At 40.6% G+C, this 144,179-nt stretch overlaps 6 protein-coding genes and 1 long non-coding RNA gene across 12 annotated transcripts; 2 read left to right on the top strand and 5 right to left on the bottom strand.

Annotated features, from left to right (window-relative positions):
* Positions 1-686: 686 nt before the first annotated feature.
* Positions 687-10,052, bottom strand: slc5a3b (solute carrier family 5 member 3b). 2 transcript variants are annotated; one of them, XR_004632670.1, is made up of 2 exons: positions 9,712-10,052; positions 687-849 (listed from the first exon to the last, which is right to left on the bottom strand). XR_004632670.1 is itself a non-coding variant. In XM_034693619.1 (2 exons), exon 2 carries the CDS (start codon positions 7,360-7,362, stop codon positions 5,227-5,229), a length of 2,136 nt encoding a protein of 711 aa, XP_034549510.1. In that variant the 5' UTR covers positions 7,363-7,625; positions 9,712-10,052; the 3' UTR covers positions 2,823-5,226. The 2 variants fall into 2 exon arrangements, 1 of the variants encoding a protein (XP_034549510.1); XM_034693619.1 differs by lacking the exon at positions 687-849 and adding an exon at positions 2,823-7,625.
* A 7,541-nt stretch (positions 10,053-17,593) lies between these two features.
* dop1b (DOP1 leucine zipper like protein B) lies at positions 17,594-41,484 on the top strand. The gene is made up of 39 exons (XM_034693618.1): positions 17,594-17,846; positions 21,480-21,656; positions 22,215-22,396; positions 22,496-22,666; positions 23,049-23,238; positions 23,385-23,483; positions 23,792-23,915; positions 24,012-24,115; positions 24,742-24,844; positions 24,945-25,065; positions 25,190-25,309; positions 25,450-25,558; positions 26,017-26,253; positions 26,955-27,265; positions 27,344-27,440; positions 27,528-27,741; positions 27,975-28,246; positions 28,338-28,490; positions 28,580-28,680; positions 29,801-29,991; positions 30,072-31,668; positions 31,756-31,855; positions 31,945-32,136; positions 32,306-32,428; positions 32,505-32,639; positions 32,727-32,782; positions 32,863-32,967; positions 34,383-34,449; positions 34,541-34,688; positions 35,024-35,106; positions 35,181-35,290; positions 35,379-35,528; positions 37,719-37,780; positions 37,994-38,122; positions 38,479-38,615; positions 38,721-38,776; positions 38,888-39,031; positions 39,157-39,292; positions 39,457-41,484. The coding sequence occupies exons 2-39, from the start codon at positions 21,519-21,521 to the stop codon at positions 39,712-39,714; spliced, it is 6,825 nt and encodes a 2,274-aa protein (XP_034549509.1). The 5' UTR covers positions 17,594-17,846; positions 21,480-21,518; the 3' UTR covers positions 39,715-41,484.
* LOC117820012 lies at positions 24,938-33,354 on the bottom strand. 2 transcript variants are annotated; one of them, XR_004632671.1, is made up of 4 exons: positions 33,281-33,354; positions 32,512-32,591; positions 25,393-25,505; positions 24,938-25,042 (listed from the first exon to the last, which is right to left on the bottom strand). It is a non-coding gene; the product is annotated as an uncharacterized LOC117820012 (long non-coding RNA). The 2 variants fall into 2 exon arrangements; XR_004632672.1 differs by lacking the exons at positions 24,938-25,042; positions 25,393-25,505 and adding an exon at positions 29,415-32,377.
* Positions 41,485-46,661: 5,177 nt separating the features above from the next.
* LOC117820291 (carnitine O-acetyltransferase-like) lies at positions 46,662-61,864 on the bottom strand. The gene is made up of 14 exons (XM_034694015.1): positions 61,633-61,864; positions 60,567-60,839; positions 58,690-58,787; positions 58,384-58,437; positions 56,055-56,220; positions 55,686-55,860; positions 55,279-55,457; positions 54,526-54,626; positions 53,129-53,254; positions 52,850-52,972; positions 52,523-52,658; positions 52,151-52,213; positions 48,308-48,448; positions 46,662-47,128 (listed from the first exon to the last, which is right to left on the bottom strand). The coding sequence occupies exons 1-14, from the start codon at positions 61,657-61,659 to the stop codon at positions 46,898-46,900; spliced, it is 1,893 nt and encodes a 630-aa protein (XP_034549906.1). The 5' UTR covers positions 61,660-61,864; the 3' UTR covers positions 46,662-46,897.
* A 1,778-nt stretch (positions 61,865-63,642) lies between these two features.
* On the top strand, positions 63,643-75,850 carry arhgap15 (Rho GTPase activating protein 15). Its single transcript, XM_034693142.1, has 13 exons — positions 63,643-63,686; positions 65,397-65,553; positions 65,727-65,804; positions 67,080-67,223; positions 69,176-69,265; positions 70,493-70,591; positions 70,767-70,902; positions 71,443-71,577; positions 71,747-71,845; positions 73,623-73,700; positions 74,103-74,237; positions 74,378-74,483; positions 75,547-75,850. The coding sequence occupies exons 1-13, from the start codon at positions 63,673-63,675 to the stop codon at positions 75,719-75,721; spliced, it is 1,446 nt and encodes a 481-aa protein (XP_034549033.1). The 5' UTR covers positions 63,643-63,672; the 3' UTR covers positions 75,722-75,850.
* Positions 75,851-76,772: 922 nt separating this feature from the next.
* On the bottom strand, positions 76,773-109,299 carry LOC117819815 (kinesin heavy chain-like). Of its 3 annotated transcripts, none has more exons than XM_034693292.1 (26): positions 109,027-109,299; positions 106,031-106,118; positions 105,699-105,772; positions 105,484-105,588; positions 104,803-104,851; positions 104,590-104,645; positions 98,698-99,544; positions 98,369-98,493; positions 98,173-98,277; positions 97,734-97,882; positions 97,362-97,510; positions 96,631-96,800; positions 95,322-95,390; positions 95,024-95,230; positions 94,047-94,193; positions 92,586-92,774; positions 91,341-91,458; positions 91,072-91,148; positions 90,280-90,389; positions 88,942-89,043; positions 84,129-84,189; positions 83,981-84,052; positions 81,627-81,731; positions 79,944-80,160; positions 79,351-79,518; positions 76,773-78,957 (listed from the first exon to the last, which is right to left on the bottom strand). In XM_034693292.1, the coding sequence occupies exons 7-25, from the start codon at positions 98,846-98,848 to the stop codon at positions 79,358-79,360; spliced, it is 2,484 nt and encodes an 827-aa protein (XP_034549183.1). In that variant the 5' UTR covers positions 98,849-99,544; positions 104,590-104,645; positions 104,803-104,851; positions 105,484-105,588; positions 105,699-105,772; positions 106,031-106,118; positions 109,027-109,299; the 3' UTR covers positions 76,773-78,957; positions 79,351-79,357. The 3 variants fall into 3 exon arrangements, with proteins under 3 accessions (XP_034549183.1, XP_034549181.1, XP_034549182.1); XM_034693290.1 differs by having other exon boundaries at positions 99,457-99,544; positions 109,027-109,286; XM_034693291.1 differs by lacking the exon at positions 109,027-109,299 and adding an exon at positions 106,346-106,424 and having other exon boundaries at positions 99,457-99,544.
* Positions 109,300-113,637: 4,338 nt separating this feature from the next.
* acvr2aa (activin A receptor type 2Aa) lies at positions 113,638-134,129 on the bottom strand. 2 transcript variants are annotated; one of them, XM_034693293.1, is made up of 12 exons: positions 133,229-134,129; positions 127,653-127,962; positions 126,951-127,060; positions 125,601-125,755; positions 125,271-125,294; positions 124,708-124,851; positions 120,908-121,051; positions 120,197-120,342; positions 119,991-120,105; positions 118,301-118,439; positions 118,044-118,174; positions 113,638-117,740 (listed from the first exon to the last, which is right to left on the bottom strand). In XM_034693293.1, the coding sequence occupies exons 1-12, from the start codon at positions 133,281-133,283 to the stop codon at positions 117,546-117,548; spliced, it is 1,668 nt and encodes a 555-aa protein (XP_034549184.1). In that variant the 5' UTR covers positions 133,284-134,129; the 3' UTR covers positions 113,638-117,545. The 2 variants fall into 2 exon arrangements, with proteins under 2 accessions (XP_034549184.1, XP_034549185.1); XM_034693294.1 differs by lacking the exon at positions 125,271-125,294.
* Between the last annotated feature and the right edge of the window lie 10,050 nt (positions 134,130-144,179).

Below are 144,179 nucleotides of genomic sequence, written 5' to 3'. Positions count from 1 at the left end.
AGCCAGCTGGACAAGCTTACACTTCTATTCCTCCTAATTTGAAAACATAGGTGCTTTCATTTTTAGTTACTGCCCCTGCCAGAGGTCCTAGTAACCTGGAGAGGACATAATGGTGGGAGAATGTGTTAACAATGTTAACAGTGACACACAAAAAACATGTTGTAACTAAAGAACTAGTAATGTTATATTTGAGTTATGGTGTTCTCAGAGGCCTTTAGGCTGAAAAGGTCAATGTGACACTGATATACTTTATGATGGAGACAGTTTCTACACATTTTATTTTATTCTTCAAATGCATGTTACAAATATCAATCAATCAATCAATCTTTATTTTTGTAGTGCCAAATCACAACTAACGTTATCTCAAGAAGCTTTTACAAACATAGCAGGTCTAGACCATACTCTATGTTAAATTATTAACAAAGACCCAACATCAAGACAGGATACAATCCAGTCCCCTCTTACTGGCAGGACTCGATCCTATCTCATCCGCATCCACGATGAGCATTGCACCTCAGTATTTAGCTAGTTACAGCAGCAAGGAAAAACGTCCTTTTAACAGCCAGAAACCTCAAGCAGAACCAGACTCATGTTAGACAGCCATCTGCCTCGACCAACTAATGTTAAAAAGAGGGATAGAGGAGAATAACAGAGAGAAAGAGCGTTGATAGTGATGAGACGGATTGTTGTTGTAGTAGTAGTAGTAGTAGCTGTTGCTGCTGGAGTCCAGCACGTCTGTAGCAGCTGGAGTCTGGAACGTCCACAGCAGCAGGCCGTCTACAGCAGTGACTCTGAGGACCCTATGGGACAGTGGAGCTCAGGGACTCCCGAAATGTCTATGGTCAGTAACTGTCAATGGAAACAGAGAGAGTTTAAGTAAGTGATGGGGGGAGTTGAGATAGGATCCGAGTGTATCAGTGTGCCGGTTCCACCAGCAGTCTAAGCCTATAATAGCATAACTAAGAGCTGGTCAAAGCCTGAGCCAGTTCAATAAGCTTTATCAAATTGTTTTTGACAAAATGTAACACCAACAGCCCATTCAATCCCATCTTATAATATCATCATTCTAGAGCTGTGAAGCCATTTGAAGCATTTGTTTCAAACTATTGTTTGTGTTTCACTGTCCAAAAAGACAATGAACAAAGCTTGGCCTGGGTGCCAGTACTTTTCCACAAGGACAATATCATTAGTTTCCTCTCCGGAAAGAGGGAGGGTATGCATCATGTGATTGTTGGTGGAGGAGTTAGCAAGATCTTTTAGAGTCAGGACTGATAATTAGAGTCCAAAATTTTAAACTAGTTTGATTAAAAGTGCTGCCAAGTTTGTGTGTTGCATCTTGCAGCAGTGATGCCAAGGTTACAACATGAAGCATGAGGCTTTAATATACAGTAGTTAGAGAAGAAACACAGACACAAGCCATTGGTACCAAATAGATAAGTGCTTTTATGTGGGATATATCCTTCAAAACAACTAGTACCAGTACTTCACAATGAAAAAGTAACATGCATGACAAGTATGTATATTTTTTAATTTGGCTTAATTTTGCATTACTACACACCAATGGGAGGTTTCAAACATATGAAAATATAAAGTATTGTAAGCTTTAACAGGAAAGTCAATTCAGAATTTGTTATAATTCATGTATTTGACTTAAGGTTGAAATATGTTAATATCATTTATACAGTGAAATATTTACATACAGGTTTACTAAAGTTATTAACTGTGTATTTATAATATTAGAATAATTCCTAAAGCATCTTGTGGTTTTGACCAAAAAATGTTGAATGTACTTCAGTGGTTCTCAATATGTTTACCTATTCTAGATTGGTTGGTTCTGTGACATGTGATTGAGGGACCAGGAAGTGTTAAGGTGTTACTGTTTCCCACAATGCACCTCCCTGTCAATCAAGTCAGGCATGTCCTTAATGGGAAAAACTCAAAATCTCGATTTTTTTCTGAAATGCCGCGTGAGAAAAAAATGCAGCCCTGTACAGTATGTACCTATAGCGAAATTGCTTATTCAGGCCTAAAGTCATTTTCTGAACCAGGCTGTAAACATGTTTATTATTGCTGCAAAGATTGTGCAAAGGGCTGCACATGTGAAAAAATGCACACCTACCAAAAAGTTGTATATCCTTCTATAACATCTTTTTTGGATAAGTCTGTGTCACATTATAATAAAATAAATGTGGTCCTTATGTGAGATCAAGCAAGAGGCTTCAGGGTTTCCATAGTTGCTTGTTCACCTCATGGTTTTTAATTCTGTAAAACACTTTGAATTACTCTTTGTATGAATGGTGCTTTATAAATAAACCTTGCTGTGGGTCAGGACACTGTAAGGTTTATTTATAAAGCATTGTAACATGGTCTTCAAATGCAACACTAAAGTCCTACATTTCAAAGTTTATTTCAGGAGTTGACGATGAGTTTGTAAGTCACTGATCCAAGCTTTTTGATTGGTTGAATCTTGTGTAATGAAGCCTGTAATCACCCAATCCTCTTCTGTATGGCTCTGAGCAGATTCTAAAGGTCTTGCTGGTGTCTAGTAAGCCTGACCAACAATGATCAGAAGGGAAACATTTACATGATAACCTGAGTGGTAGGATATAAGTTTGTTACAGCCAAAATTAAGCTTTGACGGCACTTCCATTGCCATGCTAGAGTCTGTAAAATTTGAATTTTATTTTGCGATGTCATGAGACCAGAAACTCAGAAGAGAACAGAAACTGTTGGACCAGCTGATGATCACATGGTTGATGGAGAATGTTTCTAGTGTTGTAACATTATAAGTTTACCATTTATCAACAAATCACCCAACTTTATAAGAAATAGAAAGCCTGTTTGGAATGTTAACACTAATTGAAAATGTATGTTAATGCTCTACAACTGTTCTTTGTTTTCCTGTCACAGTAAAGGAAAAAGTACAAGATGTGCTATCTTTTTTTTCACAGAAACTTTATTTCAGTCTTTAAAAATAAAATCCATAAAAATAAGTATGTGTACTAAGTTTTTAAAGCTCTTTCACATGTAGGAACCATCACATACCAGTCATTGATTTAGTGTGCATCATTTGCAGATTGAACCATCACACTATGGCCCAGATGTTTGGACCATCATGTTGAGTAAACTCATCTGTGGATATCCTTTTCCTGCAAATCAAGTCTGAAATGTAATTTCTGCTTTGCATTGATATTCTCAAATGATCGTCACTAACAGAAAATATCCTACTAAACACAGCTGATTTATATACGGAAGTGGGTAAGGGCCACTGAAAAAAGTAAATAAATTCAAGTTCCAAATAATTATTCAGAATTCTTATTTTTTTCTCAGAATTCTGAATTTAATCTCATAATAATAAAAAAATGCTCTTTAATGTAATTAAATTGTTTTCAGTGGCACTAATCCTCTACTGTATTTATGATGCCTTTGAGCCAATGTTGTAATAACTGTTCAAAGTTAAAAGAGCATAAAACTCAACTCTCTATGTTTTGTTTTGACTTTTTTGTTTTTACTTATGCATAGCACACTAAGACACAGTTGGTAGGAGGTTTTAAAAAAAAATGATGCACTTGAAACAAGATTAAATGACATTTCAACACACTCAAGATATAAAGATAGACAGTAAATACACAACAAATGACCCACGGCAGACAGAAAGTATGTTGGAATGATCCAAATAGCCCTGACATTTATCTCACCCAATGTTAATATAATGCAAACGACTCAGCACACTTTTCAACAGTATGAAATATTAAGTTAAAAGTATAAAAACCCACACAGAAACATGAGCATTGGTATTTGTTTTTGTTGTTGTAATACATTAGTAGTGCATAAAAAGCTGCTTGTTGTTTTTGGTAATGTAACAGAGATAACACCCACAGTACTATTATTGTTAACAGAAACACAGTGGTCTAATATGCAAAATGTAAATCATCAGAAACATAACAATTCAATTGTAACTTGAATCTGCTTATCAGTAACAATAAATTGAACATTTTAGAGTGAATTTGCTTTTATATGAATCAAACATTACTATTCTTAGGAGGAAAAATCACAAGTGAATTATCTAGTACCATTTTTTTCCCTGTGCTGCAGAAAACTTTCATTTTTGAAACACCTGATATTCACTTTAAGCTTGATGAGATGAATTTCATGAATACCTTTAGAAGACTGAAATCGCTCGTTATGTTAACATCCATTACCATTATGTTCATATACAAGAGCAAGCACAGTGTTGCTTAGCACCTGGTAGTAGCTCATGTTGACAAATCAATCAATCAATCAATCAATCTTTATTTGTATAGCGCCAAATCACAACAAACGTTATCTCAAGATGCTTTTACAAACATAGGAGGTCTAGACCACACTATGTCAAATTATGAACAGAGACCCAACACCAAGACAGGGTAAGACTCAGTCTGACCCCACCTTAATCCATCATGAGCATTGCACATCGCAGTATTTAGCTAGTTACAGTGGTGAGGAAAAACTTCCTTTTAACAGGCAGAAACCTCAGGCAGAACCAGACTCATGTTAGACAGCCATCATGCCTCGACTGAGGCATGATGTCAGGATGGGCACTTACACGTAGATATATTTCTTATAAATAGACGTGATATTTATTATGTAACTTTCTAACTACCTTGAAAAGACTGCCTAGGGCACAATAGAACTAAACGGCAATCACATACTAGAAATGATTCTAATATAATGTAGTAGTAATAATGTGTTCAGCGGCAGAAGCTTGCACAAAGCTGTCATGTCCTATCAGCTAAAACTTATTTTAGAGTTACTTAAGACATATGTATGCTACATGGAATAAAATCCACAGTCACTGTAGGTACAATGGAGGAAAGGCTTAAATAACAGAAAACACCACACAAAGAAAAGTGCATATGTATAATAAGGCAAATATTGAAATTCACTTTGAGTACAAGTCTAAAAACTTCCAGTAGATATGATGAATTCAGGGCTAACAACTAGCTTCATAGTCATAAAGAATTTTTAAAAAACGCCATGTGGAGAGGCTTCATCATTAAAAAATGATTAGAACAAGCTCAGATTTCCAGTTAAAGATTGAAAAAAATACCACTGTAAATATTACAGACAGAGCTTCCCAAATCTCTGAAAATACAACTGTTCGCAACAGCTCATAACCCTAAATGTCACCTCTACCCTTAAAAAAGCCCTCACAGCAGTCCCCTGTTAGTCCAGTGTAGGGTTCCTCTAAAGTGAGAACAAAACAAACATGATGATGCCCAAGGTGCAGACGAGCACCAGACCCGAGTTGAGGATAAGTTTAACTCTGGGTGGTTCGTACAGCATCCCTGCAATGACTCGTGTCGTGTCCTCCTGCACTTTTTGCTGTGTGCTCTGTGCTTCTTCTTTATGTCCACAAAACCATTCAAGTAAACGCGAACACCAACTTCTCTTCTCATTGGCATTATATCCTTCCTCTGCTCTGATCATCTCCGTCCTCCCATTGCTGTAGCGTTCTGCAGGGGTTGAGGCAGGGGAGGTTTCTGTGCTTGGCGTTGCTGGGTCGTGATCGGTAGACGGAACCAGGAGCTTGATATCTGCTCCATCCAGACACCTCTCCTTTCTGACATCTGGTGGCAATTCCTTGTGAAGGCCTTGGTTGCCGCTGCTAAGATTCTGCTCAGTTAGCCTATCCATTTCATTGCGGTCAATACTGGGAACTTTTTCAATGCTGCGGAGTCCCCAGAATGTAGTAGTTCGAACTTGCTCCTCATCTGGTGGCGAGGAGCAGAGGCTGACCACCACAGCCACCAGCCCTGAAATCCAGAAAAGCGCAGCAGCAAAATACATGTAGTGGACCTTAACCATGAAGGCAGGTCGATCATCTGGCTGGTCACAGGGAGGTTGGCGGTAGGTAAAAGAGAGGATCAGTCGAATGGTGCCAAGTGTGAAACCCGTCATGCCTCCCCAGAATGCACCTTTCTCATTGCACCGTTTCCAGAACACACCTAGCAGGAAGAGGGCAGCAATTGGTGGAGTCAGGTAGCCAGCAACTTCCTGGATGTAGAGGTATGTTTGTCCACCTTGCATTTCAATGATAACAGGGACCCACGCAATGCTGATTACCACCATAACAACAACAAAGATGCGGCCCACAATGAGAAGCTCACGCTGAGCAGCCCCCTTTCGGAAAGTTTGGTAGATATCCAGAGTGAAGATGGTGCTTGCGCTGTTGAAAATCGAGTCAAGATCACTCATCAAGGCAGCAATCATGACTGCCATCATCAGACCCCTGAGTCCCACAGGCATCACTGCCATGACCAGGCGCGGGTAGGCGATATTTGAGCAGCCGGCCTGAGAACCGCACACAGCCATGCAGTGCTCCGGCCCGATGCAGGCAATCTCATCAACAAACAGGATGCGAGAAATCATCCCTGGAATGACTATCAGGAACATGGGCAGGACCTTTAGAAAACCAGCCATGAGGGTAGAGCCTTTGGCGTGGGCAATGTTCTTTGCTGCAAGGACTCTCTGAACGATGACCTGGTCTGCGCACCAGTACCAAATAGACGAAGGGGTCTGGCCGAGAATGAAGCCTGGCCAGGGGATATCCTCATCCAGAGGACCTCGAAGGATGCTTAGAGAGTTTGGTTTAGGGTCAACGCGGCAGGAGGGGGAGTAGGTGTAGTTTCCAGCGGCCACTATTGCAGAGACATTGGGAACTGCCTCCATGTACTTAGTTCTGACACCTTCAAGCCCACCAACTTTGATTAGGCTGATAATGGTTAAAGTTAAGGCTCCACCAATCATCAACACTGCCTGAAGTGCATCCGTGTAGAGCACTGCAACTAAGCCACCGGTGACAGTGAGCAAAGCTGTCATGCTGATGAGCAGTAAAATAGACACATACAGATTCCACCCCAAGGACTCCTGGATGAAGAGAGCTCCAGCATACAAGTCCACAGAGAGCTTGGTAAAAACGTACAGTAACACAGACAGGAAAGCAAAGTAAACTTTTAGCCTGTTGCCACCGTAGCGTTTCGACAGGTACTCTGGCATGGTGTACACTCCTGAGTGGATATAAACGGGGATAAACACCCAGCCGAGCAGCTGCAGAAGAAGAAGTGCGTTAAACTCCCATGCTCCGACAGCGAAGCCACCTGCTGCTCCCGACCCAGCCAGGCCTATGAAATGTTCACTGCCAATGTTGCTGACGAAGAGCGATGCACCTATTACTATCCACGTCATTGAGCGTCCAGCCAGGAAGTAGCCACTCACAGTGCTGCGATTGGCTTTCCACATGGCAAGAAACCCGATGACCATCACCAGGACAAAATAAAGCGCCACCACAGCTATGTCCGCTGCTTCCAATCCAGGACTCATTTTTACAGATTATCTCAAAGTTTTAGAACTTTATAAATCCTTCCAAAAAAAGAATGGCCAAATAGTTACGTTATTAAAAAAGAAAGAGCAAATGGTAATGTTCTGCTTTGGTTTGCTGTCTGGAGGGAAGCTGTAGTATCCACTGTCAGGTCAAATTCACTAGGTGTGCTTCGGAGGGGGTTATCCACCGGCACTGAGGCCGTTCTAGTTTTAGAGGAGGATGTGGTAGGCCTCTGGTCTAGAAAAGCCTAGAGTTAACATTCCTGCAAGACAGCAAAGACAAAGAAAAACACCTCATTAGAGCCTTGATTTGAGAGGGAAAGCAGCCAACGATTACAGTACAAAACAACCTCTCTTTAGACAGAAACATGAAATAAGATTCAAGACTATCTTTAGCACAACGAGCAATTAAAAAAGTGAAAACTGAGGCTTTAACTCCAAAAACATGATTGATTTCTACTTGGGTTTTTTACACTGCAGCATTTCTCAAGCCCCAGTCATTTAGCTTCCAGTGTTTGACCTTCCTCCTTAATCTTTTAACAAAAAAACTTAAGCCATTCAGAGAAAGCTTAGCTAAATTATGTAAGACACCAAGAGGGGTCAAGAGGGATCAAAAACATGTAAAGGATTATGCTGTGGAAACATTTCCTAATACTTGGTCTGATTTAGGCTATATCATCTTCATATCTTGCAAAGACAAATATGTTTTAATAGCAATTCTGAAAAACACTGACTATAATCATTCTGTGTAAGGACCTGCAGCCATATTGTAACAATCTACTTTATTGTTTAGACCATGAGAAAAATCGAGATAGAGGAGAGCTACAGGAAATTATGAAATTGCACAATTTTGGACTAATTCAAAGAATGTGTTTTTTATTTGACACAATGCAGTTATCAATGCAGACACTAGAATGTGTTACATTGCAAACTTAAGATTGTACAACAAAAACAAACACAGAATCTCAACCATTGATTAAAATCACAAACTGAAGCCCTTGCTACTCTCATGCCCATGTTTCATGCAAAATTAGAGCAGATTTTTTTTTAGGCACCTTACATTACTTCCATTGGAGTTGATATTACTATAACAAAATTGAATCTCAATGTAGCATCTGTTTTGTTTCCAACCCACACACTTTTTACTTGGAAGTCTGTCCTCTTTTGGGGCTTCAAAACGAGTTATAGAAAATCCCCCCATGCATTCAGCTTAACAAACAGGCTTTATGCATAACCATCCATCTTGATAAAATATATCTTTGTTTTCATTTTACCATCTCATCATCAAGGGCTAAAATACTGTAATGTCATTCAAGATAATTTATTCTCAGAGTTACATAAATTTGGGAGTCAAACATAATCACTTGCACCCCAGTATGCCAAGACCTACTTACAAAGCTCCTTTTCAAGCTGCTGTCAAAGAATAAAACATATAGTGCTTCCAGTTCCACAGAGGCACTAACTATTGCCAACTAAAGTGGGTTGAACAAAAACAACAAGTGTAAATCCTCTGTGCATGTCCTTTATGCAGCAGATGAGTGACTCAGGAGAATAAAGGATCCATGTTTGGCAAACTAGATCTCTGCGATGATGAAAAAAACACAAAAATATGTGACAAGTATTTACTCACTGCAAATGATAACAAGGCAAACCAGCCCAGACATGAATGAAGCCCTGTGAGGTTTATACACTTAAGCCTGAAGTAAAGCAAAGTCCATACAACTTAATGTCAAGTCCAACAAAAGGCCCATATTTGTTGAGCTTATTTTTCAAAGAAAACAAGGAAATCTAAGATGAATGGTTTTCTTGCCTGTGCTCAAAGGTTGAACTTGAACGCCTCACGTTTGTTTTCAATTATGCAACGGATGTGACATCTACTACTGCCAGTCCTGAGCATTACAGGAATAAGAGGGCAATTGTGCATCACTTAAAGGGCAGATATTACCAACAGTCTGAATATGAATACAAAAGAGAGTGAACACCAGCCCACACAGTGTATGCCCTTGTCATGCTGAAGGAAATTTCCAGAACACTCATTCATCAGACAGCAAACACTGGGTATCTTCAAGGAGCATGCATGGCTTTGTGTGTACCCTACAGTATTTATATAGATGTAACACATCAGGCACGTCCGGCATAAAATTTTACTCACTTGTTTTACATATTTCTGTCATGCTGACGTCACAAATTACTGTATATGCCTGCTTTCTCATGTAGTCAGTCATTTGAGACATTGACCAAGATAATCAATGATAGATTAACTGGCTTCTATGTACAAGACAAAACCACTCATTCACACACACACAAAAAAAATACTGGAGTACGCAGATAGTCACTTGGCAGACTCACCGGTCCACACATGGACACCGAAGAAGTATCTTGTCATCTAGAGTTAGCAGAAGAAATAAAGATGGTAAAATGACAGTGAACGCCCCAGAAGACAGATGTGCGTGGAGGAGTGTCCGCCTCGTGCACCGCGCAGATTCGCTGCTTCCTCGTTTGCTGGTCTACAGGATCAATTGACGTTCGCACCCCCGTTGGCGGTTGGCACCCGTAATCTCTCCTATCTATGTGTTTCAAGCGAGTCGAGACAACCGCCTCACACTGCTGCTTCTCCTTCTTATAAGGAAAGCTACAGATCGACGCCCAACCTACTCAGTGGTGCAGTGGCGGTTCTGGGGAGGGGCTAACAGGGGCCGGTGCCCCTGTAAAGCTGAACCTGGACCCCCCACCACCACCACACCAAAAAAATATTATATTATAAAAAGAAAGCTTTGGTATTGCGCCGATGTTACAGGCGGAACACATGCATGTGGCACTTGGTTCCAGTCCCTTAGAGCGCTAAGGGATTCATGTTGAGTGTAAACATCCCAACAGCTACTGTCAGTCTGTATTTTGATATAGTATAAAGTAGCATATATGTCTAATATATAGGGATGCACTGATGTTTTACCAGTTTGTTCTCAGCCGGTCCTCGCCCTTCTCAGTCTCATTTCAATGTTCTGCAGGATGTTTACATTTTTTCATTCAGAGTTCGTCGGGGTTAGTCAGCCTAAAATATTAAATCAATAAAACAAAATTAAAAGGGTAGCTCTTAACACAATTAAGTTCTATAGTCCTGTGATAAGATCAATGTATCCTTCCTATTTGGCCCTGTCTAGTTGGTTTATCATCCTGTATGTAAGCTCTTCGTAGGCTTCAACTACACTTAATTGAGTAAACCTTAGGCTAGATGGAGGGAGATCCACCGTTTTCCATTCCCTAACCAGGATCTTACGACCCAGCATGATGGCTGTGTGAATCCATCTTGTGTGGGTTTCAGGGATCCCCTTTAAGGGTGTGTGATCCCCACAGTGGTAAAAATGAATTATAAAAAAAATATGAAAACAAAACTTTTAATGTATCTCTATATTATGATTATATTACAAAATTTACATAACATACCATACAATAATTAACTTGCCCAGGTCATTATGTATTTGAGAATTGGTTCTCAATTGACTTACCTGGTAAAATAAAGGTTAAAAAAAAAGGAAAAAAAAGAAAAAGGGCATACAGTGGACACTTTTTTTTTACATTGAAATCCCTGCAGGGGCAGCCAGAGGGCACTTTTTTACATTGTATATATTTTAGGGGCAGCCAGGGGAGACTTATATTTATGTTTTATACATTTGAGGGGCATACAGAGGACATTATTTTTGTAACATTTTATACATTACAGGGACATCCAGAGGGCACTTTTCACGTTTTGTACATTAGAGGGGCATCTGGGGAGCACTTTTTCATGCATTTTCCAATGAAAGGGCACCAGAGATGGCCATTTTTAATGTTTTACCAAATCTAAGAGGGCACTTTAGCGCAGTTTCTTTTGGACACGAGGGCACAACCCCAGGTATCAGGGTCCTCCAGTGAAAAGTAAATACCCAGTTGTGGTGTCTATAACTGTTACAAAGCATAGAAATTACTGGAAGCTTCTTCTCTGAATGATCAGTGACGTCTAATCACACCTAAGGGTGAGGCATGTAATGTGGAACAATCTTGAAGCTGCCAAATGCTGTCTCTTAAGTAATATTAGTTTAAAAAACGTATTACAATCAACATGAGAACATAGGCCTATACTTTTTTCACAGAAAAGCCTCAAAATTTCAAGTGAAATCTTCAAAAATACATATTTATGAACTAAATATGCATAATGTGCTTCAGCAAATCATTCCCCAAGTAAATATGTGTAACAATGTGTGCATGCCAATTAATTTTGTAGGGTTTTACAGTGTAATAGGCTATGTTGCAACAATTAGTGACAGAATGGGTGTTTTTGCATTTCATACACGTGTGCATGTGTCTTAAGCACACTGCATAATATTTTTAACAACATAAGCTTGCAATACAGATGTTACTACCTCTATTGTTGTATGACTAACATATGAGGACTACACTGTCTTAATATTTACAATGGAATAACACGACATAACTCACTACAAAATCTCATTCGTACAGTAGCAAGAAACACGTTTGTATTCACAGTAATATTCCCCTTATTATGTCTACAACCTCAGCTGTCAGATGAGGAAGGTTAGTGTCACTAAAAAAAAACATCTCGCACGACAGACAAAGCGCTGCATACTTCAGAGGCAAAGAAACAGAGTACATTTCCATTCACTGGACAGATATCTTGGGAAATTTCCATTTCATGAAAACTACATTTCCCATTAAGCGCCGCGCGACTGTATACGTAGTTGTTTAGCGACAACCGACCAGCGTGAAAGCTGCAATTGGAAGTATGCATTGTATGTGTATTGCAGTTGATGTAACGAGTTGTTAAGCTTTTGTGCTAATGCAAACTAACTGGATCATATTTTGTCTGTAAACATTATCGTGTCTCCAAATTGTCAAGTTGAATTTGGATTGATACGGTATTGCTATATATGTGATTGGTATCATCAGATCTGAAATCCTTCAACACGTTCACAACGATGATTAATAGTTTTCAAACCTTTGCCAAAAAATTACATTACATTTTTTCTATCATCACATAATTATCACATTTCTCACTGTTGTCTTATTTCATTACCCTAGTAGACTTTGTTGTGGTCATTTTCTGTTTGTGTGTCAGCATTAAGGTTTACAGCCTTCTGTGTTTCCACCATAGACTGTATAAAATACACATTATAATCCACTATATTCATTATAATTCATAATATATAATTCATTATAAAAATTCATTATAATCCACTACATTCATTATAATTCCACATTATAATCCCATTTAGGTTTGCTGCACTTCTCCTACCTGCTGCCAGGAAACAGAGTCCAAGTGGAACAGGAGCTGATAGCAGTGTTGGTCAGTTATTTTTAACTGTGCATTTAAAAAAAATGCAATTTAACTCGGTTGTTCTTAAATTAATATTCAGGGTTATCATGACATGACATATATATTTCCAACATAAATGTGTCACAATATAGTCTGTAAAACCTTTTAAAGCGACACCAGATCCACTTATCAAATTAATATGTCACATAAAAACAAAAATGTAAGTAAAATAAGATATTATGTACCACAAAGTGCCTCTTAGAGGACATTGAAGTTTCCTAAACTAAAGATATTAAGATAATATAATACTTTATTGAACCCCGGGGGGAAATTCAGTTGTTGAGTGCAATCGAGAAAAAGTTTAAATAAGTAAAATAAGTAAAATAGACATAGATAAGTAAAGATAGAATAAAAAATGTAGATATATACAAATGTTACAAATGGTGTAAATAGTTGTAATTACAGGCAGTATTGAAAAAATTAAATAGCAGTGACAGGTTGACATGGTGTGATTATGATTTGGTTATGACAGCGTAAGCAATATAATAAATAAATATGGGTATATGATATGACTGTATGAGTATAAAGAGAATAGTAAAACTTACTATATATAATAGTACCATGATCATATGCAGTAAACAATAATAATGTAATATGACATCATATAATTTAATAATAATAATTAGATAATATTATGTTATATGCATTATAATATCAGCAGCCAGAGAGTCAGTGCAAGATGAGCTAATGGAGTGTGACAGACAATGCAGGGATGGTATGAATCTGTTCATGGGGGGGCGGTTGAATATTATTGCTCATGCCATATCATGGTCCCATTGTGAGTCCGCCTGCCTGAGACAAGAAAGCTTCACAATTGGCATTATTATTGAAATGCAGAAGCCATTGCAAATAGAGATGCGCATGCAATACAATATTAGTGGCAAAAGTAGTCATTAGAGTTATACTAATAATGACGTCATTCAGATTGTTGTTTGTCAGGTCAGGTTTAGTTGTGGAAGCAAACACTTGGGCCAGTTTTTTTTGTTGACAGAAAGTGTGTCTTTCATAACAAAGCAAATACTGATGCCTAGCCTGTCTTACTTCTCTTTGTCAAGATGTATCACCATATCAGAAAAATATTTAAGTGATCTTATAATGAATTAACCTGATTCTCTACCTAAAGAAATAAACGATTGCTGTGGCATTCCCCTTATGTCCCATGTTAAAATGTCAAACTGCTGAAAGAGTAGTTGAAAAGCAGAATACAAACATAGGATTCGTGGTGAGACAAATGCACTGTATTGTCAGTGAAATGGGAGCTTCTATCTCAGCTACAAGAACCATCTAGTATCGCCTCCTCTGGCAGAGCTATGTTTGGGTATACTACTTTGAATGAATCCCTGTAAAGACGAATTTCAACAGGACATGGGCTCATGTTGGGAAAGCACCTTGTTGTCTTGTGTGATATAGGTCAACCTACTTTGTTTTTAATGAAAACACTTCACACAAGAAATTTGAGACATAAGAAGGAAAACTCTTCCTTCTGGACAAAAGTATCTTTACATCAAATATTGAAAATCTGACAAGATGTGTTTGAGCCCTCTGTTTATCAGACTCTCAGAATAACAAGCACATAAATAACCTAATTTGGAGGAGAACAAGAAAGCTGATTATTGGCTGATTAGAATCACAAGTGTACATACAGTATTTTCCATGTATAGCAAATGTTTACATCTGACTAGAACCCCCTCTTTGGGTCACTTTAGTCATAACCTGGCCATCTTGAAACCAATGGACTTCACACTAGTTACTGAATGTATGTTTGTGAAACTATGGATTAACAAAAACAGCAGGAACGTGTAACAAATAGTCCAATCAGAATAGCTATAGTAAAAAAGTGGAAATGAGTCATCGATCTTATAAATTAAAAGTCTTTAAAGGAGCTTAAAGAAAGATTTAGTTGAATCAGCAACTACTGTTTTTTTTAAATTAACGCTTCTCATTGCCAAAATTCCATTGTATTTGCAGAATTACTCTAAGTTGATTTATTCAGATGTCTTCAAGGTTTATTTGTTTCACTCAATTGCACTGTGGGTAATTATGTTAAAACAATTTGTCAGTTTGTGCCAAATGGCAAAGCCTTGGAGAGACTGGCAATAACTTTTGGTCAAAAGGAGTATTGTGTGAAACTTTGAAGTAGAGTGGGAATTTGTATGGGGCGCTGTTAGTACCAAAATAAAAGCTTCATAAAGCGATACAGATATCCCAACCACAGTCTGTCAGTAATGACTCCTATGGATTATAGCCAGACTGCCCGTCGTAAAGATGTTGGAAAGGCTCTTTTGCCTTAAGAGATTTCACAACGCTCTGAGACAGTACTGACCCAGTCTATGGTACGGACAAGCTAAGTTGCTATTGCGAAGTCTGTATCGCTTTATGAAGCTTTTATTTTGGTATTTCTGCTAGGCGGCAGTGTGAATTAGCATATTAGCTAAATATTTGGGATCAGAGAGCAACATTCAACATTTATATTTAACATTTATATTTATATTTCACTTTTGGATTTAACATTTAGAGTTAGATTTAACATTTGGATTTAACTCTGATTGTTACTTAAATATCTTTTTCATAACAAAATTAAATGTGAAAGAGATCGCAAATATTGCTCTTAATGTGAGAAAAAAAAAGTGACTTTTAAAAATTCACACAAGGCACCTCATAGATAGTGGCACTGCCCACATCAGGACCTAAGGTTCTACCTTTTCACACAGCCTTGATATCATAAACGTACTTCAGTATTTACAGTAGTTTTCCATAATCTTATCCATAAAGCAAACATAGAACTTAAAGTCCAGGGTAAACATTATTTTAATTTTAATTTTAATTATTTTTATGAAATAAGAGGGGAAAAAGGGTTATCAAAAATGAATATGACAAACATGAATGCTTCTAAAAGTAAAATGTCATTTTTCCAGCTGTAAAGATGACAGAGTACAGACTTTACACAGCACTGTTGGAGAAATGACCACATGACCCTCATTTGGAGCTTTGTTTGCTTTACTGTGCTTTATACTCTGTCTATAAATAGCACTTCTATTAAGAAACATACTCTCTCTATGTAAATACTGTAGTATGTCAGTGAGTCTATGAAAAGATTGTCTTTCAAAAATGTGGGATGATATCTGCATGAATGAAATAACCACAGCTGGAGAAAAAAATGGCTTGGCAGCTGCCTTTTGTCATATTTCATATTCTTATGACATTGAGGTTGATTCTGCAAGAATAAAGATATCTGATTAAATAGTAAAGCATTTTTTTTAAGTCTTAATATTAAGGGAAATGCTATTTTCATATCCTCTACATCATTTTAGACATTCCTTTTTTAGGAAGTCTAGAAATGTAGATGTTTTATTCATACCTGTCCCTTCACTTCAAACCCCTTTCTCGTTTCTTTGAAACCAGTCCGTTTAGTCCTTATCAAATACTGTAGCATGCATATGTCCTCAGTTTTGTAGCTTTAGCATTGAAGAGTGTACGTAGAACAGGCAAGTTAAAAATATTTGCATAGTGCAGTAGCTCCATCTAGAGACTAAAATGTGTACTTACTGGTGGTTGAGTGCACATTAAACAGGGGTAAATGTTCTGTTTTTAAGAAGCAGGGAGGTCAAACAGAATCCATTTGTTTAAAAAAAAAATGAAAAATGTCAGTAGTATAATTTTTTTTACAGTTATTAGATGTGTTAAGTACATTTTCCCAATGCCAAGAATGAAAAACTAACAATAGGTACATGGACAAAAATCCAAATCATTATAGGGAACGTTTGCCTTTTAATTTTTGGAAATAAAGTTGTTAGAAGCTCTCAAAGTGTCAGACGGGCTTCTAATTTACATTACATGTGCTTTTTAAAAGTAATGTACTGTTAGGGTTGCCAACTTTCTTACTAAGAATAAGGGATAGGTGCAAGGTGCCATGATGGTGTGAGCAAAACAAAAATTAAACCCAAAAGAGGAGTATGACTCCCCTAATGTACTTTTTCCATAGATACTTTTTTCTGCTCTTGACTGACTCAAGCAGTCTTTTGTCCTTTTGCACAGACAGAGAGAAGTCCTTACATGACAAGTCACAGTTTACAGATATTTAAGGTTAATTTTTGATCAACTCTGGGATGCATATGTTTCTTGAGTCTGACCATGTAATGGCCATCAGAGAGAAAATCCTCTCCACACTTTTTTGGCGACTTGGCGCATTTGCGCTGTAAACAACGTATGCGCGTGAGGGGTCCTGTGATTGGATGACAGGCGGTGTGATTGGCACATTATCTGTCGTTTTATCTGATCTGGGATCTGTAGAGTTCAGTCTGCTGTATTTACAAGAGTTAATAGTCAATATACGGGACAATTGAGTGCCCGTATGAAACAAACCAATTTAGCCCAATATACGGGATGTCCCGGCTAATATGTGACAGTTGGCAACCCTGTACGGTCTAATGTTATGTGGTAGTGTTAGGGCTATTAAGCATTAAAACAAATCCTTTGTGACTAATTCTACAACAAATAGGACAAAATTCAACTTTTTTTTCATGCTGAAACAAACAAAAAATATATTTCTCCGGTTGTGTTTTAAGTTGCTGTCAAAGCGTGTGTGGTTGCAGTCCTGTCAAGTATCTGGCAGTGAGGTGAGAGGTTTGTAAACACTGCACATCCTGGACCATACCAACGCCGGAGGGCAGAGACTTCACACTCATGGCTATATTTCCATTTTGAAGCTCTACAAAGAGAAACTGGTTTCAGGTGCTCAAGGTGACAATTCAGATGGTATTCTTTTCATTTATTGACATTTCGAGGACGGTTTCAAAACAAACATGTCATTTACTGTACGAAATGTCCCCGCCCCACCCCTGCTGGGTGAGGAAGTGGACTATTCCTCTCTGTTCAGCTCTGAATCAGCTGAGTTTGAGGATCCAGCCCCGTCAGGACTGTCTCCACTGGCACTCAGGGGGTGTTTGGAAAGACCACACATCCTCAGGAGAAATAACGGGTCTTCTGCCTCCTTTTCTTTCAGAAACACTGCCAGAAAAGGTTTACCATAATGACCGGGCTGTCATTGTTTTGACTCGGACTGTTTTGAAGCAGCTAGTGGGCAGGCGCGCATCTTGAGCTTGTTCTGCAGCAGGTGAGTCATTGATGCACCTGATAACAAGCCAAATGTGTTAAAGACTGAAACCCTATCTATTATTTATCAGAATACCTACATAACTCTTTAATATACTCTGCATCTATGAAATCTGACTCCACCTTTTAGATTGTGTTAGCTTTTTGTTTGTAATAGCTAGCTAGGAAGCCATGTTTTGACGCGTTTGCTTGCTTCATTTCGGTATTAGCGAAAATACTCATTACAGAGCTCTCCACATATTAATCTGACGACTGTACAATGATCTCACTTGTCCCCTTGTATTATCAGCAGTATTGTAATCATCCAGTTTGTAGTCGTGCTCTTACATAATACAACCTCACCCAGCATTAGGCTCTTGTGATGATACAGTTTTACTCAGGCCAAAAGCTGCAGCAGCCAACAGTGTTTGGCCACAGTTGCTATTGTACACACTGTCTTCTCATCCTCCATCTCCCTGTTTGACACCGGCACATTAAAGCCTGTGCTGCTGCTGGTGGCATTGGTGGTATCAGTCAGGTGACAAGAGTCCATAGCGGGGCTTGTTTTCTGCCATTGTGTCCACCCTCAAAGCACACACTGGTCTGCCTGTAGAAATACATGGGTTTTTTTTATCGCACTTTCAATTCTGCTGATACATGCAATGAGGAAGTGAGACTGTGCATGTAGTTCTTATTGCTCATCCTGCACGATTTGACTATCAAGCTGCAGTCACCTGCTATTAAGCTGTGTTCCTGGGCTCCTCATTTGCCTGAAAGTTTGCACACAGTTCAGTTGTCTTTTTGCAGTCCATCCAAGGTGAAACATCTGAGCGGGATGAGTGTGGAAGAGCAAGTAATCTGGGGGTAGATTGCTGCGTTGTGTAACGTTGTTTTTGGGCATGTAGCAGACTTAAGACGTAAGACAGGGAGAGTCTGCAGGGTGACTTAGACTGACTTTATATCAGGGGGGAAATGGTGGAATGTTGAATATAGTTGTGTTGCCTGGATTTTACAATCATTGCTGTCAAAGGTCTGCTCGTGACTTTTGCCAAGGAGGCTGAGCTTAAAACTTGTCAGCAATTTTCATTGTACAAAGAAAGAGGTAAAACAGAGGATACAAAGGTTTACAATAGTATTTATCTGCTATCCTTGGAGATGGCTAACCAACAGTAAAATATTTATTTATTAATGAATTTTCTAACTCGTAGTAATCAGTGAATAGTAAGGGCACCTTTTTCTACATAAAAAAAAACATTTTAAAAAGGTGTGTAATATAAACTTGGTTTGCGCCTAATGGAAAATATGCACACTGTTGTTTTTGTTCCTTAGAATGGAGACTTGTCAACCGCACACATTTCTTCCTATGGTTATTATTATGGCTCAGTTCAATGCAAGGAATAAGAATTTTAAAGTTTTACGAGTTAATATTTTAAAATACATTAGGGTTCTTCTGTTTTCTTCATTCACTCAAGTCCTACATTTTCAATACATCTCGTTCACGTAGTGGTTGGTCTGTTGTACCACATTGTAAAGTTTCATGAAAGACTTAGCTGCTGTTTGATGCTTCAAAGGAAATAAAACTTGCTCCTTCTCCAGTTTTTTACCTTTGTCCTACATGACCCATCTAAATATCTGGTGTAGGCAGTTATTATTATCACTGTTGATTAATCTAATTCACTTTTTGTAAGTATTTGTTTCCTGTTCAGCCTGTAAAACGACCACCATAAGTTCAGAGAGACTCAAGTTATGTTATATAATTATATTGCTTTATTTTGAAGGGAACAACAGAAAACCACAGGGCTCGGTTTGAACTTTAACATTGATGGATAAAATCAAGGGATTATTCTATCTAATCACATTGTCATTAAATATTGGCAGACAGGGGCGTCTGTGGTGTCTGTGGTCCTTTGGTTTGGTCAATAATACAGAGTCGCTCTCGGCACGTGTTGTTGAGTATGTCGATGATGTTAAAGCCTCTCTCAGCCCAGGCACATGCAGCCCAGATGTCTCTGCTCCTCTAATCCTGCTTTACACTCCCCCACCCATCTCTCTGTTCAGCTTTATTCAAATACACTACATTAAAACACACACACACACACACACACACACACACACACACACACACACACACACACACACACACACACACACACATTCCATGTGCTTAAAAGCAGGCAAAAAGCTCTCTCCAAATCATACAGCTTCTTTATTGTAAGTAGAGATATCAGCCAGCCACTTACTGGCATTTTGAAATAGTTGGCATCGACCATTAACTGCACTCACAAGGTCGATAAAGAAACAAAAACAATGAAGTCTGCAGACACTGCAGGCAGCCTCCTCGTCAGTGTCGAGAAATGTTGGCACTTTTCCGCATTTCCATTTTGTAATTCTGCATTTCACATTTCACATTCTACTATAAAATTCCTGAGTCACTATCGTCTTCTCTAAATAATGACAGCATATCAAGTCTAAAAAAGTAACTGGCTAGTGTTTAACATGAATGCTGTCACGATGGGCAGAATATTCAATCAATCAATCAATCTTTATTTGTATTACGCCAAATCACAACAAAAGTTATCTCAAGACGCTTTCACAAACATAGCAGGTCTAGACCGTACTCTGTGTTAGATTATGAACAAAAGCCCAACATCAAGACAGGCGTTATGTGTTATTTATCTGCCATTGGCCAACCTGCTCTCTGATTATCTCTAGTATTAACCTATTTGTCTCTACCACTAATTGTAAAGTGTTTCTCTTTACTGTTCAGCTCAAGAAAGATTTGTTTCCTATGTCAGCTGGTATGAGCAAAGGCACAAATGACTACAATATTTATGAAAGTGGCAGCTTTCAGTCCTAAGAGAAGTACCACCTGGTTCTATATTTACCTCAGCCCTACCTCGTGTTTTAGCATCATACGGCTCATTTGTTTAAAAGTTAGTTTGTTCAGTCTAAATGCTCTCTCTCACTTTTGTTTCCAGCCATAGTTGGCAGCTTGTTCCTGATAAAAAAAAGTTGTACTCTACCTTCACCAAACAGTAGACAAACTAGGGTTGGGGGTATTTAGATGCTTTCAAGGTAGAAATTTCCTTCTATAGTTTTGGAGACCAAAATGAATTTGAAATGAGAGTGAAGGTGTCTTTATCAGCTCAGAAACACAAATGATGCTAATGTTGCTCTAAGTCTTTAAAACATGTAAAAATTATACTGTTTACTATATTCATTTAACAACATATAAGGTGACAATATGCAAACACATTTCCCCAAATGAGGCTGAAAACATACATATTCTGCTTTCAATGTGAAGGCAAAGCTGAGCAGACTCTCTCTCCTGTTTTTGAGCCCCGTCCAGAACTTATTTTTCCTCTCAAAGTGCATGCTAGGCCACTCAGTCTGTGGTGGAAGTACTCCTCCTTCTTCAGACTGAAATACAGATCAGTGAGACAAACACGGTCAAGTCATGAATGAGGACATTTGTCTCAACAGCCCTCAGAGCTTGTGTTTATCAGCGAACAGCTAATAGGCTGATTTAATTACGAGTCTCAGAGGCAGATGTATTTCCAGCAGGTTGCAGACAGACTGATTCTATCGTTTAGTGTTTATTGGTTTTGTGACTTTAATAAACTGACTTTCCTTATTTTTCTTGACTCTCTTCCAGAAATACTTTGCTCAAATGCTTTGATCGGACTGGTGTATCATGGATCCTGAGGAGGTAGAACTGCAGAATGACTATCGTTACCGCAACTATGCGGCGGTCATTGAAAAAGCGCTGCGAAACTTTGAGTCTTCGAGTGAGTGGGCAGATCTTATCTCCTCCCTGGGCAAACTCAACAAGGTACAGTCTGATGCAATGAGTGGACTGAATGCTGGATGAATACAGTCACTACTTATTTCTTAACCCAAATGTGCTTCTATTATTATTATCATATTACGTTATGCTCATAGTATCAAACTAAATATGCCTGTTAAATGACAATGAATGTCTGTGGTCTGTTATTTAATCTGATCTCCTTTCCATCAAAATTTTGCAGATGTCATGTTCATAGTTGCAGTGTGTGTGTGTGTGTGTGTGTGTGTGTGTGTGTGTGTGTGTGTGTGTGTGTGTGTGTGTGCGTGTGCGTGTGTTTCACTTCTCTTTATTTATTAGGAAGTTCAAGTTTCTCATTGGGACTCTCTTGCTTTGTTATACAACTTAATTGCTGAGGTGTTCCTGCTTAATTGGAGCAATAAGTGTGCAAACTTTATTTTAACTCGCAATGCAGCTGTTTCCTTTCGAGTGTCTGCACACAGTACACAGAGATTGTGGGTATAGAAACATTCACTCCCTTTAATGTGAAACTATTGGACATCAATCAACCCTTTTTTCTTTGTTTTTGTTCTCTATTTATTTCAGGCCCTGCAGAGCAACCTTCGCTACTCCCTCCTGCCCAAGAGGCTTATCATAGGGAAGCGTCTCGCCCAGTGTCTGCACCCAGCACTTCCAAGCGGCGTTCACCTTAAGGCTCTGGAAACCTACGAGGTTATCTTCAAAATCATCGGAACAAAATGGCTGGCCAAGGATTTGTTTATTTACAGGTGAAGAAACTGGTCTGATTTTTTATTTTATTTATTACAGGAAGCCGTTTCTGTGAGTGGCTTTGTATGATAATGTGTGTGTGCATTACTTGGTTTCAGCTCCGGTTTGTTCCCACTGTTCGGCCATGCAGCTATGGCAGTGAAGCCTGTTTTGCTGACACTGTATGAGCGGTACTATCTGCCGCTGCAGAGGGCTTTGCTGCCAAGTCTCCAGGCCTTCATAACAGGACTGCTGCCTGGCCTGGAGGAGGGACTGGAGGTGTATGACAGGTACCAAATAAGAAGAAATCATGTTAAAGTCTTCTCTTTTTTAATGTTTAAGGATACATTTGTTCTCTTTGCTGACTGGGGCCAAGTATTGAAACTATCAGGTGATGCTCAACTTTTTTTCTTTACAAAGGAATCAGTCATATAAAGAAGACAGCTGAACATGAGTATTGATGATTAGGTTTATAGATGGGAGCAGGAATTATACTGGGAAATACTTGGTTGATGTGCTTTTCATGGGAGAGTGAGTTGACCTTGTTGTGTAATGCCTTAAATGCAGCTCTATTACAACCAAAATAAGAGCTAATACAATTAGAATAAAAAGAAGGCCAGACTCCCACTCAGAAATGTAAATCTAAAGTTGATTTTCTGTTCCTCCATTCAGGACTGATGCGTTGATGGTCAAGTTGTCACTGCTGGTGGGTCAGCAGGTTTTCTATGGCGCCCTGTGGGGCAGCATGCTGGTCAGCCCCATGGTGCGACAGCCTGCAACAGCCTTTGTAGTGGCACATTTTGACCGCATGGCATCCCTGCACCAGCAGACACACATGCTGGGCTACGACCACAGGCTTGTGGTGAGTCTCTCACACTGCACACAACTTTGTTTACTCTTACAAGATGGTACTGTAACGTGTCCATGTTTAAGGTTTGATCTGTAGTCTGTTCCTTACTATCTTCTCTTATGAATCTCCTGTGTTTCTCATCCTTTGCCTTTCTCCAGGTGAAGGCAGTGTGTCTTTCTTTGCAAGATTCAAATCTCCTGGTGCAAAGGAACATGCTTGAAATTGTGCTCTACTTTTTCCCATTGGCTACATGTCTGGTATGTATGTAAAAATACTCCTGTTTGACAATCTCTGATCGTAATCGATCTGAAGTGTTAATCCATTTCTACTCCAGAAATCACTTTTCAAAAAGATGTCTATGCCAACAGAGCCCCGTCATTAACTTTGTGATATTTAGGATCAAAAATTATAAATAACCCTGTAACTATCTGACTGTATGGCACACACTGTTATGCCTCTCACAGCTGCTGTCATTGTTTTATACCAAGCATGCATATTGTCCTGTCGTTAAGCTTCTACTTTCCTGTCGTTCTTGGGTCAACTCTTGTTTTGTGTTTTTTTTCAGGAGCCTACAGAGGCCAGCATGGCTGTGAGTCCTGAAGATGTGATCACAATAGTGTCTGCTGCCTCTCTTACATTGTTGCGCAGAGACATGTCCCTCAACAGACGTCTCTACGCCTGGCTGCAAGGTATAGGTCATGGAAAATACAGTTTAGTGACAGGTTACCTACTCGACCACTTCTTTGATGTACTTTTGTTTGCCTCCGTGTTTTGTCTGTTTTCAGGGACAGACATTAAAGGAGGAACACCACACCCCAACTTCTCCATGACCGCAGAGGATCACACAACTTACTACTTCAGCACATACTCCAGAGATTTCCTTGTTAAGGTGACACTCTTCAAAATGATAAATATGATCATTTTCAGCATAACCATATTTTTCAACTTCTAAAAGTAAAAGTCTGATGAAGCAGACTGCTAGCCCTGTGATTGGTCCCCTATGTAGCACCGTAGTTCTGTAATCGGCATTGGCTGTACATTAAATCTCCCCTGATGTCTCCTCTCTTTTCTTGTTTGAAATACTTGCAGTATGATCAATCGCTGTTCAACATTTATCAGCTCCAACTTCAACATAATACTCTCGGGTTATGTGCCCAGAGTCGCCGTAGTTTCCTGTTCACGAACTATTTTGTTACTGAAAGCAAAAATGTGAAGACAAAATAAATATTTCTTGGAAAAAGAGCAACAATTGTAGTTGCAGTTGTGAGGTTTGGAGTGAACAGCAGATACTGTGAAAGAAACTAGTCCTTCACATAACTTCTGTTTAGAGTTTCCCATGGTGTCCTGAAACTGTTTCTGTAAATATTGAAGTACAGCTAAAGGTTGCATTTCAGGGTATTCCAGTAAAAAAAAGGACATTTATTTACATGACTCATCTAAGTCAGGTGTTGTTGTTTGAACATCATGTTTGTCACCTCCATCTCTAACTTTCACATGATTGTTTCTTAACCTCAGGCTCTGATTAGCATCCTCAAACAGAAGAGCGACCCAGAAAATGTGACTGGATGCCTCAGGCCCTTTCGCATCATCATGAGTCTGTTAGATAAACCGGATATAGGTAAAAAAAAAAAAAAGAAGACACATTTATTAATCAGAAACTCTTTATTAAAAACTCAGTTTTATTGTGAGAATGCTTCAATGACAATGTGTTGTTACAGGTCCAGTGGTCTTGAGCAGTGTGTTGTTGGAAGTTGTGCGAGCATTCCACAGTTACTGCCGAGAGATGCTGGGGGAGGAAACCATCACCAGCTCAGGGCTTGCAGGCAACCAGTTAGCCAGGTGAGAAAGAGGGATGAGATGAAAGAAAAGATGCAACTGTGTTCACTCATGCAAATGTAATGGAACAGAACAAAGTGCTTATTTAAACAGAAACATGTCGCTTTTCTTCTGTTTTCTTTTACAGTAAGATAAAAGAGAATAAGAATTCATCAGAGGTCATAAAGACGATGAATATGCTTGTGAGCACCATGAACAGCGAATACCTGTGGGAGTACATGACCCGACGCTTCTGCACTGCTCTCAGGTATGACTAACTTACTCCAAGAAGGGCCATAAAAGAAGCATAAAGCTGACATGAATACATTGTTACAGACTATCCTCATTTACCTTTGGACATCAGCTGACAGGGATCCTTTCATTTATTTTCTTGTCTTCACTCCGTAGTAACAAAGATGACCCTCCAACACCTCCGCAGCAGGACCGCAGTCATCCGGCTCCATCTGTCACAGAGATATCCAATCTCGTTATTTTCCTGCTTGATGTTCTTCCTCTAGTAAGCAACACCTTTTCAAATGTTTTGGCCTTGGTAAAAGTGTTTTGCTAATGCAATGTTGTTTTATAAAATGTAAAGATGTTTTCCAAAATGTAAATTTGTCTCCGACTTTGTAAAAGTGTTTAATTTTTTGTAAATTTGCATTGCAATTCCCAGCCACAGTACAGACCCAAACAGAATAACTTCAAAAGTGAAATTTGCCCCTGAAACAAATGTGTTGTGGTTTAAGATTTTGGCAAAATCCAACAAATACTGCAAATGTTTGATTTGTCAGAATAGATAAATCTGTCGTGTGTCTTTAATTGATCTTTTTTGCATCCCTCAAGTTCTCAGTTACTGTATGTTATAACTAATAACTATTTTATTTAGCACTAGTTGAACTAAGCTTGACTCATCTTTCTGAAGAAATTAATTTTCACAAACAGTTTTCTCTAAATGTTCTTAATTCTTTTCCTCAGGAGCTCCATGCAGACATCCAGTCCCAGCTCCTACCGGAGATGCTGGGTACCATGCTGCGGACCCTGTCCAGCCACATGGACTCTGTTACTCTGGAAGACGTTACACAGGGCCTGCGAGCATGTTTCAAGGTCCTGAGTAAGATCCAGATGCCTGTGGCTTATATGGACGTCGAGACGGGATCACACTTAGAGGACATGGAGTTACAGTTACCTGACGAGGAAAGCCAAAAGACAGAGGTACGACATATTGCAAATACAGCCTCTTTTCCCTGTATTGACCTGAATATATATAATAAGGCAGGGTTATTGTGGTTATAATACGTCTTATAAAAATGGTATCGTCATTTATTTAGAGTTAAGTAAGTAAATGCCAAGACAGTGGACAGGGTCACTTCTCTGTAAAGCTAGTGTACCCTTCATAACTGGGGCCAGTTGTCTCATGGGAATGAAAGATAAAGAGACATGGTGACAGAGTTATGATGGCTTTTTAAGACAGCAGTTACAAATGTGGCAGAAATATTGAACAACTGTCAAAAATGTGTTGTCACCGAGCTTCATTTTCCAGAGATGGCGTGCACAAAAAGGTTGTCTTTAAACGCATGTGTGATTAGCTACGTGATTGAAAAACTGATCAATGCTAGGCCCATCACAAGACATGTCATCCATCTTTTCATGGAATTTATATACTGATAACATAAGTGCTTAAAATGTGGTATTTTCCTTTTAAACGGTGTTGAAACATTATTTTATTTAATTAGAACTATTTAATTACATTTTCAAAATTGTATTTACCTATCATGTTTTATTTGATGAGTTTGTTTTATAACTGTTTTTAATTGTATTATTTTTTTCTTATAATGAATAATATAAATAATCAAGGTTGTCTTATATACGGGCCAGTATTTTATATGATGTTTGACACTCTTTGTACCTTTTAGGACACTGAAAACGAGGGCAAGACAGAAGCTGGTGCTGGTCAGGTTAACGGTCACCATAGAGAAGAAGAGCTGAACAGGAACGGGGGAGATGAGGCAGCTCCTGCAAATGGTGTTTACCCAACCCTGAGGTCTGAAGACAGCGGGTTGGGTATCAGTGCCTCACCCTCAGAGCAGCATCTCCCCCCAGGAGTCAGGGTCACTGCAGAGGATAGTGGAAGTTGCAAAGAAGGGGAAGGAGTGTGGAGGAGGGGAGGCAGCGTAGACACCATGACCCAGTGTCTCCAGGAAATCCTGGCCTCCGTAACCACAAGGTAAATCATTTAGTCATTAACAAGCTACTTTTTTATTTTTTGTGCTTTCCTGATAGTTTAAACCCTTCTGTGTTTTAGGTATTTGTTGGTGCAGGTGGAGGATGTCAGCGGACCAGAGGATGGACCCCATCCTGGCGCAACTGCTGCCTCCACAGATCAGAAGACTCTCTTACCGGTAAAAGGAGGACAAGAAATAAAAGACAAAGTAACCAAACTGTTCACTCTAACTGAACTTAAACCCTGCTCTATATCTAACACCCAGCTCTTAGCACCACCACCCACAGAGAGGAGGAAGAAGCACGGGTGTCTGGACTGGGCGGCTGGCTACATGCCACGAGGCAGGGCAGAGATCTCGGAGGCCTGCCGACAGGCTTTTACAGCCACCTGTCACCTGCTGCTGGAGTGCACCACTTTCCCTGTCTACATGAGTGAAGAGGAGACTCTGGCCCTCCACACAGACATGCTTGAGAACGCAGGTAAGCACACAGATGTCCCACAGACAAGTTTTTACAGAAACACTGTGACTAGTGATCCGCTTATGATTTGATTCATGGACTGTAATCAAGACAACTCTCTCCATGGAGTACTTTATATGACTGTTTTTATATTGTAAGAGAAGTGCTCCTTGTGACATGTGAACTAATCTGAAACTAATGTGATGCCCCTTTAACTTGTAAATATGAGATTCAATTGTTTTTATTTTTCACAGGCAGTGATGTGGAGGGCCTCCCTGTGTGGTTGAGGTCCTTGATGACCTTGTGCTGCCTGTCCAGGGACTACAACATCCAGCACACTGCAGTGGCCTCTCTGTTAGAACTCATCAACCACTCCCAGTCCTTAGCACTGGTCATCGAGGACAAACACAGACGCTACCAGACATCAGACTCCAACCCTTTGAGTGGGCGTCTGCAGATGGTCACTGTGCCACCAATCTACCCTGCTCTGCTGCATGCTATAGAGGAGGACACAGATTTCTTTCAGGTTCAGTTATAAAACAGAACATGTTGTTGTATTGTAGAGCAGTAGCATAAATCTGGGATGTTAAAAGTGTGCTTTCTTCCTCATGATCCAGAGGGTGTCTCAGGTACTGTGGAGCCAGCTGGACACTGAGCGGCGAGAGCAGCACATTTCCTGTGTGGAGCTCTTCTACAGGCTTCACTGTTTGGCTCCATCAGCATCCATCTGTGAAGACATAATCTGCCAGGCCCTACTGCACAAAGAAAAGGTGAATAGTCCTGGATTTGGAAATGTGTTTCTGCAGTTAAACTTCCTCAAGCATCCTTTAAATGCATCCCTTATAATTGTCTCCCTCAGTCTGTCAGGTTGGAAGCACTACACCGCTTCACAGTACTGTGGCACCTAACCCGAGAGATCCAGGCAAACAGGACCATGTCTTTGAACCGCTCCTTTGACAGGTTGGTCTTTCAGTAAAAGAAAATGATTAACAATAATAGTAGTTTATGTTATATATGTGTATTTCATGTGTTTCTTGTGTAGCTTATATTCCCAAACTTAAGGCGTTTTTTTTGTAACTTTACCCCGGAACTAGGGACTTTACCCCTGAACTACATGCGTTTTGACCAGTGGCCCCAGGGTCCAAATTTAGTTCAGGGGTAGATAATCTCCCCCCTAAAAAAACCCTGCTAGAGGGGTAGTATTTTTCAAAGGTCCCAGGCTTTTGGGGGGCAGGGCCTGCAATGCTAACATGTCTGATTGGTAGATTAACCGCAGTGTTTTTATTCCGTCGACAACAACATCACACACATTCACTTGATTTCTCTTTCTTTAATTTGTTCTATCTTTCTTGTATGTGTGTGTACTTTTCACAATACAGTTATTATTAATAATAGCAATAATACAATAATTATTATTATTATTATTATTATTATTGTTATTATTGTTATAATAATAGCAATAATAACATTATACTAATAGTTAAATAATAGTAATAATATTTTAGCATTTAAGTTCAGATGAGGTATGCATATTGTTGGCATAATACGTAACAAAGATCCTTTGAAAAGGCATATCAAATTTAATTTTCCATACTTCAAATAATAAAGAAAAGTTGCAGTCTGACTTTCCCCTTTTATTTTTATTTCTACAATCTTAACACATAATAATAGTTAAGCAGCTTTGTCACCTGCATTTCTCTTCCTATCCCACACTTACCTCTTGATAAGTGAGGGCAGTGGGCCTGTCAACATTTTAACTCTGGGCTGAAGCTGTCTCAGTAACTCCTGAGTCAGAAGTTAAGAGCTGCGCCGTGTGAATTAGTGTACCTTCCAGGTATGAAAAGTTCCACCACTGGTAAAAAAATAAATAAAAAATACAAGCTCATTGAAATTTAGCGTCAGTCAGTCAGTCAGTCAGTCAGTCAGTCAGTCAGTCAGTCAGTCAGTCAGTCAGTCAGTCAGTCAGTCAGTCAGTCAGTCAATGAGTTATAAAAACCTTGAAAGAACTACAGTAGCTCTATTTTTAAAGGATGTGTGTTTCGATCTTTCCTAAACCTGCCTGTTGAACTGTCTCCCTCAGGTCTCTGTGTGTTGTGGTGGACAGTCTCAGCTGTACAGACGGCTCAGTAAGTGCAGCAGCTCAGTGCTGGCTGGTCAGGGCTCTGTCCCTCAATGATGTGATTCGAATCCTTGAACCTATTCTCCTGCTGCTGCTTCACCCATCCACTCAGCGCTGCTCGATTCAGAGCATCAAACAGAGCCTTGCTGCTGGTAAGTCCATTTGTCATCATGTATTGTAGATGTTGTGTAGTGGATTACATTTTGTTTACATTTCTTTTTGTGTCTTTAAGGTGACCTGAAGGTTTCAGGAAACAGAAGTCGAAGCTCCACCAAAAGTTTAGGGACGTCTGCAGATGCCATGGCAACAGAGGTCACCACCTTGAACCTGATAAACATTGTGGACCGAGAGGCGCTGTGGACGGAGCTAGATAGCGGTGCTGAGTCGATGCATCTACCAGACACCTTGGCTGTTTCTAGGAGTGAGAGTGAAGAGACGGAGGAGGACGACGATAAACAGGCAGAGGAAGAAGAGGAAGCTGAGAGTGAACACACTGAGTCAGCGGACACTAGCGGCGCTCAGGTATCCACTGAGAACTCCAGCTCAGGCTCTGCCCCCTACCGTATTACTGAGGAAGGAGGTGTGGTTAACGGCCTGCGGAGGGCAGAGTCTGAGCGCACGCAGGCGTCCGATTCACTGTCAAGTGAGGATGAGGAAGATTTAGAGCTGGAGGCCATTGCCAGGTCTCGCCTGATGAAACAAGAGCGAGAGAGGAGAGAGGCTATCGACTCTCTGTTTCGCCATATGCTGCTGTATCCTGCAGCGGGCGGCTGGCGACATCTTCTACAAGGCCTGGCTCTGTTAGACAGCCTTCTGAGAAGCAGTGCTGAGTGCCCCCTGGTGGATGCTCTCTCCTCCACTTCTCTGGACACAAGCTCCGCTGCACATTTGAACTTAGTCTCCAACCTCCTGCAGCGGCACCAACAGGCTCAGGATGGTAAAGGCTTCTATGGCAGCCTTCTCTCCCCATCCTCATCCCCATCTTCGCCCCCTTCCCTGCTCATTGAACTCCTGTTGTCCTTGTGTCTGCGATTCCTGCGTTCTCATTACCCTTCACATCTATGTCTGGGTCCTCTTGACTTGCAGGGGAACAGGGAGGTTCAGGTGAAGAGTGTTGAGGTGCTGACTCGCATAGTGAACCAGCTTGGCTGCATGGCGTCCCGGCAACAGGGCAGTGGGGCGAGTTTGGAGCCCATTCGCAGACTTCTCTCAGGATGTAAGGTGCAGCAGTACGCTCTGCTTACGCTTTCTGCATCTATGTATGTCAGCCAAAAGGGAACAGACAAGGGACCAGCCAAGGGTGTGGAGGTGCTGGATGAGCAGGGGGGGCTGTCAGAGGAGAGTCTGGTGAATGTGGGAGCAGGAGGGGGGCAGGAACAGTACACCTTACAAATGGAGTTACTGAAACTCCTCCAGGCTCTCATAGTCCTGGAGTACCATGTGTGGCCGGGTGGGGCTGTCTCAGCAGCAGGGTCAGGTGGAGCTGCTGGCCACTCTGGGGAACTTCGTGAAACCCCGACTACAAGCACCACTCTTACCCGTGAGTGGCAAACCGCTGTCCTTTTCCAGCAGTCCATCAAGGCAGTGCAGTACGTCCAGAGCCACCCCATCACCGCACAAGGGATGTTTGTGTCTGCTGCAGCCAGGGCTCTGCAGCCGCAGTACGGCTATGCCATGCACCCCCACTGGGTGTCACTGCTGGTCTCCTCTCTGCCATACCTGGGACGCTCATTAGGTATCATCGTGGCTCCCCTCATCAGCCAGATCTGTAGGAACTTAGATGAGCTGGTCAAGCTTTATGAGCATGATGGAGGGAAAACAAATCAAAGGTACACTTAGCACAAGTAAAAACAGAAAAAGCATTCTGTCCTTTTTTTAAATGGAATGCTTAATGTATTTTTCTGTCTTCTGAACAGCTTGAGTGGTAGGCGGGAAAACATTGCCCCAGACTATCCTCTGACTCTGCTAGAAGGCCTGACCTCCATCACACACCATTGTCTACTGGATAACAAGAGGGTGAGGACACACACTAAACCCACAGATAAGCACTTCCTGTTTCTATAATCATGTCAATGCCCTGTATCCTCCCTCTGTCTCTCTGTCAGTCCTTGGTCGCTTGTGATCCTGTGGATGTCCGTAACGCACGTAACGCTGTGATCGAAGAACTGCCACACATGCTCAGTAGCATGGCGCTGTTGTGGGGTGTGGTCATGAGGGAGGAGCTTCAGAGGCGTGTATCTGACTCTGCTCAGAGCAGCAGACCCTCTTCTACCTCCGTCTACTTCAAAAGCACAAAGGTGTGTGTTACATAAGAACAAGTTTTCTGCCTTTTATGCCATCAGAAGTGTTACTTTCACAGATCTGTACTAATTTATCCCATATGTGTTTGTTAATCCTGTAATAAAGTTTGCATAGTTTCTTCTGTTCAGCCTTGAATATGTATGAAAAATGTGTGTGCTCATTTAGATCCTAAGGCAGCGGATACTGGAGTTCCTGGTTCCCCTAACTCTTCAGTATGGGGTTCAGCTATTTGCTTCCCTGGGAGTTGTGTGGAGCAAGAAAAAGAGTAAAAGGAGACATAGAAACAAAGTAAGAATCATAACTTTAACAGGCTTTAGAGCTCTTTTTGGCATCAAATCACTCATATCACTCCTGTCTTTATTAGGTCCTACCTGTCGCAAGTGAGTCACGTCTAACCATTGTGGATTTGGTGAAATCCCTGCACACTTTGCACACAGACACCATCCTACAGCTGGTCAAGGAAGTGGTGAAAAAACCTCATCAGATTAAAGGAGAACAGGTACACAGACATGCATGATTACACAGATGCTTTAAACTTGTATTTTGGTTGTTGAAGTCATTTGTGTTACTTTCTTCACTTCACTAGAAGTCAAGCCTGGTAGATATTCCCATGTTGCAGTTCACCTACGCCTATATCCAGAGGTATGTTGATAATACAAAACCTTAACACAGGTTTAATAAGACCACTCTATAAATTCTCACTTTTCACTGTTTATTTGCAGTATTTCAGCTCAGGCAATGCAGGAAAATGTTCCTCCTCTCCTCAGTCTACTGCGGGAATCTGTTCAGTTAAATCTGGCCCCACCTGGACACTTCTTACTACTGGGGTTTGTATTTACTACATTCAATAATTATTCTTTGAAAGGACTATTATCACCAGTTCCTCTGTGTTTAAACAACCACATACAGTATTCAATCCAGAAGGCACTGTATCTTGCATTTGATCCAAACCAATTTTAAAGTGAATGTTGGTTCAAAATGAGGCCGTCAAACAATTAGTTTTATTTAATTGCAACTAATGTCAGAATTTCAGCAGTTAATCGCAATTAATCACATTTTTTAGTGCATGTTGAATATGCCCTTATCTTGCATTTAAGATAAGTTTTGAAGTCCATATTAACAATGTGAAGCATATCTTACCAATGTTTTGATTTGGGAAGCAGTTGTATCAATTGTTGACTGATGACATCAGCCTGGTTAGCTGCAGCTGTATGCTTACCTCACTGACATCAGCCTGATTAGCTGCACCTGTATGCCCAGCTCGTTAAGGGGTAGCTCAAACTCAAATTACTAAAGTGTTATTTTGTTCCACTTGTCATAAACTGCGTACTATATTTGACTGAGCCATCTAGGAGTTTTTTTGATAGATGGGGGGCATTATGCGTTCTCATATTTCAAACATAGATATAAATTAAAATTGGTGGAAGTCCATACTAAAGGTGTGCAAATTTTCAAATCGCTAGGTATGCATATAAAACAAGCATAATGTAGTGGCAACTTTTAGCAAAAATCTCATTTGCCACTTCTGCAGGACGTGATGTTACTGACCCGTTCCTGCCAAAACAGGTTTACCAAAAAATCAAAGGGATGCGGTATAGAAATAAACAAACTGGGAATTTATTAAAAACATTGACAGTTGACAAACAAAAATCACTTCTTTAGTCTCTATTAACTGATTTACTAAAGAACGATACTTTCATTTTCCTCAAAAACAACAACAATATGAAAAACCTAACAAAGCTACGGTCAGAAAATCTGTTGCTCCTTGTCCTAAAGCACTCATTGCAGCGCACATGCTCAGTTACTCCAATCAGCAGCACCAATTAACTTTAGCAGGACAATTAAAGGCACAGATACCCTAACCAGCTAGACAAACATAGAAAGGCATTTAGGTGAATATAAAATATAGTCAAAATAATTCTAACCAAAAGTAATGACCAGGTCTCTTATCTCTATAAAAATTAGTTGAATAAGGCACATAGACTGAAAATACTCTATGGCTCTAACACATAATACCTCCTCTTTAAGTGTAGTTTGTCATTCAAAAGTGCATAGGTGTTTTTATTTTCCATCATAGTGGCAGCAGGGGTGGTGGCTGATCTATGGTGTGCCAAAAGGGACATACAAGTCATATGATTAAAAACTGTTAATGTTTATCTCTGGACCTTCAGTGCATCATGATTAAAGTGTTAACACTGACAGCCCTTGTAAAAAAATTCTATCCATATTTTTTGTTTTTCAGAATCCTCAATGACCTCGTCAACAGGCTCCCCAACCTGGACAATAAGAAGGACAGCAGAGACCTGCAGGTATGATGAGTGTTTACTTGATAAAAAGAAAAAAGCAAGTGGGCTTGTTGTGCTAAGTCATTGTAATACTGTTTATGACCTTATAATGCAGGAGGTGACTCAGCGGATCCTGGAGGCAGTTGGTGGGGTCGCAGGATCTTCTTTAGAGCAGACCAGTTGGCTCAGCCGAAGCCTCGAGGTCAAAGTTCAGCCACAAGTGTGCACTGAAGTGGATGAAGGAGACGACGCAGATATTGAAGGTGACTTTTACCGTAACTTTGGGGCATGCATGCATCTCTTCCTGCTTGTCAGTGTTGGATGAAATGCAAATATTAAAGTGATGTCTGTTTCCATGATCTGTGGGAAAGACCTGCAGTGAGACCCTCCTGTTGCAACTTTGGTTCTGTCTGAGGCAATTTCTCAAGATAATTTCCAGTATTTGCCTCTTTGGAGGGATTATTAAATGCCCTTAATTTGAAACTGTAAAAAAATGATTTCAAACTAGACTTTTAGTAAATTCAACCACAGACAATTAATAACACATGTGTCACAGTCACAAATAAACTCACTCTCCTTTCTTATGTCTTCTTGTCAGAGTCTATAGCTCATGCCAACACCATGGTTTCTTCTTCGGCTCCCTCAGTGTACAGCGTTCAAGCTCTTGTACTCCTGGCTGAGGTAGGGTTTTTCACTTTTACATCCAAAGATTAGTGAGTATTTGTGGAATTTTGACAAATTGCCTTCCTGTATAGGTTTTGGCACCACTTCTGGACATGGTTTACCGCAGTGATGAGAAGGAGAAAGCTGTTCCTCTCATTTCTCGGCTCATGTACTACGTTTTCCCGTACCTGAAGAACCACAGGTAACTGCTGTGTCACTATTATCTCAAATCTACCATACAGGTTTTGTCTCTTTAAACGTCCTCTAATTTGGGCTTGGGTTTTTTGTAGTGCCTACAACATGCCCAGCTTTGAAGCTGGTGCTCAGCTGTTGAGCAGTTTAAGTGGGTATGCTTACACCAAAAGGGCCTGGAAGAAAGAGGTGTTTGAGCTCTTCATGGACCCCCTCTTCTTCACCATGGACATTTCCTGTGCCCCAAGGTTAGTTTGTTGTTTTTCTAAATGACTATTATAACACATGATTAGACCCATTAGAAGACCCTATTGTCATAATATGGTTAAGGGTGATATTTATGGCAGTGAAAGGTGAAGGATATCAACATAAAACAGAGCCTCTGCCGCAACAGCTCAAAGGTCTGAAGGTGACACAGCTTTTTTAATCTACCACACAAACTGAGTAGATGACTCATCATTTAGAGAAGTCCTTTCTGTTCTTCCTCCTCTTTACTTGTCAGTATCTGTATGACTCTGACCAGTGCTGATTTTATCTGGGCTTCTCCAGAAGCTTCAATATCATCTGAAATATGCCACAGCTTACTATATCTAAAAAAACGTCTGAACTTCTTTCCTTCACGGTAATAATTGTGATGGAATTCAGCAACAAACTGGACACTAGACACAGAAGACTCAGGAAACTCTGACGGCTTACGTTGAAATAGTTTATGTAGAATTTGATCAAGGAGAAATAACATATGCAGTGCAATGCCGAGTCAGTTCTGTCAGACAAATCCTCAGGCATGTACCTTTATTCCCCCAAAGAAGACACTAAATTAGATAACCATATTTGGACAATAGGAAACAAAACAATTGAGAAGAAGACCTGTGCTCTAGTTCTGGAGACACTACGTCAGTCTAAACATACAGATAAAGACTGGAGCAGGGGAAGAGACCTTGATTACTACAGTGACCCTGTCTTGCCTATCACTCAGTAGCCACAGCTGACATAGGAAAAGAATACAAGAGATAAACATTCTTACATACATATATATAAGACAATAATGATGGAGAAATGTATTAATTTCACTACATTTATACAGCACTCTAGTTAATCTTGCAGTTTTTTTAAAGACAGAGTTAAAAGCCAGCTTAAAAAGGTAGAGTGATGTAAAGGTTCAGTCAAAGTTTTTATTGACTTCAAGATGTTTGTGATATTTATTTTAAATTCTATTGTTTAAAATAGATCTTTCAGACTTCTGTTTATTTTAATGTTCTATTCCAAATATTTTTTTAATTTAAAAATTTTATTTTAAAAAAGAAGATTTAAAGTTATACTCCTAGGCATTTTTGCCTTTATTTGATAGGACCGTTAAAGAGAGACCAGAAATCTGGGGAGTAGAGAGAGGGGGAGGACATGCAGCAAATGGTCGAAGCCAGGACTGTGCCCGCTGTGACAAGGACTATAGCCTCTGTATATTGGGGCATGTTCAAACCACTAGGCCAACAGCGCCCCAGTTTATTTTATTTTATTATATTATTTTACAATGTTACAATGTTACAATGTCATTTAGCAGACGCTTTTATCCAAAGCGACGTACATACGAGAACAAGAACAACACAAGCAAAGATCTAGACAAGAGGAAACAAGATCAGTAAGAGTAACAAAGTGCTTCAAGTCAATTTGGGTGCAGGTACTGCCAAGCAGTGTAAAGGCAATGCACAAAAGTAAGTAAGGATTTTATTTTTATTTTTTTAAATAAAGAACATCTACAATGAAGCAACCAAACAATTTAAGACCTTCCATTATCATCATCAACAATTAACATCACCACAATAATGACCAAAGTACCAAGTGCTGGGTCACTCAAGAGCTGAACACAGATTCCCAGAGTAGAGCAGGACAGTGTGAGTCAACTGTAGCTGGAAGACATGATCTGCCACTGGGGACAACAGTGGAGAACAGTCTAGCTAAGTGCATAGTGCTTCTTAAAGAGCTGGGTCTTTAGCTGTCTTTTGAAAGTAGAGAGGGACTCTGCAGATCGAATGGAGTTGGCCAATTCATTAATAAAAGTTTTTAAAATTAGCTGTTGCTGTCACTATGTCTTTTTTCTCTTTTATTGTGAAGCACTTTGGGTTGCATGCTTTTATATGAATACAGTTTTAAAATGCTTCTTTTAATACTCTTGTCTTTGTACTGTAATACATGGCAGCATAGGACTAAGACAAGTGACATGTTTACAACGTTAGCCGTAGAGGAAATAATAGTTTACATAATAGCCTGAAGAACATAGTTATAACTGTATATCTTTCCAAAATGCTTACTATAAGTACAGATACCTCACATTGTCCTGATAAATACTTGTGAATGTACATCAGGTTTACTCATGATTACTTTAAATGAACTGAACATCACCCATGTTTAAATTCCTCTGCTTTGACCTCTGTTCACTATAGTTGGAGATCCATCATTGACCACCTGCTGACTCATGAGAAGACCATGTTTAAAGACCTCATGAGTGAGTACAGCCTCTTGTAAAGGTTTGTGGTGCTGCAACAATACAGGTGTAAACTTAAGGTGAGATCTTAGCTGAGACAGAAGGAAAACAGGTTACTTTTTCTAGATTGAACAGAAAGTTTTAAATTGCCAATCCTTGACGTAGTGAGTAATACTTACATTACAGACACATTTTGGTTATTTGCTGACATGCTTGTATTTATCTTTTCTTCAGGCATGCAGAGCAGCTCCCTGAAACTGTTTAACAATGTGGACCAGAAACCCATGCTGCTGAAGCGCCAGGCATTTGCCATGTTTAGCGGAGAACTCGACCAGTACCATCTGTATCTGCCCCTCATCCAAGGTTTCTTACTTGATATATCTATGGCTTCATAGTAATTCTAGTTGAAAAAATGTCAGCACTTGCAATAAGTTCAAAACTTTCTTGCATCTTTGTGACGCTGATGAAAGCCTAGGGCTGAAACGTGTTTGTTTCTTTGAGCTGCTGTCAATTAATGCTATAAAAGTTTTTAACTTATAAGGAGTGCTGACATTTTTTCAACTCGTTGTCCTTTTTGGGTCAGCACCGAATGACCTACATTGAGTACTTTCGAGTGAGCACGCCATTTCTTTGTCCTTCATAGTAATTCTCTTCAGTTTGCTGAAAACAAAAAAAACATTTGCGTTAAATTTGTCCTTTGTACTCCCTCCTCGTTTTAGAGCGCCTCACTGAGACTTTACGTATGAACCCAAGCCCTGCTGTTTCAGCCCAGATATTCCTGATGTTTCGTGTTCTCCTTCTGCGGATTTCATGCCAGCATCTCACATCTCTCTGGCCAGTTATGGTCACAGAACTGGTACGACCCCTCTGTTGACACACCTTTTCTTTATGCACAGCAACAATTTTGTGCAAGTTTTCATCTTAATAATCTTAATGTAAACATTCTCTTTTTGTTTTCAAGATTCGCATATTTGTGCGTCTGGAGAAAAGTCTACAGATAGAGAAAGACATCTCAAAGTGAGTTGAAAATCTTGTTCACAAATCATATTTTGTTGGCGCATTTTGTTGGTTGAAACTTTTTCTCACAACACTTGTCTCTTTTTTGGGGGGTTACTGAATACTACCTAGATTGGCTAAAGTGGTGCGCGGTGCCCTTGCTGGAAACGGACCAGTGAATTTCCCTCAGGCTGAGTTGGACATGTACCTGTCAGCCTGCAAGTTTCTTGATACCTCGTTGGCGTTTCCTCCAGAGAAGATACCACTCTTTCAAATGTAGGAGCCAAATTCAGACATAAAGACTATAAAACAGGCTAACACATCACATATTCCTGTAGAATTTGTGTGGTGGCTTTGATTAGTCTTGCCTTTTTATGTGTAACTTGTTGCTTTTTACTCAGGTATCGTTGGGCATTTGTCCCTGAGGTGGATGTGGAGCGGTACAGTGGCCCTATAGAGACTGCACTGATAGAAGGCGAGCAGGAATGCACCCCACATGTTGTCAGGATACTGGAAGGAATTCAGCTGCGATATGGGGTAAGCATATCTTGAACAGTACATTAAAACAACATAGTTCCATTTTCTTTCAAAATCCTGCACTTTTGAATGAGTCAGTAATGTAACCAGTCGACAGAAACATCAAGTGTTACATTGATAAATGCCTGAATTTCCGACTCTGACGTTCTGTGCTGTTTGTCCAGACTCTGAATGGACTGAGTGAGGAGTCGTCCACAGAGTATTTGGAGTTCCCTCTCCTCACACAACGCTCGCTGTCCTCCATCACCAAGTTGTTGCCTTTCCTTCGCATCCTCTGCTGCTCCTTCCAGGGCCCTCCGCCCTACAGCGACTCCATGCGTCACTTCTCTGTAGCAGACTACCCAGCATCCTGTTCAGACACAGTCCTAAAGAGGCTGGAGCAAATCACTGAGGAAGAGTTCTTGGACTCTTTGGAGGGTTAATCATGAAGCTTTCACGAACCAAATCCCCTTTTAAGCTCTTTGGCCTGCAGCTCGATGAGTAGAATACCTGAAACCGGCACAACTGGTGTTAATGTTGTATTGTGAAATGAAACAAAAGGAAACATTTCAGAATGCTATAACTTGTCTGACCTCCGTGAATATACATATGTCTGAGGTGCTCTCACACTGGATCTGTATAGGAACATTTAAGGGACTTTGTTGTAATTATGTACTAAGCTTTATGGAAAACTAAGTTAAAGGGTAGAAGTACTAACTCATTTCAGTTGAGTTGTCTTTTTCTGTCAAAAAACTGTCTCATTGGCAAAATATTCACACACTGAGGCCATGTCATAGTTTTCTTGTCCTGAAAAACATTACCCATGGAAAAGTTATGTTAACCAAATTGAACTCATTACATTTGTTATGATCTGGTATGCACCTTATAATAACAGTGGTTAAACCAAGTGTATTTTTTTATTTTAACTCAATACCAGATTCACCATGAAAAACCTCATGAGTTCTGTTATGTTGTTCATAACCTCATGTTTACCCCAGCCTCTATTAGGCTGATTTATACTTCTGCGTCACCCCTACGCAGCAGGGGCTGACCATAGACTGTATAAAATATGGACGTAGTATCCATGACGTCACCCATCTGTTTCTGAAGCGCTGTTTTGAGGCCAATCGCTGTCGGCAGCCATATTGCTGCTGTCAAGCGACGTAAAGAGGCAGACTTTGAGCCTTCTAGCCAACAGCTACAGTGTTCCCGCCTGTCAATCAAGTCAGCTGTCTCTCTCATTGGAAGACTCGTAATCTCAATATCTTCGAAAAAATTCAAATTTTAGCACTTCCGCATTAGACTCATATTTCTAGACTGGAGGTTGCCGCTTGGGGCTGACACGGACATGAGCACCACATACTTGTGCGTCGATGTGTCCGTGACGCGCAGCAATTCTCCGCTGAAACGCTTTCGGGCAGTGTGGTCACTCTGATAGCCGGTCGCCTGTTTCCACCCCGCTATGATCTCTGTCTTTTCCACAGCTATTCAGAGCGTGTTATGTTAATCTACAGCTGATACATGTTGCTGTTTATCATTCAGACATGATTACATGAAGAATAGTCAGGAGGAGATGAAATACATGCCCGATGTCCGGGATCCCAGAAATGCTGGAAAAGCTGGAAATGCAATGCTGACGAACAGACCAATCACATGGCTTGCAGTCTGCGTCGTTTCTACACATAGTTACATTTTGGAGGAGGTGCACGTCAGCTACATGAGTAGGCCTCTGCGTAGGTACAGGAGCTTCGCGGACCCCGGGCATAGGCTACACTGTCAATTCGTCACAGAAGTATAAATCAGCAAAGTGCTAGCATCTGTCTGACTGAGAATGTTAAAGCTTCAATATACTGTATGTCTATTGTAGAGGTACTTTCTTGCTCATTATTATTGGATACATTATTATGGGACCTCACAAGCCTTTGAATAATATTTATGTTCAATGTTTCTGTAAATACATTACTAAATGTGATATGTGTTTGCTAGGCAACCTTTTGTAATTGTGTTGGGTGTACCTCGCTTAAATACATGCTCTCCATTCTTGGTGTTCAAGGGAAACTGCCTTTCTTTGATGTTCATGGATGTTTTTACAACTGCCTGTTGTCTTTTTGCCACAGCTAAATACCTAAGTAATTTATTTTGGATGTTAAAAGGACCATGTGATGTTTTAATCAACAGAAAGAAGACTCATTAAATATTAAGCTTAAAAACTGCTTAGTTGCTTTCTTTTTCTGCTTTTGTGTAGGTGATAAATTGTCCAGGGACTCAAATCTTACGTAAAATGCAGGCTTGATTTGAGGGGACAAATCATAAAACACTTTTGTATTTATTTTTGTAATAGTCATAGTCGCATCACTATACACAGTCAACATAAAATGTGTGGGCAATGGTCCAAGGAAGAACAAAAGCAAATAAAAAAACAATTGTTTTTAAAATCCCTGGGTTGATCAGAGGACTACGAATTTTGCAACAACTTGAGACTTCAGGTTCATCAGGGCTGCTGCAGACAGTTTCATTCAGTCTGATAGTTGGTAGTGTGTCCAGGTCTACCTGAGCCATCTGGAGAGCAGGCGAAAGATATAGATCATTACATCACGGAGGTGTTCAGAGATAAACATAAATTACCTTGTAGAAACAAACCTCTATGCAATAGGAGACACAAAGTTCTCACCAGAAGAAACCTCACCACTGTCTACCTCCTCCACAGCTGATCCACATCAGCAGTGGAGGGTGGCTTCATTCTTCGTCCTTCATCCAAATCCTATAAACATAATAATAATAATAATAATACATTTTATTTATAGTGCACCTTTCAAAACCAGAGTTACAAGGTGCCACACAGACACACAATACAAACGGTTAACTTCAGATAAGTGATGCATATGAGAGAATGGTCTTACATTTCAGTCAAGATTCATGAAATGTAAGTTACAGGTCAGACTTACACAGTGTGCATGATGCTCATCCACATTCAGTTCCTTTAGTTTTTAACTATATTATATTTTTGAATATCTTAACCTTAACACTAACTTTAGCCCTAATCTTAACCCTAACCCTAAACCTAACCTTGACCCTAACCCTTATCTTAGCCTTAACCCTAAACCTAATCTTAACCTTAACCTTAACCCTAGCCTTAACCCTAACTCTAATCTTAACCCTAACCCTAAACCTAACCTTAACCCTAACCCTTATCTTAGACTTAACCCTAACCTTAACCCTAGCCTTAACCCTAACCTTAACTCTAACCCTAATCTTAACCCTAACCCTAATCATAACCCTAACCCTATTCATGACCCTAACCCTAACCCTAATCATAACCTTAACCCTTACCCTAATCTTAACCCAAATCCTAACCCTAACCCTAATCATATCCCTAACCCTAATGATAACCTTAACCCTAATCATAATCTTGACCCTAACCCTAATCATAACCTTAACCCTTACCCTGAACTTAACCCTAATCATAACCCTAACCTTAATCATAATCTTGACCCTAACCCTAATCCTAACCTTAACCCTAAACCTAATCTTAACCTTAACCCTAACCTTAACCCTAGCCTTAACCCTAACCCTTATCTTAGACTTAACCCTAACCTTAACCCTTACCCTATTCATAACCTTAAACCTAACCTTAACCCTAATCCTAACCCTAATCCTAACCCTATTCATGACCCTAACCCTAACCCTAATCATAACCTTAACCCTAATCATAATCTTGACCCTAACCCTAATCATAACCCTAACCCTATTCATGACCCTAACCCTAATCATAACCTTAACCCTATTCATAACTAGTTAGCAGTTCTTTACTAAGTATGATTAATATGTCTTTACTGACAGGCTATGTACCTCAATCATTTAAAGTAGCTGTAATTAAACCTCTCCTTAAAAAGCCCACTCTTGATTCAGGCTCCTTATCTAACTATAGGCCGATATCTAACCTCCCCTTTATCTCTAAAATCCTGGAGAAAGTGGTGTCAGTTCAGCTCTGGGACTTTCTTAAGAGCAACAGTTTGTTTGAGGACTTTCAGTCGGGGTTTAGAGCCCACCATAGCACAGAGACTGCACTGTTAAAAGTAACCAATGATCTACTAATGGCCTCAGACAGTGGTCTTCTTTCCGTACTTGTTTTATTAGATCTTAGCGCTGCATTCGATACGATTGACCATCAAATCCTGTTACAGAGATTAGAGCAACTAATTGGCATTACAGGAACTGCGTTAGCTTGGTTTAAATCGTACCTAACAGATCGATCTCAATTTGTTCACGTAAATGAAAAGTCCTCAGTGCAGACCAGGGTTAGTCAGGGAGTTCCACAAGGATCAGTGCTAGGACCAATTCTTTTCACCTTATATATGCTTCCTCTAGGTAACATCATGAGGAAGCACTCTATTAATTTTCATTGTTATGCTGATGACACTCAGCTCTATTTATCAGTGAAGCCAGAAGAAACCAATCAGTTATCTAAATTAGTTGCTTGTCTAAAAGACATAAAGACCTGGATGACCAGAAATTTCTTACTGCTAAACTCAGGAAAAACTGAAGTGATTGTTATTGGCCCCAAACACCTCAGAGAGACTTTTTCTAATAATATAAGTACCTTAGACGGCATTAGTCTGGCATCCAGCACCTCGGCTAGGAATCTAGGAGTCCTATTTGATCAAGATTTATCCTTCAATTCCCAAATTCAGCAAATCTCAAGGTCAGCCTATTTTCACTTGCGCAATATTTCTAAAATTAGACATTTCCTATCTCAGAGCGACGCAGAAAAACTAGTCCATGCATTTGTTACCTCCAGGTTAGATTACTGTAACTCCCTCTTATCAGGCTGCCCCAATAAGTCTCTGAAGATTCTTCAGCTAGTTCAAAACGCTGCAGCTCGAGTATTGACTAAAACTAGGAAGAGGGAGCACATTTCTCCAGTGTTAGCTTCTCTACACTGGCTCCCAATAAAATGTAGAATAGAATTTAAAATCCTTCTTTTAACCTACAAAGCCCTTAAAAATCAGGCACCCTCGTATCTTAAAGAGCTCATAGTGCCCTATTACCCCTCTAGAACTCTACGCTCCCAACATGCAGGCTTGCTAGTTGTACCTAAAATCTCTAAAAGTAGTGTGGGAGGTAGAACCTTCAGTTATCAGGCCCCTCTCCTTTGGAATCATCTACCAGTCAGGGTCGGGGAGGCAGACACCCTCTCCACTTTTAAGAGTAGACTTAAAACTTTCCTTTTTGATAAAGCTTATAGTTAAGCTGGATCAGGCTTGGACCAGCTTTTGTCATGCTGCTATAGGCCTAGACTGCCGGGGGAACTGGCACACTGACACACTGGGATCCTAGCTCACCTTCTTCCCCCCAACCCCTTCATCACTTACTTTAACTCTGCCTGTCCCATTAAAGTTACTAACCATAGACCTTTCTGGAGTCCCTGAGCTCCATTGTCTCGTAGATTCCTCTGAGCTGCCGTAGACGTCCTCCTGCTGTGGACGATCTGGACTCCAGCTGATACGGACGTGCTGGACTCCAGCGGCAACAGCTTCTACGACTCGTCTCATCACTATCACCTCTCTCTCTCTTTTACTCCCCTCTATCTGTCTTTCCAGACCCAACTCAGTCGAGGCATGATGGCTGTCTAACATGAGTCTGGTTCTGCCTGAGGTTTCTGCCTGTTAAAAGGAAGTTTTTCCTCACCGCTGTAACTAGCTAAATACTGTGATGTGCAATGCTCATGATGGATTAAGGTGGGGTCAGACTGAGTCTTACCCTGTCTTGGTGTTGGGTCTCTGTTCATAATTTGACATAGTGTGGTCTAGACCTCCTACGTTTGTAAAAGCGTCTTGAGATAACGTTTGTTGTGATTTGGCGCTATACAAATAAAGATTGATTGATTGATTGATTGATTGATTGATTGAACCTTAACCCTAATCTTAACCTTAACCCTAAACCTAATCTTAACCTTAACCTTAACCCTAGCCTTAACCCTAACTCTAATCTTAACCCTAACCCTAAACCTAACCTTAACCCTAACCCTTATCTTAGACTTAACCCTAACCTTAACCCTAGCCTTAACCCTAACCTTAACTCTAACCCTAATCTTAACCCTAACCCTAATCATAACCCTAACCCTATTCATGACCCTAACCCTAACCCTAATCATAACCTTAACCCTTACCCTAATCTTAACCCAAATCCTAACCCTAACCCTAATCATATCCCTAACCCTAATCATAACCTTAACCCTAATCATAATCTTGACCCTAACCCTAATCATAACCTTAACCCTTACCCTGAACTTAACCCTAATCATAACCCTAACCTTAATCATAATCTTGACCCTAACCCTATTCATAACCTTAACCCTAATCTTAACCTTAACCCTAAACCTAATCTTAACCTTAACCTTAACCCTAGCCTTAACCCTAACTCTAATCTTAACCCTAACCCTAAACCTAACCTTAACCCTAACCCTTATCTTAGACTTAACCCTAACCTTAACCCTAGCCTTAACCCTAACCTTAACTCTAACCCTAATCTTAACCCTAACCCTAATCATAACCCTAACCCTATTCATGACCCTAACCCTAACCCTAATCATAACCTTAACCCTTACCCTAATCTTAACCCAAATCCTAACCCTAACCCTAATCATATCCCTAACCCTAATCATAACCCTAACCCTAATCTTAACCTTAACCTGGACCCTAATCTTAACCCTAACCCTAACCCTTATCATAACCCTAACCCTCATCTTAACCTTAACCCTAATCATAACCTTAACCCTAACCCTAATCTTAACCTTAACCCTAACCCTATTCATAACACTGACCCTAACCCTAATCATAACCCTAACCCTAATCATAACTCTAACCCCTTATCTGAACCCTGACCCTAATCATAACCTTAACCCTAACCCTATTCATAATCCTAACCCTTATCATAACCCTAACCCTAATAATAACCTTAACCCCTTAACTGAACCCTAACCCTAATCATAACCTTAAGCCTAATCATAACCTTAACCCTAACCCTGACCCTAACAGCAACCCTAACCCTAATCTTAACCTTAACCCTTACCCTATTCATAATCATAACCCTAATCATAACCTAAACCCTGACCCTAACAGCAACCTGAACCCTAATCAAATACCTTAACCCTAATCATAACCTTAACCCTTATCAGAACCCCAACCCTAATCATAACCCAAACTGATAGCTAGCTCTAGGGTAAGGTTTAACGCAACACCAACCATACCACTGCCATAGAAAGTCTTGAAATAATAATGAAACAGATGTTGGTAAATATACTGAATTATATTTACAGTTTGTATTTGATCTATAAATAGTTACAAGAAGTTATAATTCCACATTATATTGTATATATACACATCTTACAACATATATATATATATATATTAGGAAATTATACAGGATGAATAATCAAAGCATTTATCGTACCAGTAGTGCATGAACAAAGCTCAGATTCCTAGCTATACCTTAAGATTACTACAATCTAAGACTGCAGTCAATTACAGAATACTACAGTAATTGATAAGAATCACAGATATTATTAACAAAATGATTGTATTCTTATTAAAAATTCTGAGAAGTTCTCAAAAAGAAATTGCTGTATTACAGTCCCAGCTTGGCTGCCTGAGTTTGTTCCAGCACGTTTTTCATGTCTAACAATGCGTCCTCCACGGCTTGGAGCATCTCTCTTGCAGTATATTCTTTTTTGGTCTCAGGGCATTCAAAGCGGTACACAAGAAACTCAATGTGTTGATCCATGACACCATAAGAAATGCTGTACTTTCCAGGTTCCTCAGGACCGAAACACGGAATAATTCCAGTCTTTGCTGTTGCCTTTTGAACCAAAAAAAAGAGAGATTACTTTATTGACACAGAGATTTGTAATATGGCCTCCCCAGCAAGTTTAGTAAGATAGCAACTGTAGCGAATCTAACCAGATTTTCAATAATTGAGACATCATCCTATGAGAGGATCTAGCCTGCACAAAGATCCTCAGCTTCACTCCCTAGAAATTGCTTACCTCTCCCTTTTTGATCATCCAGGAGATTAAATCAGACCCTGCTGTGTGTTTTAATTAATCCTGCTCTTCTAACTTTGACACGTACCCCCTTTCTGAAATCTTAGTGGTACATTCTGGTACATTTACCAGAATTTCCATGAATGGGTGTAAAAATCCTCTTCCCCAGTCACTATAAAAAAAATCAGAAAAGGAGACAGCTGTGCAGGTTTTGTCAAGACCTTGGTGACGATATGGACCTCTGGGAACATAAACTAAGTCCTGGGCTTTCCTCCACTTTTGTGTGATAAAATGTCAGACGGGCTCAAAAAAATTCCGTAGACCAGTATATTAGTCTTCAGACAATTCTACCACTGACTTAAATATCTATTTCAAATGAACTGCTGTCTGTTCTACTAAAGGCAAAAATTCCTGACATATTAATAATAATTACAACACACTTGTGCACTTTTGCAGTGTCAGTGTAAAATTATTGGGGGTTTTTTACCTTCATTTAGCACACACATTGAAATACATTCAATAAGTATGTAATTCCACTCATTTTAAAGAAGTAGCTTTAACTTTCATATCACTGTCAAATCTTATTTTAGAGGATAACCTTATTAAGGTCAGCATCTCTCTTGTGCCCCATGTATTTTTTTATTTTTGACTTCATCTCTTTTCTGATTATAGGACAGTGATTACAACCTTCTTTGAATGACTAATATAGTCAAATGAAATTGTTAATGAAATGTCTCCAGACCTCTCTTACAAACTTTGTAAAGAACAAATGTAAGACAATTCTCAGAAACTTGTTGGTGAATGGGGCTCATGTCCTAACTCATAAAATGTAATGCATGTAAAATAATCTGTGACAAGTGTGTAGACCCTCATTACAGCAGGTATGGGAGAGATATAGAGCCAGGGCAGACTGTCCCTTTAATATGTGAGTATGGTTATGTGTGATCACTGATGCATGATGTCAGATTGCAATAAATCTGCACCAATTTATTTACCTGGCTAGTCAAGAGTTGGAAGTCTAAGAAAGCTTTCTCAAAGGAAATATCCGTGAAAATTTCAGGAGTTGGGATTTTTTCCTCAATAGCCTGCATCATCAGCCCGAAAAGGTGTCCATCTATTGCCTGCCCACGGACCCCCTGTAGGAAAGAGATAGAAGGAGAAAGAGTAGCATTACTACCATTAATGAAGTATTGAAGGTACTTTGTGACGTTTTCACAGAAACAAATTTCTGTCCCCAAATGTCTGTGTAGCTCTTTTCTTTCACAGAAGCTCTGCACTTCTCCTCTTTTTTTTTTTTTTTCTACTTTTTTTTTCTTTTTTCTTTTCTCTTCCTCTTGTCTGCATATATATTTCTGGTTTGTGTCATGTTGGTCACAAACTGTCAAATATTAATGCAATTTATTCTTGCAGCAAAAGAAAAGAAAGAAAATATTTTTCTTCTGTGCTTGTGACTGTGTGCATGTGACCATCACCATCCCTCTTAGAACTCTGGCATATCTTTTATTGACAGCTAATATCATGTTCTGTAAAAGAGGGCGTGCACACCTAGGTGGACCAAAAAAAGAATAAAAGAAAGTGAAAGAAAGATTACACAAAGATATACAAAGGGACAGGGACAGAGAAGGAGAGAGAGACCTAAGACACTTAGATGGAGAGGGACCATCTCACCATGACGCCAAAAAACACCGTGCGGTGATACTAATGATTAAGCAACCCTTAGTGTCCACAATCATTACTGAAGCTTGGGTCGCAGAGGGTTGCCGCCGTGCTGTGTTCTATTTGTGTAACAAGACCACCACTAGTGCAGATGAAACCACTTGGGTCAGATCAGCCGAGCGGTTCAGCCCAGCACCCGGGCCGCGAGAGCAGTCAGGCCAAAGGACCCAACGCGCCGCGGGAGACCCAGGCCAGGGGACGAGCCAAGGACCCAGACCGGAAGCAAACAGGTACCGCCGGGGCACCCAGGGCGACCCCCAGGTCACCCAGCAGGAGGAAAGGGGGGGCGAGGGGGGAGAGATCCTGCAGCCCCCCCAAGGAACACCTCCACAACTCCGCCCCCACAGCCCCCCAAGACAGAGCCAAAGGAGCCACCAGGGCCGAAGGGGCCCAGCACCAGGAGCAGACAGCCAGGCAGCCGGGCAGGACCTGGACCAGAGCCCGCCAACTGGCATGCTGGAGTGGGGGGAGGGTGGAGGGGGCAGGGCCAATCCCTTTAGTTCCTAAATAGTCTAATATTTTCCTCTCAGTGGAAGTCTACATTGAAAGAAAGACATGTAGTCTATGGCTATCAATGAAATCATCTCTTACATACTTAAAAATGATGGCAAATTGATTATAGAATAATGCAACCACAGATGTACAGCACTTCACTTTATTAGTGCAACCAAGTAACAATGATGGGCAACATCTCAGCTTTCTCTTTTCTCAAAAATATAAAATGAGCAAAGAAAAAAACAAAAGAGCCAGCAAAGGAATCATGAAGCTGCCTTACTGAAATAATTAAATAATAATAATGATCAGAGGATCAGTGCATTAATGACCTAAATACTGAATGACAAAAATGGCCACAAATGTGTCTCAACTCAACTCAGACTCAAAATATACCTGCTTAATCATGATATTCATCCTGCTTAGTGGTCGATATAAAACAAAGCAAATGTCATGTTTTTTATTTGAGTTACCGTAAACTCTGAAAAAAATCACACCGGTGTAAAGACGCACTCTGTATTTGAAGATCTCTCAGAGATTTAAAAAAATGTAAACTGTCTTCCTGCGTGGCGATGTCTATTATGATCAGCGATGTCTACAACGTGGAGTTTCTGTTCAGCTGTGTCGCTCTTTTTGTTCCGTTTGTTTTCACTATCAGGATTTGCACTCCTACTAGCTAGAGCAGGGGTTCTCAAACTTTTTGGAGCCAGGGACCCCTTACAGGTGAGAAAATTGTCCATGGCCCCCTCATAATTGTAACACAGATTAAGCACATTAGTGATGTGTCATGATCAAAAGCTGCAGCTCTGAGAGCCGATGCTTTATAGTGAATCAGAAGAGCCGGCTCGCATCGAGAGAGAGCCGGCTCCCAGTTTTTTCCTTTCGCTGCTTAGCTCTCACAGTGCTCAGCCCCAGCTCTGCTCACAGCAGAACTTTGTTTTGATTGGTCAGCATGGCGGCCATGCGGCCAATCACATGTGAGGATATAGGATACAGGTGATGGAGGGGAGGCTGTGTATCCTGGCTTCATCTGTTCCTTCAGAGAGAGTCTTCTTAAAGACCAGGCAAATACTCACTGAGAGGAGAAATCAGATCAGCCCATCCAAGCTGAGGCATCTGATTTTTCGCAATGCCAACCTGAGGACATTAATAATGTTTGCTCCAGTTTGTTTCTGGTTCTGTTTGCTTGAGTTGGTTCTGGTTCTGTTTGATTGAGTTTGGTTCTGGTTCTGTTTGCTTGAGTTTGGTTCTGGTTCTGTTTGCTTGAGTTTGGTTCTGGTTCTGGTTCTGTTTTCTTGAGTTTGGTTCTGGATCTGTTTTGCTTGAGTTCGGTTCTGGTTCGGTTCTGGCATGGTTCTGGTTCGGCTCTGGTTCTGGTACGGTTCTAGTTCGGTCCTGGTTCGGTTCTGGTTGGGTTTGCTTGAGTTCGGTTCTGGTTGGGTTTGCTTGAGTTTGGTTCTCGATCTGTTTACTTGAGTTCGGTTCTGTTCCGGTTCTGGTTCGGTTCTGGTTCGGTTCTGGTTCGGTTCTGGTTCGGTTCTGGTATGATTCTGGTTCGGTTCGGTTCGGGTCTTGTTCGGTTCTGGTTGGGTTTGCTTGAGTTTCGTTCTGGTACGGTTCTGGTTCTGGTCTGGTTTTATACTGGATAAGTTGTAAGTTTTTGCTGACGCTTTTATTGAAGTTGTATATACAGATTCGATTCCAGAAGTCACGGTTTGTTGTTATTGAGAGATCTGACTCCCATTTTGATATCGGTAACGACACCGAGGTGTCGGACTGGTTTAAGATTGCATATATTTTTGACATGCTCTTTTTTTTGCTTAAGATATTTAAGATTCTGTCAATTGGAGTGGGGTCATCCGGCGAGTTGTATGTATTCTAAGAAGTTTGGGGTGATACTAAATTTCTGGACTAGTTTGGTGAGGCTGATGAGAGTGTTTTCCTCCGTAATGTGCTGAAGGTGCGTGATGCCCTTTTTCACCCAGTTGGGGAAGTGGAGTGGTTTCTTTTTAAAAGAGAAATCAGGGTTTTTCCAGATGGGAGAGCGGAGGGATGGGGCAATTTGTTGAGACTTTGTGATTTTAACAGCTTTCCACCAAGCTTTGAGGGTCGTTGCTATTGTTATACTTTTGAAACACTGGTGTTGTTTTATATTTTGTGTGATAAATGGAAGGTCGGCTAGTTGAAGGTCCCCAGAGAGTGCTTGTTCTGTATCCAGCCAGGAGGATTTACATTTGCTGTGCTATTGTATCAAATATTTCAATTGGCTTGATAGATGGTAAAGCTCAAAGTCCGGAGATTCAAGTCCGCCTTGGGCTTTGGGTTTTTGGAGAGTAGTAAGTTTTATTCTTGGTGTTTTATTTTTCCAGTAGAATTTGGTTATTGACGAGTTAATTGATTTGAACCTCTGCACTTCTCCTCTTGCAACCACGTGGACCACTACAGCTTGGAGTCAATGCAGAAGTATAAACCATGCTTAAGATAAAGTCATCTTTATTGTTTTGAGAGGCGCCTATAAGTAACATGTATTGTTTTTTTATCATCATTATTATTATTATTATTATTATTATTATTATTATAGTTATTATTATTAATAACTACATAGCATTATACAAGTCAATATCACTCACCATAGTAATGGTCCATCTGTGAGCTTTTATAGCTTTCTCCAGCAGATTCATTTTCTCTAAGTTCTGTTAAAACAGCAAAAAAGTGAGACATTTACATCACAAATATATGACATCGGAGATAAGTCAAGTTTGAGAATGATTACATTCAAGATAAGTTTCAATACAGATTTGTCCATGAGAAGATAGTTTATAGCGAGATTTTAAACATTAAAATGCAATTTATTACGGATTAAGTACTCTTGAATGCAAGTTATTACATTCAAAGTAGGTTTCATTGGAAATGTTTTACATTAGACTTTACTGACATCTGAGTTTTTTGTTCAGAGAAAGGTTTATGTTATAAACACACTTTAAGGTTTTCTCCGAACTGACCTGTTTTTCAGGGTCATCAAAGGCTCTGATGAAGGCAGCAGATGCACTCGATGACGAGTTGACCAATCCTAAACGTCCTTGTCTAAAGATTCTCAGAGTGACGGGTTCCAGTGTGAGAGCGACACGCTGGTGCATCCTGGAGAGGAGAGACATTTTACTTTCCAACCAGTGTTGGTTCTTCTGTCATGTTTTTATTAAACACCGCAGTTTATCTGAACACAACCATCGGCCTTCTTTTCACTGGTGCTTTGAGCTAAAACTGGATGAATCAGTCAAAAGCATGTCAAATGCAGAGACAGGTCTTTATGTTCTTTCTCAGTGTCTCACCTGAAGTATGCCAGCTGTAGTGCCATCTGTACGAAAGCATCAGGACTTGTTTTCAAAGACTTCATGATGCGTTTCCCAAAGTTCTCAAACACTTTCCGCTCCATATCAAGACCTCTGGCCAGCCTGTATGAGAAAAAGGTCTGCAGTGAGACTTCTTTATTACCTGTAGTGATCTAAAGTTTGCCTCATGTAACGGTTCACTTATCACATGCTTAAAGAAACTATTTCTGCTCTAGGTTTATATATATCTTGTCATCCAATCACAAATCAAATGCTCACATGTCCATGTGCTGCTTGGCCTCCTCGATATCTTTGCTGATCTCAGGTGTGATGTTGAAGTGAAGTTTCTGGGGAAATGGTAAATCCTTCACAGGATGCTCTATGATCTGTGGCTTTTCTTTGCTCCTAACAACCACCAAAAAAAAGAAGATTGAAGGGCAGTCAAATAACCAAAGCCACCATTTACTCAGCTTCAAAACACAGAAACACAGCTGAAAGATTTGAAGCAAACACATGTTACAAAACAATAACAGGCTCAACCCTCTGATGGTAGCTGAGAGGGTATTAAACGTTTGATGAGAAAGGAGAGAGAAAAGCTTAAAGAGGTTGAAGCCAAACAAACAGAATCATATTATCGACATGTAAATCCTGTTTTTCACCTGACCTCTCATCTTTAAAGGTGACATATTATGCTCTTTTTCATCAAAATATATTGGTCTAAGAGGTCCCCAAAACATGTCTTTGAAGTTTATGCTCAAAAAATCACTTCAGATTTTGGCATGCCTGTAAACCCCTCTTTTTCAGCCCTGCTCAGAACAGGCTGTTTTCTGTGTCTGTGCCTTTAAATGAGAATGAGCTCTCTGACCACACCCCTCCGGAAGTGGATGTGGCCTCGGCTGTCCAGCACGTTGATCTAATGTTTACATGTTGGCTGAATATACCCGGCTGCTCACAGACCTGCGTTACTTCAACCCTCTGAATTTGATCCAGAATCTGATTCTGATGGAGAGGCGCCTGCAGCAGGACCTTTCTGAACGATTGGTCACAGATTTTGGGTTTCTTGTTGTTTTATTTGTCAGTATGTCGACGTGTGTCTTGGTACACAGCTACGAACATGTAGCTATGTGGCTATGCTAACTAGCGCTAGCACTTTTCAATGAAAAATAAAAATCCTCCCCCAGATCTTCAAATCTGCAGACGTGGGGAGTAAAACCGACATTTGTGTTTATTAAGAAAGCCTACAACTAGCATGCCTCCCTCCTAAGCTCCTTGTTAGCACACGTGTGCAGGGAATGAAAAACGGAGGAGGAGTTGAGTTGTATTTTATGCAGTCTATGGGCTGAACAAACTCCGAGCTCTGACTTCTGTTACAGTCGGATGACGTTGTGACGTATGAAAACCACTGAAAACTGAAACGGCTCGTTTCAGCACACATTTACAGAAAGTTGGAGAAATCAAAACAGAGGCAGAATGCATTTTTTTTTCATTCTCGGGGGGGTTGTAGACATGCCAGGGACACATATTTCAGGTAGAGAACCATTAAAAAGTCAATTTTGCATGATATGTCACCTTTAAATAACTTTGACTGCAGAAATGTATATCATGAAGAAGAATGAAGATAAACTGACCATCATGCTGGGATTTTAAACTTTTATTTTATTTTTTGGTTTACTTACATGTTTGTATTGATATAGTCCAAAATGTCCAAAGAGATGATTCCATCAGCTACAGTATGAAGGCTGTGACCTCCACACGTCCCGTCTTCTCCAATGATAAACTGTTAAAATAAATCACAGCTGATATGAACAAATACAACTTCAATTATCTTTACTGTAACTCAGTATTGTACTCAAGTTAAAGGCACAGTTGATTATCAAAGTTAATCTAGACTTCTTTTAACTGTGATTTCATTCTATAAAGACTGAATGAAAACAAACCCACTTCCCTCTGTAAGACCATAAATGTTCAATGTCCTCTGAAATAATCTTCATCTTGTGATCTTTCCCTATTCTGGCAAACAGACAAACATTACCTCAATAAATCACATTAAACTGAACATTTACATTCAGGGTAAAGCAGTGTAGTCATGCAGTGCCTGTGAGCCCCCGAGCTCACATTCATACTTTGTTTCTGATTGGTATTAATCAACCACGTCAAAATCCAGCTTGGTTTGAGCTCATCTGAAACAACTATTTCCCTTGAGTTCATGTCATGAAATACTCAAACATATTTAGTGAGAGTTTTTTCTAAAATACAGCCTTATTAACCACTTCTTTGCAGCCCACCATGATATTTTACTCTATGACAGGTAAATACTTTTTAACGGTGACGATCCAACCCACAGAACACAGTTAAATATACAGTGATGATCAGTGGGCTGTCAAATACTTTACTCACAGCCTGTCTGCGCACACCCATGGGCTACTGACCTGCATCCCCTTGTCAAACCAGCGGTTGGTGCTGTTCCAGCTGCTTCCTCCTCCATACAGCAGCTGCTGAATCTCTTTCATGCGATAACTGTTGTCTTCCACAGGGGGCATTGGTCCATCCAGACAGATAAGGCAGATGCTGCTCTGGATGGAGACCACTGAGTGTTTGTTGGTTTCATCTGAAAACATGATATCACAGGGCTTATCATTAGACTGTGGAGATTTGCTTTTTATCTGTTAACCCACCCGACCCCAAACCCCCTTTACATGTCAGCAGTTTGTCTATGAAGCTTCTTGATTAATCATTTATTTTCTTAACAAATAAGTTACACAGTGGTGTGGTGTTGTGTCTTGTTATGCAGCTACGTGTAGATGTTTTTTAGTTTTAGTGCATTGCTATTTCTCACCCTTGATGAGGTTCTCATGAGCTCTAGCCCAGACATCTCTGCATTGAGATGTCAGGATGCCAACAGGCCCTGAGTCAATCTGCATTGATGAGTCATAAATTCTCTCCAGCTGAACACAGAGCTCGTCCACACTTAGCTGAGTTCCATTGCTGTGGTACACATCCAATGCGAAGAACTGGAAAAACACACATGACAATGCAGCACTCTTCTCAGAGGGCTCTTAAAATCCATTATCTGAGTGTTTGTGTCTGGAGCTCGATGGAAGAATTTGATGATAAAAAGTTGATGTAATAAATGACAGTGTATAAAAGTGACAGGTTACTGTCATAAGAAACATTCCCAAAACTTAATGAGACAGGTGTATCTTACCTGACTATTGTGAACCACGCTAATATGTTTTGAGGGGTTTGAGGTTTTAGCAAAAAAAGTCACAGAATCAATATCTGGATGTGGGATCTGGCAGGATGAGTAGAGATTCTCATGATGCCACATACACAGTGGTATCCCTTGCATGTAGTCCACAGGAAGTGAGTTACTGTAAAACAATCGATCAATATCCAGGTGATCAAAAATTTGAATACATTTAAAACTACTGATGAATGAATCCTAAAGATCATGGTGGTTATCAACTTAACAAGTCCCTTCATCTTTAACTCTGACCGTTAAGAGTTTCATGATCCGGTAAGGACAAGTAAGAGGAAAACAAGATCACACAGGAACAAGTAACACATTATTAAACTGTAAACATTGCATAAGATACCACAACGTCACATGTGACACAGTCAACATGACATGTAAGACGGTTACCGTAGCATGTTAAACAGTTAACATGGCATGTGACACAGTAAACATGTCATGTGACACAGTTAATATCATGTGACACAGTAAACATGTCATGTGACACAGTTAATATCATGTGACACAGTTAATATCATGTGACACAGCTAACATGTCATGTGACAGTTAGCATGTCATGTGACATAGTTAATATGTCATGTGACACAGTAAACATGTCATGTGACAGTTAGCATGTCGTTACAGTTAATATGTCATGTGACACAGCTAACATGTCATGTTACATAGTTAGCATGTCATGTGACACAGTGAACATGTCATGTGACATAGTTAGCATGTCATGTGACATAGTTAACATGTCATGTGACATAGTTAGCATGTCATGTGACATAGTTAACATGTCATGTGACACAGCTAACATGCCATGTGACACAGCTAACATGTCATGTGACATAGTTAACGTGTCATGTGACACAACTAACATGTCATGTGACATAGTTAACATGTCATGTGACAAAGTTAACATGACATGTTTAACAGTGAACGTTACATGTGACACAGCTAACATGTTATGTGACATAGTTGACATGTCATTTGATACAGTTAACAAAACAACGTTTAACAGTTAACATGTAATGTTAAACAGTAAACAATAACATGTGACACAGTTAATGTCATGTGTCACAGCTAACATGCCCTGTGACACAGTTAACATGACATGTGACACAGTTAACAGTGACGTGAAACAGTCAAAATGTCATGTGTCACAGTCTACATGTCATTGTTAAATGGTTACCATGGCATGTTAAACAGTTAACAATGACTTGTGACACAGTTAATGTCATGTTACACAGTTAACATGTCGTGACACAGTTAATGTCATGTGACACAGTTAATGTCATGTGACACAGTTAATGTCATGTTACACAGTTAACATGTCATGTGACACAGTTAATGTCATGTGACAGTTAATGTCATATGTCACAGCTAACATGTCATGTGACACAGTTAACATGTCATGTGACACAGTTAACATGTCATGTGACACAGTTAACATGTCCTTTGTCACAGTTAACATGTCATGTAACACAGCTAACATGTCATGTGACACAGTTAACATGTCATGTGACACAGTTAACATGTCATGTGACACAGTTAACATGTCATGTGACACAGTTAACATGTCCTTTGTCACAGTTAACATGTCATGTAACACAGCTAACATGTCATGTGACACAGTAAACATGTCATGTGACACAGTTAACATGTCATGTGACACAGTTAACATGTCCTTTGTCACAGTTAACATGTCATGTAACACAGCTAACATGTCATGTGACACAGTTAACATGTCATGTGACACAGTTAACATGTCCTGTGTCACAGTTAACATGTCCTGTGTCACAGTTAACATGTCATGTGACATATGTCATTGTTAAATGGTTACCATGGCATGTTAAACAGCTAACAATGACTTGTGACACAGTTAACAGGTCATGTGACACAATTTACAATGGCATGTGACACAGTTAACATGTTATGTTTAACAGTTCAAATAGTGATTTTCAAAGCATAAAACAGCATATAGTTAAATATCAGAAAAGCACAGTTAATTATCTAATTTATTTTAATATTCATGTTTAGAAAGTTCTAGAAAGAAGTTTACATGACTCTGGACTGTCGGTCTGAAACTCTTGAATTTAGTTTTAGGTTACCTTAAAAAACACATCTTATGAAGAAGTCTGTGTTCTGGATTTATGCTTTTGGGTTTTATACCTTAAATTCTTGTTGAGAGGGAAACTAAATGATTTATAGGCTCGAATTCAGATTTCAAGACAAATTCCATAATAGAGGTACACTGTGGATGAAAATTGTTGTATCAAAGGAATCATTATGAACTTACGTTTCGAGTATCATCTTAAAGTCCAACATAGCCTGGATTAAACCAGCAGCACACCTTAACACAGATAACATGGTTATTATTGATCTTATCTTCATTATTAGTCTTATTGATCATGAATATGAATGTGTGTATGTGTGTATGTGTGTGTGTGTGTTTGTGTGTTTGTGTGTGTGTGTGTGTGTGTGTGTGTGTGCGTGCGTGCGTGCGTGCGTGCGTGCGTGCGTGCGTGCGTGCGTGCGTGCGTGCGTGCGTGCGTGCGTGCGTGTGTGTGTGTGTGTGTGTGTGTGTTTTTGTGTGTGTATTAACCTGATCTGGCTTTTTTTATCTGTGACTTCTCTTTTTTGACAGACCCCTGAGACATTTGAAAAAATTGGCAAGGGCTTCCGTTTGCTCAGGTACTCAAACTTCACATAATCATCTGTTAACTGTCAGCAACAAAACACACCACACACACACACACACACACACACACACACACACACACACACACACACACACAAACACAACAGTGCATTAATAGACAGAAGATAGTCAATCAATCACCTTACAACATTTTTTAGAAAGAGAAGATGTTCTTTTTGTTATATTCTTCACAGAAACCTGACATTAGTCCATAATGACACAGAGAAACAGGCAGACACCTTAAGCAGAACCAGACTCATGTTGAACAGCTGCTGAGACAGTGTTCGGGTTGGAAGAGGGACAGAGGGATGCATAGTCAGAAACATTTTCCCTGACAGACTTAGCAGTGAGCTGTGAAAACACTGAACTCCCAAAACCTGCAGTTCCCCCAGTGTCCACTAGAATGTGTCTCCTGCAGTGAGTCAGTCCCCATAGAGCCCCATGTTAAAATGTTACAGCAGAAATAAACATGTTTACAGCCTGGTACAAAAACAGTTTGGGTCTCTATAGCTCATTTCTCTCTTCATGACAACTGTACGGCTGAATTTATATCCAACTCACCAGTTTACAGCAGGTAAAGAAAGGGTTGGGGGGGGGCTTTTGGATATTTTTAAAATGTTAATAACATAGTTAATACTTAATGCAATAAAGTAATTTCTTTATTTGTTCATTTTCCTGGTTTGCCTAATTCACCTGCCACTTTCTCTCTCCCTGTGAGTTGGGCGAGCCAGCAGTCAGTCAGCTGTCCCTTAGCAGCTCTCTGAGCCGCATCATTGTAATAATCAGCAGTCAGCTTCCACCAAAAACAGAATCTTATTCTGTGTGAAACATCATGGTTACCAAGCTCATCGATCGCTCATAAATGAGACACATGAACATGACCTGATAAGTTACTGTTTGCTAACCCCTCATTCCAGTCAGATCCACCCTCTCCTCCAGATGTGGTGATAATAGCAAAATTTAAGGAGCAGGGCCTCGACCGCGCCTCTTCCGTTTTTCCCATAAATTCAAACCTGACCACTTCCTCCTTTCTCGCTCTCGTTTCAGCATCCCTCCCTCCATTCCTCTCCTCCTTTCCCCTTATCTATAGGTCCCTGAGGGGGTTCATCATGCCTGGGTGCTACTGCAGATCCCCTATGAAGCTTCCCCTAAGCGACTACGTGTTCAAATCGATAAATATAAATACTCTGTAATCAATAACCTATGTTTCAAAGTTCATGATGTTGTTGGTGTGGTCCTTGCTAGTGAAATGGTCACTTCTGGCTCCACAAACCAAGATGGTGACTGAAAAGTTTAGAAAATTTAGTCCTGAAGTTTCACTTGTGGAAATGTAAGCAAGTCTTAAAAAGTGTATGAACACCTGCAGAAGGAAACAGTCGTCAGACCAGAAACACAGGACAAGCAGAGCTGGAGGTTTCTATTTGATCAGCAGGGTCAAACTCATCAGCTGTGATGAGATAACATGAGTATGATCAACAACTGATAACCGGTCAGCAGCTACAACACACTGAACACACTCACGTCATAACAGCTGCTGTGCTAACAATAAAACATCAGTGTGATTCAGGTTTACTCTGAATGTAACAGCTGCTGGTGAAATGAGAAAATCTTATATTTTAAGTATTGAAAGAAAGAAATCTCATGAAATCTGACAGGATGAGCTGCTCTTTATTATTAGAAGGAATCTTTAGGTTTAGATTTAGTGAATCTAACATTAATGAAGTAGAGTGTGTCAGCAGGTCAGTGATCACAGTGTTTCAGAGAATACTGTTTAAACTCACCCAGTTATCTACTCTCTCTGCTCTGCTCTGCAGACCTCTCTGCAATCTCTCTCCCACTCCTCCTGGTTCCTGAAACTTTTCCAGCATCTGTTTGCTTCTCTGCAGCTCGTCAGGCTCCAGTACGAGCCCCAGGAGCTCCAGGTACAGCTCACAAGTCTGCTTCAGAGGAGGGACTGGCAGTTTAGGCAGATTCTGCTGCTGACTCCTGTTTCTACATGAGATCAGAGCAGCAGGCCTCAGCAGGTTACTGGGTTTCAGCATCCCCACCTTCACCTGATGGAAACAATATTATACATATATATTTAAATAACTGTGAAATGACACTGGAGGGTCCTCTAATATGCTCACTAGCAAGAAATAAAGAACATTATCAACATGTCTTAAACATTGTCTTGTGTTTCTCTTTATTTCAGTCAGGATCATTTCCTGAGACTACAAGAATTCAAAATGCTGCAGCAGGGCTTTTAACACTAAGCTGGAGAACCACATAACAGCAGTCTTCTTTGCTCTTCACTGGCTACCTGAGTTTCAGGATGGATTATAAAATGTTTCTGCTTGTCTTTAAAGCCTTGGATGGCTGAACTGCTGGCTCACGATGAGCCTGGCCTCTGCCTGAGCTCCTCTCGGGGATTGACCAGACGTTTGCATTCAGCATTTACTTTCACTGTCAAGCTATTTCTGACCCGTCATCTCTGGTGAACCTTTTTACCTTGTTGTATTTATGAGACATTTTGATGTAATTTTAATTTGCTATGCCCTTGCTTTTGATTATTTTCATTTTCTCATTGTTAAGCCCTTTGTAACTTGTTTTAAAAACTGGTACTGTTATTATTATTATTATTATTATTATTATTATTATTATTATTATTATTATTATTATTATTATTATTTTTTTTTTATTTATTTTTTTTTTTATTTTATTTTTTATTTCCCTCTTACATTAACTTACAGAAGGTTTAGGAGTGTGTAGAAAGTCAACATGGACAGGGACAGAAAAAGCAGTTTAGGAGTTATATTTGGTTGAAATAAATTATCCATGCAGAATAAAGTAAAATTAATTACTTACCAGACTTCTGCTGCAGATCCTTAACATTTCTCTTTCAGAAGTTTTTTTACGGCTGTTGAAGTTGAGATTGGAAATGTTTCTAACTGTGAGACGGGTTAGGGTTGCTGTGAGCTTATATGTTCTGGACTGTGATGACGTCTCAAACTGTCAAACAGAGGCATTTTACATGAGTAAATTTGTCTGACTTTATTTGTTCTCTTATCTTAGACAGACAGAAATAAACACAAACTTTCACCTCATGTCATGTGGCGGTGCACACAGGTCTGTTCTCACTCTTTGTGAGATGGGGATCAGCACCTCCAAGTCTGAGGCCATGGTGCTCAGTCGGAAAAGGGTGGCCTGCCCTCTCCGGGTCGGAGGGGAGTCTTTGCCCCAGGCGGAGGAGTTCAAGTATCTCGGGGTCTTGTCCACGAGTGAGGGGAAAAGGGAGCGGGAGATTGACAGACGGATCGGGGCGGCGTCTGCAGTGATGCGGGCGCTGTACCGGTCTGTCGTGGTGAAGAGAGAGCTGAGCCAGAAGGCAAAGCTCTCAATTTACCGGTCAATCTACGTTCTGACCCTCACCTATGGTCACGAGCTGTGGGTAGTGACCGAAAGAACGAGATCGCGAATACAAGCGGCCGAAATGAGCTTTCTCCGCAGGGTGGCTGGGCTCAGCCTTAGAGATAGGGTCAGGAGCTCAGACATCCGGGAGAGGCTCAAAGTAGAGTCGCTGCTCCTCCGGATCGAAAGGAGCCAGATGAGGTGGTTCGGGCATCTGGTTAGGATGCCTCCCGGGCGTCTCCCTGGGGAGGTGTTTCGGGCATGTCCGACTGGGAGGAGGCCACGGGGAAGGCCCAGGACACGCTGGCGAGACTATGTCTCTCAGCTGGCCTGGGAGCGCCTCGGTATCCTCCCAGAAGAGCTGGTGGAAGTGGCCGGGGAGAGGAGTGTCTGGGCTTCCCTGCTGAGACTGCTGCCCCCGCGACCCGGACCCGGATAAGCGGAAGAAGATGTATGGATGGAGATCAGTGTTTGCACGTGTTAAACAGCTGATGTAAATTCTGGTTATATTGTTCTGTTGTTTGTTGTTCACTTAGGTATGAGGTGTTGAGCTTTAAAACTTTAGCTGCTGTCAGAGTGAGGAGCTGAGCAGCTCTGCAGGGAGCGTCTGTTTTTACATTTAACGGCCTTTATGCGCTTATTTACTGTTCCTGTTCTGAAACCTGGAAGGATCAGCCCCCAGGCCCCCTGTGAAAAATAAACACACACACACGCACACATGCATGCGCACACACACACACACACACGCACACACACACACACACACACACACACACACACACACACACACACACACACACACACACACACACACACACACACACACACATACACACACACGTCTTTGACACAGAATTTAAAGGGTTCAGGTTCAAAACAAATGGACATGAAGTTCTTGTTGTTGAATATAAAGTTGCTTTGCGGTGGCTCTTAGGATGTTTCTGGATCTGCTTACAAACAGGAAGGAAGAGGATCTTTTCAAAGCAACACGCACTAGGTAAACCCTTCAGGGTTTTTGTCTTAAAGCTGTTGCTTCCTTCTCGTAATGGGTCAATGTTTAAGCATCTCAGCACTATTTAAATTACATGTTGTCCATTGGGATTCAAGATTACTCATCTCTTTCCTCTAACAATTCCTTACAGAAAACCTCCTTTAACTAAAAGTTAATTCTCTACCCTTCAAAATGGACTAATACAAATCATCAGCTGAAAACTGAAGCAAATGTGGAGAGGGTAAAAACACCTCCAGACTCATGACAGGAGAGACGACAATAAGAAGTCTGATACTCTCATTAAACATGAGCAACATTCAAAACTGCAGCGTTCTGACTCCAGATAAATGTGCAGTAACTGACAGACCGCTCTCATGAGGACGTTTTTTCTCTCAGGAAATGGTTGCAGCAGTCAGAGACGGCTGGTTTAAGAAACCACGTGATGAGTTTTACTTCCTCTAACAGTCTGGCCCTGTCTTTTGCTTTTTGTGATCAGTGACACAGAGATGGCGGGTACGAGGTAAGGTCACATTCAATGATCTGCATTGTCTCTATGATTGTGAGGAGTCTGTTTCTGCACAGCGTCACCTTTACTCTGCAGGACTGCACTGATGGCTGGAGAGAAATGAACTGTTTGATAGTTACACTGTTGGCTATCACCTCTTCCGTTAGATTGTGTTTGAACCGTGTTGTTCTCATAATGTGAGGAGGTAAAATTAAGGCTCGATGCATGAACTTCCGTGTGGAGGCTTCTGCGTGTTTCCTGTAACAGAAGCTTCAGCAGGGTTTTAGATACGTGATGGCATCAACTATTCTGTTGAGAAATGTGGTTTCCTCTCTGTCTAAAAAGAACAGTGAATATTCAAGTATCTGCAGACTGCATTCAGTTTGATTCCAACAAATCCATAAGGGCCATCACCTCTTCTGCATTTACTTCAGTTTCCTTAAAGAGAGTCATTTATCATGCATTATATTGTATTTGATGGCATTCACATTAACAGGAGTGTATACTCTCTGAACATCCAAAATGTTGCCCATGTTTTCAGTGAATATTTTATCAATAACCTTTATTTGATCAGAGCAGTTTTATCCAGTCAGCTATTTAACCTTCGTTCATCTATCATATATTCAGTTTGGGGTCAGGGGGGGCTGATAATCTGTCCACATTGAGGACAGATTATCAGTCCTTCACAGGGCTAACGTGACAACATCACAAGGGACAAACAACCATGGCCTACTCACACCTACAGACAATTTAGAGTCCCCAGTTAACCTGACAAGCATGTATCTGACTGTGGGGGGAGGCCGGAGTACCCAGAGATAACACATGAGAAACTGAGGCTGCACGGTGGCACAGTGTTTAGTGCTGTGGCCTCACAGAAGAGGGTTCCTGGTTAGGGACCCATACATGTCAGCCTGAGTTTTGAGGCCTGGTTCAAACTTTGCGGGGGAAGCGCCCATCTTTAGATTAAAATCTATGATCCAAAATGTCCGATTTATTTTTCCTCCTCTTTGCAGCTGGGGTGTCTTATACCCTCTCTTTTCTGTGTCTTCTTGTGTGTGTGTGTGTGTGTGTGTGTGTGTGTGTGTGTGTGCGTGTGTGTGTGTGTGTGCGTGTGTGTGTGTGTGTGTGTGTGTGTGTGTGTGTGTGTGCGTGTGTGTGTGTGTGTGTGTGTGTTTCTAGTAGTTGTGTAACCACAGTGAAGCAATCAGAACTGGAAACAGGAACCTTGAAAAAAAGGTCTAACAGTCCTCAGACTTTAACTGAACCTCAAAGAATGTCAACAAAACATAAACTAAGAGAATGTCTAACGTTTCTATTGTAAGAGATACATGTGGTGAAGTCCTCGGCCGTTAATTTGATCACTCTGAGCTGGCAGGGGATATTTGATGATGATGATGATGATGATGAAACACCTGCTTCCACACACCCTGTGAATTACCTTTGTGCACTGTCGGTCAGCATGTTTGCCTGATGGGACTTGAAGCTGTTTTTGGCTCTTCCTCATGTTGTCCAGATCATTGCTTGTTTGGTGCTAGTTCTAAGATAAATGTCTCTGGACAAATGCGTCAGCTAAATTAATATTAAACGTTATAATAACATATTGAAGCACTTGATGCAATATCAAATATTCTTATTTAATTGCTCTAAATATGAAGTTAAGCATGTATCATCTAAGTCAGTATCAACTTTGAAGTGTCACGTTTCTTGTGGTTTCTTTGTCCTCAGAATCACAAACATCCAGACTGCTAACAAGCAGCTACCTCAAAGTTCAGCAGCTCAAGACTCGGTGCAGATACGCATAAAGAGCTCCAAGAGCTCTGGAGACAGACTCAGTCAGTCCAAGTCCATGGTCCTTCAGGATTCTGACCTGCCTCAGAAATCAGTACGTAGACACAGCCTAACTTGTACCATATCCCATTCTAATATCTGAACAGTTGTTAGCGTTTGTGTTTCGAGCAGGAATTGTTCAGACAAGTTCTTATATATTTGACAACGTGCTCTTCCTCGCATCACAGTGAATGCAGTTTGGTTTCAAGTTGGATTTTCTTTCTGTAGATCTCCCGGCATCGCAGAAATCAGTCTCAGCACAATGTGGTTATCCCAGGAGGCGGAGCTTCCATTTTAAAACCACTGGTAAGTTTTTGTCTACACACCCTAAGTCCACAAACCATATTATTACATTATTTTCGTTATTGGTCTCCAACTGAAGATACAAAAAAAAAATCACTCTTAAAACGTATTTGTTTCATTAGCACAGTAAAATAACAAGCTTCTGTATTAACTAATTTCAATCAAATCCCAATAGAGTTAGTTAGTATGCCAACACAGGTCCGTACATGTGGTTTTCACTGATGGTTCTTTTTATCTTGTTTTATTTAAGGCTCTACTAAGGTTTACTGGGTTCTTTAAGGTTCTATAAGGCTCTATAAGGCTCTAGAAAGGTATATAGGGTTCTATTATAGTCTATAAGGCTCTAGAAAGGTCAATAGGGTTCTTTAAGGTTCTATAAGGCTCTAGGAAGGTTTATAGGGTTCTTTAAGGTTTTATACGGGTCTATGTATATTAGCTTCTATAAGGGTTAATAAGGGTGTTTATGGTTCTTAGGGTTCTGTAAGGGTCTCTGATGCGCTATAAGGGTTTATAGTGGTCTATGAGGGTTTCTTAGGTTCTAAAAAGCTTGATAATGGTCTATACGGGGTTATAAGGGTCTATAATGTTCTTTAAGGGATTATAAGGGTCTATCTTCATGTTTTCTATCATTTCACATGTCATAAAGATAAAGGCAGCAGTAATACACAGCGTAATCAGACAAAGTTGTGACAAACAAGTCAGAGGTGATCACAATAACAGTGGAGCACATAGTCACAAATGAAGGTAAACACAAGGGCAGGAAATCAATCAGGAGATGTCCTACAAGAAAAAAAGACTTTGAAAATAAAGCAGTAAAGACAAAAAAAGAAAGCTCAAAACAGTCCCCCTTAACCCCTGCAGCACCTCCTACTAGGCGTTAATGCTGGACCTTTAACGCACATTTTTCTTTTCATCCAAAGCAGTTAAAGCATCCTCACACATGTAACTCCAACATTTCGAACAATTCAGTTAACTTTAATTTACCCATAACCACACATTGTATTACTGTTAAAACAAGCAAATAGATAAAAACACTGTCCATGCCATCAATTATTTGTTGTTTCTCCTCCCACTCACTTCAATAGGAGGTGTGGGGCATATATTAACACACCTTAGCAGGTACGAGGACGTATTGCTGTGAAAGTATACATGGGAGTTAAAAAAGAGCTCCTGTGTGTGTGTGTGTGTGTGTGTGTGTGTGTGTGTGTGTGTGTGTGTGTGTGTGTGTGTGTGTGTGTGTGTGTGTGTGTGTGTGTGTGTGTGTGTGTGCATGTCTAGGTGGAGCTGAAAGCTGAACACTTGAACATGGCTAAAATCTCAGAGAGCGGTAAGAAGCAAAGGAAGAACTGGACTCAGATGTGGAGCGTGCTGACCGCAGAACAGCTTCTGTTTAATAAAGAACGACAACAAGAATCCAGCCAGGTACTGAATGTTTTATCTCTTCTGTATATCTACTTAATCTCTAACTTCTCTTTATTTTCTCCTTTATCTTTATAAACAAATCAACAAGTACGTCAACAGAAGCTTTTTTTATAAATCCAAGATCAACAAAAACTAACAAATAAAGCACCCCTCCCTCTAAATATAGGGTGCACTCAGTTATCCTAAGGCCTAACCCTAACTCCCCTCCCCCTAAATATAGGGTGCACACAGTTATCCTAAGGCCTAACCCTGACACCCTCCCCATATATAAAGGGTGAACTCATGGATCCTTAGACCTAACCCTCTACGGGTAGTTACATTTTGGAGGAGGTGCATGTCAGCTACGTGCATACGCCTCAGCGTAGGTACGGGAGCTACGCGGACCCCCGATGTAGGCTACACCGTCAATTCGACGCAGAAGTATAAATTAAATCAGCCTTAAGGCCTAACCCTGGCACCCTCCCCATAAATAAAGGGTGAACTCGTGTAACCTAAGGCCTAACCCTGACACCCTCCCCATAAATAAAGGGTGAACTCATGTATCCTAAATCCTAAATCGCCTCCTTCCGGCCCCGCTACGATCTCTGTTTACTTTTCCACAGCGATTCAGAGCGTGTAATGTTAATCTACATCTGATAAACGTTGCTGTTTATCATACAGACATGATTACATGAAGAATAGAGAGGAGGAGATGAAATACACAGCAATCTACGGGTAGTTACATTTTGGAGGAGGTGCATGTCAGCTACGTGCATACGCCTCAGCGTAGGTACGGGAGCTAGGCGGACCCCCGATGTAGGCTACACCGTCAATTCGACGCAGAAGTATAAATTAAATCAGCCTTAAGGCCTAACCCTGGCACCCTCCCCATAAATAAAGGGTGAACTCGTGTAACCTAAGGCCTAACCCTGACCCCTCCCCATAAATAAAGGGTGAACTCATGTATCCTAAATCCTAACCCTGACAACCTCCCCATAAATAAAGGGTGAACTCATGTATCCTAAGGCTTAATCCTGACCCCCTACCCATAAATGAAGGATTAGCTCATGTATCCTAAGGCCTAACCCTAACATCAAGTCAAAGGATGTAGTCACAGACGATGATTTAGCATTGATGTTGGATCCTGCAGTGACACAAACTGCAAGACTATGACCAAAACAAAGGTGGAAGGTAGAGCCAGAATTAATATTGGTATAAAACTACTACTACGTATACTGCAACCTTTACTTCTACTACTTTAACTACTACTACCACAACTACTACTTCTTCTACAATAAGTACTGTTTGCAGTCAGGGTGAAATATTCAACGTCTGCTGAGAGCTGCACATTTGGCCACTGCCGCTATCCACAACAGAGTGCTATTAAGGAAAAAAAATATTGAATATGAACTGTGAAATTTGTGTCACATCTGTCATCAATTGGGAAAAGCTTTCCCTCTCCATTCAGCTCATCATGTCTGTGGACAGAGTTCAGCACCGTCAGCAAACTGAAGCACACTGCTCAGAGCTGCAAGACGTGTTTTTTGTTCTCAGATATCAGAGCAGTGAGCTTCATGAATCAGACCTTAAGGCGGAGCAGATAGTGGGGGCAAATCAAAAGCCATTATTGGTGCTCTTAGCGGCCACAGTCCATTCTTCATGACAAAGAAACCACAATTCAATTGTGAGATGGACTGGATCTTATCCTGCCTTGATGTTGGGTCTTTGTTAATAATAGAACATAGAGTACGGTCTAGACCTGCTCTGTTTGGAGAGAGTCTGATGATAACATTTGTTGGGATTTGATGCTATATAAATAAGATTGATTGATTGATTGATTGATTGATTGATTGATTGATTGATTGATTGATTGATTGATTGATTATCTTCTTTATAACTATTTCTTCTGTACTGACTGATTTATCTCTTTGTTTTGTTGGCTCTGACCTCATGCTCACCCTCTCTGTGTTCAGAAAACAGGAAGTAAGACGGAGGTGGTCCACCTGTGTGGAGCTGTTATTGAGTGGACAACAGAGAAGTCCAGCAGGAAAAATGTCTTTCAGGTAAAAAAAAACTGACAAAATCTCCAGCATAGTGATTATTTTATTGTTGAACAGACAAAGGTGATAACATCAAGAATGCTACAGCCTAGTTTGTGTCTAAGGATAAGGGAAGCACCATAAGCACTGATGTTCTCAGGCAAAACTAGCTGTTAAAACAAACAACTAACCCTGAGCCCAACCTAAACAAATTGCTTCTTCCGCTTGTCCACTATGGACTGTCATTACAGGGTCAACATGTAGACAAACAACCTCTCTCCCTCTCTCTCCCTCTTCCTCTCTCTTCCTCTCTCTCCCACCTAAAGCAGCATAACATGCAGCTGCAGGGGAGAGGACATATATAGATACTGTATATAGATATTTATAGATCTATATGTATATAACACATGTCTAGAATATGTAAACATGTAAATATATATATATATATAATATAGGATATGATACATTATACACATTGTAACAATCACCTTGTTGTTTAAGCTTTGTTACTTTTTCCATGTTCAGAAGCTTTTGTCGCTATATTGGGATAGGCATTGGCAAACCCTAAGGACCTTCACTGGTACCTCTTGGACCCCCCCCCCCCTCAGTTCTGAGACGATTAGGCACGAAAGATAACAATGCATCAAAAGTGGTGCTTTCCTCTGATTGGCTGCTGGAAGTGTAAACGTCATATCTGCGACAATGTTTTGGTTGGTTTGGACTATGGTTTGGACGTTACTGTCTACTAGTTAAGATGAACCTTACGTCTCCGTGATGCAACCAAACAACTTAAGTTACAAACTAACTATTTTCAACGTATGGTTTAGGGAGGACTTTACACCCTAACTTAGGACTCAACTTATGCACAGCTGGTGCAACAGGCTGCAGCAGCCTGTTCCTGGTCCCTATGTATCTCTCCCCTTCGACCCTGGGGCAATGTCCCAACATATATATAGTAAACTTTATATATTATTTTATATGAACATATTTAGACATCTATATATGTATATAATATATGTATATAGTATAGTAGAATATATATACATTAATATAATATATTATATAAATAAATTATATACATGTGTATATAGATATATAAATATATAATATACTATATGTTGTATATTATATATTATATACATTTATATATCTATATATGTGTATAATATATATTTTCTATTTATTTACAAATACATGTGTTGCCCATGATGCATATGCCTTTTTAAGTTTCAAAGTATTAATCTGCTTCAGGTCATAACAAACACAGGAAGTGAATACCTCCTCCAGGCCGACAATTACACCACCGCCACTAAATGGTTTGATGCCATCAGAAAGAGCGCGGACGCTTTGGTAAGATCGATTTGTTGTTAAAATAACGTTTTTTTTATTGATCAGCGTCCTGATACTTTTTAAAGATTGTTTCAAATTTTAATCCCAGTTTCTAACTTCAAACTTTTAACATTTGGTTTAGCCTGACTAACGCTGAGCCAATAACTCTGTCGTCGCTTTGATTCCTTTTGTTCAGACCAAAGCAGACGGAGGGTTTTCTCTGCGCAGGTCAAACAGCTCAGATTACCTGCCCAGACACAGCTCCCTACCTGGACACGGTTCTGCCTCCCCCAGCAGCAAGCAACACAACCCTGTGCACAGACGCTCCATCAGTGAGTGACGTGGGCAGACGATCACTGAGCTTTATTATTATTCTCCTTTCCAAGTGACCATGTTTGTACAGAGAAACACAGCAGCTGCCATTCATCAGAAAACTGAGGCAGAGAAAGACAGAGATATGAAGTCAGGAGCAGATAGCTCAGTCCGCCACGTCCTGTCTCTCATTCAGTGAGATCAGTTTGCTTTCTTTTTATGATTGGTATAAACATCAGATCGCAGAAGATGCTGCAGGCCAACAATGGAAGCAGCTTTCTGCTTTCAACCACCCACAAGAAAATAAGCCAACCTGCTCTGCTGGAAACAGCAGTTGAGCACTGGGCATCTCTTTAAGGGACAGGTGTTTCCCTCAGGAGCTGGAGGAGGCTGAAAACAGAGCAGACAGGTATCAGGGCTGGACACTGGGGCAGCTTCATGATAGGAGCATATAGCTCATGATCAGCTGTTAGAATAACATACTGCCCTGAAACAGAAGATGTTTATTTTAAAGTTCCTTACTCATCCTGTGGAAACTCTCCATTCATGTTGTCCTGCAGACATGTTTAGCAACTCAAAGCTAAAACACAGCACGTCTGACAGCGCCGACAAAAATGGAGTGAAGAACAGGCTGAAGAAGTTCATCATCAGACGTCCGTCCATGAAGACTCTTCAGGAAAAAGGCCTCATCAAAGGTTCCTGCTGCTTCTTTTCACAATAAAAGCTCGACATCTGACGAAATAAGTTGTTACTATAACATACACATAGATGTTAACTAGTCATGGACAGTTTTTTATTAAACTAGTTATCAACAATCAATCAGTAAATCTGCTCGGACCATAATCACTATTCTCAAAATGTCAGATCGAGTTTTCGGCTGTCCCCTGTCAACGCTCTGCCAGCGTGAAGGAAACAGCGTGCCCAGGTTCGTACAGATCTGTGTGGACGCCGTGGAGAAGAGAGGTATGTTCAAAATCAATCAATCAATCTATAATTTAAAATGAGCGTGTTTTCCATTTTTCTACCTGATTTGATATTATTTATGAATGAATATTTACTTGTTTATGTATTAATATTTGTTAGTATGTAGTTATTCATTAATAAGCATTTATATGTATTAATTAATTATATGTATTTGTTTATTTGTAATCTTCATTACTTATATTAATATAACGTATTTATCAATATTAATTGTATTTATCTACTTCTTTTTGTTATTTATTTATCCATTATTACTTTTTATTTATTTGTTTATTTTCATCATTGTTTATTTATTTTTTCATATTACTGATTTATGTATGAATATTTCACAAGGCGTCCCAGCTTTGTTGGTTAGTGCTGTTAGTTCCTCTGAAGTGGTGCAGCTCCAGATGGCAGCTTCAGGTGTGAGAGGTGAAGTAGGATGTGCATCAGGGGTCGGATTTAGGTCCAATTTCATTTTCCTCCTATATGCTCCCCCTGGGGCACATCATAAGCAGGCATGGTATTTTATTTCATTTGTATGCAGATGATTCAGTTATACCTGCCCATCAGACACACAGACCCTGACATGCTGAGTTCACTGAACAATTGGTTGTCAGAAAAAAAGAGCTGAATGTCAAGAAACTTTTTACAATTAAACTCTAACAAAACAGAGATCATTTGAATTGGACCAACACACATGACCAAGCAGTTACTGCCATCTGCTGGTCAAATGGTGAATCACATTTAATTGCTGCAAAGAATACTGGCATCTGGTTTGACAGCAATTTAACTTTCGAACATCATATCACAAAACTTATACAGTCGTGTATTAACCACCTCAGGGATATGTCTAAAATTCGGTCCATATTAACTTTTAAAGACACAGAGGCGATTTTACATGCTTTTATCTCATCACATCTGGACTACTGTAACAGTCTCTTTAGCAGCCTGCACAACAAATCCATTGATTGTCTCCAAACTGTACAGAACTCAGCTGCCAGGGTTTTAACCAGAACCATAAAATACGGCCATATCTCTCCGGCTTTAGCTTCCTTGCACTGGCTCCCTGTATGCTTTAGAATTGATTTTAAGATTTTACTGATTATTTTAAAGCTCTACATGGACTTACTCCGAGCTATATAGCAGAACTTTTAGTTTCTTACGAGCCGACACGTGCATTGAGATCCTCGGGCAGAGGTTTATTGTGCATTCCAAATACAAAAATGAAAACGAAAGGGGACAGGGCGTTCGCAGTGAGGAGTCCGACACACTTATATTCCTTTGGAGTTCTTTCAGTGGAGTTTTATGTCTTTTAAAATATGTTTTATTTCTTTATCTTAACTTGGGTGTTTTTATGAACTGCCTGTTTTATTTTGCTGCCCATGTGAAACACTGTAATTTGTTTTTTTGAAAAGTGCTCTACTAATACAATTACTTTTAAATGATTACAATTAAATTAAGATATTTAAAAATTGTCAAATTAAAAAAAATCTCATCAGTCACCTGCCCCTGACCCCCATAGATGTTGAGGGACACTCATTTGATTGGTATCAGTATGTAGTGTTGGCAGGTCTGCAGATCTCCTGAGTATGTCTCAGCTGCTGCCACGTTCCATCTAAAAGAGGAACTCTGTGGATCCCTGATAAAGAAATAAGGAACATAATAAGAATAACAGGAATTAATACAATCACCCAACTTAAGTGAATGTGGATTAAGACTAACCAAACATAGTTTTTATCCCTTTTTTTTTAAGTTTTGGGGGACTTTGTGTTTTCAGGTCTGGAGGTAGACGGGATCTACAGGGTCAGTGGGAACCTTGCCACTATTCAGAAACTTCGCTTCATCATCGATCAAGGTGAGCTGAGAAGACTTTTTGAACCTTGTGAACAGAATTCTTTAAACTGTTTACAGAGTGTTCTTTGTGTATTCCTGACCTCCACCTGCACCGTGATGAATCAGCTGTCCACACAAACACAGACAGAAAGGAGTTTTTCAAACCTCCACGTTGTTGATGTTTTTGTGTTTGACAGGATGATTTGATTAAAATGATTTAACATAAATTCAGTGATTGACATCGGTTAAGCTCTGAAAGCTGCACATATTTGAACAGTTCATTATTCGTAGTCCAGACTTTTATAGATTCAAAGGTTGATGTGAGAAAGAAACAAACCAGTCCAGCTCTTCAAATGTACACTGACTATGAATAAATCTGTTGGTATGGTTAGATGACATACCTGTCTCTGGTCTGTCTCTGCAGAAGAGGACCTTGACCTGGACCACAGTCAGTGGGAGGACATCCACGTGGTCACCGGAGCCCTGAAAATGTTTTTCCGTGAGCTTCCTGAACCGTTGTTCCCCTTCAGGTTCTTTCAGCTGTTTGTGGAGGCCAATAGTGAGTTCAACATTTAGAGATACAAAAACTCAACGTCTCTTCACCACATGGAAACAACCACACTCACAAGTTTAACTGAGTGATACGTGCTTCTTATACATGTTCATATGAAACCACTGCTGCTGTGTTTTTTGTTTCAGAGATCAAAGAATGCAAACAGAAAGTTCAGGCTATGAAGAAACTGATCCTCGAGCTGCCAAAACCCAATAAGGACACTATGAAGCTGCTCTTCAGCCACCTGCACAGGTAAACCACCATTCACCTTAGACACAGCTGAACACTCAATATGAAGACTTCAAGTGAACAAGCTGTGACACTTTAAATAACAATCCAAAGATTGTGTCTCTTATTTTCACCCTCACTGTGACCAAGATCTGGACTCAGCTTTAGAGGCACACACTATTTAAAGAAGTCTGAGAATGCAGAGATGATCTTAGATCATGATCAAAAAAGCTCTCAAATCAAAAGTTATTTTGCTTTAAAGAGAATAAGAAAAGAGACAGTTTAAAAAAACACATTTTGAATTTTAGTGATACAAGATTCAAAAAGAGCTTAAGCACATTACTTCAGTTTTAAGCTTCAGTGATTCAGCTAGCTTCAAAGCCAGACTAGCTTTCCTTTTCTGCAACAAAGCCTCCTTCACTCATGCCGCCAAACACCCTCGTCATGATGACAATACTCCCAATTCTGGATTATGGTGACATCATTTACAAAATCACTCATTTCTTTATCACTCAGCTATCCACTTTGCCACTAATGCACCCTCCCACACTCACCACTGTGATCACTATAAATAGATGAGGTGGCTCTCCCTTCGTACGGCTTCACCACTGTCTTCATTTTGTATACAAGTCAATCCTGGGCAAGACACTTCCCTACCTGTCCTCTCTTCCTCATGTCACCCAAGCCTCATGTCACGCTAGGTCCAGTGAATACATCAAGCTCATCATCCCCGGTACTTCTACTATTTTTGGCCGTAATTCCTTTCATTTTGCAGCAGCTAACGACTGGAATAACTTACAAAACACCCTCAAACTTTCAACTTTGACTCCACTCACAACCTTCAAGCTTTTAGTTGACTGTTGCTCCTGCTGATCACTTCGGACTTTACTTACATTCATATTTACATCATTGCTTGTTACTTGTTCGCTTTTGTTCTATTTTATGTTTATATGTCTATGTGTGTGTATGTGTTCCTGTTGGAACTCATAAAATATGAGCAGCTGTGTTCTGGTGTTTCAGCACTGATCACTCAAACTCTGTCGGCAAGGATCTCGTTAACTCTGTTTTTGTCTCCACTGATTTCTAGGGTTTTGGCATTTTCCAGGAAGAACCTGATGTCCACTCAGGGCATCGGCATCGTGTTCGGCCCCACCCTGATGTGGCCCGAGCTGGACGCAGGAAACATGGCCGTCAACTTGGTCTACCAAAACCAGATCATAGAGTTCATCCTGATTGAGAGCCGGGAAATCTTCAACCTGTGATCAGCTGATGGACTCATCATATTCAAGTTAAAATTTAACACATCACCAAAAAACAGCTGGTTTGGACTGCACTGTAAAAATACGCTGAAGATTTATGATCAAATAAAGTCTGAAGAATTAGATCAGTGAGTTCCAGTTCCAACGTCGGTTTTTGTCTCATCGACACCCACCACCGTTCCAGTGAATTTACTAAGTAGGAGAGTCAACTCCTAAAGGAATACAGTTTGTTTAAGTACTTCAGTCTATCTATGAAGTGCTGCAGTATATTTAAAAGTTTTGCAGTACATTATAAAAATAATTGATAAGACTTATAAAGTGCTTTTCTAGAATATTTCATTATATGTTTAAAGTAGTGCAGTATACATGTAAAGCTAAGTAGTATAGTATCAGTATATTATAAAGGTGTACACAGGTGGTCTGTGATTGGTCGAAGCCCCCAGTCCAGACCATGTGATCTGCAATCAAAGGGAAACTTAACACAGATTACACAAGGAAGAACAAGCTGCAGCGACATTTCACTGTTTTCCTAATAACTCGAATTGATCAAAAAATCAATTAATCAATCAATCAATTAATAGATCAATCAATACATCAATTAATCAATCAATCAATCACTCAATCAGTAGATCAATCAATCAATCATTCAAACAATAAATTAATCAATCAATCCGTCTAACTGTCTGTCAAGCAAAACCACCATCACATTTTTCATCCATTTATACTACTATATTTATAAGATACTCATATTTATGAAGTACTGCAGTATGTTTACAGTTTTATAGTTTATTTATAAAGTACTGCTTTACAGTAAATTTCTGAAATACTGCTGTACTGCAGTTTTTACTCTTTTGTATTATATTTACAAGGTTCTGCAGTTTTTACAATTCTACAGTATATTTATAATGTTTATAATGTTTATAAATATTGCATTATTTAGCTATACAGTAAATTTATGAAATACTGCTGTATGTTTAGTTATGCAGTATATTTATAAAGTATTTATATTTCATTCATTTTTTTATGTTTTAATGAGAACACAATGAAACATGACTTCCTGTTTTCCCACAGTTTAATAACAGACACTCTAACACTGTTGTTTTTGATCATGAGGCGTTCAGGTGAATCCAGGACAACAGAAAACAAAGACAGCAAAAGTTCAACATGTGCATGTAGAAATATTACACTGATAAAAACTCCGACTGATAAAAAAAAGGCATTAAAGGTACAAACCAGCTCCAGAATAAACATTATTAATAAATATATGTTATTATCGTAAACATTCAAAATCAGAAAAGTAGATATGTAAAAAACAAATGATGAAATTTAGGAATAATGAAAATACTGTTTTAATGATAAAGGAAGAAATCATAGATCAATGTTAAATGATCGACCTGCCTTATTTTTTATATTGTGATGCTAATTTGTTTCCAGGTTTTTAATGTTCTTATAATATCTTTCCAAATAAATTGCATGGAGTAATAATGTATCAACATTGTTGTAACAAAATGAGAGCAGAGGACTGAATGGAAAAAAAATTGAAAACTATGTCTAAAAAGGATTCTTAAATCTGCTGCCTTTGAAACACTCATTTCAGCTACAGTCTCTTTAAGAATCCCGCCCCCGTATCATGTTTCTCTTTCTTAAATAAGTAACTTCACTGGGGATGTCAAATTTTGAGCAAATCTGGTGTTGATCTCGCTGAAATCTCAAGAGACTTTTTGAAGAAGTCGTTAAGAGCAGCCTGCGGACTCTTCATCCTTCACTTTTATCAATCCGTCTATATTATATATACATCAAATGTTATCTCAAGTCGCCTTACAAACATAGCAGACCATACTCTTTGTTCATATATATATTATATTCAGATTTTAACTTGAAATATGTTTTCAAAATACGAAAAAAGGATGATACCACCTCTTAAAATAACTTAGTCCTGTGTTTTTAGGGTTCGTGAAAAAAGAAGTTAATTTACTTACTAGAAACACCAACACCAACACAACATCTTTACACTTTATAAACCCTGAATTACACGTTTCATTAAACACTGAATTTATCATAGCTCTGTCAGAGAGTATCTGTTCCCTGAACACAACACAGAGTCAGAGAGTATCTGTTCCCTGAACACAACACAGTCAGAGAGTATCTGTTCCCTGAACACAACACAGAGTCAGAGAGTATCTGTTCCCTGAACGCAACACAGAGTCAGAGAGTATCTGTTCCCTGAACACAACACAGAGTCAGAGAGTATCTGTTCCCTGAACGCAACACAGAGTCAGAGAATATTTGTTCCCTGAACACAACACAGAGTCAGAGAGTATCTGTTCCCTGAACACAACACAGGCTGTTCTCAAAATGGCCTGCTACAGACTCCCTTTGAATGCAGTATTCAGGACATACTGCATATTGTGTCTGAAGGGAGTCTGTAGTCTGACTGTTCTGTTGGATCTGGTCTGCAGGATCTGGTCTGCAGGATGCTGCGTCAGGCGTCGCTTAATTTTTGGTTCCGAATGCGGAAGTTAACAGCGACCGAGCTGACAGATAAACTGCTTCTTTAGCATCACTTATGATTTAAAAAGTTAAGAAGTGGTTCATATGGAATTTAATAATTCTCACAGCACCTAAAAACTGAGCGCCCCTGTCATATACGTAAACAAGAAGATGGAGAACTTTAGCGCTGTGCATTGTGGGAAACAGTACATGAGGGAGACTGGTCTGCTGCAGACTGAGACGTTCCTGAATCAGTACGACATCCGGGGAGTCTATCTACTGCAGATTTATTCTGTTCACAGACTATAGACTGAGTTTAGGCTGAATCAGGACGGACTGACGGGACAAAAGCAGCCACAGAGTCACCCACATAAGACTGACAGCACTGCTGGCTGTTAAGGTGGAATGGTTCTTAAGGTGGAACGGTTGTTAAGGTGGAATGGCTGTTAAGGTGGAATGGTTCTTAAGGTGGAACGGCTGTTAAGGTGGAATGGTTCTTAAGTGGTTGGTAAGGTGGAATTGTTAATTAAGTGGAATGGTTATCCAGTTAGAAAGGCTGTTAGAGTTGCATGGTTGCTTGGCTTTTACAACCAAGCAACCATTTGTTGCTTAGCACTTAATGTGGAATGGTTGTTAAGGTGGAATGGTTGTTCAGGTGGAATAAAAAAGGGGAGTCTTGTTCCAGTAAAGGCAGAGTGGTGAAATTCAAACATCCACAAAAAGGGAACTGATGCAGAGCCGTCTCTGACCTGTGAAGACAGGAAGTGATAAACACACTGAATTAAAATAAAGTGTTCATTCATAGTTAGTTCTTATTGTGCTGATTTATGTCTCAGTGTCCATGTTTCGGACTAGTTTACTTTGAATTAGTTATTGATGATATAAAAAGAGCGGGAGTGACATCATGATTGACAGCTCTGTTGACCAATGAGGCTCCTGCAGCGCTGTGTGCACCAGATTATCAGAGTAGAGGAGGAATGGTAAGAGGAAATGTAACAAACACTAACACAAGACTCCTTGAACTTTCAAGGCATGTTTTTTCAAATTTGTATACAAAAGGTGAAGGTAGACACACGTGATCAATCTCTTATTGTGGTTTATAAGCATGGGTGCTGAAGTTGCTGTGGTTGAATGTGACTCACATTTATTCTACTTGGTGTGGCTCTGATGAAATTGTGGCTGCTGTTGTTGCTGTCGGGAAGAGTGGTGACGTGGACTGGATGTGGCCCCGCCTCCCCTGATGGGGGTCCGAATGGATGCAGAGGAGGGTTGCTGCTGATGGTGCTGATGTCCCGCTCTGACTGGCTTGGCTAGAAAGAGTTAGATCATGGGATCAGCTTAAGAAAACTCAGGATCACGCATTGAGCATGCAGTATCAGTTTACACAAAGAGCACGTCTTGGTGCATATCAAATGATTAATCAGATCACAAATCAGAGCTCCCATGGCAAATAAGAGTGTGTGTCACACTGTGTATAGGAGAGCATTAAGAGAGGATGACATGGTGCATAATAGAGAACAAAAAGGGTGCATCAGATAACTGAAGGGTATTATTTTTCATGTCTCACCTGTTGCCATGATGGCTCACAGATCACCCCTGTGCAGGACTCACAATAAGCATGCTCAGAAAACTCTCCCTGTTTAACCAGCAGTCAGGGTTTAACTGTTTGTTGAGCCTGCTTCCTGTAGCACCCCAATCAGGACAAATGCACAGCTATGAAGGTGTGATAGCTCACCTATCTGCGCAGAGTGTCCTCTACGCGACACGTTCTTGAAACGTACAGCCTCTTTGATGCGATCCACTTCCTGTTGATAGCGTTTACGGTCCCTCACGGCAGACTCTTTGGCGTGTCTCAGGGCCGTTTCAAGAGCTTTGACTCGCTCAGCTGTAGCTCTCAGACGTTTCTCCAGCTTGGGCAACTCACAACGAAGATCTCCATTGTCCCGCACAAGCTGCAAAAAAGGAGGGGTTAAATCTACTGAGAAGACAACCGGTTAAATCTACTGAGAAGACAACCGGTTAAATCTACTGAGAAGACAACCGGTTAAATCTACTGAAAGCACAGAAGAGGAGCCAAGAGTTACAATGAGTTATCAATAATGATGGTGATGATGATGATAATTGTGATGATGAATATGATGATGATGATGATGACGATAATGATTGTGATGATGTTGGTGATGCTGATGATGTTGGTGATGATGATGATGATGGTGATGATGACGATGATGATGATGGTGACGATTATGGTGATGATGATGATGATGATGATGATGGTGATTGTGATGATGATGATGATGATGATGATAATGATGATGATGATGATGGTGATGATGATGATACTGATGATGATGGTGATGATGACGGTAATGATAATGATGATAATGATGATTGTGATGGTGATGATGATGATGATGATGATGGTGATTGTGATGATGATGATTGTGATGATGTTGGTGATGATGATGGTGATGAAGGTGATGATGTTGATGGTGATAATGATTGTGATGATGGTGATGATGATACTGATGATGATGGTGACGATGATGGTGATACTGATGATGATGGTGATGATGATTGTGATGATGCTGGTGATGCTGATGATGATGATGGTGATGCTGATGATGGTGATGATGATTTTGATGATGATGATGGTGATGATGATGGTGATGATGATGGTGATGATGGTTATGATGACGGTAATGATAATGATGATGATGATGATTGTGAAGGTGATGATGGTGATGGTGATGATTGTAATGATGATGATGGTGATACTGATGATGGTGATGATGATTATGATGATGATGATGGTGATGATGGTGATGATGATGATGATTGTGAAGGTGATGATGGTGATGGTGATGATGATGATTGTAATGATGATGATGGTGATGATGATGATTGTAATGATGATGATGGTGATGATGATGGTGAAGATAATGATGATGGTGATAATAACGATGATTGTGATGGTGACGATGATGATGGTGATAATAACGATGACGGTGAGGATGATGATGGTGATAATAACGATGATTTTGAAAATGATGATAATCATGATGATGATGATGATGATGGGCTGTGTCTGGCCCTCTGTCAGTGACGACTGAACCAGAGTAACACTGTGTCATCAGAGGGTAATGTCCCTGATCAGAAACATTTATGTCGATCAACTCACCTGAGTTACCTGAGAGAAGGAAATCACACCTCTGACAGGGTTGTTCAATGTGGTAACACTGGCACAGGCTCATGGGTTTTTTGTTTTATGCTATGTTTAGTTTAAGACATCTTCCACATTTAACACACTGCTTTTGAAAATCTAAATAAGGATTGGGAGTGACGGTTGTGACTGCGGACTCTTCGTATCAACAGGTGTCACAAAGGTGGGCAGGGCTTGGTGAACAAGTGTACTCACCTGTTTGTGGACTTTGCTGAGCTGCTCAAGGTTGTTTTCTAAGAAGATGATTCGCTGCCTCTGAGCCAGACTGCCTCCAGCCTCGTCACAATCATTCTCCGAACTCTGCAAGGACAACCAGATGGAGGTGTTATCACAAAGATCCTCTAACATCAACATCTCACTCTAACAGAAAAACAAACATCCTCTAACACCAATCAAACACCTCACTCTTACAGAAAAACAAAGATAATCTAACACCAATCAAACATCTCACTCTTACAGAAAAGAAACACAGTTTCAGGAGGACCCCTTTCCAATGCTAGAGGTTGTAATGATAAGAGAGAAAGTCTTTAGTTTATACAGCAAATGATTTCAAGTATGGATTATAATCTGTATCATAAGCAAATATTTGTTCATCAGGGGTGGAAAGAGTGATAAAATATTGTACTCCATTTAAAGTACAGTTACTTTGATAATATGTTATTTCGGTGGAAATAAAGGTACTGGTCTGAATCTACACAAGTAATAGTAAAAAGTACTTTATTTTACATCTATGTAAATACTGAGTTCTTACTTTAAACTGGGTGATAGGCTGGTAGAGATGGTGAGGCTGCTATAGTAAGGAACCATCAGTGTTAGCTAATCTCCTTCAGATTCACACATTGCTGAACAACAGAGGGAGCAATTTGAGGTTCAACATCTTGCCCAAGGACACTTCTGCATGTGACTGCAGGAGCTGGGATTGAACCACTGACCTTCAGGTTAGGAAACAACTGACTCTACCTGCTGAGCCACAGCCGCTCTCAACACAAAAATGACAAGAGGACATTCTTCTCAAACCAGGCTGTTTAATGAATGAACACCTTAGTCCTGTGAAGTGTATGTAGCATATACAGCTTTAAACTGAAAGATATATATTTCTGATAAAAGAAAATACAGACCAGTTATCATTACATAAAGAAAGCATGCTGCAGTATGATATCACACTGAAAGTATCATTTCCAATTATTTTACTCAAATACCTCTGAAACCTTTTTAATCATGTTTTGACCATTTCACTCTGAACTTGCTGTTCAACTTGAGCAGCTGTTGGTTTTCAAAGTTAGTAGATTCATGGTGAGACAGGAAGGTCAGAGTAGAGATGTTTGATAGGAGGGGATGAGAGGAGTAGATTCATCTTGTTTGAGGCACAGTTCAGGGGTCTCATTTATAAAAAAGTGCGTAGAATCCCTACTAAAAGTATACGTACTCCGAAAACCCGGAAGTGGCGTGTGCCCAAAAAAAAATTCTGATTTATAAAACTGTTCGCAAGCAAACTTTACGCAATGCTCCGTTCATAAATCACAAACCACCTTGAGATATGCGCATGTAGTTCAGCCTTGTATTCTGCCCTTTTCATGCCCACATTCAACCATATATGGTCAAAGCACTTTATGAATGAACATGCATACAAATGAGCCGGAAGATCAGAGGTTCTCACGGTGAATCACGGCAACAACAGAGAGGAAGACGGACAAAATAAAGTTTCAGACACACAAACCGTGGTCCTCGTGAATGAAGCGGAGGTCAGAGAGCACTTATTGTTTGTATCTTACTGCAGGAGGGCCACAAAAGAAATACAAATATGAATATTGAATGACTCCATGACGCTGCAGCATTCATGTATACATCAGCAGTGCCAGGGCATCTATCATTCATCATTACGCACAGGTCTTATCAGCGATCTCCTCTCTCTGATATTGACTGATTATGAGGTTATGTAGGATAATAAGAGAGCTGGTCATGGCTTTACTCCCCCACTTTTCTCATTAACTGAGTAAACACGTGCAGGTAATGAAGATGTGATGAGAGTGTGTGAGGCAGCCATCACCGTGTCTCTGCGCTCCGTTTGCGTCGTACAGCAGTTTTTAATAAAAGTATAATTACACGTAGTGACACTGCGCAGAGTTAGAAACATTGAAAAGAATGACTGTCACTTTGCTCCGCAGTTGTTTTACATCTTTTGATGATACTTTGGTTTTTACCTCCCAACAAACACGTAAGGATACGGTCCATTTCGTTCCTCTACACTTTGGAGAAATGTGACGGCGGGACAAAGCTGATTAAATATTTAATGAACTTTAAGACACGTTTTTTTTTATAGTAAAGTGTGATAATTCCCAAAGAAATACTTCAGTAAAAGTACAAGTACACTAAAAGCTACTCCGTCACAGTGACCTGAGTCACTGTCATTCGTTACCTTCAACCTGTTAGTATTGACTGTTTGGACCTAATCTTTCACAGTCACTTTAATCCAGCTCAGATAAACTCAAACTGAATAAGTGAATAACTTCTGTCCGGACTGAGCAGAAAGTGATAAACAGTATTCTTACATTTTTGACTCTGGTGCCGATTTCCTGGATGAAGACTTTACGGAGGTTATGGAGCATCTGAAGCTCTTTGGCCTGTTGGACAAAAACACACACTCAGCTGGTCTGAAGATGTTAAGGATTCTGAATGTTAGAGAAATACTCCTCTTACCACAGTCTCCTCCAGACCTTTCAGGTCCTCTTTAGCTTGTTCTCTCTTGTCATTCAGGAACCTGAATCACACAAAGATTCATTTGATTTGGTTACATGCAGATTGACAATTCAATCACAAGTGATTTATCAATTAACATGACCGAGTGATCCCTAGGGACAAAGAGGCTTTAAAAAAAAATCCTTGTTTGAAACTAATATAAATATATATATATATATATATATATATATATATATATATATATATATATATATATATATATATGTATATATATATTATGGCAAGCCGTTCAGGAAATAATATATTGAATGAAAGTCTGAATATATTGAATGAAACTCGATATATATGGAATGAAGTCTGAATATATGGAATGAAACTCGATATATATGGAATGAAGTCTGAATATATTGAATGAAACTCGATATATATGGAATGAAACTCGATATATATGGAATGAAAGTCTGAATATATGGAATGAAACTCGATATATATGGAATGAAAGTCTGAATATATGGAATGAAACTCGATATATATGGAATGAAAGTCTGAATACATGGAATGAAACTTGATATATATGGAATGAAAGTCTGAATATATGGAATGAAACTTGATATATATGGAATGAAAGTCTGAATATATGGAATGAAACTTGATATATATGGAATGAAAGTCTGAATATATGGAATGAAACTTGATATATATGGAATGAAAGTCTGAATATATCGAATGAAACTCGATATATATGGAATGAAGTCTGAATATATTGAATGAAACTTGATATATATGGAATGAAGTCTGAATATATTGAATGAAACTTGATATATATGGAATGAAGTCTGAATATATTGAATGAAAGCTTAAATAAGTACTCTGAACACCACTTATAATCGTATTGTTTTATTGTCATCAAAGAGACTCATCTTTTATTAATGTCTCTCTGAAAATAAACTTTTGCACTTCTTTTTAGTGTTTCTGAGGGGACACATTTTCCTCTACCTCTGTAACCTGTGGTAATTTGGTCGTACTTTTTCATTACACTCACTCACTGTCAGATGATGCACACAGGTATGAGCTCCACCTGTTAACATTGAACAGGATGCTACATTATCACAAGTCATAACAAAAGTTAGCTAGCGAACTAGAGGACTGAACCACCTGAATAAAGAAGGGGCAATATCTTTAGCCTTTGTAGAAGTGTGTATAACCTGTGATATTTAATATTTTCATATTTTCACTTGTTTACTACCCTCCGAAATGCTTCTGCAGCCCACTGCTTCGTGTTCCTCTCGTCTCTCTGTGCAGACGGTCCGATCATCACTTTTGGATGAAACCAACTTAATATAGAGGAGGGGTGGGTTCCTTTTTCCTATACGGATTGACTTAACAGCACATGCATTACCCAAGGGGTTGATAACCCCTTCATTAATTAAAATTGCAGTGAAAACATCTCGTGCCTCCCTCACGGTTGCATTACTAAAAGCTACGTCTAACCGGAAAACAAAATCACACCCCTATGATCACACCCCAGAAAGACAAGATGGCGCAGGCCATACATGACGTGATTTTTCATTCCATATATTCCGAGTTTCATTCCATATATATCGAGTTTCATTCCATATATATCAAGTTTCATTCAATATATTCAGACTTCATTCAATATATTCAGACTTCATTCCATATATATCGAGTTTCATTCAATATATTCAGACTTCATTCCATATATATCGAGTTTCATTCAATATATTCAGACTTCATTCCATATATATCAAGTTTCATTCCATATATTCAGACTTCATTCCATATATATCAAGTTTCATTCCATATATATCAAGTTTCATTCAATATATTCAGACTTCATTCCATATATATCAAGTTTCATTCCATATATATCAAGTTTCATTCAATATATTCAGACTTCATTCCATATATATCGAGTTTCATTCCATATATATCAAGTTTCATTCAATATATTCAGACTTCATTCCATATATATCGAGTTTCATTCAATATATTCAGACTTCATTCCATATATATCGAGTTTCATTCAATATATTCAGACTTCATTCCATATATATCAAGTTTCATTCCATATATATCAAGTTTCATTCCATATATATCAAGTTTCATTCAATATATTCAGACTTCATTCCATATATATCAAGTTTCATTCCATATATATCAAGTTTCATTCCATATATTCAGACTTCATTCCATATATATCGAGTTTCATTCCATATATATCAAGTTTCATTCAATATATTCAGACTTTCAATCCATATATTCAGACTTCATTCCATATATATTAATTTCCTGAACGGCTTGCCATAATATATATATATATATATATATATATATATATATATATATATATATATATATATATGTATATATATATATGGCAAGCCGTTCAGGAAATAATATATTGAATGAAAGTCTGAATATATGGAATGAAGTCTGAATATATGGAATGAAACTCGATATATATGGAATGAAGTCTGAATATATGGAATGAAGTCTGAATATATGGAATGAAACTCGATATATATGGAATGAAAGTCTGAATATATGGAATGAAACTCGATATATATGGAATGAAAGTCTGAATATATGGAATGAAAGTCTGAATATATGGAATGAAACTCGATATATATGGAATGAAACTCTGAATATATGGAATGAAAGTCTGAATATATGGAATGAAACTCGATATATATGGAATGAAAGTCTGAATATATTGAATGAAACTCGATATATATGGAATGAAGTCTGAATATATGGAATGAAACTTGATATATATGGAATGAAAGTCTGAATATATGGAATGAAACTTGATATATATGGAATGAAAGTCTGAATATATTGAATGAAACTCGATATATATGGAATGAAGTCTGAATATATGGAAGGAAACTTGATATATATGGAATGAAGTCTGAATATATTGAATGAAAGCTTAAATAAGTACTCTGAACACCACTTATAATCGTATTGTTTTATTGTCATCAAAGAGACTCATCTTTTATTAATGTCTCTCTGAAAATAACCTTTTGCACTTCTTTTTAGTGTTTCTGAGGGGACACATTTTCCTCTACCTCTGTAACCTGTGGTAATTTGGTCGTACTTTTTCATTACACTCACTCACTGTCAGATGATGCACACAGGTATGAGCTCCACCTGTTAACATTGAACAGGATGCTACATTATCACAAGTCATAACAAAAGTTAGCTAGCGAACTAGAGGACTGAACCACCTGAATAAAGAAGGGGCAATATCTTTAGCCTTTGTAGAAGTGTGTACAACCTGTGATATTTAATATTTTCGTATTTTCACTTGTTTACTACCCTCCTAAATGCTTCTGCAGCCCACTGCTTCGTGTTCCTCTCGTCTCTCTGTGCAGACGGTCCGATCATCACTTTTAGATGAAACCAACTTAATAGAGAGGAGGGGTGGGTTCCTTTTTCCTATACGGATTGACTTAACAGCACATGCATTACCCAAGGGGTTGATAACCCCTTCATTAATTAAAATTGCAGTGAAAACATCTCGTGCCTCCCTCATGGTTGCATTACTAAAAGCTACGTCCAACCGGAAAACAAAATCACACCCCTATGATCACATCCCAGAAAGACAAGATGGCGCAGGCCATACATGACGTGATTTTTCATTCCATATATTCCGAGTTTCATTCCATATATATCGAGTTTCATTCCATATATATCAAGTTTCATTCAATATATTCAGACTTCATTCCATATATATCGAGTTTCATTCCATATATATCGAGTTTCATTCAATATATTCAGACTTCATTCCATATATATCGAGTTTCATTCCATATATATCAAGTTTCATTCAATATATTCAGACTTCATTCCATATATATCGAGTTTCATTCAATATATTCAGACTTCATTCCATATATATCGAGTTTCATTCAATATATTCAGACTTCATTCCATATATATCAAGTTTCATTCCATATATTCAGACTTCATTCCATATATATCAAGTTTCATTCCATATATATCAAGTTTCATTCAATATATTCAGACTTCATTCCATATATATCAAGTTTCATTCCATATATATCAAGTTTCATTCCATATATTCAGACGTCATTCCATATATATCAAGTTTCATTCCATATATATCAAGTTTCATTCAATATATTCAGACTTCATTCCATATATATCGAGTTTCATTCCATATATATCAAGTTTCATTCAATATATTCAGACTTTCAATCCATATATTCAGACTTCATTCCATATATATTAATTTCCTGAACGGCTTGCCATATATATATATATATATGTGTGTGTGTATAAATATATATATATATGTATATATATATATATATATATATACATATATATATATATATATGTATAAATATATGGCAAGCCGTTCAGTTATATATTGAATGAAGTCTGAATATATTGAATGAAAGTCTGAATATATTGAATGAAACTCGATATATATGGAATGAAAGTCTGAAAATATATATATATATGTGTATAAATATATATGTGTATAAATATATACACACATACATATACACACATATATGTACATATATATACACATATATGTATATGTACTGTATATATGAAAAAATGCTGTGTGTGTGTGTGTGTGTGTGTGTGTGTGTGTGTGTGTGTGTGTGTGTGTGTGTGTGTGTGTGTGTGTGTGTGTGTGTGTGTGTGTGTGTGTATAGATATACAGTGTATATATACATGGGAAACCTGACAGTTTGTTCAAATGTGAGACAGTTGTGTTGAGTGTACGGTGAGCACCGAGGGACACACTTACATCAGTTTCTGGAGTTTCTGTTCTTTCTTCTGATCTTCAGCTCTGAGTCTGTCGACGTCTGACAGAAGCTTCCTGTTCTCCAGCTGCACGGCCTGATTCACACTGAACAACACAACAAGGATTCAGTCATTCATTCATCATGTGTTAATTCTATAATTCATCGTATTACCCGGCTCTCTCACTGATCTTTCGGTTATGTAAGATGTTTGATTCTGGTTGGTCTAAACCCCTTGACGGCGGTTATTAAATTTCACTACAAGAGCATCACCAGAGACAAACTGATCACATGTCATGTCAAATCAATCCACGGAAAAGAGTTCCGGCAGATTTAGCTTCTGCTTGTTAACACTATGGACCGTAAGGTGTGGTAAAACCATTAGCATGCTAAATCGGCAGGCTAAACAAAATGAATACTTTCATATTGGATCCTGTCCAGCAATATTATCAACAAGCGGAGCAGGTGAGAGAAACTTTAAGTTACCAGTTGCTACAAAGAAACTTAAACCATGAGTGGTGGTGACGGTAGCTGCAGGTTTAAAAGTTTCTTGCCAGGTAGTAAGCGGGATAAAATGTATGGTTAGCAGAGTGAGACCTTGACAAGACCCAGACAAGACCCTGACAAGACCCCAACAAGACCCTGTGTCCTGACAGGGTGAGACAAGTCATTCATCCATCCACCATATAATCATTCACTCTTTCATTTATTCATCCATCCGTCATATAATCATTTATTCTTTCATCCATCCACCATATAATCATTCACTCTTTCATTTATTCATCCATCCGTCATATAATCATTTATTCTTTCATCCATCCACCATATAATCATTCATCCATTCATTCATTCATTTATCCATCCACCATATTATCATTCATCCATTCATTCATTCATTTATCCATCCACCATATTATCATTCATCCATTCATTCATCATTCATCATATGATCTTTCATTCATTCATCATCCATCTTTTATGAGCAAATTAACATAGTGAGTAAGAAAGATCCTAAAGTCAGGAGATGTAAATAATCGTATGATTGGGGGATGAAAAACTGAATGATGAGCACAAAAAGCTGCAGTAACAAAATGAAGCATGGCATCCTAAAACAGAATCTGTCACACACAGGTGTTAAAGATTAAACAGTGACCAAATAAACTGAACTGCTGGCATAGACACCAGGGCAGTGATCAGTTATTCTCATCAATAATCGAAAGGATGATCATTCACTGACCAGATGTCAGAACTAATAACTAATGAAAACCAGTGATTGGTATTCATAATACATCATCAATAATGTTAATCAGTAATGACTATTTAGAAAACAATCAATAACTGACTCCTTCAGGAGGTCCATGTCTCTCTGCTTCAGCTCGATCTCATCTCGGAGGCGACTTAGATGTTTGTGGTGAACCTCTCTGTGGTTCTCCATCTGCTCCTCCAGAGTTCTCTAAACAACAATCCAAAAAAATCAATCAATCAATCAACGCATTGATCAAGAAATCATTTCAGTCAGTCTATCGATACGTGAAAAAAGCTGTTAATCCATCAATACCCCAATCAAAAATCAGAAAAACCTGCCTTCGTTTCTCCATCCCTCTATCTACCTTCAGTTCTCCATCCCTTTATCTACCTTCAGTTCTCCATCCCTTTATCTACCTTCAGTTCTCCATCCCTCTATCTACCTTCAGTTCTCCATCCCTTCATCGTCCCTTTATTTACCTTTTCTTTAGCAATACTTGATGTCACATTGGAGAAACGAAGGACGAGGACCCAAGACGCAGACTATAAAGATTTAATAATATAAGAACAAAAGGTACAAACAAACTTTCTAAAATGTCCAATAAACTGAATTCAAAAGAAAACACTAGATACACTGGGATAAGGGAACACAAGAAAATACAAAAAGAGACATGGATCACAAAAGACACACGGGACACAAAGGATAACTAATACAGAATAAACACAGGAGAAACCAAGGCATGAAACACAAGGAAAGAAACTGGACTGCACATCAACTCAAGACAACTTTATTTACCTTTACTTTAGTAACTCTTTATTTACCTCTTCTTTAGTAACACTTTTGCCTCTGTTGTCTTACTGTAGTTTTACTTTTAAAAAGTGAGATTTACCTTCATCTCCACAGCATCTCTTAGTCTGGTCATGTGCTCTTTTTCTTTGTCCATCACTGTCACCTCATGCATCTGACCTGAGTACACACAAACACACACACACACACACACACACACACACACACACACACACACACACACACACACACATCTATAAAACAGTTTTTTACAGGTATGTTCTCTAATCTGTTCAATGGTGTTCTGCTGTTGACAGAACAGCCAACCAATTGGAGGGCGCAGTTCCCTGTTACGCTGGTCAGATAACTGACCTTGTGCATTGAGCCTGGCGACCTCCTCCATCAGCGCGTCCTGACTCTCTTCCACCTTCCTCTTCTTCTGCTCAACCTTCTGCAGGTCCTCTGTCAAAGACTCGATCTTAGCCTGGAGCTGCAACAAAAAGCCATCCATAACGTGAAACAAACAATAAACGTGAGAGCGTTTTTTTTATCAATGATTGTGTAAACATAATAAACACAGGACAGGTCAACTGGTTTACTTCATCATGTTTAGATTTCTCATGCAAACCTCTCTGATCACTGTGCTATTGTTTTTACTGTTTCTTTTTCTGCCTTACGACCTCCTCCACATGTTTTTATCTCAATTTAAACACCTCCATTGCCCGTGTATTTTGAGCTGCAATGTTAACCTCTTCAAAAAACTCCCACATTGAGGCCGTTGAACTTAGTACAGACTAGTTTATTTTCTTATTTAATTCCATAAGCACCTCCATCCTTAACTATATCGTTTGTCTTAGGGTAAAAAAATCCATACCCACTTCTCTGCCTCATCTAAATGACTTCACTAGAGCTCTCAGGAGGAACTGGAGGAAGGCTAGTGAAAGCACGATCTCTCGCTGAACTTACAGTTGATGCTCCTGATGTACTGAGATCACAGTTGATGCTCCTGACATGCTAAGCTCACAGCTGATGCTCCTGATGTACTGAGCTCACAGCTGATGCAGAGAGCCCTTCTTCCCCTTGCCAAAGTTTTCTCAAAGTCTTTGTTACAAACTCTCCAGCATGGCCATATTTTCCCCATTTGAGATGAGACTCAGGTACGGTACACCTTTACAGGTGTTCAGTTCAACTCTACATTGTGTTAGTATTACACTCTGGTCAGTATGTCCAGCTGTTGTTGCTTGTTGGACTTGAGTTTGCAGTGCTATGTTTTTATGTTTGGAGCACGCCAAACCTTTGAGGTTATTCTGGAGAATTTTCTGGACAGGGTTTGTCATTGTTTTGGAATATTGTAATAATAATAATTATCTTATATTTGTCCACTCCCTCCTGCTAAGTGTAGTAGGGTATTAGGTAGAGTATCGAAAATATCCCTTTGGGTCACATTATCGGATAAAATCGAAAAAAAATGTGCGTGAATAATTTGCAATCAATGCCAGGTTAACTATGGACAATAATGTGATTAATCATTATTTAAAAAATAAATAATTTGACAACCCTTATAGTAAACTACTCAGTCCTCAATTAATAAGGTGAATCTCTGACATAATGGGTCACCTGTGAGACCAGCAGCTGACAGGTGTTAAGCTCCTTCTCATTGGCCTCCGTTCTGCACCGGTTCTCTGTCAGGTTCACCTCTAGCTGTTTGCTGCGATTCACCAAAGACTTCACCTCTGACTTCATCTTACTGACGTACAGACGAGCTGTGGTGAACTCTTCCTCCATCACACCACTCGCCTCCGTCATCTGAAAAGAGAGAGAGAGAGCGAGAGAGAGAGAGAGAGAGAGAGAGAGAGAGAGAGAGAGAGGGAGAGAGAGAGAGAGAGAGAGAGAAAGAGTCGAAGAGAGAGAGAGTCGAAGAGAGAAAGAGTCGGAGAGATTTAGCTTTATCACAGGAGTGTCAGCCTCGGATTATTGTAGATTAAACTTTATCAGTCTAGCCTAAATTTTAGATTAAGGCAGATTTTATTACACAGAACACCTTCAGATCTGAGTAGATCCATTTTCAATCACAGGAGCCCAAATTTCAGATAACAACACATAATAGTTTTAAATCTCAGATTATTCTTTATCAGAAGAGCTTTAGTCTCAGATTAAAGCAGATTAAACTTTATCAGAATAGTTTAAGTCTCAGATTAAAGCAGATTAAACTTTATCAGAAGAGTTTAAGTCTCAGATTAAAGCAGATTAAACTTTATCAGAAGAGTTTAAGTCTCAGATTAAAGCAGATTAAACTTCAGAAGAGCTTTAGTCTCAGATTAAAGCAGATTAAACTTTATCAGAAGAGTTTAAGTCTCAGATTAAAGCAGATTAAACTTTATCAGAAGAGCTTTAGTCTCAGATTAAAGCAGGTTATACTTCATCAGAAGAGCTTTAGTCTCAGATTAAAGCAGGTTATACTTCATCAGAAGGGTTTAGTCTCAGATTAAAGCAGGTTAGACTTCATCAGAAGAGCTTTAGTCTCAGATTAAAGCAGATTACACTTTTTCAGAAGAGCTTTAGTCTCAGATTAAAGCAGGTTATACTTCATCAGAAGGGCTTTAGTCTCATATTAAAGCAGATTACACTTTTTCAGAAGAGCTTTAGTCTCAGATTAGAGTAGATTGTGCTCTCTCAAAGGAGTGTTCGCTGTGTCCTGGTGAAAGGTTTTATCATCTTAATAACCATTCTGTCAAAATGTGATTCGCTTGTTAGGGCCAAAGAATGAAAAGGACGTTAGCCCTATTGAAATGCAAAGAATTATAATCATCTCGTAATCCCACCTGTTCACCTGCATTTTTCACCTATCCACTAATAATCTCATTTGAATTAAATCATCAAACCATGAGTTTTACCTCATGACCTCTAGTGTAGTTAAAACTGCGACATTCAAATCAAGTAACAACATTAGCAGTGATGCAACATTAAAAGTGTGAAACAGAAAGGTCTGAGATAGTTTAACGTTTCTGCATTCAAGAAACAGCAGAAGTGAAAGATCATGAGGATTAACTGATTGCAGAAGAGGTGTTTCAGTCTTACTGCTTTGAGGTCCGTGGTCCCCAAGACGCTGCCGATGTCACTAAGTTCTCTGAGCAGCAGACTGAGGATATCTGCAGATCTTCTCTTGTAATGAGAACTGACCTCCTGCAGGGCAGAAAAGTCTCTCTGAACCACCTCCAGACCAACCTGCAAGAAGACAAGACCATGATATACAAAATAAAAACAGTACCACCTCCCTACTGTCCTGCCTTCCTACCCTCTCTAATGCCCTGCCTTCCTACCTCCCTAATGTCCTACCTCCCTACTGTCCTGCCTTCCTACCTCCCCTATGTCCTGCCTTCCTACTGTCCTACTGTCCTAACTGCCTACCTTCCTACCTCCCTACTGTCCTGCCTTCCTACCTCCCTAATGTCCTCCCTCCATGCTTTCCTGCCTTCCTATCTCCCTAATGTCCTACCTCCCTACTGTCCTGCCTTCCTACCTCCCTAATGTCCTACCTCCCTGCTGTCCTGCCTTCCTACCTCCCTAATGTCCTACCTCCCTGCTGTCCTGCCTTCCTACCTCCCTAATGTCCTACCTCCCTGCTGTCCTGCCTTCCTACCCTCCTACTATCGTGCCTTCCTACTTCCCTACTGTCCTGCCTTCCTACTTCCCTACAGTCCTGCCTTCCTACCTCCATACTGTCCTGCCTTCCTACCCTCATACTCTCCTGCCTTCCTACCTCCATACTATCCTGCCTTCCTACTTCCCTACAGTCCTGCCTTCCTACCTCCCTACTCTCCTGCCTTCCTACCTCCATACTATCCTGCCTTTCTACTTCCCTACTGTCCTGCCTTTCTACTTCCCTACTGTCCTGCCTTCCTACCTCCCTACTGTCCTGCCTTCTTACCTCTCTAATGCCCTGCCTTCCTACCTCCATAATGTCCTACCTCCCTACTGTCCTGTCTTCCTACCTCCCCTATGTCCTGCCTTCCTACCGCCCTTCAGTAGCACCCTGTTTCTGAATGAGTACTCACAGTTTTCGTTGAGAGCTCCTCGTTCAGTTGCTGGTTCATACGGTTCTTGGTCTCCACTTCTTGGCTCTTGTGGTCATAGTTGACAGCGAGCTCTTCAAGTGCCTGCAGTACCTCCTTCACCTCTTCTTTAGCCGAGTCACCTTCCTTTTGCAGCCTTGACAGCTCCTCCTGCAGGCGCTCATAGTCCTGCCGACTGGACAGCATCAGCTTGTTTCAGGAGGAAGAGGAGAAGGGATGATGGTTAAATTGGTAGTTTAAAGACACACCACAGGAGGTATGGCGTCCAGGTGAGACTTACCTCATCCTGATCGATCAGCTGCTGTGACAGTTTCTCAGACATCTGACTCTGATGGTTAATCTCGTCATCCTGAAACATGAGTCAGCAAATGTTCATTATTCCCCCACTCAGGAGGCCCCTGAAGGCCAGAGCTGGAGCAGGAACACTTTACAAAAAGATACAGGTGATTTAACAGGTGAGACTCACATTATAGTCCAGATTATATCACAGGTGAGACTCACTCTTTAATCCAGGTGATATCACAGGTGAGACTCACATATTTATCCAGGTGATACTATATCACCAAAAAAAGATGTTCTTTTACTTTGTTACATTGGGCTATCCAGTTGCTACTTTTACCGTTCCTTTATTTTCATTTTATTTTTTTTATATTCAGCTGATCTCTCACGCAGCTCCTTCTGACCGAGAGCTATAAATAGCCTCAACACTGATGAACGGACGAGTAGCTCCGCCCCCTCCTCCACCAACAGCTGAGGAGAAAGGCTGTGTTATACCTGCTTAACCATTGGAGGAACATGTTTACTCTGTGCCCAACATCCAGACTCTCTTATAACTTCCAAATGACGAGGAGCAACAGTCACATTATGCACTGCGTACTATGTTCTGAAAGGTTGAAATCATGAGCTTCAACATAGAACAATTAAATCTTAAAAAGCATGTTACAGTTAGTAATCAGTTAGGTAAGCTAAGGATCATACTGGTTAACATTTAATCTTAAAAAGCATGTTAGAAATGTTTTAAAGTATTCTAAACTAACTTATATATTTAGTAATGTTTTTAAGTAAGATGTCCTGAAAATAAGTTAAAAGGTTAAAACAGAAACTTTGGAAGGCATAGATATCTGTTTTATTGTAATGTTGGAATATTATAGATTAATAGGTCATTAAATGTCCCATGTTCTGATGACATCTCAGACACAGTTTGAAGTTTAAGCTTGTTTTAAAAAATGAAAGCGGGTACATAAGTTTGTGCACAGTGCAGCGCCTCTTTTTCAATGTTTGACATTAAACCATGCCTAACAGCATTCACTTTGACATTTTCCTGGTTATGTCACCTTATTAAAGACAGTGTGCTCTTTACATTGTTATTAGCGTTCCCAATAGTTTTATAGTTTTATAAATGATACTGCTCCAAGTTACTCACTACTTGAGTAGTTTTTCATGAGGTACTTATTTACTCTTACTCAAGTACTTATTTCTACGAGTACTCTTACTTCTACTTGAGTAAACATCATTGTAAAGTAACAGTACTTTTACTTGAGTACTGTTTCGGTTTACTCTACCCACCACTGGTCACAGGTGAGACTCACCTTGTCATCCAGCTGTTGGTACAGGTCGGTGATGAGCGTCTCATATTGCGTCTTCTCTTCGTGTGACAGAGGAACGGGGGGCGGGGCCAAGCTGTCAGTCACTGCGTTTGTGTCACTGCTGCTCTTCTTATTCCTGCCACTCAGCTGCTGCTCCACAGGAACAGACTCACCTGGACAGGTAGGGAAAGACTCAGTGTCATGCTGTTCTGAGAGTTCCTTGCTTTGAAAGCTTGAGGTCGTGGAATATCTACTGAATATCTTGGAAATTAAAATTATAAGAAGAAGCCACTCTCTGTTTTAGACTGTGCTGCTAAACAACAGAAAGAGTCTGGTGAGTATCAGTTTGTGTTTAACACAAACCCCCTCGCTCTGTCATATTACGTGATTATTTTTATTAACACATTTGGAAGGTGGGATTTCTTTGAACAAAGGTGACTTTGATGCAGGTCTTTGCAATGTTCAAAATTGTAGACAAATGTTTGTAGTATGAAGAAGAGGTAGAGGTTCCCAACTATGTGAGAGACTGTGTGAGCACACTCTATTTGATCAGCATTTCACAGCGTCCGGACTTCTGGAAAGGGGCCGTGTGTTCATCTCATACTTTGTGTGTTAAATATCTACACAAGCAAAGTTATGTATGTTTAATATCGACATTAATGTGATGATGATGATGATGATGATGATGATGGTTTCTGAATGTTTAATGTTGTTCTATATTTTGAAATGTTCACCTTTCCTCCAGCGTTTCAGCTCGTTCTCCAGTTTTTGGATGACGATGTTCAGACTGTGGCTCTTCTCTTTCTCCTTCTCATATTTCTTCTTCCACTCTTCAGCAGTCAGCTCTAGGTTGACGGACACCGTGTTCTTTATGGTTTTAGCTCTGAGGAGGATGTATGGAGGAGTAAAGAGGTTATGCGAGGAATATCAGAAACTCCTCCTGCAGACAATCTGAACGGAGGGGCGATTTGATGTAAAAGTCTAACCCTGAGCCTGAGGTGTCTCTGTAACGCACCTCTGTCCCATCATTCTCTACTTTAACAGGTAAATATCTGAGGTGTGTCTCTGTAAGATGTAAATATCTGAGGTGTGTCTCTGTAACATACCTCTGTCCGAACATGAGCGTGGACTTTGTTTCGGCCTCGTTGTACATAGATGGTGAGCAGCATATGATGATGGTGGTTCGACAGTTTCCTCCGAGAGAATCTTGGAGGATTCTGGTCATCTTGCTGTCTCTGTAGGGGACGTGAGTTTTCTATCAAAAGAAAAGGGAAACAATTTTCATGACCATCATTCTTCAGTTACCCAAAGTCACATTTCAGATTTACAGACAACATTCACACAAAAACATCCCGCTGTGAGCTGATGCTATGTTAGCTGATGCTATTTGAGCTGATGCTATCTGAGCTGAGGCTACATTAGCTGATTCAGTGTTAGCTGAAGGCTCTTTCACATGATGCTTTGTAAGCTAATGATATTACAGATAGCATTCTGTCTGCTAATGTTTTGGTAGCATGAGCCATGGTGGGAAATCAGGAGTCTCACCTTTCCTTCGCTCAGAGCTGCGATGACATTTCCCAGAGCCGACAGAGATTTGTTGATGTTCTTCGCTTCGTCAAGAACAGAACCTTCAGCTCCAGTTTTACTCACCTACACACAACATAATTTTCATCATTATCATCATCATCATCATCACCATCAGTATATTGGGTCAGTAAGGTGTGTGTGGGGTCAGTGTCACCTTCTCGCTGCCTGCCAGGTCAACCAGGTAAAGTTTTCCTGACAGTTTCATCTCGGTCTCCACGTTCTCCTGTTTGATGTTGATCAGGAAAATACTGTGACTGCGAGAGCTGTGCTCGTTCATATCTGCAGGAAAACAAAAGTTCATTAATACATCACCTAATACATCAATCAATCTATCAAATACCCGTCAGTTAAATCAATCAATCAACCAAAAGCTAACTCATCAACCTTTACATGTATTTATCCAAACTACATAGTTGTCACAATGAAATATATGAAGGAGGATGTGCAGGAAAAAAAAAAGATTTAAGAACAAACAAAACTTACTGAAATGTCCAAGAAACGAAAATCCCAAAAGTCCAAAAGAATACACGGCGAGCACGAGGTAGACGCAGAATAATTTATAACTGATACAGGGAACAGACAGGGATAAACACAAGCTACAAAATGAAACATGAGAACTGATAAAACACAACATAAAAGCCAAAACATCTGTAGTATTGTTGTAGTATTGAAGCAGTGTTGTAGAAGTATTGTAGTAATGCTGTAGTAGTATCGTAGTAGTATCGTAGTAGTATCGTAGTAGTGTTGTAGTAGTATTGTAGTAGTATCGAAGTAGTGTTGAAGTAGCATCGTAGTAGTATTATAGCAGTATTGCAGTAGTGGTGTAGTAGATTTGTAGAAGTATTGTAGTAGTGTTGTTGTAGTATTGTTGCAGTTTGTAGTAGTGTTGTGGTAGGATTGTTGCAGTTTGTAGTAGTGTTGTGGTAGTGTAGTAGTTTTGTAGTAGTGTTGTAGTATATTTGTAGCAGTATTGTGGTAGTGTTGTAGTATTATCATAGTATTGTAGTAGTATTGCAGCAGTTTTGTAGTAGTGTTGTAGTAGTTTCGTAGTAGTGCTGTAGTATATTTGTAGTAGTATCGTTATAGTGTTGTAGTAGTATCATAGTAGTTTTGTAGTAGTATTGTAGTAGTATTGTAGAAGTATCGTAGCAGATTTGTAGTTGTGTTGTAGTAGTAGTAATAGTATTAGTAGTAGTAGTAGTAGTAATAGAAGTAGCAGTAGTGGTAAAGTGAGGCACTGACTGGTGACAGCGACATGTCTGTTTGCTTTTCCCTCATCGATGACGTCCATCACCTCATCAGGACTGGAGACGAACCGCTCTGTACAGCCCTGATAACACACACACACACACACACACACAATAATACACATCGACACACAAAATAATACACTTCAATACAGTATACTGTAGTAGTGATATTTATAATGCTGTGTTAATATTGTAGAAGTGACATTTATAATGCAGTATTAATACTGTAGTACATTCATATTGCAGTTTTAATACTGTAGTATATTCACAGGGTTCCCACTCTTTTCCAGAGATCATTTTCCAGGACATTTCCAGGACATTTTCATTGATGATCAAGCTGTTATGACCGTCTAAATTTTGTATTTCTCAAAAAATATAAAATGAGCTAAGAAAAAAACAAAAGAGCCTTCAAAGGAATCAGGAAGCTGCCTTATTTAAATAATTAAATAATAATAATGATCAGAGGATCAGTGCTTTAATGACCTAAATACTGAATGACAAAAATGGCCACAAATGTTTCTCAACTCAACTCAGACTCAAAATATACCTGCTTAATCATGATATTCATCCTGCTAAGTGGTCGATATAAAACAAAGCAAATGTCATGTTTTTTTATTTGAGTTACCGTAAACTCTGAAAAAATCGCACCAGTGTAAAGACGCACTCTGTATTTGAAGATCTCTCAGAAATTTAAAAAGTTTAAACTGTCTTCCTGCATGGCGATGTCTCTTATGATCAGCGATGTCTACATCGTGGAGTTTCTGTGCAGCTGTGTCGCTCTTTTTGCTCCGTTTGTTTTCACTATTGGGAGTTTGAGACCCTTACAGGTGAGAAAATTGTCCATGGCCCCCTCATAATTGCAACACAGATTAAGCACATTAGTGATGTGAGGATATAGGATACAGGTGATGGAGGGGAGGCTGTGTATCCTGGCTACATCTGTTCCATCAGAGAGAGTCTCCTTGAAGACCGGGCAAATACTCACTGAGAGGAGAAATCGGAGCAGCCCATCCAAGCTGAGGCATCTGATTTTTCTCAATGCCTACCTGAGGACGTTAATAATGTTTGCTTGAGTTTGGTTCTGGTTCTGGTTCTGTTTGCTCGAGTTTGGTTCAGGTTCTGGTTCTGTTTGCTCGAGTTTGGTTCTGGTTCTGTTTACCTGAGTTGGTTCTGGTTCTGTTTGCTAGAGTTCGGTTCTGTTCAGTTCTGGTTCGATTCTGGTTCAGTTCTGGTTCGATTCTGGTTCAAGTCTGGTTAGGTTCTGGTACGGTTCTGGTTCGGTTCTGGTTCGGTTCTGGTTCGGTTCTGGTTCGTTTCTGGTATTGTTCTGGTTCGGATCATTTCCGGTTCTGGTTCAGTTCTGGAACGGTTCTGGTTCGGTTCTGTTTCAGTTCGGTTCTGGTTCTGTTCTGTTCTGGTTCTGTTCTGGTCCGGTTCTGATCGGTTCGGTTCCGGTTCGGTTCTCGTTCAGTTCTGGTAGGGTTCAGGTTCGGTTCTGGTTCGGTTCTAGTTTGGGTCTGGTTCAGTTCTGGTTCAGTTTTTGTTCAGTTCTGGTTCGGTTCTGGTTCGGTTCTGGTTCGGTTTTGGTTCGGTTTTGGTTCGGTTTTGGTTCGGTTCTGGTTGAGTTTGATTCTGGTTCTGTTTGCATGAGTTTGGTTCTGGTTCTGTTTACCTGAGTTGGTTCTGGTTCTGTTTGCTAGAGTTCGGTTCTGTTCGGTTCTGGTTCGATTCAGGTTCGGTTCTGGTTCGGTTCTGGTTTGGGTCTGGTTCAGTTCTGGTTAGGTTCTTGTTCAGTTCTGGTGGGATTCTGGTTCGGTTCTGGTTCGGTTCTGGTTCGGTTCTGGTTCGGTTCTGGTTCGGTTCTGGTTCGGTTCTGGTTCGGTTCTGGTTGAGTTTGATTCTGGTTCTGTTTGCATGAGTTTGGTTCTGGTTCTGTATGCTTAAGTTTAGTTCTGGCTCTAAACCTAACCCTAATCCTAACCCTAATCCTAACCATAACCCTCACCCTAATCCTAACCCTAACCCTAACCCTAACCCTAATCACAATCCTAACCCTAATCCTAACCACAACCCTAACCCTAACCCTAATCCTAATACTAACCCTAATCCTAATCCTAACCCTAACCCTAATCACAATCCTAACCCTAATCCTAACCATAACCCTAACCCTAACCCTAATCCTAACCCTAATCCTAACCCTAATCACAATCCTAACCCTAATCCTAACCATAACCCTAACCCTAATCCTAACCATAACCTTAACCCTAATCCTAACCCTAATCCTAACCCTAATCCTAACCCTAATCATAACCCTAACCTTAACCCTAATCTTAACCCTAACCCTAACCCTAACCCTAACCCTAACCCTAATCATAATCCTAACCCTAACCCTAACCCTAATCTTAACCCTAATCTTAACCCTAACCTTAACCCTAATCTTAACCCTAACCCTGACCCTAATCATAGCCCTAACCCTAACCCTAATCATAATCCTAACCCTAACCCTAATCATAATCCTAACCCTAATCTTAACCCTAACCCTAATAATAATCCTAACCCTAACCCTAACCCTAATCATAATCCTAACCCTAATCTTAACCCTAATCAGAACCCTAACCCTAACCCTAATCACAATCCTAACCCTAATCCTAACCATAACCCTAACCCTAACCCTAATCCTAACCCTAATCCTAACCCTAATCACAATCCTAACCCTAATCCTAACCATAACCCTAACCCTAATCCTAACCATAACCTTAACCCTAATCCTAACCCTAATCCTAACCCTAATCCTAACCCTAATCATAACCCTAACCTTAACCCTAATCTTAACCCTAACCCTAACCCTAATCCTAACCCTAACCCTAACCCTAATCATAATCCTAACCCTAACCCTAACCCTAATCTTAACCCTAATCTTAACCCTAACCTTAACCCTAATCTTAACCCTAACCCTGACCCTAATCATAGCCCTAACCCTAACCCTAATCATAATCCTAACCCTAACCCTAATCATAATCCTAACCCTAATCTTAACCCTAACCCTAATAATAATCCTAACCCTAACCCTAACCCTAATCATAATCCTAACCCTAACCTTAACCCTAACCCCAACCCTAACCCTAATCACAACCCTAACCCTAATCACAACCCTAATCAGAACCCTAACCCTAATCACAACCATAACCCCAACCCTAACCCTAATAATAATCCTAACCCTAACCCTAATCATAATCCTAACCCTAATCTTAACCCTAATCAGAACCCTAACCCTAACCCTAATCATAACCTTAACCCTAACCCCAACCCTAACCCTAACCCTAATCTTAACCCTAATCAGAACCCTAACCCTAATCATAACCCTTATCACAACCCTAACCCCAACCCTAACCCTTATCACAACCCTAACCCTAATCTTAACCCTAATCAGAACCCTAACCCTAATCACAACCATAACCCTAACCCTAATCACAACCCTAACCCTAATCACAACCATAACCCTAACCCTAATCACAACCCTAACCCTAACCATATCCCTAACCCTAATCTTAACCCTAATCAGAACCCTAACCCTAATCATAACCTTAAACCTAACCCTAATCACAACCCTAACCCTAACCCCAACCCTCACCCTAATCACAACCCTAACCCTAATCAGAACCCTAACCCTAATCATAACCTTAACCCTAACCCTAATCACAACCCTAACCCCAACCTTAACCCTAACCCTAACCCTAACCCCAACCCTCACCCTAATCACAACCCTAACCCTAAACCTATCCCTAACCCTAATCTTAACCCTAATCACAACCCTAACCCTAACCCTAATCAAAACCCTAACCTTAATCATAACCCTAGGATCAGGGTGAGAATGATTTTGTAACAGAATAAATGCACACAATTGGTCAAATATAAGTCTTCTCATAAAAACAGAGTACGTAAAAGGGGTTTCAACACAAACCATTAGTTTTTGCAAAATTAAGGTAAAATATACGTCTACAAAAGATCCTACATTAAGAGCCGTTCGGGAGTCGAAAGAGCCGGCTCTTCTTTGGGGGCTGAGTCAAAAGAGCCGGCTCTCTGAAAAGAGCCCAACTTCCCATCACTAAAGCACATGCTTACTACCATTTGCACTCTTAGTTGCCCTTGGAACTATTTGTATTGTAAAACGTATCAATGTAAATATTGATAAGTGCACTCAACTTTCAAGAATGGGGATGTGTTTTGTTAATAGAGTCAGGTCAAACGCAGCCATGTTGGAATAATTTTCCAGGACTATATGTGATTTTCCAGGACATTTTACTTTTTCTCCCATTTTCCAGGTGTTTTCCAGTACTGGAAAACTGGTCAACTGTTTTCCAGGTTTTCTAAGTTTTCCAGGACGTGTGGGAACCCTGATTCATGATGCAGTGTTAATATTGTAGAAGTGATATTTATAATGCAGTATTAATACTGTAGCATATTCATAATGCAGTGTTAATACTTTAGTAGTGATATTTATACTGCAGTGTTAATATTGTAGAAGTGCTATTTATAATGCAGTATTAATACTGTAGAACATTCATAATGCAGTTTTAATACTGTAGTATATTCATAATGCAGTGTTAATATTGTAGAAGTGATATTTATAATGCAGTGTTAATATTGTAGAAGTGATATTTATAATGCAGTGTTAATACTGTAGTATATTTATAAGGCAGTATTAATACTGTAGAACATTCATAATGCAGTGTTAATATTGTAGAAGTGATATTTATAATGCAGTGTTAAAACTGTAGTATATTTATAATGCAGTGTTAAAACTGTAGTATATTTATAATGCAGTGTTAATACTGTAGCAGTGATATTTATAATGCAGTGTTAATATTGTAGTAGTGATATTTATAATGCAGTGTTAATATTGTAGTAGTGATATGTATAATGCAGTGTTAAAGCTGTAGTATATGTATAATGCAGTGTTAAAGCTGTAGTATATGTATAATGCAGTGTTAATACTGTAGCAGTGATATTTATAATGCAGTGTTAATACTGCCGCAGTAATATTTATAATGGAGTGTTAACACTGCTGCACTGATTGATGTCTTTGTCACATAATTTCATATATTTAATATTTTACGATATTTACCTTCACATAAGGAACTCTGTTTTTGTCCTCATGAACGGCGAGGTTTGTTTTTGACACTGAAACACAAATCAAGTGTTATCACCACAAAAGCTCTTCTTTGTCAAAAAGGAATATAAATGTAGAATTCATTTACATTTTAATTTGATTATATTACATGTTTTATGTTTCCTTTCATAAAATATGAATAATAAACATGCTAGATTTTATCCTCACCATCCAGTAAGTCCCTGATTTTATCCAGGTAGATTTCAAAATAAGACACCTGCAAAGAGAACACAGGTTACTCTATATTTTAAGTCACATGTTGAAAAATTCAAATCAAAATAATGAATATTACTTCAACACGGTCTGTCATTTAAACCAACACAATTATACAAATTGGTTTATAATACAAAAGGGTCATACTTCAAAGGTAATATAAATTTAAAAATGGAAACTCAAAACTAATAATAAACTGTCTATATGTAAGGTAGACGTGACCTTAGATAATATAAACTGTCTATATGTAAGGTAGAGGTGAAACAAACTAAAAATAAACCGTCTAAATGTAAGGTATAGGTGACCTTTACTAATAATAAACTTTAAACACTAATTGTAACATGGTGTAACTACAGTCTGTAAACACTGACTGACTGTAACATGGTGTTACTACAGTCTGTAAACACTGACTGACTTTAACATGGTGTTACTACAGTCTGTAAATACTGACTGTAACATGGTGTTAATACAGTCTGTAAATACTGACTGTAACATGGTGTTCATACAGTCTGTAAACACTGACTGTAACATAGTGTTACTACAGTCTGTAAATACTGACTGTAACATGGTGTTAATACAGTCTGTAAACACTGACTGTTACTTGGTGCTACTCTGGTTCAGAGATAACTTCACTACCTTGATGTGAAACTCCAGGTTCTCGTCCATCGAGTAGATGTGGTCAAATATGTCTTGAGATATACGAGGAATGATTCCCATTAGATGAGGGTCGTGTAGCTTTCCCTAAAAACATTCAAATAAATAAAAAACAAACAAATTAAAATCATTAAAACCATGACAACATGCAAACATCATCAAATTAATAATAAATAAATAAAGTGGTGCAGACTGACCTCCATGGTGTGAGTCTTTCCTGACGACGTCTGACCGTAAGCAAAGATGGTTCCATTATAACCCCCTAATACATCTGTAACACACACACACACACACACACACACACACACACACACACACACACACACACACACACACACACACACACACACACACACACACACACACACACACACACACACAGAAGGTACACTGTCATTACTTGATCTCCTGCCACCATCGTGTCAAATCACAAAATGTTCAAATAACTTAGTTGAAACAAAAATTAAACATGCTGAGAGAAAAGTGTTGGTTCATGAATAAACACATACATACACACACACACACTCACCTTTAACAATCTGCCGTGCACAGGTGTCATACACCTGTACCTGTTCAGTGTTGGGGGTGAAGACTGTGTCAAACACGTAGGGTTTCCCCTGAAACACAGGAAACAGACTGTCAAAATAGAAGTTGGCACCCTTTAATATCAAGTTTTTCACTTCGCCCTTCAGCTTCAGGTGTTCAAATTAATTAAAACATAATTTTCTGCAGAATCACTTTTCTGTTTTTGTTAAGGATTAAAAACAATCAGAGATGATGATTTCATTCATGGACCAAGAGGTGCAGGTTACTCCTTAAGGTGTGTGTGTTGAGCTTTAGCCACCTTCACATGAGGCTGCACGATGAGCTTTAGCCACCTTCACATGAGGCTGCAGGTTGAGCTTTAGTCACTTTCACATGAGACTGCAGGTTGAGCTTTAGCCACCTTTACAAGAGGCAGCAGGTTGAGCTTTAAACACCTTCACATGAGGCTGCAGGTTGAGCTTTAGTCACTTTCACATGAGACTGCAGGTTGAGCTTTAGCCACCTTTACAAGAGGCTGCAGGTTGAGCTTTAGACACCTTCACATGAGGCCGCATGTTGAGCTTTAGTCACCTTCACGTGAGGATGCATGTTGAGCTTTAGTCACCTTCACATGAGGCTGCAGGTTGATCTTTAGTCACCTTCACATGAGGCTGCAGGTTGAGCTTTAGTCAACTCCACATGAGGCTGAAGGTTAAGCTTTAGTCACCTTCACATGAGGCTGCAGGTTGTGCTTTAGTCACTTTCACATGAGGCTGCAGGTTGAGCTTTAGCCACCTTTATATGAGGATGCAGGTTGAGCTTTGTCCACCTTCACATGAGGATGCATGTTGAGCCTTAGCCACCTTCACGTGAGGCTGCAGGTTGAGCTTTAGTCACCTTCACATGAGACTACAGGTTGAGTTTTAGTCACCTTCACATGAGGCTGCAGGTTGAGCTTAAGCCACCTTCACATGAGGCTGCAGGTTGAGCTTTAGTCACCTTCACGTGAGGCTGCAGGTTGAACTTTAGTCACCTTCACGTGAGGCTGCAGGTTGAACTTTAGCCACACGACAAGCTAAGGCTAGCTAGTTTACGATGTGTCGGCTGCTCCCCTCGTGGCCATTTTCTCACATTACTGACTGCAATCTCCTGTTTTGTATTGAACAGATATGAGCCTTGCAGTTGCACATGCAGCACAATGACTCTGTTATTTTGATGTTTACACCAGGTAGGCCCTGTTCATTCTTCTTGTTCACATATGATGTTACATCTATATTTGTATATTGTAAACTCATGTTGTAAGTAGTTGTATGACACTCAAAAAAGCGTTCCTCTCTTTACAAGATTAATGTTTTTGGTATTTTTAATGTGTACAAAACAAAAAATACTCTTTATGTTTGGTATGCTGTTAAAATCAATACGATCACGTTTGTTGAGCTATGTTACAATATTATTTCATGATGTAATATTGTAACATTGTTATATCGTAAAGGTCTCCTGAGCTGCAGATATGAGCCTTGCAGTCGCGCATGCAGCACAATGACTGTGTTATTTTGATGTACACCGGGAAACATCTCCTGAGACGCAGTTTAGAGCCGGATGAAGAGCAACTTCAGTGTGGTTGTGGTGTCCCTTCCTGCACAATAAACACCAGGGTCATAGAGACACATCCAGGGTAGTCCAGTAGAAAAACACAACCTGTTACATTTAGTCTTAGTCATCTTCACAGGTTGATCTTTGAGTTCACAGTGTCAGATTATATGCTGGGTTACATGACAGTCATAAATAATGTGATTAAAGAAGTCGAAGCTGTGAGTCTCTGAAGTCTTTGTTTTTTTCTGACTCAAAAGTCAAACTTAAATTCATTAAATGAAATATCTCTTAAGAACTTTTTTTTTTTTTAAATAAATAAAACTTTTATAACGAAAATCTTCATCCTCAGGATTTCACTGAAATCAATAAATTGAGATCCCTGATCATCCTGACCTTTGACCTGATCTAAATCCTGATCAGTCCTTCAGTTACACAGCTCAAGATGTCAATACAGCACTTGTCACCATGGTAACTGCATCCTACAGGGAGGGGGCTGAACAATCAGAGCACAAACACAAACACACAGACACACACACAGAAAATGACTATAAATTCAATTAATTATTCTCACTATAGATTAAATAAGAACAGATTATTAAAGTATGCAGAAGGGTTATTTCACTTTTTGAATCAGGGACTCATTGACCTGAAAAAAACAACATAAGTCTTTTATTTTAATGATTTCTCTCCACGGTGCTAAAAGACTGAGGACTCCTCATTACAGCTACCTGTCTGACTGTCTGTCTGCCTGCCTGCCTGCCTGCCTGCCTGCCTGCCTGCCTGCCTGCCTGCCTGTCTGTCTGTCTGTCTGTCTGCCTATCTATCTGTCTGTCTGCCTGCCTGCCTGTCTGCCTGTCTGTCTGCCTATCTATCTGTCTGCCTGCCTGTCTGTCTGCCTGTCTGCCTGCCTGCATGCCTTTCTGTCTGACTGCCTGCATGCCTTTCTGCCTGCCTGTCTGCCTGCCTGCCTGCCTATCTGTCTGTCTGTCTTTCTGCCTATCTATCTGTCTGTCTGTCTGTCTGTCTGTCTGTCTGCCTGCCTGCTTTTCTGTCTGTCTGTCTCTCCCCCTGCCTATCTGTCTGTCTGTCTGTCTGTCTGTCTGTCTCTCCCCCTGCCTATCTGTCTGTCTGTCTGCGTGTCTGTCTTTTTCTCTGCCTGCCTGCCTGCCTGCCTGCCTGTCTCCTCCTGTCCTCCTGTCCTCGGTTGTTGTTTGGTTGTGTCTCCTGGTCTTTTGTGTTGCTGCTCTGCTTATATATTCTGCCCTGTGTGTGTGTGTGTGTGTGTGTGTGTGTGTGTGTGTGTGTGTGTGTGTGTGTGTGTGTGTGTGTGTGTGTGTGTGTGTGTGCAGTGTTGTCTGCTCACAGATGGTAGCAGGGTGTGTCGGTAACCCCCCCCCCCTCACTCACCGCCACCACCACCGTGTCCTCTCCGTTGAATTTGGGGATGTTTTTGTCTCCGCGGCTCCGCTCCGCCTCGTTAAACGGCCTGAAGCGACACATCACCTTCACCCCGCACACCCCGCCCTCCACCGCGTCCGCCATCACCGACCTGTCCGGTAACACGGAGACAACCGACGGACGATAATACAAACAAACCGAGCTGTTCACAAGACAGGACAGAGAACGGCAGGATGCTGATCATGGATGAGGAGGATGCAGCGGACTGAACACGCCCACCTTTAGGTCCACCCTGGACCAACGAGCCGCAGGGCACCCTGGGAAATGGAGCCCTCACCTTTCCGTAGTGATGTATGTATGTGATTCCGTAGTGATGATAAATGTATATATGTACACTAGAGATCGAAATTAGAGAACGATTTATAAACAATTGATTTTTTCTGCAATAATGTAATCTTCCCTGCCAAACAGTTGAAGGATTTTTTGTTGTGTCTATACGATGCTACTAGAACATTTTTTTTACAAAATAACTAAGGCATTTCAACAAAAAAAAAACTTAATTTTGCAGAAAACACAATGATCAAAATTAGAGAACAACAATGACTGTAGCATGGAAAAGATGACAACTACATTTTCTGAAGGTTACAACAGTCAACAATTAGTAGGAAGTGTACAGGCCTTTGCTTCAAATGACTTCAGCACATCTGCAGCCACAGGACATCACTAGCCTCTCACACTGCTCTGGTGTGATTTTGGTCCACTCTTCTTCCAGTCCCTTCCACAATTTGGTGACTGTAGTGGGTTTCTTGGCCATAACTTTGTCGCCAGGGACTGTCCAGAGGTTCTTTATTGGGTTTAGATCAGGACTCTGGGCAGGCCATTTCATTATTTCAAGGTTTTCAATTTCAAGGAACTGCTTTACCCGTTTTGCTGTGTGACAGGGAGCATTGTCCTGCATGAACACTGCCAGCTGATTGGGTGATGAACGCAGGGAAGGAACCATATGTTGTTGAAGAAGGTTCTGCTAAACATTTGCATTCACTCTGCCATGTAGCTGTATAAGAGGCCCAACTCCTGCTGCAGAAAACATGCCCCAAACCATGACACTTTCTCCTCCACCTTTCACTGACTTCTTTACACACTTTGGGTTCAGTCTTTCCCCAATTTGTCGACAAACATAATGTTTCCCATCGGACCCAAATAAATTAAACTTGCTTTCATCACTAAAGTGAACTTTGGAGCAGTTCTCCTCTGTCCACACAACATGCTCCTCAGCAAAGGTTAGTCTAGCCTTTGATTCTTTCTGCTAATGAGAGGTTTGGTCACTGCAGAGTGGGCTTTCAGTCCATATGCTCTTAAACGTGGAGACACTGTATGAGGAGACAGATCCTTACACTGTTCAGCGTTGAACTAGCGAGCAATTCCAGCTGCAGTGTTGAAACGATTGCCCATTGAGATCCTCTGCATTATCCTGTCCTCTCTTGCATTTGTCTTTCGTGGACAACCAGCCTTCTTGGGAGACTTGAATGAGTTTGTGACGTTGTAAAGATGCAATATTCTTGAAATCACAGATTTGGAATGACCAACTTGTCTTGCTATCGCTGGGATAGGGTCACCCCTTTGGCCTTCATCTGGACAACCTGCTACTAGAGGGTTTCAGTCACTTTAGAGAGTCTTGCAGAGTCAGTGAAACTGGAAGTTAGGCTGCCAGTTAAATAAGGGTTGTCAGATAATCAAGGACATTAGCACCAAGTGTCAGATTAACACTAATAACTGGGAGGTATCTGAAAGTGTTCTCTAATTTTGATCAGTGTTCTTTTTCTAATATCTCACTTAAGTTTTTTATACTGTGCTTCAGAATATATTCAACTCTTGAAATATATTTAAAATATTGATCTTTTACTCCTGCTTGGATAATTTCAAATATGACTATGCAGTCACCTTGATAGGAAATTGTAGATTGTTCTCTAATTTTGATCTCCAGTGTATATATATATATATATAGAGAGAGAGATGAATGTGTATAGTATGCTGTCATTATATTTATTTCATGTAAAGTTAAATATTTCACACTTTTTTATGTATTTTGTAAATAAAATAACTAACCCTAACCCCTTACATTGAAGTCTCAAATAATAAGAATATTTCCTAAAACCAAAAAAAAAAGTTTAAATTAAAGAAATGTCAAACTTCTGAAAACTACATTCATTCATTCATTCATTCATTCATTCATTCATTCATTCATTCATTCATTCATTCATTCATTCACTCATACCTGGCTGGTTGAAAACAGAGATACTTATCTTTGCTCTCCACCCACATCACTCCACATCCAGAAAACCTCAGACTTAATTTTTGACAGTGATTTAAGTTTCAACTCAGAACCATCTTTATTGTGTTTGCTATACTGCAAGCAAAAAGAACATAGCCCTTTAACTAGAAGAAAACTGAAGCGCCTTCAACTGGTGCTTGGATTAGAAATATGGCACAATGTATGTAAATGGAGAGGAAAAACGTATACCTTGAAAAACAAATTAACAGTTCATGAGGGAATCTGGAAACCATTTAATGATTACATTAAAAGTGAAGATATAGGAGGGATTTTACAGGCTGAAAACCGAGAATGAGATACTTATACAGACTTGTGGTAGATCCCAGAAAAAGAATGAAGACACTGAGAACTGGTGTAACTCAAGTTTTTGTGGATGTATATTTTACTTTAAGGTACCTTTGAATGTAATAGAGATTCTGTCTTGTGTACTTAACAGACTTTGAGAGAGATAAATGTGGGTATTTTGTTTGTTTTGGAGAAAATAACAAAAAATGACTTTTGTATTGTAAAAAATGATTACGTAATATTTATGTCTGTGTTATGCACAATGTACATGGAAAGGTCAATAAAGATATTGTTTAAAAAAAAAACTCAGAACCATCTCCAAAAGCAGACATTTCTTCCCCCTCGTATCTAACCCGACAAAACCAATTTACTCGATTTCCTTCCCTGCCACCAAAAGCTGTTCTTGATAAATACTGGAAACCAAACCAGGGGCAGGGGAACAATATCCAAACATTATGCTACTATATTTGATTTGGAAGGTTCGTCTATCAATTATCAAAGAAAACTGGGATAGTGACCTGGAAACTGATATCTCTGAAGGCCAATGGTCTAAAATACTTAAAGGAATTCACTCAACATCCATTTGTGCGAGGCATGGCCTTTTAGTTTAAGATTACTCACTGCCTCCATATGTCAAAGGTCAAGCTTTCCAAAATCTTCCCTGGTATTAGCCCTACATGTGACAGATGCAAACAAGCCCCAGCCAGTCTTATTCACACCTTTTGGTCCAAACCTTCAAACATTCTGGCCTGCAGTATTTGATACTGACACTCAGAGATTCCAGATCAAACTATCACACCATGTCCTCTTCTGGGTCTTTTTGGGGTACTATCGGAGGAACTCACTCTGACTGAAGTGCAGTTGAGTCGCAGAGCATACTCAGTCCTTTTCGCAAGGCGTCTCATTCTTTTGAATTGGAGTAGTGAGCGTCCTTCTACTTTCAGCAGGTGGATTTGTGAGGTCATGAATTTTTCTCAAAATAGAAAAGATAAAGTACACACTGCGAGGAGTATGGAAGCCTTTTATTTCTTATGTGGAGCGATTGACTAAGCCACTTGATGCATGAAAAGGGGTATGGCTTTGTATAAACACAAACTCTGTGTTCTGGTGCCCTTTTTAATTTATTTTTATGTTATTTATTTATATATTTCTCCTCTTTACTATTGTTATTATTATTGTTATTTCAGCATCATCATGTTTGTGTTACAATTTTCTTTTTCCCCTGGCTGTCCTGTGACTGGACGCCAGTTATTTCTCATTTTGTTTAGTTTTATTATTTCTGTGTTGTCTTTGTTGTATTTGATCTTTGTCTGTAATGAAATTCAATAAATATGCAACAAAAAATAAAAACAAAAACGACTCCTGAGATAACTCAAACCATGGTGATACTTGCTTTCAAAATAAAAGCTTACTGTGCTCTGAATGTTTTTTTTAATCTTTTTTATTTAACCTTTATTTGACCAGGTAGGTCCTTAAGAACAAATTCTTATTTCCAGTGACAACCTGGCAAAAGGCACAGCTTAACACAATGCTTCAAACCTCACGTGACAACGCTGTGAGAAGAAATAACGAGGAGACGAGTTCATCAACACAAAAAATATTTCAGACCAAAAACACCAGCCTGACGTTGAAGACTGTTTTATTAATCTGATTTAAGACTGTATGTTTTATTAATGTGATTTAAGACTTTGTTTTATTAATCTGATTTAAGACTTTGTGTTTTATTAATCTGATTTAAGACTGTATGTTTTATTAATCTGATTTAAGACTTTATGTTTTATTAATCTGATTTAAGACTTTATGTTTTATTAATCTGATTTAAGACTTTATGTTTTATTAATCTGATTTAAGACTTTATGTTTTATTAATCTGATTTAAGACTTTGTGTTTTATTAATTTGATTTAAGACTTTATGTTTTATTAATCTGATTTAAGACATTTTAAGACGGGACTATCTGAGAGTCTGAACTTACCAACAGGAAGGGAACCAGAGAAGAAGAGCAGTGAGTCAGCCACTTTATTTCCTCTGTACAATAATCAACAGAAGCCCTCAGACTGTAATTCAAACTGCCGACAGACATTGAACGCACCATAGCGATGGTCAGAACAGCAGGGTGAAAATATTCAGTTTAAATAAATAAAATCACAAACATAATTTTTTACAAAATATAATAGATAAAAAACAGTGAGCAGAGTCTTCATCGGCCCCGCTGCTTCTGCTGATGCGTATGTGTGTGTGTGTGCGTATGTGCGTGTGTGCGTGTGTGCGCGCGTGTGTGTGTGTAGGAATAAGAGATCGGTCACCAACATCCATGTCTCACATGTTCATTCACAACTTTCTCATCACTGATTTTTATAGAGGACTTTGAACTCATCACATTACAGGAACCTTGAACATCCCATAACATAAAAAAAATCCCATGAAATTACATCACACTCACTGGTGATTTCAAAATAAAACAATCAGGAAGTAAAAAAATCCCACCTCCTGTTTTCTTCCTGATTGAGAATGATGTCATGGTGACAGAAGGGCATCAGCAAGGAAGTTTGAGGTATTTCCAACAAGCACCCCCCCCACACACACACACCCACCAGCACACACACTGCAGTGAGTGTTCTGAGTTTTTAAACGTAAACTCAGATTGTTTTTCATCATCTTTAAAACATATTTTAAAATCACCTTTATAAAAATAAACTCATGCTGAAGTCTCAAAAACCCTCATATTTACAAACTGATCCTGAATGCAGCACACAAACATTATAAACACACATTCTGTCACACAGCAAAAACACACACACCAAGGAGAACCAGTCTAAACCAGTCTGAAACCAATCTGATACCAGTCTGAAAAAGTCTGAACCAGTCTGAAAACCAGTGAGAAACCAGTCTGAAAACCAGTTTGAAACCAGTCTGATACCAGTCAAAACCAGTCTGAAAAAATTGTCTGAACCAGTTTGAAAACTAGTCTGAAACCAGTCTGTAAACTAGTCTGAACCCAGTCTAAACCAGACTGAAAACCAGTCTGAAAACAATCAAAACAAGTCTGAACCAGTCTGAAAACAATCTGAACATCAAACCAGTCTTAAACCAGTCTGAACATGGAACCAGTGTAAAACCAGTCTGAATGTGAACCAGTGTAAAACCAGTCTGAATGTGAACCAGTGTAAAGCAAGTCTATACATTGAACCAGTCTGAAACCAGTCTGAACATGGAACCAGTTTGAAACCAGTCTGAACATGGAACCAGTCTGAATGTTAAACCAGTCTGAACATTGAACCAGTGTAAAACCATTCTGAACCTGGAACCTGTCTGAACACGGAACAAGTGTAAAACCAGTCTGAACATGGATCCAGTCTAACCATGGAGCTGGTCTTAAACTAGTATGATCATGGAACCAGTGTAAAACCAGTCTGAACATGAAACCAGTCTGAACATGGAGCCAGTGTATAACCTGTCTGAACATGAAACCAGTCTGAACATGGAGCCAGTGTATAACCTGTCTGAACATGGAACCACTCTGAACATGGAACCAGTCTGAACACGGAACCACTCTGAACATGGAACCAGTCTGAACATGAAACCAGTCTGAACATGGAGCCAGTGTATAACCTGTCTGAACATGGAACCACTCTGAACATGGAACCAGTCTGAACACGGAACCACTCTGAACATGGAACCAGTGTAAAACAAGTCTGTACATGGAACCACTCTGAACATGGAACCAGTCTGAACACGGAACCACTCTGAACATGGAACCAGTGTAAAACAAGTCTGTACATGGAACCATTATAAAAAACAGTCTGAGCACGGAACCAGTCCGAAACCAGTTTGAACATCTAACCAGTGTGAAACCAGTCTGAACATGGAACCAGTGTAAAACCAGTATGAACATTGAACCTTTCTGGACATGGAGCCTGTCTGAACATGGAACCACTCTGAACATGGAACAGGTGAAAACACCATGGTGTCATGAGCTGCTGCGAGTTGGGCGGAGTCAGTTTAGAGGTTTGACAGCGTACTCTTGAAACAGACTTCCTGTAACACAGACTCAGAGTGAGATTTAATAAACTAACAGAGAGCAGAAAATAAAACCGCTTTGTCCACAGAGGGTTCCAAAATCAACTGAAACAGAAAGTCTCACAGGAGCTTTAAAGTCTGACTAAACTGATTATTTTAAAACAGGTGAGAAAAATAAGATGAAAATCAATGAGAATTCAATGATGTTAAATTCAGAGAAATCTATGCTGGGTAAAAAGAAGATGCCATCCAGTTGTGACTTTTGTATGGTTAGAAAAATAATTAAATGTTTGAACACGTAGAGCCGACATTCATCATCAAATGTTTGTAATCCATAATTATACCTCTTTATTTATATAAGCATTAAACATACTTTAAAGTTTATTTAGACTAAAAACTGGTTATTTACTTAAAGGCCAGCCAATGCTATTCAATGCCGAGAATCTAAAATCTGTTGGTTCAACAACTAAAACCCATCCTTTATTAAACTCTGTCGTATAAATCCATTTGATAAATAATCATACATTATACTGCATTTAGATTTATTCATTATCATTATACAACAATTATAAATATCGATAATTTGTATTGAAAATTGTTTTGGTGTAGGGAACTGATAATGTTTCAAAACAGGTTATTGATTCATTTTAAACTTGTGGAGGTCAAACAGAAAGAAAGAAACTATCAGACTTGGTTTTTGCTGACAGTAAGAGTGATTTCTTCCTGTATTGATAATTATTACACTTTTGTTAAAATCTTTGAAAACAGTGAAAATGTTTAATAAAGTGTTGTGTTTGAAAACATGTTCAAATTTAACCGATGATTTAACACATTTATTTCTACTGTTACAGTTTGTGTTTCAAACGTAATTTTTTTTACCAACTTCTGTTGTTTTTAAGAAAATGATGAAAAAGAACATTTAAAATATTACAGATAAAAGTGTTTATATTGTTTACACTTCTCATGTGATGTTGAACAAAGAAAATAACAGCTTTCATTATCAATATAATCAATAACATGAGAATCACACTGAAGAGCTGAAAATGTGAATAACTTGTTTATATAAATAAATAATCTGTATATACTAACAGCAGTGATTCACTAATTCAGGAGCTGTTTCTCTTCAGCTTCACATCAGACAATACCTTTACTCTGCTCACGCTCACTCTGTTTACACGGTTTACACTTTGTTTACACTCACTGCTTACTCTCACTCTGTTTACACTCACTGCTCACACCCAGTTTATACTCACTCTGCTTACACTCACCGTTTACACTCACTGCTCACTCACTCACTCTGCTCACTCACATTCTCTGCTCACGCTCAATCTGTTTACACTCACTCACTCTCCTCACACTCACTGATCACTCACTCACTCTGCTCACTCTCCTCACATTCACTCTGCTCACGCTCACTCTCCTCACACTCACTCACTCTCCTCACACTCACTCTGCTCACGCTCAATCTGTTTACACTCACTCTGCTTACTCTGTTCACTCTCTGCTCACACTCACCACTCTCACTCTGCTCACGCTCACTCTCACTCTGCTCACGCTCACTCTCACTCTCCCTGTTAACTCTCAGAAGGTTAAATTCACACCGTCACATTATACAAAAGACCTAACACAAAGGCTTTTTATTTTGGAATACAAAACAGGAACTGATGTCACAGACTGTCACCAGTGTATCTCGCCCAGTGAGAGAGAGAGAGTGTTGCATCAGCTGTCCTCTAGCTCACCTGACCCTTAGCAGATCACCTGATCACCTGCTGGATCACCTGATCACCTACTGGATCACCTGATCACCTGCTGGGTCAGCTGATCTTAGTCTTTTCAGAGACTGAGCAGTCACTGTGGGGGTCCATGCTCTGTCCTGATTGGTCCTTTGCCTCATCATAGGCTTGACTCTTTCGGTGGGTAGTCTACATTGGTTACCATAGTAACAACAGTGACAATCTCCTCGGGTGCCGTGATGTTGTTCTGCCGCTGCATCTGGACAACACGCTCCTCCACGCAGCCTGCTGACAGCCTCGCCTCTGCCTCGTGATCCCAGCACTCCTCGATGGTCTCACAGAGGATGGACAGACCCTGCAGGGGTCAAACACACAGATACTCAACCAGCCACCAGGGGGAGCTATGATACTGACCTAAACTGCCATGTGGAAACCTCTCATGATGAAGCGTCTCACCAGTGAACAGCGGCCGTCTGTGAAGGGCTTTAATGATCTCTGTGTTCAGTGCAGGTGTGAGACACACAAACAGTCCTGAGACTAAAGCCAACACAGTTACATGCAGGCTACACAAAGGACTGGTGCATTGTGGGAAAGATGGAACCAGGGTATTAGGACTATTCTGTGAGCAGTGTATTTTGGGTAATATAGAGTGACTCACAGTGTGTTTCTGCCAGCACTCTCTAAGCAGCGGCCTCAGCTTCTTGTGGACGACCACTTCCTGCATGTCCTCCAGAGATGGATGCTGACCCGCCTCCTCCTCGAACGGCAGCATGTACTCGTCCACCGGACCTGCACCAAGAGGGATCAACTCAGAATAAACTCTAAACACAGCTTTAAACCTGAGCTGACAGGTATGACAGAGAGGGGGAGGGGCCACACTGGTCACATGACTTTACCCCTGTGTGTGCATCTTACCATCAGCAGCCTTACACCGGGAGGCGAGCTCCCAGAGCACAAGGCCCAGAGCGTACACGTCAATCCTCAGGAAGGCATCTCTTTGGAAGTTTATTGCCCCCTCCAGGACCTCAGGGGCCATGTACCTCCTGGTCCCCACCTGACACACACACACGCACAGTGTTAAGAGTGTGACCTTCACAGCAGCTGTGTGTTAGTACAAACTGAGTCTCCTGAGATTATTGTTCAGAAGAAGTCGTCAGATAAGAATTCTTCTCTCAGGTGTGTCTGTTTCAGGTGCCACGTCTGAATAAGTTCCAGGGTCTAGTCTGTAATCCTCAGAGAGGAGGGTGTAGTTCACTCGTCAGCAAGATCCTCTGAACAACCTCATTCTCACAGAGCGCTCAGAAACAGGAACCTTTCGCCTCCTGAAGAAAGTTCCTGGAACTAAAGTACCTGGAACTAAAGTATCTGGAACTGAAGTATCTGGAACTGAAGTACCTGGAACTAAAGTCACACCAAGATCAACATGATGATTCCAACCAGAGTTACTCTGAGCACGCTCACAGGAACATAATAACTGTTTATTGATTATTAGATAGATCTGATTATAATAAGTTAGGGATAATGTTTGGTTAGCAGGTTGTTATGGGAAATAGAATCCCGACAGGGTGAGACAAGACCCCGACGCGAAGCTGCTGCTATCATCACCACAGCTCATGGTTTGAGGTTCTTTGTGGAGATCGCTAACCTCAAGTTTCTCTCACCTGCTCCTCTTGTTGATCATATTGCTGGACGGGATTTAGCATGCTAACCGAAGCTAACGTTTTAGCCACATTGTTTACCAATATGAAGCTAACGGTTTTACCTCACCTTACCGTCTGTGGTGTCAACAAGCAGAAGCTATATGTGCCGGAACTCTTTTCCATGTATTGGATTTTAAATAACGTGATCAGTATACCTCTGGTGACGCTCATGTTAGTGAAAGTTAAAACCTGTCATCAAGGGGTTTGGACCAATCAGAATCAAGCATCTTACACAACTAGAAGGTCAGTAAGAGAGCTGGGTAATAACTCTGATTATTGATCATTAGATAGATCTGACTACATAACTCTGTTTATTCCCTGACAGTGATCTCTCTCTCTCTCTGATTCAATCTTGTGTCGTGTGTGATAGTGTTAGACATACTATTTCAGATGCAGCCCTGACCGCATCAAACTGAGTGCTGTGGTTAAAGGATGAATAAAATGAAAACATGATTCAGAGTGATAAGCACACACAGTTTTATATTTCTTACAGAACAACAACTTCACCTGACTCAATCAATACCTGTCATCAGTCTCTGTGTAATGATCGGGTCAGAAACATGTCTCCTGATAAACTCAGCTGGTTCTCGTAGTTTCCTTTTGAACTGCTCTGACATTTATGATCCAAAAAGAAGAGAGAGAAAACAAAAAGAGACAGTTTTCTTCGTCTAACAGTGATTGTTTAATGTTTGAAGTGTACCTGTAGTGTACCTGTGCACAGCTTTACCAGCCTGACCCTGATAAAGCCGCTCAAAGAGGCTGGTCTAAATAAAAGCAGGACGTCCGGAAGCGTTTGTTCCCCTCTGACATGTTAAATATTCTTAAAGACGACGTGTCTTTAAGACACACAAGTCGTCCTTCACCACTTCAGGATGGCAGATATTCAGGTATCTCAGGTGACTCACCTGTCCATGTGTGTCTCCTGGAGACTTTCCTGCCTCAAACCTGAGAGCAAGGCCAAAGTCAGCGATGCAGGCGGTCAGGTTGGACTTCAGCAGCACGTTCTTACTCTTAAAGTCCCTAAAAACACACAGAGGGACACCTCCTGTCACACCTGGGACCTGAACTTGTGTGTGTACCTGTGTGTGTGTGTGTGTGTGTGTGTGTGTACCTGTGTGCGACGGCAGGTTTGTGTCCATCCTTGTGCCCAGGTATGTCCTCATGCAGGTAGGCCAGACCTCGGGACATGGTCTGAGCGATGAGACAAAGTTCAGACCAGGAGACAACGTTCGCCTTCAGGTAGTCTGAGAGAGAGCCCTACACACACACACACACACACACACACACACACACACACACACACACACACACACACACACACACACACAATTATAATTATTCTGTACCCACAATCCTTCAGTGCGGTGAGTAACTCTTCATTGAAAGGTCTGAGGAGGTTTAACATTAGAACAGGTTAACTGAGGTGAATGTGTGGGTGTCAATTCCTGTTGTGTCCTGTGGGGGGCAGCACAGTCAACTGATGTTTGTCTGAGGTGAATGTGTGGGTGTGAGTTCCTGTTGTGTCCTGTGGGGGGCAGCACAGTCAACTGATGTTTGTATGATGTGAATGTGTGGGTGTGAGTTCCTGTTGTGTCCTATGGGGGGCAGCACAGTCTGCTGATGTTTGTCTGAGGTGAATGTGTGGGTGTGAGTTCCCGTTGTGTCCTGTGGGGGGCAGCACAGTCTGCTGATGTTTGTCTGAGGTGAATGTGTGGGTGTGAGTTCCTGTTGTGTCCTGTGGGGGGCAGCACAGTCAGCTGATGTTTGTCTGAGGTGAATGTGTGGGTGTCAGTTCCTGTTGTGTACTGTGGGGGGGCAGTACCTTCTCATGGTAGGTGGTGATGAGCCACAGCTCCATGTCCAGGTGGCTTCCTCTCCTCTCTGCTCCGAGGAATTGCAGCAGGTTCTCATGTCTCATCCCTACCAAGGTGAACATTTCATACTCGTTCTGCCACGACTGCTTGTCCTGAACACACACAAAAACACACACACACAAAAACACACACACACACACACAGAGACACACACACACAATATAAGTATCTATTCATACCAACATTAACAGAAGTACAAATTAACTTTGTACACTTGGACAAAGGGAGACAGTCAGGTACAAAGCAGCTTGCAAACAATCACTTGCTTGTTTGCTCCTGATCACAGCAGAGACTAAACAATCCCGGGCCAGGTGCTTAGCGCTCCTCTCAGAGAGGCCGGCCATCTGAAGGCCTCAGACCACCAGCCTGTGCACATGGCAAAGGCTACCAAATATAAACACGAGCAATTTACACTGGTAGCCGAGCTGTGTAATGGTTCGCATTAACTGTTTGTATTTCACTACTTTGGTAAAAAAAAAAAAAAAAAAGGCCTCCTCTAAGTTAGAGTCAAATGTACAGCCCACCTCCAGCAGGAGCACCTCCTTACGGCTCTCTCTGACAGCAACAACATCGGGTGTGTTAGCAGAAATGTGAGAAAACATTGATCCAATCATCACACAGGCTCAACATGCTGGGTTTCACTGAACAGGTTTTAAACAGGAAAGATTTAAACACAGATCTCCTCTGCTAGGTCCACTATCCTGTCTAGGGCTGTCAACGAATATTCTAAATTCGAATATATATTCGAATATTAAAAAAATACGGAGATTCGATTGTGAAAATTAATATTCGATTGTGGAAAAAAAAACCACATCGGCGGCTGCTTTGCGAGTGGGCGCACTGCATGACGGGTCAGGGACAGGTCACAGGAGTCACACATGCACAGCGTGAAGCAGACTGCAGAGAGAAATCTTTCCGTCCCCGGATCCTCAGTGCGCTCTGAACGCGTCTTTTCCTCCGTTGGGAATATAGTGAATAAAAAGAGATCGGCACTGGCCTCTTCACATGTGAACTGTCTTGTATTTTTGGCAAATAACCTGTCAGGCCTAAGACCCTACATTGACTGTTTTCATACTAGCACCAAGAATGTAAGTGGACTACTTTTTCATTTTTAACTTTAACTTCAATTAATGTTAATAATATTTGCTTCAATCACTGATTGAAGCCTGCCTATATTAGGGACAAGAGTCGGGACCTTTAATTGCTCGCACAAGTCTTGTTCAGCACTCACTCAGCGCATTGCGCACAGAGAGGGGGGGCGAGCGAGAGGTCTTAAAAGTGTTACGGTATAGGCCATTACGTCATTTACTTGTTATGTAATGTGTAGGTATGTTTTAGGCATGTTATATCTTAAATAAAAACACATAGACAAGTAGTTATGTCTCCTTGTATTAGTTTGTTCACCTGTTATTGACATAATGCAATATAGATATTCGAATGGTTCGAACCTATGGGATTTTTTTAGAGCGAATATTCAAACGTCCTTTTGGAGCAATTTTGACAGCCCTAATCCTGTCATGCCAAAGGATGTACAGCCCTCTGTACAATTGGCAGCCATTGTAGACGGGGTGAGACAGTGGGTGCTTCTCAAAGCTCTAAACTGTCTCCTCGCTCCTCGGTTGAACCAGAAGTACTTACTGACGCGCCATTTTAACTTGCGTCCCAAAGCTCTAAACGCTGCTGGAGGAGAGAGGAGCGAGGAGCAAGGAGCGAGGAGACTGATCCGAGGAGGGATAATCGAGGAAACACGAGAGCAGACTTTGCGGAAGTCTTTTCTCTGAATAGACACGCCCCCTTATCGAATATCACTCACTGATTGGATGCTGCAGCGGCTCGGTCTGAAACTTAACATCAGCTGAGTTTAATGATAGAGAAAAGACGGACCTTAAAACAGTCACTAAGGGTGCCCTGAAACAGATCATAAACATACGTCGGTTTCTAAACAGTCTGTTTGTGATGAACTGAGATTGAAAAGTGTTTGATGTGAGTTTTAAAAACAAAATACTGATCGCAAAATCATAAATTCAATATAACAGAGGATGGATTATGTTATATCTGACTGTTTTTGTCAGATTCACTGTCTAATGAAATAGAGTAATAGAGTCTAACATCATTGATAGAATATATATTAATGATCAGTTATTCCTCCTGTTAGTTTCCCTGTTTGTTCTCGTTTTCTTCATGAAGAGAAGTCTGACAGTAAAGTTTGTCTGTTAGTAAAAACACTTGTTATATTTCCAGTCAGGTTAATAAAGTTTCATATGAGGCTGATCATTAATGAGCATGGGGTTTGAAAAGAATTGCATGGTTTATATTTCCCCTTGAAGTAATAAATAATTTAACAATGAGACATTTTACCGGTGAATCGATCCGCGATGCTTTAGGACAGAATAAACAGAGAGCTGATTCTCTTCATGTGCAGATGTGTGTTAAACAGGTAATCACAGAGACAGAGCTCTGTTACTGTTCATATATATTTTAGTTATTACAGTGAACATGTCTGCAGACACAAACAGCTGTTAAAGCCGTCATCACAAACCGACGTCGCTTCACGTGACGCTCCGGAGGAGGGGACGTCTCATTTCTCTAAATACAAATCTCCTCTCTCCTCTCTCCTCTGGTTTCATTTCCTTGCATCTCTGGTGTGCGGGACTAAGACGCGAGGAAGAGACGCGAGGATGGACGTTAAGAGCTTTGAGAAGCACCCACTGTGATCTGCAGCAGGGAGACAGGCCGTCTTCCCCTGCAGTATCAGCTCCGTTAACTGCTGCCGCTGTTTTTGTTGTTGCACCCACAGGAGGCGCCCTCTGGCGTTTGTCTGTGGGAGCTGGTGGATGGTCACAGTGGATCTCACAGACTGAAACGCAGCTGCGCCTCGATCCAGCTGGAGACCCGAGCGGGTGTAGACTCCCCCGGGAGCGGCTGCTGCATCGGGAGCATTTCTCAAAATCAGAAGTTCGATAAGCCGATTCCAGGCATTGGGAACCGCAGATGAAGTGTAGCGATGTTGGCGGGTGCCCCCCCCAACAGCAGCACCCGCCCCCCTTGGAAGTTCAGTTCATTTTATTTTCTATATAGCGCCAGATCACAGCAGAAGTAATTCAAGGTTACCTCTCTCATAGATCAGGTCTATACCTTGTTCTTTTATTAAACAGACTAAATATCCTTATGTTATTTATCTTATTTACATGACGGGATGTCATTTCTGTCTCGACATGGCAGCGCGTCTACAATGCTCATCTGCTCTCTGTATCGCACATGGCAGAGTTCCGCCCTGGCACGCACTCAGACACACAAACGTGTGCACACACACAGAGACGAGTATTCTCCATACAGCGGACTCAGAAGGGGGAAAAAAGTCCCAACCACCACAAGAAAAACAGAAAAAAATATCTGCCTTTTTTAAGCGCTCTCAGAGCGATCTCTGAGAGGACAGCAACACTCACTCTCCTGCGAGTAGCAGCGGGAGTAGATCTCCTGCTCCGGGTCCAAGTACAGAAAAGAGCCCGAGTGCTCCACGATCAGCCCCAGACCAGCAGCAAAAGTCCAGTCACCATTGTATTTAATAAACAAGACAGACAGACAGATAGATAGACAGACAGACCTCTGTTTGTGTGTTTGTGTTTGTGTGTGTGTGTGTGTGTGTGTGTGTGTGTGTGTGTGTGTGTGTGTGTGTGTGTAGATTGGGTCATGTGACAGCTGATGAGCTATGAGGCCTTGTGGTGCGTTCAGGGCGTCTCAGACAAACCTGTATGGGGAAGATCTTGACTGCGACGTATTGGTCGAGCAGCTGAGCCTTCCACACGCAGCCAAAGCGCCCCCTGGCTTTGATCTCCAGTAACTGCAGCGGCTTCTGTCCCAGGATGGGCGATGGGGGGAGGGGTCCTGGGTCCTGCAGAGAGCCAGAGCCTAAGTTTGAATCACTTTATTACACAGTGACACCTGCTGGCTAACACAGGTACAGAAACACGCCTCACTGTGAGGTCTGAGGTCACATGATCAATCTACACCTCAGATTAACCAGCAGAGAAGAACAATCTGTGACTCGGAGGAAACATGATGATGATGATTCTCACAGTCACACCTGTCAGGTGTAAACAGTTCTGATTGTCTGAAGAACCAGGTTCAGTCAGACTTAACATCAACATGCACTCACTGATCACACAGGTGTGTGATCACACAGGTGTGTGATCAGTGCACACCAACATCAGCAGCATACACAGAACAATGAAAACAAACAAACAGACAATAAATAATGGAGTCAGAGGCTGCAGGAGGACAAGACGAGTGAGCACAGAGAGCAGCTCTTACCTCGATCATGATGTGAAAGGCGTGCTGAGAGAGAAACAGCTGAGAGTCAGAGACCACACACACGTCTGAGCATCTCAAACACCTAACCCTCATTACACACTCTATACAGGTAAGTCTGAACACCTGAGTCTTCAGGAGGATCCAGGTGTCCCCACAGAGGTTTCTTTAAACCGGCCAGAATGATATTAACAATAACCATTACATCAATAACATAATTAATATTATTGATGTTAGTATTATCATCAATAATTATAACACCAACATTATCATGAATAATCACAACACCAACATTATCATCAATAATATCAAAGATCCTCTGTCGGGGCTAACCTGTGTGGGCACCAGGACAGGTGGGTAGGCCAGTTTGTGGTGTCTGTACATCCAGAAGGAGATAAGCAGGATGGCGGTGAGCGCCATGACAGGGAGCAAAGAGTACAGCAGCGTGCTAAGCACTGGAGGACGCCGCGTCACTGGTTTGTTGGTCGCTTTGGAAACAGAGAAAAACAAAGAGTTATGACCAGCAGCCTCTCTACCTGAGACACACCTGGAGACAGAGCCTAATGAAGTCTTCACAAATACAAAGATATCCGAGTCACTGATGTTAAAATGTACACAAGGTCAAAGGTCACAAGGGGTGAACAGAGGAACAGGTGATCAGGTGAACAGAGGAACAGGTCAATGGGTGATCACAAGAACAGGTGATCAGAAGAACAGGTGATCAGGTGAACATGTGATCAGGTGATCAGAGGAACATGTGATCAGGTGAACATGTGATCAGAGGAACATGTGATCAGGTGATCAGAGGAACATGTGATCAGGTGATCAGAGGAACGTGATCAGGTGATCAGAGGAACCGGTGATCAGGTGATCAGAGGAACATGTGATCAGAGGAACATGTGATCAGAGGAACATGTGATCAGAGGAACATGTGATCAGAGGAACATGTGATCAGGTGATCAGAGGAACATGTGATCGGGTGAACAGTGGAACTAGTGATTGGAGGAACACGTGCACAGGTGATCAGGTGAATAGGTGATCAGAGGAACCGGTGATCAGAGGAACAGGTGATCAGAGGAACAGGTGATCAGATGATCAAAGGAAAAGGTGATCAGACGAACCGGTGATCAGGTGATCAGAGGAACAGGTGATCAGGGGAACAGGTGATCAGATGATCAGAGGAACAGGTGATCAGACGAACAGGTGATCAGGTGATCAGAGGAACAGGTGATCAGATGATCAAAGGAACAGGTGATCAGACGAACCGGTGATCAGGTGATCAGAAGAACAGGTGATCTGAGGAACAGGTGATCAGATGATCAGAGGAACAGGTGATCAGACGAACCGGTGATCAGGTGATCAGAGGAACAGGTGATCAGACGAACCGGTGATCAGGTGATCAGAGGAACAGGTGATCAGACGAACCGGTGATCAGGTGATCAGAGGAACAGGTGATCAGACAGACCGGTGATCAGGTGATCAGAGGAACAGGTGATCAGGGGAACAGGTGATCAGATGATCAAGGGAACAGGTGATCAGATGATCTAGGGAACATGTTATCATGGGAACATGTGATCAGAGGAACATGTGATCAGAGAAAAAGGTGATCAGAAGAACAGGTGATCAGAGGAACAGAGACAGGTAAACAGGTAAATAGGTAAATATGTGAACATGTGGTCTTACTTGTTGTCGGTGGCAGGTCAGGACTGTAGAAGAACTTGGTGTTACACAAACTTCCTTCACAGCAGCAGAAGAAAACTTCAGGAGCATCCTTCCTCTCCACACACTCGTCCCTGTCAACAAAATTTAGCAGGTCAGGTATGACAGATTAACAGATATCTGTCCTAACAAATATCTGTCCTAACAGTTACCTGTCCTAACAGTTACCTGTCCTAACAGTTACCTGTCCTAACAGTTACCTGTCCTAGTTACCTGTCCTAACAGTTACCTGTCCAAACAAATATCTGTCTTATCTATTCAACGATTATTCTAATAATCGTCCCCCTACCACACACACACACACACTAGTCCCATTAACAGCCCGCCCTCTTGTGTGGCAGTCACGTTAACCAACAGCAGGACGAGGCGCTGCTAGTAGTGGGCACAGACATCGACTCTCTCAATCTTTACGTCGGTGTTTCTGTGACGCAACAGCAGGGTGGCGTGTGTGTTTACATTTTACAGCCATGCTCAGTCCCTGGAAATATGTGTGTAGAAGTGTGAGATTCAGAAACGGAGAAAATCGCTGCGAATATTCGAAGTAACTATTCAATTTTTAATAAGTGAACGAATAATCGAAAATCATTGCCCATTCCTAACAGACAGTCATTCAACTGTCCTAACAGTCACCTGTTTTAACAGTTACTTTGTAATAAGTGTAGTTACCTGTCATAACAGTTGACATCATCCAGCCAGCAGCCCTGTTTGACTACCTGGATCAGACCTGACACATTCTTCCAGGTGGCAAAGCAGTGAAGTCTCTTGTCTTTCTCACCTGAGCAGGTGACCACCTTACTCAAGTTCCCCTGAATATCCAACCCTAAGGATGAGGATGATGATGAAGAGGAGGACGAGGAGGACGAGGAGGAGGGGGAGGAGGAGGAGGAGGAGGAGGAGGAGGAGGAGGAGGAGGGCGACGAAGGGCTGTAGTTGTAGTGGACACAACTCTGAGTGTCTGAGCGGCCGAGGATTGCACCTGAAGAGACACGAGGAAACGTTAATACAGACACACACCTTCAGGGTTTGCAGTGTGTGTACAGTTTGTACAGTGTGTACAGTGTGTGTACTGTATGTGTCCAGTGTGTGTACAGTGTGTGTACTGTAGATGTACAGTGTGTTAAATGTATGTACAGTATGTATGTACAGTATGTATGTACAGTATGTGTGTACAGTATGTGTGAACAGTGTGAGTTCAATGTGTGTTCAGTATGTGTACAGTGTGCGTACAGTGTGAGTTCAGTATGCATAAATGTGTGTACAGTGTGAGTTCAGTGTGTGTACAGTGTGGGAACAGTGTGTGTACAGTATGAGTTCAGTGTGTACAGTCTGCGTACAGTGTGTGTACAGTGTGAGTTCATATGCGTACAGTGTGGGTTCAGCGTGTGTACAGCATGTGTACAGTGTGCGTACAGTGTGCTTACAGTGTGAGTTCAGCATGTGTACAGTGTGTATGCAGTGTGTGTGTGTGTGTGTGTGTACACAGTGTGTGTGTGTGTGTGTGTGTGTGTGTGTGTGTGTGTGTGTGTGTGTGTGTGTGTGTGTGTGTACAGTGTGCATACAGTGTGCGTACAGTGTGCGTACAGTGTGTGGACCGTGTACAGTGTGTGGAATGTGTACAGTGTGTGGACAGTGTGCGTACAGTGTGTGGACAGTGTACAGTGTGTGTACAGTGTGTGTTCATTGTGTACAGTGTGTTTACAGTGTGTGTACAGTGTGTGTACAGTGTACAGTGTGCGTACAGTGTGAGTTCAGTGTGTACAGTGTGTTTACAGTGTGTGGACAGTGTGTGTACAGGGTGTGGACAGTGTGTGTGTGTGTGTGTGTGTGTGTGTGTGTGTGTGTGTGTGTGTACAGTGTGCATACAGTGTGCGTACAGTGTGCGTACAGTGTGTGGACCGTGTACAGTGTGTGGAATGTGTACAGTGTGTGGACAGTGTGCGTACAGTGTGTGGACAGTGTACAGTGTGTGTACAGTGTGTGTTCATTGTGTACAGTGTGTTTACAGTGTGTGTACAGTGTGTGTACAGTGTACAGTGTGCGTACAGTGTGAGTTCAGTGTGTACAGTGTGTTTACAGTGTGTGGACAGTGTGTGTACAGGGTGTGGACAGTGTGTGTGTGTACAGTGTGCGTACAGTGTGAGTTCAGTGTGTACATTGTGTTTACAGTGTGCGTACAGTGTGTGTACAGTGTGTGTACTAGGGCTGTCTTTAAAAAATCAATATGGCAATATATCGTCATTTACGCCTTGTTAATACTTGAAACGATGCACATCTTATATAATCGATTAAGCAGCACGCTCTGATTGTAGTTTTAAAATATATTTCTCCTATGCCGCAGTGCACTGTAATGCCAGTAGGCGGCAGTACTATAATCCAACCTTATGATGCTGCTCACACACCTCTCATGGCATAATACACCATGGACGAGAAACTTTATCCACCGCCAGGAAAGTTGAAAGCAAAGATATGGGGGCATTTCTGATTTTTTGCAAACACCAGGAAGTCGGGAGTCGGACATGAGTCATGCTGTATGCAAACTATGCAAAAACAAAGTGAAATACTACAGCAACACGACAAACCTCGGTCTGCATATGACTGTACATCATCCTGAGCTGCTGCTAGCTATAACAGGTACACCTAAACAGGGCCAGTGTGTGTCATCCCAAACGAAACTGAACGAAGCGGTCAACCCTAAGTTTCCCTCGACTTCTCCCCAGGCTCAGAAGATCACAAAGGCACTTTTATGCTTTATTTGTAAAGATGTACGCCCCTACTGCGTTGTTGACAACAAAGGCTTCAGGCAGCTGCTTAAAGAGCGTAAGCCGCGCTATGCAATCCCCACCCACCAAAACTGTTTCGGTGAAAAGTCACCAAAACAATTTCTTCTGCAAACAGAGTTGCCATTACCTGTGATCCATGGACGTCCAGAGCAGCCCAGTCGTATGTTACAGTTACATGCCATCACATTTCTCCAGAATGGGAAATAGTCCCGCAAGTTTTCCAGAGCCATGTTTCGCAGCCACACCGGGTCAAATATTGCAGATTTGCTACAAGACGTGGTGGATGAATGGGCGCTTGCTGATAAGGATCCAGCCTTGGTGACAGACAATGCATCCAATATGACAATAGCGGCAGAACATGCCAAGTTAGTGCATGTGAAATGCTTTGCTCACAGAAACTTCTCGATCTCCTTGAGCACAAGCTCATGACAGATGTTACTACAAGATGGAACAGTGCCTGTGATATGTTGGAGCGGTTCTTAGAGCAGCAGCCTGCAATATGTGCTGCTTTGCTCTCCACTGAGGTGCAGAAGAACGCCAAACAGTTTTGGACTTTAACTAGGGATGCACACAATTAATCGATTATCGATTAATTGATTGTTAAGACATTACTCAAAACACGCATTTTTGTTTTCAATTTTCCGTCACGTGGAACGGACAACATGTGGTCTCATATTACATTCATCTATCAGGGAGGTGTTTTAAGTTTATGGCATGTTTCGATGTGAATCAGCTGTTAAAGGTGTTAAAGGACAGCGGAGACGCTCAGCTGGTGGCTGCGGCTGAGTGACAGGTCTCCGCTTTATAAGAGGATCAATACGCAACTGCTGCCAACAACGACACAAAGGTTGACAACTTTAAACAGGACATTTCCCCACCTTTAGATACAAAGCCAACAGACTGGTGGGAATTGCTAGTACACTATGTTTGCAGACCAGCAACATCAGAGCCATCTGAGCTGGACTGATTATGACCCGGTTGTGCTCCCGGCTGACACCTGATCGAGTACACATGTTTATTTTTCTCAATAAGAATGAGTAGCTAGAAAACTGGACACTGTGAGTCTGAAGTACGTTTCTGTTGTATTATGAGCCTTCACATTATAGGACTATGTCTGCAGAGAATATTTTTATGAGCCTGATCCTTGATAATCAGCGTTAAACATGTAACTGTATTCAATACAGTCAGTTATGTGCATTTTGTTGCTGTAGAAAATAGAATTTGTGGAAAAAACGGATTTGGCCTTGTTTGGGGGGTTTGTGATTGTTGCGGCCCAAAAAGCCTGATTTTGCAACAGCTTTTTGAAAAAAATTACAGTGAAATTTGCGATTTTTTTAAAGCTTATATCCCCAATAACATCTCAGGGGAAAGTAAATATGCTAAATTACAGTTGTTTTTCAAAAGCATTCTTGATGTGACCTCTGTGACTGTATTTTGATTCCCTTGATTCACAGAAAAATGCCATGAAAGGACTATATTGCACATTTATGACGGTCCTTGAATGTACCTGCAGTGACAGGCACACTGGACAGACAGTCATTCACGGCACTCTGAAATGAATCTGCATCTTTGATGATTAGGAGTTGATCAAAGCTTTCTAAATGTGTCTCCAAATCAAGCTGTAGACACAGAGCTTTTTACGGTGATAGCAGCAAAAACACCAAACAAATATCAAATATTAAACAGACGTCCCCCGGTTATGTCTTTGCCACTGACACACACTGGGGGTAAAAATCCTCAATGAAGATGAGACAGATGCATGGAGGTGAGTAGAGCTGGTTCATAAAGCACACACTGCTGAAGGTAGAGACCAAGCTAACATTGAGCCCCTCAGATAATAACTCAGCCTGTCACAGGAATGCATCGCTTTTATTTCTAAAGATTAGACGCACAGCGCGGGAAACATGGATTCTTAATGTCCGGCGGTCTAAACTAAAGTTTCCGTCTCGTCATTGTCTCATTAACAAAATCAAAACGTATGATCTGTAGCTTATTAATACTAAAAGGGTATTTGAGTATCTATAAATAACAGCGTTGTCATCGTTACTTGTCCTGCCTGCTGTCCTCGCTTTTCACCCATTTTCTGTGCATGTTTTGCTGTTGAAAAATGCCGATCAAGTGAGGACTTCCGTTTATGTTCCACCACGATATTGCACGCCGTGCAAAACAGTTTACCCCTGCTTGCATGTAAAACATCTGGAAACTGACTTGCACGAACTTTGGCGAAAATATTAGTTGGTAAATGTGTTTTTTTCACGTCGGACAAGTCTTCATCTTGTCAACCGCTAACAAGGAAGGGAAACTGATGACGAAACTGATGACGAAACTAATGACGTGCAGGCGCTGAGGTTAAGGTGATTGGTCAAATTTGCGGGAAAGTTGCGGTGATTGTATAAATTGCAAGGCCACACGAAAATCGCGCTGATTGGTTGAATTTGCGTTGATAGTTGTGATAGGGTATTGTAACTTCCTGGAGGGACTGGTATAACGTACTGATATGTGACTTCTCTACAGTGTTCGTGAACAGTGTGCGTGAACAGTGTGCGTGTACAGTGTGTGTTCAGTGCGTGTTCAGTGTGTGATTAGTGTGTGATCAGTATGTATGTTCAGTGTGCCTGTACAGTTTGTGTACAGTGTGTACAGTGTGTGTACAGTTTGTACACAGTGTGTGTTCAGTGTGTGTAAAGACTGTAGTGTTAGTACAGTGTGTGCCAAGCGTGTAGTGTGTGTGTTAAGTGTGTAGTGTGTGTACACAGTTACAGTCTGTAGTGTTAGTACAGTGTGTGCACGGAGTGTAGTGTGTGTGTGTGGACAGTGTGTGTACAGTGTGTTCACAGTGTGTACACAGTGTTTAGTGTTAGTACAGTGTGTGCACGGAATGTAGTGTGTGTGTAGCGTATGTAGTGAGTGTGTATGTGTAGTGTGTGCAGTGTGTAGTGTAATGTGTGTGTGTATTGTGTGCGTGTAGTGTAGCGTGTACACTGTTTGTGTAGTATGTGTTGTGTGTACTGTGTGAAGTTTAGTGAGTGTGTGTAGTGAGTGTGTGTACAGTGTGTATTGTATGTAGTGAGTGCGTGTATTGTCAGGGTGTGTATACAGTGTTGCGTGTATTGTGTAGTGAGTGTGTGTAATGTGTAGTATGTGTCTGTGTGAAGTGAGTGTGTCCAGTGTGTAGAGTAGTGTGTATGTAGTGTGTATACTGTAGTGAGTGTATATATTGTGTGTAGTGAGTGTGTGTATACAGTGTGAAGTGTAATGTGTGTGTGTGTGTGTGTGTGTGTGTGTGTGTATTGTGTAGTATGTGTATGTGTGTAGTGAGTGTGTACAATGTATTGTATGAATTGTGTGCAGAATGTAGTGGGTGTATGTATTGCATAGTGTATGTATTGTATAGTGTGTGTGTGTGTGTGTGTGTGTGTGTGTGTGTGTGTGTGTGTGTGTGTGTGCTGCATGTAAGCTCACCTGAGCAGCATGAGATGAGGAACACACTGAAGGCCGCTTTGATGGCTGATCCCATGGTGGATCCTGAGGTCTGGTTCTTCAGGTCCAGCTCGGAGACGGTTCTGGATTAAGTCCAGTTAGAGCAGCTGAGCCTCGTGCAGCATGGCCCGGTCCAAACAGCTGACCTGCTCCGGTCTGTTCGGTTTCACCTGAAGAACTGAGCCCGGGTGATGAGCCGGGTCCTGCCCGTGAGTGTGATCTCAAGCCCAGGCACAGAGCTGGAGGAGTTCTCGGGGGGGACTAGCTTAGAGCCCAGACTGTGGGCTCTGTTCTCCGGGTCTGTCAGTGTCTCTCAAACAGACGTTTGATCCATGAACCCGGATTATGTGTTTCAGAGCGGGATTAAATATCCATATTCAGACCTGACGGTTCTCCTCCAGCTAACACGGGGGGACAGTTTATCCGGACCATGACACCGTGTGAGATCACCAAAGACCCGCTGTGTGGCCCGGGTCAGAGTCCTCCACAGTCCGCCTGAATGATACCGAGCTTCAACCCGCCGATGAATACCTCTGCTCGGTCAACGAACAGCAGGCTGTTAGCTTAGCTCCGCAGCTAGCAGTCCTGCGGGTTTCCGGAGTGAAACCGAGGAGGAAAACCACAAACCGCAAACACCACCGCCCAGATTCCCGCAGTGTGGGAGTGGGTCCGTCGTGTAAACTGTCCCGGACTGATCACAAAGAAACATCCGAGCTTTAGAGCTCCCCGCCGGGCTTCTCTCCGTCCTCTCTCCCACTCTCTCCCTTCCTAATCCAGTAGAGCCAAGATGGCCGCCACTCTCAGATTATGTTTGGTTTGTGTTTTTTTCCACCTTCTTCCATAGACATCTGTCACCGTGCCGAACACACAGTGACTGACAGTGGGAGTGGCCAATAGCAGGCGGAGAGGTGATCATACTGGACACTTCCACCAATCAGGTTCAGCGTTGTGACGTAGGACGCTGGAATCTAAAAGAAGCCCCGCCCTCTAACAGAGAGAGTGGCGGGCCGTCAGGTACCACCAAGATGAACCAACACAGGCTGAATAAAGGAGAAAACAACCGTCAGAGAGCAGAGCAGCATGTTCTCTCTAACAGGAGGGAGGAAAGTTTGCTCTGTTTAGGGATCCAGATCATTTGGCTCTTTCAGCTCCCAAAGCATAGTGCCCTGGCCTAACCCTTTAACTATTTATCTACGATAAATCCCATAATTCCCAGAAGACACACTATTTACATGATGTTTGGAATGAAAACAAACTATCAAGCACCAGTCCTCACACACACACACACACACACACACACACACACACACACACACACACACACACACACACACACACACACACACACACACACACATCCACACATCCTTATCCTTGCACCTGACTGATCGCATGGCCAAGCGGCACCCTCTGATTTAAAAATATGAGTCCAATGCGGAAGTGCTACAAACTGGAGTTCATCAAGGATCCGCTTGAGGCTGGCTCCGGAATTACCGGAAACCACATACACACCAATTCATAAAACACAATCTTTACAGCAGAAATAAACATGTTTACATCCTGGTGCTAAAGACGAGTGTAGTGTGGATAGCTAATTTCTCGACCGGCACACACTGTGAGGGGGGTGAATTTTTTTCTAATGCGGCAATTTCGAAGATATTGAGATTAAGAGTCGTCCAATGAGAGGCACAGCTGACTGGATTGACAGGCAGGAACACTGTAGCTGTTGGCTAGGAGGCTGAAAGCCTGCCTCTTTACGTCACAATTGCTCGACAGCAGCAATATGGCTAGCGCCGCCGATTGGCCTCAAAACAGTGCTTCAGAAACAGATGGATGACGTCACGGATACTACGTCCATATTTTATACAGTCTATGGGCATAGCACACACATTGACACAGCAGTCAGTAAGCGTGCGGCCTGTGGACACGAAGGACTGTGATGCATTAAATAACAAAAATGGAAAGAAGAACGAGTTGCCGGATGAATGAAATGACGAGAAAACTGTTTGCTGATTTTAATAGAGCTAAATGAGAATAATCAGCATGCTGAGATTCAAAGTTCTCCTGGAAAAGAAATACGGGGTTGAATCCAAACCCTGCTGTTCCTCCAGTGTCCACTTAAAGTGTCTCCTTTCGGAGCCCCAGTGTCCACTGGAGCAGTGTCCACTAGAGTGTCTCCTGCAGTTCCTCCAGTTTCCACTAGAGTGTCTCCTGCAGTTCCTAAAGTGTCCACTAGAGGGTGTCTCCTGCAGTTCCTCCAGTGTCCACAAGAGTGTCTCCTGTAGTACCCCCAGTGTCCACTAGAGTGTGTCATCTGCAATTCATAAAGTGAAATAAACATGTTTACAGCCTGATACTAAACGGTTTGGGTCTCTATAGCTCGTTTCTGTCTTGATGACAACTGTGCAGCTGAATTTATATACAAGTCACCTGTTTAGCAGGTGAAGGATTAAAGGGAGGAATAGGGGGCGTGGCCTTTTCCGACTGACAGGTGGGAACTGCTAGCTGTCTGCTAGGTGTCCCCTCAGCTCATTCAGTCCCTGAACTTTAACCTATGGGCTGTGTCTGTGGTGTTCGCACTGACTGCTGCAGCAGCACCTTGTAGGTGTTGCAGCGTGTCGTGCTGCTTTCAAATGGATCTTGTTGAATTCTTTGTCCACATCCTCAAAGTTTAAAGACACTACAGCCATAATTTCATATCACATTTCAGAGTTGATGAAGCTCAGGGGCAAACACAGATGGAGCACTGCACACACACAAACTCACACACTCTCAATCACACTTTATTATTATTATTATTATTATTATTATTATTATTATTATAGTATCATCATCATTATTATTATTATTGTTATCATTATTTTCATGATTGCTATTTTATTATCATTATTATTATTAGTAGTAGTAGTGGTATTATTATTATTATTATTATGTAAGTATCATTATTATAATTATTATTACTATTATTATTATTTTAAATATTGTTATTATTATCAATACTATTATAATTATTATTATTATTATTATTATTATTATTATTATTATCAATATTATTATTATTATTATTATTATTATTATTATTATCAATATTAATTTAATCGGAGGACCCACCCAGCCTGCGTAGACTGCTCAGGCCGAACTGAATTGAGACGGTCTAGTCTTACACTCATTTCCTACATCTCAGGGGGTAAATACTGATGTTCCTATGTTTTACATCTTTAGAGACATTTTAGTTTACAATCTTAGTATTTCAATCTGACCTACTGAGAGGAAAATATTATAAAAAAAAGAGCTGACAAGAGAGAAAGGTAAAATATATAAACCACACTTCAATCCAGGTGAAACTAAATTCTCATGTTTTTCCCTTTCCATCTTTACCTAAAGCATCACGTCAGAGCCTCCTGACCTGTAGGGGGCGCTGAATCATCGCCACTGTGAGAATTTTATGAACTCATTGTTTCCTGTTACCAAAATAAAAACTTGATTTGTGTGTGTGTGTGTGTGTGTGTGTGTGTGTGTGTGTGTGTGTGTGTGTGTGTGTGTGTGTTTGTGTTTGTGTGCTGTAGCTGAAGGGGGGGGATTGAGCCAATTGGATAAGAGAACACACACATCCCCCACCCTCCATCCATCCAGCTGGTCACGCTACTCCAGCAAGACCAGCCCCATCACAGACACACACACACACACACACACACACACACACACACACAGCAGTGCCTTTACCATGAGGAGTTGTGTAGTTGCGATGTTGGATGAAGACTAGTTCAGACAGCTTCACTCATCCTCAGAGGGTCATCAACAGAAAAATAAACCATCAGAGGGACAGACTCTCAGGTTAATGTAGCGTGTATTCATCATCATTGTAATCATCATCATCATCATCATCATCATCAGGATCAGGCTTTTCTGACCTATCAACTGCCAGAAACTAGACTACAACTGCCCAGGCTACTGTGGACCATTTGTGACTACCTGGACACACCCACGACTGTTAGAGACTTATATTTCCTAGCTCTTCCCCAGTCTGGTCAGAACTGAAGATGCCTTTCGGAGGAGAGGAGAAACGTCTTCAAGAATTTCTACCAGTCCAGTTGCCTTATGGATCAAACTTTGAATCAGTCGGACCTGGATGACTGAGAACCTTCACAGTCTGTCTCTCTCACGGTTTATTTCTGTTGTTGGTGCAGTTCAGGGGTTGTCCACCAGAGGGCGACACTGGATCATAGAGCTGTGAGCACACACAGATAGAGACACACACACACACAAAGATACGCACACAAAGAAAAATACAGATATACAGAAACATACACACACACACACACACACACACACACACACACACACACACACACACACACACACTCACACAGACAGAAATACACACAAACACAGACACACACAAAGACACACACACAATCACAAACACAGAAGCACAGATACACATACATACACAGAAACACATAGACAGACACGCATATACACACACACATACACAGACACACACACGCACAGACACACAGATACACAGACACACACCAAAATATTCATTTCAATTCAAAACCTTTATTTATTCTTGAAAAGACATTTTGGTTTCCGTCATTTCCAATGTCGTTGAGATCACAGGAACATTAGATACAACGAACAAACACAAACAGTCATTCACAAAACAATAGATTAATTAAAACAGATACAATTTGAGACACAGTGGACAGGGATCAAAGTCTTAAATTCTGCAAAAGAGGGAATGGATATCAACTTTAAAGTCTGTTGGAGGGTATTCCATGATTTAGGGGCATCAATGGAAAATGCTGATCGACCCAGTTCAGTATTAACTCAAGGTGCTTTCAGAATGAGCCAATCAGAAGAGTGAGTCCTGTAGGATCCGCAATTCCATTCCATCAAGTCTGCAAGGTAGGTGGGGAGCTTTCCAGCAAGCGCTTTAAAAACATAGAAAAGCCAGTGTTTGTTTCTCCTCTGCTCAAGAGAGGGCCAACTTACCTTCTCATACAGGATACAGTGATGGGTGTAATATCTGTCACCAGTTGAAGCTGCAACATGTCTATAAATTACTTCACCGTAATCTAAAACAGATAAAAACACTGCTTCAACAATTTTCTTTCGACAAAACAGTGGGAAGCTGGATTTATTTCTGTATCAGAAACCAACTTTCTGTTTTAGCTTGGTGGCAAGAGTGTTTGTATGGCTTTTGAATGTGAGATCCTTATCAAGCCATATTCCAAGGTATTTAAATTCAGTAACTCTTTCTATTTTAACAGCATTTAAAGTGATAAATGCACATTTTCAAAATCAATGTTTCTGGCCCTGCAGAACAACAGGAATTTTGTATTACTTTCATTAAGTACAACTGTGAGATTAATTAGTGAGTGTTGAAGATTAATAAAACTAAGTTGCAAATTGTCCATGGCTAATATTCCAGAATCTGCAATGCAATAAACAACAGCATCATCTGCATAGAGATGGGCATGACAACCATTCAAAGTGGAAACAATGTCATTGATATTAATGGTGAACAAAACTGGGCCCAAAACAGAACCCTGTGGCACTCCTCTATCAATCAACAGAAAGTCTGATTTGTTCTGACCATATTTGACACATTGACATCTGTCAGACAAATAATCCTAAAACCAGGCACACGCACTTTCTTCAAAACCTAAATGAGCTAATTTTGTAGTATTATTGTAGTAGATGGTGATCAGCCGTATCAAAGGCTTTCGACATATCTACAAATGGAGCAGCACAATGCTGCCTCTTATCTAATGCAGAAATTATGGGTGCATCTCAAAGGAGAGAGGAGATTTGTATTTAGAGATTCCGGAGCGTCACGTGAAGCAACGTCGGTTTGTGATGACGGCTTTAACAGCTGTTTGTGTCTGCACACATGTTCACTGTAATAACTCTGATAAATATAAACAGTAACAGAGCTCTGTCTCTGTTTGGCGCTATAAAAATAAAGATTGATTAATTGATTAATTGTGAGGGAATAAACATAGTTATTATAGTCAGATCTATCTGCACTTAATGATGAGAAATAAGACTTCATTTGTGCATTCAAACTGTGTTTTTGTCTTATCTCTCAGGTCTTCTTTCATGTTTCAAACTCATCTGTGTTGATCTTAGTCTGGGTGATGTTTTTAACTTCTTCATATTTTTCTAATATCAGTGCAGTGTTTGAAAAATATGTTGATGTGCTGACGGCAGACTGTCCGTGTATGTGATTGGTCATATGTTGCATTCTCCGCCCCGTTAATGTGAATGCACTCAGGGTCATTCTGGATTGACTCAACATGTTGATAACCAGCTTCGTGTGACAGTTAAGCGCAATCTCCTTTGTTTGGTTCAGTGAAGCCGGATCAGGAGAAGATATTGGGGATATGTTGAACTCGCTTCATATTATACCCCTCAGAAGGTCTGGAGGTGTGTGTGTGTGTGTGTGTGTGTGTGTGTGTGTGTGTGTGTGTGTCTGTGTGTGTCTGTGTCTGTGTGTGTGTGTGTGTGTGTGTGTGTGTGTGTGTGTGTGTGTGTGAGTGAGTGAGCGTGTGAGTGAGTGATTGAGTGTGTGTGTGTGAGTGAGCGTATGAGTGAGTGATTGTGTGTGTGTGTGTGTGTGTGTGTGTGTGTGTGTGTGTGTGTGTGTGTGTGTATGCTGTCAGGAGTTTCTGCAGCTTTCCTCCATATTGGAGGTGTTGTTGCTAGGTAACGGCGTACAGCTCAGTGAGCGTCTCCTCCCCGCTGACGGCGCCGCTCTGCAGCCAACAGTAAAACAAACGCACCCTGAGGACCGTGTAGACAGAGAGTGTTTCCTGGTCCCGGGTGCAGACGGCGGGGACTCTTGGGTCAGCTTTCAGCGGGTCAGAGCGTCCTCTTTGTCTGGCAGCGACAGCAGGAAGAGCACTGACCTGCAGTCCGTCTCTGAGCTGGCAGCCTGCAGGCTCCATGCGGGGTTTTTATCCCCGCACGTCGACTCTCAGGCTGTAGTCAAAGACGAGGGCTGTGCCTCACGCTGAGACCACACAAACGCACTCTTTACTCACCGCCTGCCCGCCGCTCTGTGTGTCACATGACTCACTGACACTTTCACTTCCTGTTGCTTTGTTTGTTTAAAGTCTGAAACAGTCGACACAAAAGATCTGTCAGCGCTGCTAACCAGCTCTGCACCAGCAAACTCTGGCGTCCCAAAATGATCACTCAGATTAATCATTCTGATCGCTTAAATATTAGATCCAGTCTGTTCTGTTGAAACCAGAAACACAACACGAGTCAGAGAAGGTCTCCCTTCTGACAGCAGGGTGATGATGGCCCTCCTGCAGCTCAGAGAGAGTCACTGTCGGAGGCTGTTGGTAAGGGCCCCGAGCAGGTCTGGTCCATGAGGGACCAGAAGGACTTGTAAAAGTCGACAGGAAGGCCGTCCATCCCCTCAGCTCTGCTGCTCTGCAAACTCATCATGTATCAGTGATAACTCATGAGTTATCCCTGAGCTGACCTAAGGGAGACCTACGAGGAAGCTGCTGAGCAGAAACCAGCAACCTAACTCCTAATCTCAGACCCCCCCGGACACACACACACACACACTCCTGTGCAGCTACCCCCCCTGCACCAACAATGTTGTGCTCCACACTGACCACAGTTATCAGCTCTGAATGTTTTATTCCCATAATCTGACCCTTTTATCAGATTAACACAGATTACCTCTCACCCCCCCCCCAGGTTAATGGCATCATGGGAAAATAAACGGCTCAATCTTCTGCTTGTTTTTATGGATTATAAGGCCGAGGGTTTACATGAAATCCCTCCAACACGCAGGTATACACACACACACGGATAATCTGCAGGTAGAACGACACACAGTGGCATGTCAGGCAGACTTACAAACAGACGGAATGGAAATAAACTCCTGATGAGAGCAAGGATCATAGACAGGTATGTGACATACATGTGACAGTCGTGTTCTCTAAGGTGTTCACGTGTGCAGGTGTGACATGTTTGTCAGAGGCAGTGGGGGTTCTAGACCAATTTTACTGGGGGGGCCAGGCTGGGGCCAAGGATGTTGTCAGAGGGACACATTCAACCCTGACAAAAGAGACTGAGAAGGGCGAGGACCGGCTGAGAACAAACTGGCAAAACATCAGTGCATCCCTATATACTAGACATATATACTACTGTGTACTATATCAAAATACAGACTGACAGCAGCTGTTTGGCTGTTTACACTCAACATGAGTCCCTTAGCGCTCTAAGGGACTGTAACCAAGTGCCACACGCATGTGTTTCGCCTGTAACGTCGGTGCGATACCGAAGCTTTTTTTATTGTATAATATTTGTTTGGTGTGGAGGGGGGCCACAGGGGGGTCCAGGTTCAGTTTTACAGGGGCACTGGCCCATGTTGGCCCCTCCCCAGAACCGCCACTGGTCAGAGGGTCATGAGCTACCTGTTCTGAGGCTACATTAACATTAAACAGAAGTGACCGCGTGGACAAAGGAGACACCAGACAGAGTGATGAAGCAGCAGAAGAACTTAAAGCGAGTTGAGTGAATATATTGACATTCCCCTGTTTCTAGATCTGACCTGGTTTCATGTGGAAATTTAACCCCTCCCCCAAAAACACCTGAAGATAGTAATCAGCAAGATCAAGGAACTGCTGGTGGACCATAGGAGGCCCCTCCCCAGTCATCATCCAGGGGAAGGACATCACGACCCTGGACTCCTAAGACAACCTTGGGGTCCAAGTCAGTGACAAACTGGACTGGTCTGAGGACTCTGACTGCCTGTGTAGAAGAGGACTCAGCAGCGGGCACATGAAGAACTACTATCAGTGTTCATTGATGTGGTATGCTGGACTGCCAGACTGTCCAACCATCCAACTGTCCAATCATCAAACTGTCCAATCATCAAACTGTCCAACCATCAAACTGTGTACTGTTTTCACTTTCACTTGTTTCTTGTGAACTTTAAATAAAAAGTGTTATTTCTTTCTTTCTCTCCTTTTTAATGTTTTATTTGGGGGGGTGTCTAAGATCTTAATCATTTTGTCATGATATATAATTATGATTTAATCTTTATTTTCATAAGAGGAACTCTGACCATGTGGCAGACCTGTGTGTGTGTGTGTGTGTGTGTGTGTGTGTGTGTGTGTGTGTGTGTGTGTGTGTGTGTGTGTGTGTGTGTTTGTGTGTGTGTGTGTGTGTGTGTGTGTGTGTGTGTATGTGTGTGTGTGTGTGTGTGTGTGTTTGTGTGTGTGTATGTGTGTGTGTGTGTGTTGTGCTTTATTTGTCCTGCAGGGGGAGCTCTTGTCCTCTCTGAGTAAACTGACTTCCCTCCATGGTCTCCTCCTGTCTCTCTGCCTGACCTTAAGCCATCTCTCATTATTTATTTGAGAGATCATTGATGCCAGAAAGCAGAGGATTCTTTAAGAATGTTAAAATTTGTACATTTCACATATAAAATCAAATATAAAATTATCAATCAAATTAAATATCAGTTCATGATCAGGTTTAGATGATCTGAACACCAAAATGTTTTAAGTTTACTTTTTAGTTTTATTTTATTTTAAAATTCCCTCTGATGTCAGGATAAATAAAAAAACAGAACTGAATAAGAAATAAGGCAAAATAAGTTTAAAGATATATATAAACAAGATAAATATCAACAAAATAACCTATAACTAATTACATTTCAACAAGATAAACATCAATAAGATAAATATCAACAAGATAAACATCAATAAGATAAAATTAAGCAGATAAACATCAACAAGATAAACACGAACAAGATTAATATTAACACGATAAACATCAACAAGGTAAATATAAACAAGATAAACATCTGTGTTTTTGCGTGTATATTTAGCAAGTTTGAAAGGCATGTGCAAACTGGCACAGCGTTATGCACAAATGGCTGCAGGCACTGTAAAGCTCATCATAACATTGCTTTACAATCATAGACTGTATAAAATATGGACGTAGTATCCATGACGTCACCCATCTGTTTCTGAAGAGCTGTTTTGAGACCAATCGGCAGCGGCAGCCATATTGCTGCTGTCGAGCCAGTGTGACGTAAAGAGGCGGAGTTTGAGCCTCCTAGCCAACAGCTGCTGTGTCCCCGCAGGCAGCTGTGCCTCTCATTGGAAAACTCGTAATCTCAATATCTTCGAAATTACCGCGTTACAAAAAAATTCACCCCCCTCACAGTGAGAGCACATCGAGAAATGAGCTATCCAGACAACACTCATCTTTTGTACCATGCTGTAAACATGATTATTTCTGCTGTAAAGATCGTCTTTTTCCCATTCATGTGTATGTGACTTCCGGTACTTCCGGAGCCAGCCTCAAGCTGATCCTGGGTGAACTGCAGACTTTAACACTTCCGCATTGGTCTCATATTTTTAGACCGGAGGTTGCCGCTTGTTTACAACACACATGCCCACAACAGCAGGGCTTACAAGCATTACTAAATTTTTTACACACGGTTATGTCATTCATTAGTCTAACAAACCAAGAGATCAACAAAAACATTAGGCTACCTTGCCCCTAATAATAAAACAACACAAATTCAAAGCAGTTCAGCACCACAGATAGCGACCACATCATTCTGACACCCACTTTAACAGTTTCAACTGATGAGAGCACAGTAGGCCACTGTATCAACAGCAATAAAGTTTAGTATAATTGGCACAGCGGCCCACATGTTCACAAACAAAAGATCAATATGAAGTATGAGGCCCACTCACAACTGTTTCAAGGGCAATGAGCCTTAAGCTCCGCAGACTTGTCCACGATGCACTGTGTCCATTATCTTTGCTCTGTCATTCTCAATGGACAACATGGCAAGTCCACTCAGTCTCTCCTGTCCCACCGTGCTCCTCAAGGAGTTTTTAATTAGTTTTAACTTGGAGAATGAGCGCTCAGAAGTTGCGAC

This window comes from Notolabrus celidotus, chromosome 10 (assembly GCF_009762535.1).
Source record: "Notolabrus celidotus isolate fNotCel1 chromosome 10, fNotCel1.pri, whole genome shotgun sequence".
Lineage (NCBI taxonomy): Eukaryota > Metazoa > Chordata > Actinopteri > Labriformes > Labridae > Notolabrus > Notolabrus celidotus.
This window is presented reverse-complemented; position numbering and strand designations above follow the sequence as displayed.

Coding starts and splice junctions, on each gene's coding strand:
- slc5a3b (XM_034693619.1), bottom strand. CDS start 7,362: ATGAGTCCTGGATTGGAAGCAGCGGACATAGCTGTGGTGGCGCTTTAT.
- dop1b (XM_034693618.1), top strand. CDS start 21,519: ATGGATCCTGAGGAGGTAGAACTGCAGAATGACTATCGTTACCGCAAC. Junction 27,441..27,527: donor ATCAGAAGACTCTCTTACCG/GTAAAAGGAGGA, acceptor TCTAACACCCAG/CTCTTAGCACCACCACCCAC. Junction 35,107..35,180: donor CTCTTGTACTCCTGGCTGAG/GTAGGGTTTTTC, acceptor CTTCCTGTATAG/GTTTTGGCACCACTTCTGGA.
- LOC117820291 (XM_034694015.1), bottom strand. CDS start 61,659: ATGTTAAGGATCTGCAGCAGAAGTCTG. Junction 53,255..54,525: donor GACTATATCAATACAAACAT/GTAAGTAAACCA, acceptor GGTGGTTGTTAG/GAGCAAAGAAAAGCCACAGA. Junction 52,973..53,128: donor GCCAAGCAGCACATGGACAT/GTGAGCATTTGA, acceptor TTTCTCATACAG/GCTGGCCAGAGGTCTTGATA.
- arhgap15 (XM_034693142.1), top strand. Junction 67,224..69,175: donor GACAACAAGAATCCAGCCAG/GTACTGAATGTT, acceptor CTCTGTGTTCAG/AAAACAGGAAGTAAGACGGA. Junction 69,266..70,492: donor GCAGGAAAAATGTCTTTCAG/GTAAAAAAAAAC, acceptor AATCTGCTTCAG/GTCATAACAAACACAGGAAG.
- LOC117819815 (XM_034693290.1), bottom strand. CDS start 109,161: ATGGCGGACGCGGTGGAGGGCGGGGTGTGCGGGGTGAAGGTGATGTGT. Junction 90,390..91,071: donor GAGATGCTGTGGAGATGAAG/GTAAATCTCACT, acceptor ATTGTTGTTTAG/AGAACTCTGGAGGAGCAGAT. Junction 84,053..84,128: donor AAGGTCTGGAGGAGACTGTG/GTAAGAGGAGTA, acceptor TTTGTCCAACAG/GCCAAAGAGCTTCAGATGCT.
- acvr2aa (XM_034693293.1), bottom strand. CDS start 133,283: ATGGGATCAGCCATCAAAGCGGCCTTCAGTGTGTTCCTCATCTCATGC. Junction 125,756..126,950: donor TGACCTGCCACCGACAACAA/GTAAGACCACAT, acceptor CTGTTTCCAAAG/CGACCAACAAACCAGTGACG. Junction 121,052..124,707: donor TCAAGATCTTCCCCATACAG/GTTTGTCTGAGA, acceptor GTGTGTGTTCAG/GACAAGCAGTCGTGGCAGAA.